Genomic DNA, 144,179 nt, shown 5'->3' on the forward strand with positions numbered 1-144,179 from the left:
GGTCTTAGAAGTAGGTAATAATTCTGGAATGATGAGCACCTGACACATCCCCCGCCCCCAATTCAGAAGCACCTGGGATTGCCTTAAGGGCAGGGTCTATTTTTCATATAGCAAAAACTAACTTACAGAAAAGCTAAGTCTTAGAACCGAAAGCAAGCTCAGTCAGCTTGAGAATGGCATGAAGGCAACCTTCTGGATCATTTGATGTTCTTGTGCCTGGTAATAAACGAAGGACCCATTCTGTGAATGTAACTGCCTTGTTCAAAATGCATACCTAGTCTCTGCTGGTGGGTGCCAATGATCACATTCCAAAGAGCTACAACTGGCCTTGCTGACGGTGAAATTCAGGGATACCATTTGTTGAGACATATGTACTTCAAAGAAAACTGCAATCTCGTAGAGGTCTAACAATGATTGCCCCGTAGGAGTTTTGATGACCTCTCCAAATTCCCCTGTTGAAGTACTGAATATAGTTTTCACTTCTGCCGACATTGCAATGTGACATGCTTCAAATTCAAAATCACAAGCAGCCCAACCCACTGCACGACCGGATATGAACAACCAGACATAATAAAAAACACAGAATGTATCAGTTAAACAGTATGTATAAAACGGGTTTACTTTTTTTGTATAATTTTTAATACAAGACAGCTAAGTCTTAGATAAACAGTGAGTTGATCCTATTAGGAACAAAATATGGCACAGATTCCAGATACAATATCATATCTAACTTTTTTTTTTTGCATTCACACGCTTTCCACTCTATGCAATGATTATCGATTCGCCAAAAATAGTTTAACAGTCAGGTAGAGACTGGAGAAAAACAGACTTGAGAAATACTTTTTATTTCTCTTAAAAGAGGTGAAAATAAGTAAATGATTCTTATAGTTCTCTTCACTTGTAAGATCTTTAAACTCTTAAAAAGGCAGTTTCCTTTCAAAGCACATGCCATCTTAAAAAAATCTTAGCAGTGCATATGTGCACTCAAACAAAAACATGCAGTTCCATTGTCTCTTGAAAAAATTTTGCATAAAAAATTCAAGACTTTCTGCAAAACTGTTCCCCTTGTGTCATTCCAGGACCCCAAACCACAAATAAGCGCTCAGTGCAATTCTATTGCTTCTCATTTCCGTAGGAAACACAGAGCAGAAGATGCCTCTGACCACAACTGTCTCCTGATGGTTAGAGCGACAGCTTCTCTCTGCTTTATTTAAAATACTCCTTTTTCAACCTGTTTCAGTAAAGTACAAACAGAATCCAGTAAAACGTGAGGATCCAGTGGAGGAAAAAAAAAAACAACATTTAATTTCTACCCTGTGCCATATACTTTAAAAAAAAAAAAGGTTAGACAAAAAAAATTTTCAGATTTTATCAATTCACCCTTTTTAAAGTTACTTTTTATTTCTGAAAGCAGCTCTTAATGCAAATCAAAAGCAGTTCCTGAGTAACTGCAGTAAACAGTGTCTTTTTAAAATATATATATTTTTTTGCAATTCAGCTTGTTTTGGTTCTGCCTTAATTTACCTCCCAGTTTTCAAGTTTAACCACAGCTCCTTTCACTCCAGAATGTGCAAGTTCAATAGCGTCAGCTCCCAAGTCCAGTGGCTGCAGACGTCCCTGCAGCGTCGTCTGGGGGATGCGAGAGCTGCTCAGGGTGTGTTCCCACAACTGCTGCAGAGAGCATCCCAGGGACCAAAGCCTCCAACGCCCAGGGCTCCTTCACGTCTTCTTCAGCAGGCGCCGGGACTGCCATGTGTGAAGTTTATTGTAGGCTGTCTGCAGCATCTCTTCTATGTGACTTACCAACTGAAAAACAGCCAAAGACTTTAACAACAGCAGGGAAGACTGCAATGTTTCTGCTGACATACCATGACTCAAACTCATCATTACCCTTTACTGGTGGATGACACAATGTACAGCCAAATGGTCAACTGTGAACAGAATAAAGCCACATACAAGCACAAGGGATCAGCACAGCCAAGGAAGATGATGGGTTTGATGCAGCAGAGTGGGTGCCCTAGTGCCTAGGTGGGGGTGATTCTAGAATTACAGAAGAGAACTGTGGGTTGGGACCTTGGAGTTCACAGCTGCTTTCACAGAAGAAGTGCTGTGGCTGCTCTCTGATGGATATATCTCTGAATTACTTGACCCACACCTATTGAAATTCTTGAAAATCAGTATCTTTAGAAACTCATTGATGTTGAGGGGCTTCTCAAGGTGTGATTTAGTTACATTGGGGAAGTCATAGGGTACTATGGTCCTGAGAGTTAGGCACAAACTATGTGTGTGTGTACGTGCGTGATGAGACTGTGGGGAAGAGGTGACTTCCATTATGTTGGTAACTGGCTCCACACCAAATGCATGCAAAGGGACAGAACTGACAAGAGAAACCACTTAGATGTTTGGCTTGTGATGCCTACCACTCAGTGACAGGATTTATTTCAGTCAAATCTGGAAGCCAATGGTTTTCCACTTCTAAAATTGCTGCTCTTAAGAAAAGTTAACAAGTGGCTCTCCTATATCATATATATTTAAAGGGTCAGAAACTTTTCTGATTAAGAAGCAGCATATTTATGGAGGTTCAAAGAGATACAAGATAACACTTATCAGATTAAAATAAATGAAAATGATTCCTTTTTTGATGAAAAAATTTTGCTATTTGCTGTTAGCATAAGAAACCATCTGTCTGTAGAGAGATGTGTTATCTTCTGAAGTCTCACTTGTGAGGACCTCTATTTACCCAGTCTTTACCACCTATACTCTTTAACCCATTATGTTTACATGTAGAATGGTAAAGCATCTTGGCTAACTGAAAAAGAAACCAGAATGTCTACTCATTAATACAAAATCAAATACAATCTAAGTATTTTACCGCATATAGAAAATGACTCTAAAATCAGCTGTTTTCTTACATTTGTGCTTAAATACTGTCTCCGAATTTTTTCTTGGAATGGGCAGAGCTTAGTAGCTTGGAATCGTTCCAAATTACTCTTCATCCTCACTACCTGAAAAAAATGAGTAAATACACAGTGAGAGTCAGTGCTGCACAGAGTTGGCCTTTTAATCAGAAAAGACCCGGTTCAAGCCTTACCTCAGACACTTCCTAGTTATGTGACTGTAACAACATGCTCCTCCCCACAACTGAAATGACCTTCTATTGACTCTATTTTGCCTTTATGTGTACATGTTGTTTCCCCAATAGAATGTAATATCCTTGCAGGCAGTGGCTGTTTCCTTTCTGACTTGTTTTCCCACCACAATGTCTGGCACAGAGTAGGTACCTAATGGTAAAATGTTCACTGAATAAATGAAGAACTTTTTTTTTAACAAAAAATATAGTCCATGACTACGGCAAATTATTTAGCTTTTCAGTGCCCCAGACACTCTAAGAGTGTGAGCTACAGATGATGCAGTTTTCATACTGGGAATTTTCTATGTTGATAAAATGTCTGGGTCAAAACTATCCCCTAACCAAATACCAAAAACCAAACCAAAACAAAAAACACAAACCACTACAAAATATTCTAGTTTTGTCCCATGCTGAATTTTCTTTAATTGGGAAATTCTTTGGCTTGCCTTCAGAGATTTGACTCCACATACTGTTTTCCATCTTAAAGGTCAATTCAAATACTACCTTCACTCCAAGAAGCCTTCTCTAGTCTCCAAATTGGTAATGACTCCCCCAACCTAGGTTCTCAAAAAGTATTATTATTAATAATAGCTCACTTTTTTATGTAGCACTGCTAACTTTGTATCAGGTACTGAGCTAAGGACTTAATAATGATTATCTCATTCAATCCTCAAAACAACCCTAGTGGATAGGTGCTATTATCTTTATTTTACAGATGAGGAAACAATACAGGTCAAGGGACTTATCCAAGGTAGCAGCTAGAAAGTGAGGTTAGATTTGAACTCAGGTCTTCTTGACTCCAAGTCCATATTCTATCTATTGTGCTACTTGTATTACAGTATTATTTGTATACTGTTTAATGCACTTTTGATGTACTACTAAATATTAAGATTTTCTCTTTTGGTTGTTTCGGAATCTATGTTGGAAGGGACATTACATGCTATCTTATTCACTTTACATCTGAAATGGAATTTTATCCACAACACTTGTAATAAATGGTCTTTCAACTTTTGCTCAAAAAAAAGTTTTCTTTGGGCAGTGGGTCCCGAATTCCTACATTTCTGTGCCTGTTCCCAAGCACCGTCTTCTTTAAACTGCTATTCATTTTCCTGCTCTGCCTGTGGCTGAGCCCTCCTGGGGGACTGTACTGTCAGCTCTGGAATTCCTGCCCTAGTCTTAGGCTATCCAGATCATTTATACTATGGATCACCACATCTGCCCCTAACAGGGCCTTCAGTTTCTTGAAGGACTCCAGAGGTCCCAGCACTATGCTTCTCCAGGTTCCTTCTGACATTGGTGTTTATAACTGCAAGAGTTCCCAGGAATAGACAAAAGGTTGCCTGGATTGCCAGGTTTCAAGAGACTTTCAGGTGAAGCTTGGACACAGGCTCTAAGAACCTACCAACTCCTCCAAAAGAAGAGACTCCCACTATTGTTTTGTACCTCTTCCTCCTTCTTTTCTGTCACATTTTTTCATCTTCCAATCTCCTGACACAGATGAAACCTCTTTTCTTAGACTCCTCCTTGAAATACTTTCCCCATTTTTTTCAAGAAACCTTTCATTTTCCTGCTAAGTTGAATTCCTCTAGCCTATCATCCTATTAACCTATGTCCTATCCCATCATCCTATCTAGGAAGGATAGCAGCCTGGATTTTGTGCAAATTTTTGTTACTCATTAGTGATACAAACATACCTAGATTGCATTCTATGCTGCTCACCTCTTCATAAACCCCAGGCTTTTCTTTCGTATTTGGTAGATCCTGGCTAACTGCTGGTAAATCACGTATCCCACTCAGTTCAGCTGTTTTTGGATAACTGATTTTCCTGTCTCCAGTCCCCTGTGCACACAGCTGCCAAGAGCTGATTGATACTCCTAAAGCACAGGGCTGGGGGAGTTCTTCCACTTAGGAAGGTACCATTGGTTCTTTCTGCCCTCAGGTCACAACAAACCCATTTTGCACTAAAGCCCTTCACAATCTGGTTCCAGCTTATGACTTTCTCAGGTTTTACTGCACATTATGCTCCTTTGAACACTGAGCTACAAACCAGACTCACTGGTTGCTGTACCTGATATTCTACCTGCCAATGCCTGGGGCAAGCTCCCTCCACTCCCACCCTGTAGAATTACTAGCTTTGTCCAAGGTTTTGTTTAGATGCCACCTCTTTCCTCCAGGCCACCCCCTAACCCTTCCTCCAGGCACTAGGGCCTTCCCATTTCTTTCACATTTACTTACAGAATATGGCATCAATTTTGTCTCTGTATCCCCAGTGCCTATCAATCACAATGCCTTCTCCTAGCAGGCACTGAATAGATGCTTATACAACAAAGGAATAATGCCCCTTTCAAGCCAGCCTCTTCCCTCTGAGTAGCAACGAGCAGATTCCCACCTGGTTTGAATGCCAACAGAAGCTGACAGCACCTGTCTTTTGAGCAAAGGTCTCACAAAGAACTACGATAACCTGCAAGGCTTTACCTAACTAATGCTCTCTTCCTAACTGCTGGATCCTCTCCTCTTGTTGAAACCTCATGCTTTCTCTCCCCTTCTGCTACTATAAGCAAGCTCCACAAGAGATGGGGCTAGGAGTCTTCTATGCTTTGTATCCACCCAGCAACTGGGACCCATTAACAGATGCTAAATAAATGCTTCTTAAATCGAACTGAAGCAACTGACCGTTAGGGGGAGCTGCTTCCCAGTGCCTCTCTTCTCCAAAGCGGACTGAAGGTGACATTTGGTGAATTCAGTCACTGAGTCTTTAATACCAAGTTACCCTATTGTTCTAATTGACTGATGTTTGTACTTACTGGTATCCCTCAGGATTTAAATGATTGCACTGATGGGATTTTGGGCCCTTGATCAACATACCTTACATAGAAAAGGGGCTCAGAAGCAGCAAACTTGAATTAAGGTAAAAGTTCAAATTTATCCCATTGAGAATATATTTCTGATCCAGAATCACCACTTCCTGAGCCATGCACATCAGCAATCAAAGCTGACTAGAATTCCTTTGTCCTTACCTTTTCTTCTAGGAATGGTGTGTTAACTGGAAAACAGGACCAGAAATGCCTCAGCAGCTCCCCCACGGCCACATACAAGTGTTTGAGTTCTGACTGAATGTCATTTGGCACCATCTCTGCATGAAAAAGGAAAGGCCTTTGGAAATCCAAGTCCTGTCTGGTCCATATACAGAATCCATAAGATTGACCACTTTGTACTCTTAACACAATGTGGAATCATTCCCCTGAGATCTTAAAAGACCTTCAAAGCTTAAAATTCTCTCTGGGAGATCAGATAATTATTTTGTACATTTAGTTATAAATGAATAAATATAAGACTTCGTGTTAACCTGACTTGTTTCCTTCCATCTTAATAAGCTTACAATTGGACCAGGTTAAAAAAAAATCAATGTTACTAGTTACATTATGACAGTTTACGAATATAAAGCTTGCATATGAACGAACAAAGCCTTATTAGTGTTTATAAAGTATGTTTTATCTCCCTATACTCTTTTTACCCAAGGGACACCAGTTGAACCTGTGACACACATACGGTTTATGGCTTGCTGTGGTCCTCCCTGCATAAGTGCTCCTCCAGGGGATAGGGCTGTGATGGTACTACTTGCAGCACCACTTGAAAGAACCTGGAGAATAAGAAACAAAATTTCTTTAGAATTTTTAGTTACTTCAGATTTAATAAAATGTAAAAATAAAAGTAAAAAATTTCAATTCAGAAGAACAGGAGTGAGCAGCCAAGATTTCCTCATCCACTTCAAAGCTCAATAACAGTTTCACATTCTACTCTTTCAAAGAGGCACCATGTTTCTCTTTCCACTGTTCAAGGATGGACATTAATTCCTTCCTTAAGACCAGATGGAGAATGCCAGAAATAGGGTAGTCACTAAGGTCTTAAAGAGACCTAAGAGAACATTGCTACTTAAATGAGGCCTTTCTTATGGATTAAGTGAAATTATTTTGCCCAATTACTTCACACATTGCTTTTGGTAAAGTAGAATGAGCAACAGTGAGTGAAAGAGACTGGGCAAGCAAACAGGCTGTAATAATCTGTTCTGTTCATGGCAGCTAAAAAGGCAATTGATTCAACAGAAATTCAATCATTTAATTAAAATTTCAAAGCATGGCAAATGAAGACAACTAATTAAAAGAAAAATCTTGAAAATATATGTTCTCCACTGTGTCAGGTAACTACATTCAGAGCATAACTACCTCTCTTGGAAATTTCCAGTCTAATTTTTCCACTAAGATTACATGTATATATGTATGTATATAACATGAGTAGCTACAATACTGCTTTTCTTCACTTAATATCTATTATCAACCAATTCCTACATCTGTTAAAAAAAAAAAGTTTGGAGTAGGTGACCTCTAATGTCCCTTCCAGTTTTCATATTCTAGGATCCTGTGATTCTCCTAAAACGAAGGGTAGGAAATGATGAATTTAGCAGAAATCACTATTTTAAGCTCCTTCAAAATCTATCCCAAGATGGATGGTTAAGTACAGATAGGAAAAAAATGTAAAGAGTTACCACCTGAAGTTACTTACCTGAGTTAGTTTAGGTGTATAAGTTTCCATCTCTTGCTTAATACTCTGAAAAGAATTGATAATATCCTGACTTGTTGCATATTGGAGGGACTGAATTGGAGTTGGGCCATGATAATACCTGAAGATTGAAGATGGAGGAAAAAGTTATTATAGGTCACTTTGAAATGTTTTGCCTTTTGATCACCTCAGAAGTCACCATCTGATTTTCCTGATGTTGCAGAAATATGAGGCATTTCCGTAAATTATTTCATTCTCCACAGTATATTCAAGAAGGTGACAAATTTATGGAGAACTCATTCACTGGACCTTCAGGTCACGAGATGTATATTGTGAGTCCTGAACTGTAATCATTTCAGTTAAGATGTAAATCTTGCGAGGGAATCTTTGCTAAGAACAGATATTCCATTTGAGTCGCGGTGACTGGCCAAAGTACAGAAGCCGTTGCAGAAAGGACTGGGGCAGAATCACTGCGCAAAGCCTGCTTATAAAACAGCCGCACCTGAGGATGAACTCACCTGTCTGACTTCTTCAGGCTTAGTGCAATTGTTTTTATGCTATTATTTTTCCCCAAGTCTTCATATTCAATGGATTCCTGTAACTTTACCTGCAATTATTTATAAACACACGAGATTACTTGCCAAAAGATACTTAAGATAACTGAAGTAAATAAGAGAAACCAAGTCTCATGCCACCTTTCTCTTCATTTGTCTTTCAATATACCCAATAAAAAGCACCACCTGAAGTATTAGGATTCATGATAACACATTATGTAGCAATAAACAGATTTCAGAAAAGACTTAAATAAGAGACATTTCGAAAGCACTTTTTCCTTGCTCTGCATTGTTCAGTTATCACCTTCCTCTCCTGCTCACTACAATGACTCGCTAACATTTTTAGGACCAAATGTGACTTCCCAGAAAAGGGGGACTGATAAAATACTTATCTACCTGCAGGCCGGCCCCACTAGTTTGCCCAAATTCATTTCTGTCTGGGTATTGTGAAAAAAAAAAATTATAATTCTGCCTATAGTTACCAAAGATCAAAGATGCTTATTAGCCAATCATTGTTTTCTGTCTTTATGTTTCCTACAGGATCTGTGACCCTGTACAGATGATAACCTTCGCTGGTTTTTAGTTTCTTCTTCAATAAAATACAGTTGTGGGACTAGTCCCTTTCAACTCCAAATTCTGAGTATCAAGGAGGGAGGGAGAGTGTACAGAATAAAAGCAAAGGAAGACTGAATCTGTCACCAAGTAACCGTCCTATCCCTTACCCTTTTGACTGGTGGCTGAAAGAAGTCTGAATCCCGAGAGTTCCCATCTGTGCTGCTGTTTTCATTATTGTGATCGTTTTGTGCTTCACTTAAAGTGGAAAAAAAGAGATATATTTTTAAAAACGCACAGGGTGAGAGAAAACATGGACATACCTTCAAGATTCCAAATGCTACTCTTCTGTAAACATTAAAACTTAACTGTTTCCTGAGACCCGCTGCCAGGACCATAGCACTGTGATGGTTAAATCTCTTGATGATTGCGGCATTGCTATTTTCTTTTATGGATTTTGAAGAGCTGGAAGTAGATGGCACAGGGGAAACCCCATAGCCCTGTAAAGAACAATGTGAAGTTATAGTATAAAATATATGAAAAATAGGACTTTTCCTCCAGGCTCCCAAATAAGGCTCCTTCTGATCAACTATTACAGCTAATCTTTGGGAGAATACACACTCGTATGAAAGAACACTGTTGAATTAACCCTCCCCACCCCCGCCAACCACTAAATTTTAGGTATAAAACTGTTAAGCATATTACCTATGAAGACTTGCACTTAAGGAATGGAATAAAAAACATTAAGTAAATTCATACAAGTAGGACCAGAAAAAGAGGTGGGCTGGAAACAGGGAGAGTGAGGGATAAGAGACCAAGTGCTATGCTGTTACCCATGAAATATTTAAAAACAAAACAAAACCCAACAATGGAAACACTGCCTGCCCCACCCCCCAACCCCAAACCAAGAACTGGGGGAAAGGCCCTTCATGAATTTTTTGAGGATCAGGGTCCCTCTTAATGTCTAAAAATTTATAGATCACCCTTCCTCTAATGGTGATAGCTGTATTATCAGTATGTATTAACTGAAAAGATTATTGAATACTGACTCGTGCATAATGACAAAGTTGTTAATTCAGGAGAGAAGTAGTATGGCTTAATGGATAGAAAGCTGGCCTAGGAGTCAGAAAAACCTGGATTCATTCATACAAAGAATGGCCCAGGCCATTCTCTAGGACTAAGAGTGGAAGAGCAGCAACACATGGATTCTTTAATTTCTTTAAATTTTCTATATTAAATGGAATCATAGGTCTGGTCCCTTTTACTGCCCCTCCTCCAGCCCTTAGGAGAGAAATTAGTAGCTATGTTTCTACACCACACATACCTTGTAATAACTTCCCAGGCCTCTAGGAAAATCTGTCGACTCCCTCCCCCGGACTGTCACTGCTTTAGTGCTGAGTGAATGTTCTGTCTAGGACTTGTTTTCACACTACCACAGATCCATTGAGATATTAAAATATCTAAGTCGTGATGTATGTAGTGCATATTTTTAAATATCAAGGAATTGAGATAGAATTTCTATTTTAAAGTTAGGCATCAACAAAAATCTAAATTAAATTTAAATTTAACAAATTTAAATTCATCAGAATTATTCACTGTTAGCAAAACAGACATTTTTCCAATTTATTTCTACCCCTTAAGAATAATGCAAAATCTAATTTGTAACATTGGACATTAGATACTAGGTGAAAAATATTTCCCCACATATACTATCACATCAGAGTTCATACTCTTCCTAGTCTCATGCCACAAGTGGAACAAGCTAATCACAAGTGTAGAGAAATTTGCTTTATTATAAGACCTGCAGAATTAGAGGGATGACCTAAATGTACTATAGAACACCATTTTACCCTTTCCAGGAAACAGGAGTTTCAAATTGTAAGAGAACAAATTGATGGAAATTAATTAGGACACTGCTGATCATACCTCACACGAACCATAACAAAGTATACAACAAGAGGGTCACTGTAGACAATTCTTGTTAGTAGAAGTAACTCTTATGAAACAATAAGGCCTATCCACTTTCATGATTCCTTACAGCTTGGTGATGATTTCTGTTTATTATCTGGGAACTAGTCTGAGTACATCTGGAGGGGCCCACCACCAGAAAGTTGGTCACCAGGTCAGGAACTCTATTTGATCTTTTTGGCCACAGCAATTCATGTAGATTGCTACTGAGTGATGGAGGGAATATTCCCACATTGATAAAGTTATATATTATTTGAATTAAAGGTATTTCTCAGTGTCTTCCTTGTTTTATGTTCTCCCTCAATTCCACCCCTCCTCCCTCCATAAGCCAGAAGTGATCCTTCCCCTTCCATGGACCACCATGGCACTCTGTACCATTCATGTGCTTGTACACTCAATATTTCTTTCTGAGCATGTCATATTACTGGCTAGAAACTATGCCATTTACCATTCCATCTTCTTTACAGTGAAACACAGCTCACTATAAAACAGGGCATTCAGGAAATGTTTGTTTGACGGAATTGGGAATTATGCAGTAGAAAGCACATGCCATTTTGTCACTGGATCTGGTGATACCCAAGATTACGGATTCTTAACCTTTTTTGTTTATTTTTAACATTCTTCACCCCCCTCCCCCATTTTTAGGTCCAAATTCTCTGTCAACCCACTGAGAAGGCAAGCAATGTATTAATTACATGTGTGAAATCATGCAAAACATATTTTTGTATTAGCCATGTTGCAAAAAACCAAAAAAGTACGAAAAATAAAGTGAAAAAATTATACTTCAGTTTGCACTCAGTTCATCAGTTCTCTCTCTGGAGGTAGACAGTATTTTTTTATCACAAGTCCTTTGGAACTGTCTTGGCTCGCTATATTGATCAGAACCACTAAGTCTTTTGCAGCTGATAATTACAGTATTGCTATTACTATGTACAATGTCCTGGTTCTCCTCATTCCATTTTGCTTCAATTCATATAAGTCTTACCAGGTTTTTCTGATCCCCCTCCAACATTTCTTATAGCACAACAACATTCCATCACAATCATATAGCACAACTTGTTCAACTGATACGCATCCCCTCAAATTCCAATTCTTTGCCAGCATGCACAATTTCATAGCCCTTTGGGCATAGTTCCAAACTGTTTGGCAGAATTATTTTTGTGTGTGTGTGTTATGGACCATTTGGTTAGTGTGATGATGCCTAATATTACTGTGGTTGCTCATATTCATAACTGAAAGAAATGCTAAATTTCAGTTAGCAGTTAGTAGAAATTAAAGATTTAATTCCATTCAAGTTTAGGCCCCCTGATATCGATTTATGGGCCCCACGGTTAAGAATGCCTGCCTTAGACTGCTTCAAAACCATATATTTGGGATTCTGTTCTTTCCTAATAAAAGCCTTCCATTTTTTCCTTACCTCATCTAATGATTTATCCTCCAGTGCTGTCAAATCTAGTAGAGGGTTTTTCACTCCTAGTGATACCATTGTTTTTAAGCCTAGAAAATCAAATAAAACTCAAAGTTGCGTCAATTCACATCATTTTAGGAATTAACAACCCTTGATCTAAATCAGAATGCTTAATTCTTCTCCACAACTCGACTAGTGTATAAATTAATTCAATGCGAAGTTATACATGGTAGTTATATGAGATTCCATGCCATCTTGGGGAATGAGGGGAGAGGGAGGGGAGAAAATCTGGAACTCAAAATTATGTAGAACCGTGTGTTGTAAACTAAAGATAAAAAAAATATAAATAAATAATAAAAAAAGAATTATAACAGTAAAAAAAAAAAATCAGAATTCTGACAGAAATAACACAGATCACTCACCCTTTTCATCCATTTTGGCACATTCTGCAAAGAGATCTTTTGACCCTGTGTTAAGCCGATCCCTATGAAAATAATGGGATTGAAAAAATCGTGTCCAGAACTCTTTTTCTGTCATGTTATGTGGAACGTTTTCTGCATATTTCATTTTTACTGTGGGGAAACACAATACAGATAAAGCTGTTTAATGAAAAAAGCTATAGAGAATCTAGACACTACTTAAAAGCAAAGCAAATTAAAACAAATTTCTATTATATGCTCTCAAAAGAAACTCAAAACAAGGCCATGGGTAATTAGCCTAAAGAATAACAGATTTAAATTGCATATGAAAGTTCTTAAAATATAGAAGGGCCACAACATGAAGAGGGACTAGACTTATTTCATGTGGTTCCAAAGGGAGAATTAGGACTAATGCATTAGAGTCACAGGGAGACAGACCACAACTCTATAAAGAGAGCTTTCTAATAATAATTGTCCAAAAATGGAATGAGATTCCTTATGAGGTGAATTCCTCATCACTGGAGGAGTTTAAGTAAAGAATGTATGATCAGTGATCTTAGACAATGTATAGGGAAATTGTGCATAAGGTAATTTAATTCAACAAATATACATTAGGTACCAATATATGCCGTGCTATGGTATACCAAGTGCTGATGAAACAAGAACAAAAACATAATAGTTTTTACCCTCAGGGAGCTAAAGAGGTGTGTGTGTGCGCGCGCGCACGCGCACTAAAGAGGGGTATGTGCGTGTCAACCTAGACACAGATTAATAAATATAAATGACTGCAAGTAATTTTTTGGGGAGAGAAGAAGAATCACTAAGAACTAGGGGAATCAGAAAGAAGTCTTGAAGGGAGTTGGAAGTTCTAGGAGGCTGAGGAACAGAAGGAAAGCATTCCAGGTACAGGAGACAGCCTATATATGGAAATGGGATAGGCATATCCTATACAGCAAACAGTTAGGTGAGTTTGACTATAGTAAAGATTGGATGAAAAAGGATAATGTTCAATGTTTGAAAAGGCAGGTTGTCAAAGGCTTGCGCCACAGGAATATCAGTCTGAGAGGTGAGGAGGAAGGGAGATCCATCAGGAGACCACTGTGACAGTCCTGCTGAGAGGTCAGGAGGTGGGTAAATTTGGGTGGCTGTAGAGCTTGTGGAGAGAAAGGAACATGAATGAGAGATTTTGTGGAGGCAGAACTGACCAGACTTGGCAACTGCTAACTGGCCACTGTTGGTGGGGAGAGTGTAAACAATGCTTCTTAGAGTCTGGAGCCCTGGTGGCTTGGATGACTGTAGTGACCCAGACAGAAATAGGAAGTGGAGGGGTGGGTTTGGGGAAAGATGATGAGCTGTTTGGACATGCTGAGTTTTAATGGGATACCCACGTGGATAAGTCTAGGAGGCAGATGAGACACAAGCGTGGCATGCAGGAGATCAAGGCTGGGACATGGATTCAGGTGTCATGTGATTAGACAGGACAGTTGAACTCACGGGATTTGAAGTCACCAAGAAAGGAAATTAATAGAGGAAGAAGATTCTGGATAGATCCTGGTACAGCCCCACAGAGGTGGCAAGACATGGATTGTGATCCCCATAAAGGAAACTAAGTACAACTAGTAAGGCAGGTAGGTAGTACCTTAAAGTCCCTAAAATCTTATCTATCTCTGAGACTGTAAATGAGATTAATTACATAGAATCTAGGCACAAGTAGCAGATGATAAATTAGTATAATATTAATGTGAATATATAATTCTAAATGAAACAAAATGCTTTGGATTTGTATTATGTGGTTCACTCTATGAATCAAAAAATAAAAACGATGGTCTTAATCTTTCTGAGAAACCTAATCTGATCAAATTAAGTTTAGCTATGAGAAGACAAACTCTGAAAAGAAAGAAAAGAAAGGCTTTTCAACCAATGAAGTAACAGCAAAAATCGGGAGCTGTCTTTCAAAAATGCATTGCATGACGCATGACACTGTCTCTCTCTCCCTCTCTCTCTTTCTCTCTCTGACGGAATAGTGACTTCTTACCTGCTGGGTAGGTCCTAAATATGGACTCGATGATATCAGAAGTTAAATTGTATCTTAGCCCATTACAGCCATCTGTTTGGGGGCGGACATCAGCCTAAGAGAAAGAATACAAACAGAAGTCAATTGGAATGACACAAGAAGGATAACACTAGAGGGCTAACCATAGACTGGGTGCAGGGAACAGAACTTTAGCCTCTCTCAACCATTTGGGTTGCCATCTATCTCCTTCCTGGCCATTTTCTCTGTCACTAAGTCAGGGCCCCAAAGCTCTGGTTTCATATGCCCAATAACCCATCTCTGAAAAATTTTATTTCTAGGAAATTTCACAATGTAGCAAAATGGCCAAGTTCAAGGGTGGCAAAGGGCTGACAAATGCTGAGTATTTATCTTGTCCTGGGAACCTCATCTACTTCCAAAATGATATAAAGAGTTACTGCTTAACTCTATGGCAGAAGGAACTCTCAGATAAACGATTTCCCTCTACCAATGAGAACCAGCTACCTACAGTCTAAAACAGCTGCCTGGGCACTGAGAGACCAAGTGTCTCTCAGGATCATGAAACCAGTATGTGCCAGGAATGAGCCTTGAACCCAGGCAGGTCTCGAAGATTCTGAGGTTAGCCATCGACTACACTACACTCTTCTCAATTTTGTAATGCATTTTCACTTAGATAATTACAAAAATGCATCAGAAGGCAGAACTTTAAGAATAGGTAAGGCCATAAGTTAAAACAAAGGGGAAACAAGGACTAATTAGTAGGACAATATTGAACATAGGCTGCTCTGCTTAAAGCTCAGATAGCCTTAGAGCCAGAATAATCAACAATCCGAGCACTATCTATTTACGCAGACTTGGTCTAAAGGACAAGAAAGCACAAACGGCACAGAGGTCAAAATAGACACATTTACTATGTGATGTCATTTTAACAGATTGAGAACATAGATAAAGAATTTTAAATTCAATATAATATTTTTACTCTTGCCAGAAAACACCAAAGTTCTGGTGGAAGATCTGGCATATACATTATAAACTTCTATCTACTACCAGGCATATAATTTTCAATTTTTCTTTCTTTAGAAGTCTGAGGATAAAAGCAGGTCACATACCAGAAATGCTGCAGAAATGCCCACATCCTGCTTGTGATTGGATGCCGCAGGGCTATCCATGGTATTCATGCTTAAACGATTGGCCCAGAATTCCTCAGCACTGATCACCTGACTCACAACCAGGTCTTTATAAAGCTGAAACAAAACAGGATCTTCTTGCAGCATTCTGGTGATAGAACGTATTAAATAAAAATTGAACTTTCTAGAATAATGTATCAATCAGCTTCAAGTTTCAAAGACTAGCAGTATCGAAACACATAATCCTGAATTGATATCAAAGGTCAACACTATGGATCCTTTCTTTAATAGTCAAAGTAGAAAGCATTTTAGAGGGGAGTGTATTTGGGCTGGAGGTGGGTATGGTAATTATGGAGCAGTACTGCCTTGGATGGTGGTGATGGTGAATTTTCAGCACACAATTTATTCCAATGACTGTTTTGCCCAGGAAAATTTTGACCACTGATGAAACACTGAGTAGACATGTATACTGACAGCCTGAAGAATTATAGTAGTTTTTAATTTAAACTCAAATTCTGAGGCAATCTCTCCCAACCCCCACTCTCATTTCTGTGGTTTATATGTCGGGCAAAACACTCTCTGGAAGACTAGACACACTGACATTTTCTCCTGATATCTCAACTGGGCACTCATCCTCTCTTTTTTACTTCAAGACGATTCCTCTTCAGTTCCTTAAATAGTCTGGTATGCCTCAATGAAAAGACTATGATTCTAGGAATCAGGAGATAAGAATTCCAATTTCAGCCCTGTTAGTGACAGGTTGTGGAACTTCAGCAAACTACTTAACTTCTCTTAATATCACTTCCATCATTTGTAAAATAGGAATAATAATCCCTACCTTGTGGCTATTGTTAGGATTAAATGGGAACACACATGAAAGTAATTTGAAAAATTGGAAGCCTTTTAGTGAGGCATCATTGCTACTGTGGGCAATCTCAAATGCAGCCCAAGTGGGAATAATAAGGCAGAGCTGAAGAGACTGAAGGCCATGCCCTTGCTTCTCCCTGCCCTTCACCTGTTTTTCTCTTCCAGTTCTTTATTGGCTTTCCTCTTGAATTTAGGTAGCAACTGCTGAAGAAGGTCTTTCACAGCATCTCGCTCCTTTACAGCTGTGCTTTCATTGGAAAAATGGAAGTTGGTTGTGTCTCCTGCATGTAGGACCAGCTGAAGCTGGATTTTAGCTTTTCCTTCTGGACTGATTTTCTGGCCTAAAAACAAACATGAGGCTAATTAGCATGTGTTCATTAAGCGGCTATGCTGCAGGACCTCAGACAATAGACTGTACCTGTTTCTCCCCAAGTTTGGGGTCAAGCCACCCTGCTCCCTATGGTGACAAGGAGTATGACAAGATGGTCTTTAGAGATACTTTTAAACCAGGTTCACAAGCTTGTGACAGCATCTGAGCAGCCACTGCTTTGACACGTGGATATATACAGAATCCCAAGCTTCTTCCTGTTTCTGAGAGACAACAGCTCCCTCTGAAAACTTCTCATCTATCTGTCTGTAATCAAGGCTACAATGAAGCCTAGATCAGAAAGACTGTGATGAGCAGAGTATTTTCTTTGAAATAATTCATTAACAAAGCCAACCCCACCATAATTTATGTAAGTTTAGATTTTTTGATGTTAACAGAGCAACAGTAGCCTTGACGAATGGGTCTCATGGCAACTTCCCCATATAACCTTCTGCTTCTCTTCTTTAGAATGAAACCAGAACTGGAAGGCATTTTTCCTAATTTAAATGATTTTATTTTTCATTGTAATACAATGATGGCATTTTCATATATACAAGCTCCGCTTATTTTTAGCACTGGCTGTCTCCTCTGCCTGGAACACACTCCCTCTCCACCTAGGCTTCTCAGAATCTAGTTTCCTTTAAAACCGAACTCAAGTCAAATGGGGGAATAATGATACTTATAAAGTGCTCTGCAAACCTTAAAGCATTATAACAATGTTGGATACTCTGATTAAGTGCCACCTTATACATGAGGATTCTCTAGGTCTCCCCAGATGCTAGGATCCTTATCCATGCAGATCGTCTTTATTTTGCTTGGACTCATGTGTGTAAGTGCTGTTATGCTCCTTGTTATGCTTCATTTTTGTCTTTGTACTTCAGTGCACAGCAGGCACTTAATAAATGTGCTCATTATGTGACTGATACTCTGTAGAAAAGCAGACTTAAGATAAGAGTAGGTTCTCTATCACCAACAGTACAATTGATGCCAAGCATGTGGACTTTCTAAAACTATAAAGCTATGTCTTCTTGCTGCAGAAATGCTAATAAAACAAGAAGCTCCAAAACTTTATTTGTAAATTGTAACAATTTCCCAAGGAAATGGTGGCTAGCTTCCCAGACCAGCCTATAAAAGCCCCTTTAATCCACAGTGTGGCCCAAGCATAGTGCTATTATGAGTTCTACAGAAACTATTTATAAAACTGTTTCTCTGTGAAAATACACTCCAGGCAGCCTCAGTGGAGATAAGGGGCAGGGCTCCCGGATAATCCTAACAACCAATGATTCTGACTCCATTTAGGCTGGCCAGGGCCCTTCTCCCTCTCCCTGGCCTAGCTTTCCAGACTCCATGGGAGTGGGGTGGGGTTGAGGGATGAGAAGCCAGCTGAAACAGCAACGTGGTTGTCCCCACCACTTGGATGAGCTAGGCCCCTTTGGAAGCTGCCCAACCCTGAAGACTGCTCTTTACAATTTACCATTACCTATGCTCTTTCTCTCCTTACTCCTGTATTCACCAATCACAATCATGTAGGACCAAACTGTCACCTCACATTCTTTTCCTTCCTTCCGAGTCCTATTCAAGCTGTGGCTCTCTCTCAGTCACTGCCTACACTTTCTCCTGTGCTCACTGTAATCTCCACTTCACAGCAAAAAAAACACCTTTAGTCCTGGACCTTTTGGCTCTCACTGAGACCTGTCTCTCCCCAGCTTCCATGGCATTCTCCGCCACTCTAGTTAGCATTGCCTGGAGCTTCCTAATCTCTGCCCCCTCCCCATCCCTTTCACACAGCTGGAGGAAGTCATCCTCATGCTGTCTGGATACATTACTCATTTTATCCAACCTCAATGGGGTACTCACTGCATGAAGGCCATCTTTTTATTCCTTCCTGATTGCCTCACTCATTCAGCACAGAAGGGACTTCACCAGCCTTTCACGTAGTAACCTGCTTCTTGCTGTATTGAGCCACATTCCTTGAAAAGTTGTCTACACTGACTCCTCAATCTTTGAGTGACTTCATCATTCAAATTAAACTGTTCTCTCCAATGTTACCAACAATTCCTTAATTGCTAGATCTGATGTTTTTTTTCCCTCAAGACCTGCTCCTCAATCTAGCTGTGGCATTTGATGCTGTTCTCTCTCTCTCAATGGGTTGTTTTAACGCCCCCTTGTCTTGATTCTTCTCTTATGTGACAACTCCTTGGTCTCCTCTGCTGGCTCTTCAACCATCCCAGCCTCCCAACTGTAGGTATCTCCCAAGGCTCTGTCTTAGGCCTTCCTTTCTTCTCCCTCTGCTCTCTCTTGGCAACTTCATCAGCTTCAGGGGGTTATCACAACTATGTAGATGGCTCAAATATCCAGTCCAAACCTTTCCCCTAAGTTTTAATGACATATCACCAGTTGCCCACTGGACGTTTCACTTCTCTTTCCAGTGCTTGGCACACAGTAAGTCAACAAACATGTATTAAGTGTGTACCATGTGCCAGGCACTGTGCCTAGCTTTAAATGTTCAAAAGTTGTGGGGGAGTTTGCTCTATTTGGAATTGTATTCCTTGACTCCTGAAGTGTAATGGGATTTTACCTGTAACAATTGTTTTTACACTTTCCCAAGTATTCCCCATATCCTACTATTCTGATGTATGAACTCATTAATACAGTATCACGGTATACATGTCACAGAAAAATGAAGGTGAGTACAATTACTTCCTGTGAACCAGAACAACTCTAAGTTACAATCTTGTTAAGGGGTTACTTGTCCATTCAGTTGTGGGTTTCCCACAAGTTGAGACAAGTGGAGGGTTATTTTCTGAGTAAAGGTTCAAATTCCAGTTAGAACCAAAGTGGAAGAATGATATGGTAAATGCTATTAAAAACAAAGTGTAATGAATTTCCTGTCATACCATAAAGTTCTATATTTACCCTGATTTTTAAGTGTTCAAAGCTAAACTTGCAAACTTGGGGTAGCAAAAAGATTTTTAAAAACAGCTTTATAACTAAATAAAACATAAAAATATCTTATGCCTTAAATAACAAACAACCCCCACTCCCCTCCAACTCAAAACTCATGCAAAGTATATAATGATTCCCTAGAGCTGATGGCCAATTACCAGGATAGATCACATAGACCTATAGATAGATAACAGAGAGAGAGAGAGAGACAGAGAGAGAGAGAGAAGACCAGTGATTTGATTGCTACAAGGAAGCCTTAGATGAGTAAAGGCCACCTACCAATTTGCCTTGGCATTTTTTCTACAACTAAGCAGACTTGCCTAAGTGACTTGCCTAGAGTCACAGAGCTAGTATATTAAGAGCTTCGTGTTGAACCCACATCTTCCTGGCTCCGAGGCTGGCTCTGTCCACTCCTCTGTGATGCCTCTCAAATACATCATAGTTATTTGAAATGTGCTTGCAAATATAACATACAACCTTTAGAACTTGTGTGCTATGGCAGTCGGGTTATGGATCTCTTCTCAGAATGTTTTTAAACTCATAAAATAAAATACGGAAGACTACAAAGAAGACAAATTTTATTGAAATACAATTATCAAAATGTTAAAAATCAAATTTCTGCTTTAGATGAATGACTTACATTTAATGTCCGCGTACATATGGCTGATTGTAAACCTGTCTTTGCCTTCAGGTGCCCAAGCTATCCTTTCTGCCATGAGGTACAAGGCCCCATCCTGCTTCTTCTGACGCACCTTCTTTACAATCAGTAAAACTTCTTCTGATGAAGTTGCCATGCTGGCTGGAAGGTGCTATTGGAGAAAAATGAAGGCATGGTCACCCTTTAAGTATGATGTTAACAAGGCACAAAAATGTTGCTCATATAAGGAGCAACAATTAAGACAACAGTATTCAAGCATTTTAAGTAAAACTTGTGTATTTTTGATTTCTGTAAGAGTTTTTAATTTTAAAAGCAAACATCTAGTCTCTTCACCTTGTAGGTATTAACTAACACAGCATTACTCATACATTGTAACTCTTAGGCTATAATTTAAATAGCTCAATCATAAGATTGAGTGCAAGTATCAGTGACAGTTATTAATTCAACTCCATATAAAACCCATTCTTATCTTTAAGATTATAAATTCAAACAACTGTAAAAGTAGTGCAGCCCACTGAGCTATGCTTTTTTATCTATATTATTTCTATAGAGATACTTTCACATTTCCGTATATCCTCTACAAGCCACTATTTATGGCACCTGAGTTTTACACAGTCACTCCCTAAACACTGGGCATTTTCCTTTTTATTATTAGGTATAACATTGCTACAGACACTCTTGTATAGCTTTAAAAAATATTTTAAATTATTTCCTATAATGCCTATAAAAAGCACTAGCTAGTTTAAAAGTTTGCTACAGTGCTAGAAGGGAAGATCATTTAGTCCAACTCTCCATTTTACTGATAAGGAAAATGTATTCAGAAAAATTAAAGAACTTGCCCAATGTCAGTTTGTTAGTGGCACAAGTGAGACCATGATTCAGGCTCCCCAAATTCAGTACTCAAGTCCATTTTCCCCCTACTGTTTGAATCCCATATTGTTTATATAGAGTTCCATCCTATGTCTCCAAACAAAACTACGTCTGATACAAGGCTTCAAACTTTCAGCCTCAGGGACTATCTACTTTATGCTTCATTTACATTTTCCCTACCTTTTAATGATCAAATCTCCATAGTTACACTGTATTTGTTGATTTCATTTAAAATTTCTTATCAAGTTTGTATATTTTCAGTATATTTCTCTTCCTCAGTAAGAGACTGCCTAGTTAAATGGGAAGCCAGCACCCCAGAAGCAGCAGTTGTAGCATTTACAAGGTACATTTGTATCTTGGGGGTGGTGGGATAGGTGTCTTTTTATATCCTAGCACCTGGTACAGTTTTCTGAACACAGTAGGAACTTAATGTTCGATAAACTAAATTCAACTGCATCAATCCTCACAAACTAATTATCTAATTGCTTCACTAGGTAGTACTACTTTCCCATCAACTCTTCAAGGCTGGAGTGACTTTTTTTGAAAGTGCAATTCTAGACGGCTTCTAGATGTTTCAGTAGAATGTTTCTGGAATTCTGGCTCATCAGTTATTTTTAATGGTTTTTTTCCCCCCTTCTCTCCCCATGCTTGGCTCTATTACTGCAACATACTAGATTCTCAGCTGCCAAAATCAGGATTCTGTCACTGAAGCCCTTTCAGAACACTATCTGGAGACAGGCTTTCCTTTAGGGATTATCTGTAGTCTACTTTTTTCTATTCCCACCTGCAAACTAAGCCTATAAAAACTCCAGAATTCCAGGAATATCCTAAGTTTCATTGTATATAGTATAACCTGTAACATGTGGGAAAGGAACCTAGGGGATTCAGCTGTCTCATGTTCCTACCAATTAACACAGAACCCTTTGATCACATGAGACTGTTAATAGGCCAAGAGTCATCTCCCCATATGCCATATGCATCTCCCCACCATCCAATCAATGACTAAGTCTTGTAGATTCTACCAAATGGCACCATCACTACTCCGGAGGACTACAGCAACAGCCTCTTAATTTGATTCCTGTTGCCATTTTTCCCTCCCTCAACATTTTTCAGTAGCTGCTAATGGCCTTTATGATAAAATACAAATTTCAGTTTAGTATTTAAAGTCTTTTCAATCTGCCTTCCACCTATCTTTTCTGACTTATTACACATTACTTCTTTTTAAGTCTTCTATGGTCCAGCCAAAATGGTCATGATGTCACTGCTTGGCAGAGATGTTAGAGTGGTTCACCATTTCTTTCTCCAGCTCATTTTACAGATGATGAAATCGAAACAGACAGGGTTAAGGGCCTTCCCCAGGGTCACACAGCTAATAAGTGTCTGAGGCTGGATTTGAACTCAGGGAGAATCCTCCTGACTCCAGGCCTGGCACTCTATGCACTGTACCACACCTAGCTGTCCAACCAATAAATTTTAAAATCTTTTAAATCTGGTCCCACCTACCTTTTCTGACTTAAATTACTTTGTTTCAAGTCCTCTGTAGTCTAGGCAAAATGGCCATGGTGTCACTCTTGAAACTCTACCCCTAGCCCCTCTCCCTTCAGACAGTCTCTCTCTCATAGCTAGAAAATATTTAGAACATTTCCATTTCTTACAATGCCCCTGTTCCCTTTAAGAGTTAGCTTACATCCTACTTCCTAAGAAAAGCTTTTCTTGATGTCTCTGGTCCAGGGTTCTTAATCTGTAGTCTATGGCCATTTTTTCCCTTAAATTTTGCTAACTGTATTTCATTATCATTGGTTTCCTTTGTAATTCTCTGTATTTTATAAATTTAAAAACGTTATTCTGAGAAGGGGTTCACTGACTTCATCAGACTGCCAAAGAGGTCTAACTACATAAACAAGAACACTTGACTGAGTTATTAGTGCTTCCTTCTCAAATTATCTTTAATTTACTGATCTGTTTACTGAATTGGAAGCATCAAAAATGATTAGGAAGCAAAATAATCCAAGTGAGTAGTGATGAGGGCTTGAAATAAGGTATGAACCTAGGTGATTGGAAACATAGTAGTGTCGTTAACTACTGAGGTGGCACAGAGGATAGAGTGCTGGTCCTAGAATCAGGAAGGCCTAAATTCAAATCCAATCTCAGACACTAACTGCGACTCCAGGCAAGTCACTAAACTTCTGTCTGTTCTAGTTTCCTCAAAAGCAATGGCTGTTCCCTTCCTTTCCCCTAAGATATCTTTGCCAAGAAGTGACACCATGGCCATTTTGGCTGGACCACAGAAGACTTAAATGATGAATTTACTTTTGGATATGTTGAGGTAAAGGTAGGATATATCCAGACAGGAGTAGCAAAGGAATGAGATTAACACTGGATATATAACTTTGGGAGTCATTCATTTGCATAGAGGTATGGATGTGGTACCTTCAGGTATGGTCTACATGGAAGGAAAGAGAGGAGGAAGGGCAGATTAGTAAATAGCTAGTGGTCCAGTTTGGCTGTGGAATAGGACTCACATACAGATAGATAGTGAAATAAAAGGCGAAAAGACTGAAACCAGATTAGCAATGCCCTTAAGAAACAGCAGGTTAAGAAGTTTACACTCTTTTATAGGTAATGGTGAGACACTGAAGGCTTTTAAATGTAGAAGAAACACAGTAAGCCCCAAGGGATGATGGCTCAAAGTTAACAGATCCAATGGGGCTATCCCAAAGGAATTGCAGGCATTCCCTAGATTGTTTCTTGGCAGGGTTGCTTAGGTAGCAGTTAGCTCTATGTTCAAGACCCAACCAGGGTCTGAGGCAGACTTTCAAAAGCTAAAAATTATGGTTATCACCAAGGGGGAGAGTTCAGAGAAGAAGGGAACTGAGGACAGTCTTAGGAGACACCCACTTAGGGGGAGGGAGATGGAAGATACAATCCATCAGTCTAGAGCAGAACCAGGACTGGGTAATAATTAAAGAGGTGGCTAGTAGTGTTGAATGCAGTAATAGTAGTGCAGAGGAAGAGATTACAGATGAACGTGAAAGTGGAAGAATTATAAAGTCCTGCAGGATGGAAGGGGAAAGGACTGAGGACACAAATGGAAGGGTTAAACATGAAGAGGAAGGCTGCTTTATCTTCTGAAATGAGAGAAAAGTAGAAGATTAGTGACGATACTGGGTCAATCCCTTAAAGAGGAAAGGTCCAAATGTCTAGTGACTTGATCCTGGGATGAGGAAATGAATGAATGGCTAAGTGTGGTATGAGGAATGGTGCTTAGTCATTATTGGTCCCTGGCCGGAATGGGCCCACTTGCAATCAGAGGTTCAGGATGATAGAGAGAGTAAGTTTGGAATACCCATGGAGAAATGACAGGAAGAGAAAGGTTGAAGGATCTATTTGCCCTATTCAAAGGTCCTTAGAATACAGATTCAAGATGAATCTTTTTTCCATGAATCAATAAATCAGTGACAGCCAAAATATGATTCAGAGGACCAGTCAGAACAAGAAGCAGGGTGAATACCTTCATTTGGTGCCAAAGTACATAGACTGCCAAGGCAGGTTGATCTTTCCGAATGGGAGATTTGGGCAGGGACAGAATGGATTTGACAAAACTTAGCCACTAGGCTAAGGGTGAGAAAACTTACGAAGCAAAAGAAGTTCCTGCTTAGTCCAGGTACTTCTACTCTATATGGCAAGAATAAGGAGGCCTGGGGAGGCAGATTCCCAGAAAGATGCACAAAACTGCTTTGGCTAGATGATTCCACATCTACGGAACTAAAGCTGAACATAAAAGTCTCAAAAATGACCTAAGGAAAATGACACATATGCTTTGAATGATAGAGGACTAGGTTTAATCTCTAAGAATCCTTGTAAATTGTGGACAATTAACCTTTTCATCCTATGATTATACTCCTCTCCCAAACTGTATACTGTGTATTTCCCTGCTGTGCATCCAAGTAAATACCCCTTTAAATGTCAACAGTTGATGTATTACCAAGGAGCAGGGAATCACTGAGATGAAGAAAACCTTTCAACCTTCTCTTTGCAAGGTACCTAGAGTCTGAGAACTCCTAGTAAGAAGCAGCAGCAGAAATATAAAACTGGAAAGGTCACCACAGAGAAGGCTTGCTAATGGAAAGCACAGCTGGGTTGTGAGGTGCACTTCTCAGCACCAAAGCAGAAAAGCTGGTGTTGAAGCTAAAAATCAAATCTTGCTTTGGGATTTTCTTGTTTCTGGATTACTTAGGGCTATGATTTTACTCCTTAGATCTTGTAGTCCATTAGTATTTTCATACATTGAAAGAATAAGAAAAGAATTGTGAACTTCAGATTTTACCCATTTCTAATTTAGAGCATTACTCCTGGTTAATGAACTTAGGACCAACATGTGGAAATAAAAACAAGTAAAGTCATCAAAGTCAATAGTCTATTACATGTAAAGACTATGTATCTTAGAATCATGATTTCTGGCCTTCTGAGTGGCAGACATTATGGTATAATTGCCAAAAGTTAACGGAACCAAAAGACCCAAGCCAAATTGTTTCCTGGCAATATTACTTGGGTAGCACTTTACTCGATGTTCAAGACCCTACACCTTCAGAGAGTATAAGGCTGACTTCCAAAACCTCAACTGAAAATTCCACATATGTTGATATAAACAAAGCATAGGTTCTAAAATATGACTTTATGTAACAAAAGGATTTATTATAGGACTCAGCCTCTTCCACTATAACTACCAATATCTGATTTACACCTAAGCATTAGGAACACCTCCGTTATATAAAATAAGGCATGTCTCTACCCATTTTAGCTATGCCTTCCTTATGCGTCGGCAAGAAAGTGTTACCAGAGACATGGTTCTACTTATGAAGATTTAGTATGGGAAGGATACTAAATTGTCAATATGAAATCTTTGGATTTTATATCTGTAAATTTCTTTTGTTCACATCACTTTCAGTAACAGAAAAGGGAAAACTAGGTACATTTTTTTTTCCCTAAAGGAAAGCTAATTATTGGCAGAGAGGACTATTATTTCTTCCAGTATAAAAGTTCAGAATTTAGAATTCTTTTTCCTGGTAGAAAAAAAATAATGGGAACATCATGAAAAATTAGTAATCTGATTCAACATTCTTTAATGAGACATGAAAGAGAATAAAATGTTAGATACAAATGTAGTAACCAAAACCTCCAGCTGCAACTACACAGAAAAGCAAAAGAATTATGCTAAATGACAAGGATGCTAACTGCAGGCCCAGGCAGTTTTATTCAACCATTTTTGTTCTGCAGCAGAGGGGTTGGGGGAGGAGTGAGTTTGGCAAAGGGGAAGAAAGGGAGGGACACAAACACCAACACACAGTCTGAAGAGGTGCTGGTGCAGAGGCTAGGCAGTTTGCATTACCACCTTAAAAGAGAATAAATGGTGATAATAGCCACTTAGCATGCTTAGGTAGAAAGGGGTTAGAAAGTCAATGCCCAAGTCATACTTGGAGCAGGTCTTATTTGGTAAGGACAAGTGTATTTTATTGTAAATGGGTAGGGGATGGGGGAAGGTTAGTACATTAGGTCCAGCAGAACTACTGGGGGAAAAAGGTTTGTCGAACAACTTTGTCTTTTACAACGGGATATCAAGTTGGCCCAGTGGCTGGCAGTGGGTTTGAGAAGCAGACACAACTAAGAATGGCATGGAGGAAAATTTAAGCAATGCAGAATGGGCTTATCTGGAGGCTCTGACCTGGATGAGGACATCTGTGTAGCTCTTTAACAGCCACTAGATAACGAATGGCTGGAATGACCTTTTATTTACACTGTTATTTTTCCCAAACACACTTCAACTCATTCCAAAATGTGTTTCCAATCCAGTACTTTGCTGAGCTCGTGGTTGCTTTCCTTAAACGGATTATTCTGACTGAATTTCTGCAGTTTCTTAGGACTCAAAGTTGCTACCATTCCCTCCATTTTACTAGATGGGAGACAGGGAAGAAGCCAGCCTCACTGACTTCACTTAGCTGCAGCCCCTCGCCCTCCACTGGCTTCCAACCCTCTAAGCTGACCTGGCTTGGGCAGCCCCGAGAACGTTACCCCAACGTCTCCCGCTGACTCTTAACTGCTCCGTCCCTATGGAAGGGCCTAACTTGAACGTGGGCCTGAGCAGCGCGTCGGGATTCCTTTTCTTGGAGCAGGGGTGAACCTTTTCGGTGTCACGGACCCCTTGAGCAGTCTAATGATGCCCAGGCTCTTCAGAATGATGTTTTTAAATGTATAAAAGATCATAAAGCAAGCCAGTTAATATCGAAATAGTCACCTCCGTATGTATAAGGTGTTTTTAAATCAAGTTTGCGGACCTCCGGCAAAAAAGCCCTGCCTTGGAAGGTGGCAGAGCCCCAGGGCCTCTCAGCTGGGGCCCTCAGGGGCAGCCCCTGCTCCTCCCTCCTCCGAGCTCCCTACTCGAGCCCCTGGGGACAGGCAGGCTCGGCCGCGGCTCCCGGGCTCGGGGCCCGGAGCAGCGCCGGTTCGGGGCGCTCCCCGCCAGGGGCCGCGTGTCTGGGCGCCCCCGGGGTGGGCACCCCGCTCTGGCGGCCAGGTTCGGCAGCTCGGGTGTCCTCTGCCCTCCCCGGCTCCCCGTGGACGTACCGTGCGGGAGCCCCGGCCCGGGCCCGGAGGGAGGGTCGGTGGGCGAGCTTCTTTCTGCTCCTTTCTTCACTGGCGCTGCCTGGCGGTGCCCGGGCTCCCGCTGCCGCCGCCTCCGCTGCTGGGGGGTCTAGCCTCCTCCATTGCTGGCTGGGAGGACACGGGGGGCACGTGACCGGAAGCAATGAGGCGGAGCCGGGAGGCCACGTGACAGGGAAACACGGCCGCCATGACACTTTCGGTTCCCCCGCCTACCCACCTTCACGCTCTCCTTCACCTGCACCACTCTCCGACTGCAGACAGTAGTGGGACTCGCGGCTGCCCGTGCGGCCCCACACGACCCCAATCCACGACGCCCTTCAGGCCCCAGCTCTCGCTAGGCCTGTCCGCGGCCCCCGGCGGCTTCAGGCCGTGGGGGAGCGCTAGCGTGGCCTCGGCCCGAGGGGGAGGGACCGCGCGGGAGGGGCCGTGTCCCGTCAGGTGACGGGGAAGTGCCGGTGACATCTATAGCTGTGCGCCCGACGCTCCCGATTGACGTCAGCGGGGTGAAGTTGGATCCCCGAGCTACCGGGCCGACTGGCTGTTAGGTTTTAGCGCGCGGTGAGTGTTCCAAAGAGTCCACGGCAGTGCACGGGCCCTTCTCGGGGAGAGAGTAAGGGAGGGGTGCGCGGCCCCGTCTCGGGGAGAGAGTAAGGGAGGGGTGCGCGGCCCCGTCTCGGGGAGAGAGTAAGGGAGGGGTGCGCGGCCCCGGAGCCTCTAGGCTGAGCCATTGGTTTTCCCCTCCCCTCCCACTTCCTCTCCTTTCCCCTTCTCCTAGTCCTCTGTTTTCCCTTCTAACCTGACAAAAGCTTGAGCCCTGGGGAGGGCGGGCTGCCTAATGCGTCCTGTGAAAGGTGCCCCTCCCTGTAAGAAGAAAGCCCCCCCCCCGCCCGAACGTGGGCTTTAGGCGCTGTCACCGTTTGAGAACTTCGCAGTTGGTCGTTTCTTAAGAGCATTTTAGTATTGACTTGATTAGCGCCATTTCTTTAGGACGGCCAGTCCACAGCTGGCTAGTGTTCGCACACTTTAGCTCTGGTGCTTAACTGGTTAGTGATAAGAGAATTTGTGTTTACTTGAGACGAGCATGTCGAGTAAACTAGGCATAGCTCCAGTGCCGATGGCTAGCCTGCGAATTCCAGCCTTATCCCTAGTGTTTATTGACTCGTTTATAATTTTACCTGAGCAGATCCTCCCCTTTTGATATCTGTACTTGAATTTGTAAACCTTTACTCTTCCATTCTGCACCATGAAAAATTCCATTGTATCCCTCCTGCCCCGTTAACCAAGACCTATATGAGGTTGCTGAAACCGCTGCTACGGGTATGCCGTGGGTCTGTGTGTTGAAGTCTTAGGGGTTCTGGGACCCCGAAATTCAAAGGCAAGCGATGCAGGTCCTGCCTCGAATTGGACCCAAGCCTTCTTTCAGCCAGAGATAAGGTTTCTTAGAACACGGGTGCGGGTGGCCAGATTTTAAGAATCTGAGCATTCTTGATACTTGTATGAACAAGTGGGCCAGATTCTTAAGGAACGTGAGCACTTTATCGGAGGCAAGATAGACCTTATAGACAGAAGACTGGGAACTGAGAAGGGGTCTAGATGGAATTAAGGAGTGACTGTCTAGGGTGAGGCCAGGTGTAGACCATGAGGGCCTCAATGAAAGGGCACTTTAACTGGGAAGGGCCCGTGGCCCCAGGTGAATGCCAGGGACTTGAGTCACGTGCGAAAGTCCAGGGCTTTTCCTTTTGGGGGGTCCAGATCCCAGAGACATAGTCTTTTCCTCTTAGGGTTTCAGATCCCATCCCCAGCATATGCAGAGCATACAATAATTAATATGTCTACCCGTTGATATATATGATTGGCAACAGTACCTATCACCAAATCCGTGAAAATTTTTATGTCACTAGGGACCCCAAAAGCTGGATGCTACAACCTCCAACAGAGAGAAGAAACTCTTCTACTGCATCTTGGAACTGGCATCTTCCTGCTTTTGTTTGAAGCCCAATTAGAAGTAGATGGAACCAGTTGCCTTCTGGGGCAGCCCAATCCACATTTGAATAGCCCTAATTGTTAGGATGTTTTGACTTAAATCAAGATTAAATTTGTCTTTTTTTCTATTTCCACCCATTGCTCCCATTTCTGCCCTCTGACCAAGTAGTATAAATGTAACCTACTTATTATCATATTTGTCATAAATTCTTTCCTTCCTTCTCACTTTCCCTTGGCTTCCTTCAAGTCCTAGCTAAAATCCTACTTGTAAGAAAGGTTTCCTTTTATTTCCTTTCCTTAATATTCCTCCTTAATATTATTGTCTTCCCTCTATGATTACATCTATATATCTTGTTTGAATATAGTTGTTTGTATGTCATCTGCCCCAAGTTTGAAATCCTTGAGGGGAGGGACTGTTTTGCCTTTCTTTGTATCCCCAGTACTTTGCCTGGCACATACTAGGCACCTAAAAATGCTGGTTGACTTGACCTGACCTTCAGACATATGAAGGCAGTTAATCATGACTATCCTAAGTCATTTTTAGGTTAAACATTCTCAGTTCTTCAATTGATCTTCATATGGCATGAATTCAAGACCCTTCATCATTCTAATTACCCTCTAATTTTAATAGAAGTATAATATAGCTAGCATTTATATAGCATTGTAAGGTTTGTAAAGTGCTTTTAAGGTTTGCAGAGCTCTTTACAAATATCTCATTTTATTTTTGCAACAGCCCTGGGAGGTAGGTGCTGTTATACCCATTTTTACATATGAGTACACTGAGGCTGACAGAAGTTAAGTGACTGGTCCAGGGTCATGGAAGTAGTAAATGAGTCAGTATTTGGATTCAGGTCTTTCTAAATTCAGGTCCAGCTTTCTTTCCACAGAGGCACCTAGCTCAATGGTCAGTACCTTAAGGGAATGCCCTAAATTTTCAGAGTACAAAGGGAACTGAAGTCTCCCACACACTTAAAAGAAGTTTGGTCTTTTTAAAACGCCCTTTCATTTTCTTTTCTCCTAAAAAGGAAGAGATTTATGTTTATTTTTATAAATGCTTCATTAAAGTTTGTAGCATTTTGCTACTGAAGGGGACCTTGTGGTGGTTCCTAGCAATTTTTTTTTTTGCAACTTCCCTAAAACTCTGGCTAACTTTTTTTTTTTTACACTTTAAACACATTTTGAAACCAACAAATGTTTTAAAGTTATTCATAAGCTTTTTAAAGAAAATATTAATGTCTTTATTAATAAGTTTATTTTTTATTTTTCATTTACAGCACTCAATTCCACAAGTTTTTGGATTCGAAATTTTCTCTCCATCCCTCTTTTCCACCCTCCCCTCCCAAGACAGCATGGAATCTGATATATGTTCTACATATATCTTCACATTGAACTTATTTACATAATAGTCCAGTTGTGATGAATTATAACCAATGGAATGAGTCATGAGAAAGGAGAAACAAAACCAAAAAAGAAGGAAAAAAAAAGAGAGCAAAAAGTTGGCCTCAATCTGCATTCAGACTCCATAATTCTTTTTCTGGATGTGCATAGCTTTTTCCATCATGAGTCCTTTGGAGCTGCCTTTGAACCTTGCGTTAATGAGAGGAATCAAGTCTGTCAAAATTAGTCCTTACAGATAGTGTGTGACTATAATTGTGCATAATGATCTCCTGGTTCTGCTCCCCTCACTTAGCATCAGTTCGTATAAGTCATTCCAGGTTATAATGAAGTCCGTTTGCTCCTCATTTCTTAGAGCACAGTGGTATTCCATTACATTCACATACCATAATTTGTTTAGCCATTCCCCAGTTGATGGGCATCCCCTTTATTTCTAATTCTTTGCCACCACAACAAGAGCTGCTATAAACATTTTTGTACATATGGATTCCTTTCCCACTTGTGTGATCTCTTGGGATATATCAGTAGAAGTGGTATTGCTGGGTCAAAGGGTATGCACATTTTTGTAGCCCTTTGGGCATAGTTCCTAATTGCTTTCCAGAATGGCTGGATCAGTTCACAACTCCACTAACAATGTAACAATGTTCTAAGAAAATCATCTTAAATGACATTTTGTGATGATTAAATATTCTTTAAAACTTTGAAGAACGGGAAGCAAATTTAGGTATCCATTAGGTTCCAACCTTATTGTCTGGATTTAATACCAAGCTTGCAGGCCTTTTATCCCCACCCACAGCCTGGGGTAGAGGTGGCAGTGGATTTGCCACTTGGATCTCACTCCACATTAGAGAATTATCAATATTCTTTCAAACCTTGGTCCATTTCCTTGTTAAAACCCGTTTGTTCTCCCTTAGTCATAAGTTTTCTATGCAGAAATTCAGCAGATTCATGATTTCATGAATCCACGAACAGGCATTTGTTAAATGCTTCTTATTTACCTGGCACTGTTCTAGGTGGTGAGGAGGCAGAGAGAAAAGGAAAAAGGAAAAAACCAGTCCCTACTCTCAAGAGCCTTACATTTTTAGAATAAGCCCAGCTCTCATTATAATATTCATTTCATTACTTGTTAACCAATTAATTTATTGTCACCCTCAGGGATACCTACTCTTCCAAGGGTGATAAATGTTGAGTGGGTTCCATGAGGGGTCTTTGGTGTTTGATAGTTCCACTGATTCCTTTTATTATTGCTAGCATGATTAATAAAATGATTAATTACTCAGAAACTATGTCTTTTGAACTTTTTATATGGCACATAAAATTATTCTAAAAAGTGGTAATTGTCAGAATCAGCTGGTACTGGATCAAAAATAGAAAAATGGATCAATGAAACAGATTGAATAATCCTGAATTAGAACCAAAGGCTTATATCTTGCCAGTGTTGGATAAGTTCAGTACTACAAAATTGAGGGAAAGAATTATTCAGTAAAAGTGGGGAGAAATATAAATAAATATACACACATACATGTACATATACATCTGTGTACATGTGTGTATACACATATACACCTGTGTGTTGGTATGGTAAAGAATAGAATTAAATCCACAACTCCACACCATATACTAGAATAAATTCTAAGTGGAGCAGCAATTTAACAAGTGTAGCATAATTGAGGCTACAAAACTAGATTAGGGCCAGCTTGTGAAGGGGTTAAAAAGCCAAGCAGAGGAGTTTTTTTTTTCCTCAAGGCATCCGGGGACCCTTGGCATTTAGAGTATGCTGTATGCTAATGACATGCTTAGATTTACACCTTGGGGGAAATCACTTGGTTGGTGGGGGGTGTGGCTAAGATTGCAGAGGGGAAGAGACTTGTGGCAAGGAGACAATTAGAAAATTATTGTAGTAGTCCAGACTAGAGATGATGAAGGCTAGAACTAGGGTCCTAGTTCTGTTTCACTTTCCAGACTTTGCCAACATGTTTCAGCTGCCTTTTCCTTCTATCTCTGCAGCCTCTTTCTCCTGTTGATGAGTTCCTGGAACCTTCATTTTGAGGAAGGGCCCAGACTAGGTACCATTCCCTCCCTACCACTTTCATTGCTATTGTTCTCACGCTAGTATAGACCTTTATTAGCCTGAACTTAAAGAAGCATCTTCCACACTGTGGAATCACAGATTCTTTATATATTGATGACAACTCCTTTGACTTCTGTTTATTTCCTTTCTACTGGCCAAACTCCCCCCATCCCTAACGTTATCCACATTTGAACAGGCCACATGCTTAAATGCTCCTCAAGGGAACATGGATTTCTATGGGATATTCTTAAAGATGGAAAACCCTTCCAGCATTTAAAGGAAATGAATCTAGGATAATTGTTGGGGCCTTGTCAACACCTTTTCAATATCATACCATATAGTACCTCTTCTGATGTGATCACTTGATGCATAAGTAGATGGGATTAGATTATAAATGACCTTGAAAACCTGTCTGAGGAGTTTGGAATTTAATTTTGAGTCACTGAGGAGACACTGAAGGTTTTGTATCAAGGTAATAACATGACAGAAGCAGATGGTTTCTTCCACTAAAGTTCTCCTTTGTGGAGATAAAGATATCTCTAGTTTCTGGAAGTCTGTGCCAGTGGAGGGAGTACAGGATATGGTAGGTTTTGCTAGTCTAGAAAAGTTTTGGGTATAAGCTTGGCAGTGGAGTCTGTTGAAAGACTGACCTAGCTAAGAGACTTCTCCCCAGGTAAACTACAAGGTTGTAGAGAAGTTGTGATATACATTGGCGGAGGAAGTGTCCATAGCAATTAAATTGTATATGCTTGATGTATTCAGGTATGTTATTTCCTCAACTGGATTGTATACATTTTTAAGACAGTGACTTTCTTTTTTCTTTCTTTTGTATTTACCAAACTCTTTAAAGTAGATGTTCAAGAAATATATTTCAAATAACTGGATTTGGAGACAATAACTGGGTTTGTTGGCTCAGTGGATAGAGTGCCAGGCCTGGAGTCAGGAATACTCATCTTCCTGAGTTCAAATCTGGCATCAGACATTTACTAGCTGTATGGCTCTGAGCAAATCACTTAGCCTAGTTTGCCTCATCTTCTCATCTGTAAAATGAGCTGGGGAAGGAATGGCAAACCACTCTAGTATCTTTGCCAAGAAAATCCCAAATGAGGTCACGAAGAGTAAGACATGACTGAAAAAATGACTTAACACTAGGGTTTAGGTTCTGGTTTGGCTACTTATCCCTTATGTGAGCACCTTAGGCAAGTCATCTAACTTTTCTAGACCTTAAATTCTTCCTTTCTTAATTGAGGCATTAGATTGAGTGATTTCTGAGCAAATATGCCCCTCATGTTATATCTTTTCAGGTAGAGCTCCAAAGTGAAGAAAACTATCTCTTGTGTACTACCAGTTTACCTTACTAGCCATGACTTTGGTGCCAGGAATACCAGAGTCCTCTAGCCATGTCCTGGCAGAGTTTGAATCTTTGGATCCATTGCTATCAGCTCTCAGGTTGGATTCTAGTCGCCTGAAGGTGAGTTTCTTTATCATCATTTTATATTTGAGTATTCTCAATGATCTGGGTATACCATGGAACAAATATATTATTTGACTTTCAGTTGTTTATGTTCAAGCAATGATTCTTACCTGTCTTAGAAATGCTACATACCCTTCTGAATGCTGAGGAAGTTTCTGTTCTTAAGAGTAATCATTTGATGCTGATAACTTTTCCCTTTAGAGGCTGAATTCAACAAGCATTTAGTAAAAACCTCCTATTTACAAGGTGCTCTGCAAGGTACTGGGAATCCAGAGACAGAATGAGAAATAGCTGTTGCCCTCATAGAGCTTATGTTCTACCAAGGTTGGTGTTGGGAAAGGTGTTACAGCATTTACGTAGACAAGTAAATAGAAGATGTGGCTTAATTAAGAGTGGCTGGAGCATAGGGGAATCAAGAAAAGCTTCATAGAAGAGGCTGCAGCTCAGTTGAACTTTGAAGGATGTTTAAGGATATTAAGAGAAAAAGGGGAAGATGGAATATATTCTAAGTGTGGGAGACTACCTGTGTGAATGAAGGGAGATAGGGAAGAGTTAGAAGGCCAATTTGATGGTAATGGAAAGTATATAAAATGGGATAACTGGGAATAGACGGAAAACTTTTAAGTACCAAGTTGAGGAGTTTCCATTTTGTCTTATAGGCACTAGGGAATGACTGAGAATTCTTGAATAGGTGAGTGACATGGTTATTTGTGTTTTAGGAAGGTTATTTTGGCACTTGTGGGGGATGAATTGGGGAATAGAGAGATTGAAAACATAGAGTACACTTAAAAGGAATTTGTAGTACCCCAGCTGAAGGCTGATGAGAGCCTAAAATAGGGTGTTGGCTGTGTGAGTAGAGAGAAGAGGATGAGAAAAATACTGTGTTGGTAGAACTGGCAAGTGACGGAGAAGGAAGAGTTGAGGATGTCTCTGAGGTTGTGAGCTTGGTGTTGGCAGGGTGGTGAGGCCCTTCACAGGGGAGGGTAATGGATTCTAATTTGGACATATTAGGTGCTTCGATTTTGTATTTGAATGCATCATGGTTATTTCATTTCCAATTTCTGTTGCCCATGGGGTAAAATGAAACTCCTTAGCCCAACTTTTAAGGCCTTCCCAGTCTGGCTCTGACCTGCCTTTTTACCTTTATTTTGCCATGCCGCCTGCCTTCTGGGCACTCTGTTTCAGCCAGACTGGATTGCTAGCTGTTTCCCCAGCTCAGCCCCTGTCTCTCATCCCTGAATTTTCAGGGACCTCGCCAGGTTTGGTATGTATTTCTGCCTTGTCTGTCCCTGTCAAAATTCTACTTCCCTTTCAAGGCTTGGCTCTGGTGTCATTTCCCCCTTATGTCTACTTTTACCTTCCTGCCAGCTAAAAGTGTTTTCTTCTCAGATTTTCTAGAGTATTTTGTCTGGCTTTTTCCTTTGCCCTTATCACATTTCATCGTATCTGTGTATATGACTTACCTCAGCATTCCCTTGTCCCATGGATGCTAGCTCCCATCTCGAGGAGAGGGATTTCATCCTTATACTACCTTGCACGTAGAAGGTACTTAAAAAATTTGTTGAACCAAATTTAATAACTCATTGTACTGTTTCAGAAAACAGGAAGCATGATTGACTATAAAATAGGACAAAAACCATACCTTATTACATTGTAGGTGTTAATAAAATATTACTTTAGTAGGCTTGTTTCAGAATAAGAAATTAAATGGGCAATAGATTGCAAAAACAACTGTATTGACCACATTCCTGATAGTGTAATTTGTTTAGGTAGCTGTGGTTATACTAATTTTGACTCCAGGAGACCATAAACTTCCTGAACTCGGGAACTGTTTCATTTTAGTATTTTTATTCTCTAGCACTTAACACAGTGCCTGCCACATAATAGGCAGCTCAAATACCATCTTCTACAGGAGGTCTTTTCCTTTCCCTCCCCATTTCCCTCTATGGCTACTCTCATCTACTCTGTATGTATCTTGTATGTACCTAGTTGTTGACAACCCATGTTGTCTACATTGTTAGAATGTAATCTCTTTGAAATCAAGGACTGTTTTTGGTTTTCTTTGTACCCTCAGCACAGTGCCTGGCACATAACAAGAGCTTGCTTAAGAAATTCTTGTTGGTGGATTGATTGATTTGTCTTTTCAGTGTACAAGTATTGCTGTGTCTCGAAAGTGGCTAGCCCTGGGCAGCTCAGGAGGAGGACTGAACCTCATTCAGAAAGAAAGCTGGGAACAGAGACTTCTTCTTTCCCATAGGGTAAGATCAAAGAAATACTGCCACACCCTGACTCAGGGAAGCAAGGAGAGAATTCAGTTTGGTCTGTGAATTACTCAGCTTGGCACACAAGAAGCGCTTAATCAGTAGGGTCAATTCTCTTCTTCTTTTTTTTTTTTTTTTTTTGGAGGGGGAGAGGCAGGGCAGTTGGAGTTAAGTGACTTGCCCAATGTCACACAGCTAGTAAGTGTGTCAAATGTTTGAGGCCAGATTTGAACTCGAATCCTCCTGACTCCAGGGCTCATGCTCTACTCACTGTGCTACCTAGTTGCCCAGTAGTGTCAGTTCTTTAGTGCTTCCTGTCTGGGTAAGGAATCCTATCCCACTAAAGGTGGTTATGACTGAGCTCTGAGAAGACGTTTTAGACTTGATTTCTAAGTATGTTAAATCAAACCAACAGTAGTTACTGAGCATTTAGTGGCAAAGCACTAACCTAGGTGCTGTGGAGATATAAAAGGTCTGAGGTACATGCCTTGCAGGAACTTAGCATCCAGTATGTGGTGAGAGAGAAAAAACTTAGACTATTTTACTTCTGATATTTATTTGAGTCTATAATAGTGATACTCTTTAATTTATTACCTATGTCATCACTTCTTATTCTTATTTGCTGGATTATTCATCTCCCACCCTGTAACTATGGGCCCTAACATTGTCTCGTCGTCTCATCTCAGCATCCCTCAGTGTTCTCCTCGATTCACTTATTTTCTCTATGCAAGTGACTCCCAAGTCTGTATGTCAAGTCCTACTCTCTTTCTTAAACTCCATTCTGGCATTACTATTTTTCTTCTGAAAATGAATTTCTCATAATCATTTCAAATTCAGTGTGTTCTAAACATTATCTTCTTCCTTAAACTTCCATTTCCATGCTATCCTTTCTATTACCTAGGTTTGAAACCTCAGAGATATCTTTGATTCTTTTTTCACTTCTCATATCCAATAAATTGTCAAGTCTTAACTGATTTTTATCTAAAAGATCTTTCTCAGTTTTCCTGTTCTCTCCACACATAGCCACTGCTCTAGTTTAGACTCTAGTCATCTTCCTGTTGGTTTTTCTTTTTTTATTCTCTGCCTTCTGTAATTTACCCTCCCTATATGTAGCTGCCAAAATAATCTAACTACAAGGCAAAGATCTGCCCTTATCCGTCCTCTGTTCAGTAATGATCATTGGTTGTTTACTGTGTCTAGGACAAAATTCCTCAGCCTGACGTTTTGCTCTAATCTACCTTTTTGGATTTATTTCATATTATCTCACTATACTGATCTATCAGATCTTCTCTGAGGTTGGAATTCCATCTCCCTTCTCCATGTAGTCACATAGGGAGCTGGGTTGTTTAGTGGAGAAAGCTATACCTGGCATCAAGAACACTTGGCTTCAAATCATGACTCAAACACTTACTTGCTGTGTGACCCTAGACAAGCCACTTAACTGATCTCAGCCTCGGTTTCTTCATCTGTAAAATGGGGATAAGAAGTTAACACCTACTTCCTAGGGTTGTTGTGAGGATCACATGTATATAGTACGCTGGAGACTTTAAAGCTTTTTAATTATTACTATTATTATCATCTGTCTCCCATGCTTAGAATGTATTTATCTCTTTTGTCTCAGTGAGTTTTTAACTTTCTTCTTCTGCATGTGTCTGCTTCCCTAATTCCCTTTCCCTCAAATGAACTTGTGTTAATGTTTCTGTGTATGTGTTATATTGGGGCAGCTAGGTGGTGTAGTGGATAGAGCACCAGACTTGGAGTCAGGAAGACCTGAGTTCAAAAGTGGCCTCCAACACTTAATAGCTGTGTGACACTGGGCAAAACCCTGTTTGCCTCAGTTTCCTCATGTGTAAAATGAACTGGGGAAGGAAATGGCAGACCACTCTAGTACCTTTGATAGGAAAACCACAAATGAGGTTACGAAGAGTTGGACACTAGTGAAAGAACCACAACATCATCATCATCAACAACAAATGTGTAGTATTTCCTCCCACATATTCCTGGTAGAATGTAAATTCTTTGTAGTCAGGGGCTACTTTTAGTTTAGTTTTTTTTCCCCACCGATCATAGTTCCCTGCAGATATTTTCTCCGATATCAGACCACTTTTTTGTCATACCAGAGAAGCCAGAAATTCAGTGGTGATAAAGGTTGACCTGTATATATTTTCAGTAGGCATACTATTTGCTTTTGAGAATTGAATGTGAAGCATATTTGGAGCGAAAAGAGTCAGAGACCTCATTCTTTAGCCCAAACTCTCTTAAATTGGTAAATTAGACATTTTAGACTTCAATCTGTATAGTGTGTTTCATATAATAATACCTAGTATTCATGTAGCACTTTAAGGTTTGCAGAGTGCTTTATATATATTATTGCATTTGAGTGTGAGTAAAAATAATTTCTACCACTAGGGAAAAACGTACACTAAATGGAAGAGAAATGTGATCTTGCCCCTAAATTGAGAGCTAACAGAAATATTCTTTAATCTTACATACAAACTCCATATCATTAAAACCTTTCTTGGGGTTTTTTTTTTTTTTTTGGCTTTAGGAAGGTGCTGTTTCTCAGGTTGCCTGTTGTTTACATGATGATGACTATGTTGCTGTAGCCACCAGGTAAGATGATTTTTCAAAATAGTATTTTTTCCAATTATGTGTAAAGACAATTTTTAGCACTCATTTTTACAAGATTTTGAGTACCAAATTTTTCCCCTCCTCCCCTTCCCTTCCCTCTTCCTAAAATGGTAAGCAGTTTGATATAGGTAATATATGTGCAATCACATAAAACATATTTCCATATTAGTCACAGACAAAAAGGAAAAAAAGCAACGAAAAAAATAAAGTAAGTGAAAATAGTATGCTTACATCTGCATTGAGAGTCCATCAATTCTTTATCTGGATGTGGCTATCATTTTCCATCATGAGTCCTTTGTAATTGTCTTGGATCATTGTATTGCTGAAAAGAGCTAGGTCATTAATAGTTGATCATTACACAGTGTTGCTGTTACTGTGTACAGTGTTTTTCTGGTTCTGCTCATTTCACTTTGCATCAGTTCATGCAAGTCTTTCCAGGTTTTTCTGAAATTAGCCTGCTCATCATTTCTTATCGCACAATAGTATTCCTTTACATTCATATGCCACAACTTGTTTGGCCATTCCCCAGTTGATGGGAACCCCTCAATTTCTAATATTTTGGCACCACAAAAAGAGATGTTTTGAATATTTTTGTACATGCAGGTCCTTTTCCCTTTTAATAAGAGGATGTTTTAAAAGTTTTCCTAGATTTTCCAGATATTTAAAATAGCCTTTTAAAAAGCATCAAGAGATACAATTCTCGGTTTTTGGACCTGGAATGGGGAAGTCAGATCTAACTTCCACTTTAAGACTTCTGGTGATGGAGGATCTCACCCTATGCTTTTAAATTTAGTTTGTTGATGAGCTCCCAGATTAGTCATATCAGTCTTTCTAATCATCCCCCTCATTTGACCTTTTCTTCTTTATCAGAATCAATTGTGTTTGCGTTGTCAACATTTCATTCTTCAGAACCTCCCATCCTTGTTGGTATATGTTCTTTTCATAGGTTTATGCCACAGGATCCTGTTGATCTAATCTCTGAAATCTGCTTTTCCAAAGTTTAGGATTCAGAGCTTGATTTTCTTCATCTTGTCTATCCTTAAGATAGTGGCTGGGGTTATGGACATGCTTTTTAATTTTTAGAAACTCTTATTTTTATGTAAGATGATACTCATTGTTACAATTCTCTGTGTTGCTAATAATTTTTTCTTTTTGACTGTTCTCTTAGTCAAGGTTTTGTAGTAGTTTGGGAATTAAATCAAGAGCGTCGTGGGAAACCAGAACGAATTTATGTATCTTCAGAACACAAAGGCCGGAGAGTTACATCTCTCTGTTGGGACACAGCTGTTCTTAGAGTTTTTGTAGGAGACCATTTGGGAAGAGTTTCTGCCATCAAATTCAACACATCCAAACAAGGAAAGGTGAGAAATAGTTCTTTTCTTTTTTCCATAGAGCAAAGGAGTTTGGCATGGTTTTATAGATTCCTGAAATAATGGGAGAACATGATAGCCACTGTACAACTTGAAGAAGTGGTAAGAATCAAGTTTAAGTTTTTGAATGGAGAATGGCTAGGAGAGAAATACATACAGTGTTTTTAGGTTTTGTTTTTAAAATTCTTTATAAAGTTAATTATTTTCTGTGAAATTTTTGATTAGGAACTGAAATCCTCATAGGATAAGTCATATTTGGGTTTGCTTTATTTTCTTATTTTGATATCTAAAATTTTGAAATTGGGAACAAAAAGGGAACAATGTTTTAATTATTATAATATTTCATTATTCTGTGATGAAATGAATTTTTATTTTCTATACCCCTCTTCTAATCTCCCTCCCCCCAACTATTTAGGCAACTGCTACCTTTGTGATGTTCCCAGTTCAGACAATAACAACAGTTGACTCTCGAATAGTACAGTTAGATTATTTGGATGGAAGATTGCTTGTATCTTCACTCACTCGATCCTTCTTATGTGATACTGAGAGGTAAATTTGGTTGCATCATACACTGTAATTTTTATTAGTTAAACAGTGGCTTAAATGAATCAACAAGTACTTGCCCTTATTTCTCTTTGTCAGTCTTTATATTTTTCATGAGGAAAAGGCAGATGTTTGTCTTTCAGATAAGTTTTTCTCATGTATGCTTTTGATACAGTGGATAGTTCTGGAGTTCTCCATACTTACCAACAAACCAGGCTAAATAAAGTATGTGTTCAATTATTTACACAATGAAAGGGAACATGGAACCATGGAATCCTGTAGGTGGAAGGGAGGTTAACTAGTAATGCCTCCTTTAAAATCTAGGTAAGTGGTCTTGTAGACGTCTTCTTAAAGACCTGGAGTGATGTGAAATTCATTTTCTAAGGTAGTCCATTCTCCTTTGCCACTGCTTGGACAGAGAAGAGAACGCTTAGATAGGAAAGTAGAAAACCTTACCTAAGTAGTAGACATTCTGAAAAATAGAGTTGAGCAAATAGAACTAAAAACTTCAATAAAATAAGAAATATTAGAACAAAGTAAAAAGATATATTTTATGGAAACCACCATCAAAAACAACTGACCTGGAAAAAGCGATGAGGTTAGATAATATAAGAATAATTGGATTCCCCTAAAACCATGACCAAACAAAAATCTTGGATTTCACATTTCTAGAAGTCATAAGATAAAGCTGCCCAGAAATACTAAAAACCACAGGGCAAAATGAAAACAGAAAGAATCTGTAGGTCAACTGAAAGAGATCCCAAACTTAATACATCCAGAAATGGGAGAGCTAAATTCCTGAGCATCTGGCTTAAAGAAAAAATATTTCAATTAGCCAGGGAGAAAGAGAGTACCAAGGAACCAAAGTCAAGATCATAAATTATATAGCAATTATTAAAAGTAATGGAAAATTTGGAATATGGTGTAGCAAAATACAAAAGAAAAAGAAGACAACTGCAACTTATCCTACAAAATTGACTATAATTGATCCTAACAGAGGAAAAATGCAAGGGTGGAGGGGTGGGTTAAAACCAGGTCATGAAGGGCCTTAAAAACTAGACTGAGAGCCTTGTATTTTGTACTTTAGGCTATATAGAGCCACTACATTTTTTGAGCAGGGGAATCAAACGGTCAGACTTGTCCTCTAGGAAGATTATTGTGGCCACTTTATGGAGGATGCACTAGAGAAGGGAAGGACTGAAGACAGGACAACCAGAGGCTTTTACAAGGATGTTGGCTATGTAGAGAGAAGGGGATGGATGTGAGAGATGCTGTAGGAATAGAATCAATAGAATGATAGCTAACTGATTGGCCTATAAGAGGGGCAGAAAGGAGAAAGAAAAGTCAAAGTGGACTCACATATAGTGAAATTTACTCTATGCTTTTCTGTGTATATGCTGTATGTCCCTGGGAGAATAGTACACATCTGGAAGATAATTATGGGAAATATTGGTAACAAAATATTTAAAATAACTATGCTGATTTTTAAGCAGCTATAGGTTTTACTCTACTCCTCACCATTTACTCCCAATAGCCTTTTACTGTCACTTTTAAATAATTCAGTTTAATTCATTAAGCACCAGGGATATAGAGACAAAAAGAAGTAACTGCTATTCTCAAGGTGCTTAAAAATAACTCATAAATAAATGTAAAATATGTAGAGACATTTTTGAGGGAGATCAGGAAAGGTCTCATATAGGAGTTTTCACTTAAGCTTAATCTTGAAGGGAGCAAGGGTTTCAACAGGAAGAGGTGCAAAGAGAGAGTGAGAGTCTTCCAGATGTGGGCGCTAGCTGGTGCAGGGGCAGGAGGTGGAATGTTGTATATGAGGAACAACATTAGGCTGGTACAAAGAGGGAAGTGGCTTAGAAAGAATTGACAACCCAGTGAAATGATTTGAGTTTTCCTGTTCCTCCCACTGTCCACCTTCTGTTCGAAATACTAATATATAGGAGAGAAAAGGGTCCTGGGAGTGAGGAAGAGGAGACTAAGCTTCTTTTACTAGGCTGTATCTCCCCCCAATACTCTGCCCATAGCAGGCATTTAATACAGGAAGCCTAAACTCCCAAATAAAAATCAGTTCACTTGGAAAACATTTATGGAGCATTAGACTCTATTGGTATGAAATAGGTAGGTGACACTCCCTTTATTCAAGGAGCTAATTGGAGAACTCGGAAATCTATATCTATATCTCTGTATAGTTGTCTCATATATAATGTATATACAAAACATACATTAGTATTAATATTTTATTGACGAGAACAGTGAGGACTGGAAACGTCACAGAAATTTAGGGTCAGCTGGTTATTTCTACCTCTTTCTAGTGCTTGTGTCCCTAAACTGTGTTTTGCCTTTATGAAGCGACTAGTAAACATTTGTAAGACAAACTGAAGATAACCTCAAAATATAAAAGAATGTTAGAAATACTAAACCTTTTCAGGCTGTTGGTGTTAAGTACAGTTGTGTGGTACCAGTATATTTGAGTGCTAGGGAAACAGAAAACAAGAAAGATATAACTGTGGGCTGGGGCTGTTGGGCCTTGTCGCATTACTGTATTGTTGCTTTTAATCTTTTAATCTTTTAATAACATACATAACTCTTCTCCCCTCTCCCCCCTCCCCTCCCCACTCCCCCCACTTTTTTATTACTAGGGAAAAGTTTTGGAAAATTGGTACAAAGGAAAGAGATGGAGAATATGGAGCTTGTTTTTTCCCAGGAAGAAGCTCTGGGACTCAGCAGCCCCTAATATATTGTGCCCGCCCTGGCTCTAGAATGTGGGAGGTGAACTTTGAAGGGGAAGTTCTGAGCACACATCAGTTCAAGAAACTTCTCTCCTCATCACCTCTTCCTGTGATTAATCTAAGGTAGGGATTGTAAGGTTGGTCTATGATCATTTTAGGTCCTTCCCATGGGAAGGGCTTGGCTTGATATTTCTTGAATGCAAATGTATTTCCCAATTAGTCATTCAAAGATCATTTTTTGAGTGCCCTCTCTGGATGAGAGACTGTGATGGGACCGTGAGGGAGACCTATGATGCAATTTGTTGAAAGGGTATATGATAGTAATCATAAAAGACTTTAATGAGACTCTACTTGGAGTGCATTGAATAAGAACATATTTTCTTATCTACTATGGTTTTAAGTTTTTTTCACCCAGAAATTTTCTTTGAACAGTGAAGTAAAAATAAAATAGATGTTCTAAGTCATTAAAAAGGAAATTATTTATTTCCTAGATCAGAGCCTGAATTTAATAGTACAGTTGGTTCATCTCAGTCTTTGACTTTTCCCAAACTCTTACATCTAAGGTAAGCATCCATTACTATTTTTCTCTTTAAAAAATGCAAAAGCTTTGTTCACATTTCATTGATTGTCTTTTAGAGTTGTTTTTAATGCCTCAGTTTTTTTTTTTTAAATGCAATTTATTTATTTAACATATTTGGTTTTCAGCATTGATATGCCTCAGTTTTAAAAATAAAAATAGCTGGTGGAAGAAAGGAAATGGTTTATCCCTTAAATATGTCAGTGGAACCAAGAGGTTCCAGAACTGTGTTCTACTTTTGCAATTCCCCGTTTTCAGCTTTCAGAATAACTCTAGATATGCATTTTTTCATCTCTTGATTAAAAGGCTCTCATAGAAAAATATATGTGGGCCTATTCTTTAGAAGCTTAATATTTATATCTTTAGAAGAATTCTATATTTCTGCCCGTCTGACACCCCCAACTAGGTTGTAGTGGTGTTTGCATTATTATTGTTTTAGCCTGGCATTCCTTGGGAAGTAACCTCATGTTGTTTTAAAAACAATTAGTACACAAGACACTTACTAACAAACCAACCAAATAAACCCCTTCACAAAATACATCCTACCCAAAACAGTTTATTGTTTTTGAAAGAAAGGAAGGATATATCCTTTAATGTGATGATATGGTACTAACATCAGCCATTGTATTTGAACATTTTTGTTGCCTCTTCATATCAACTTCCTCTACGTTGTCGTGTATGTTGTTCTTTTTGTCCTGCTTTCTGATCTGTCCAATCTGTCAACCCCTGAGACACTCTGGGCCTCTGCCCTGCTCTGACTAGCCATTTCTGACCGTCCCCAAGAAGATCCCCAAATACCTCAGCAGTTTCTAACTGCCCTGTTCTTGGATAGAGATAATTCCAAGGACATTTCTGTGACCTTGTTTTTGTACATGCTCAACACCTTCAATACTTCCTTCCTGCAGCAGTTGGGCTGTTCTTTGTATCCAGACTATGCTCTCCTGCTTGTTTTCCATACTATGCCCTATAAGAATCCCCTTCTCCCCTTTCTTCCCTAGCATCCCTGTCTGAATAAGGCAGTTTGTTCCAAATTGCAAGCCTGAGTTTTTTTTTTTTCAGGTTGATAAATCCAACAAGCAATTTTAAGTACTTATTAAGTGAAAGGCACTGTCCTAGGCCTTAGGAATACAAAGGGAAAATGGAAAAAAAAACCCAGCCCCTATTCTAAGGAATTTATAGCTTACTTTCTACTGGGTGGGGGAGATTCGGCATGTAAACAGTATATATATGATAATTTGGGGAGGAATGGAAGAATACAGACAACTTGGGTGGATTAGGAAAGGTTTCTCCTAGGATACCTAGGTACCTAGGGTACCATTAGTGAGTCTTGAAGGAAACTTGGGAGTCTAGGATGCAGAAGGAGAAGGAGTGCATTTCAGGGACGAGGATCAGCTGACGTAGAAGTGGTGGTTAGAGAAGCAGCCAGTATACCAGTTGGGCCAGAAAAGAGTGCATTGTCGAAATGAATAGAAGGAGTAAGCCTGAAAGAAAGCCTAGAGCTGTATTGTTAAGAGCTTTAAATGACAAGCTGGGGAGTTTGTATTTTATTCTGGAAGCCACAGGGAGCTGTGTGAAGGGTGTGTCTGAGTCTGAAGGCTGGGAGCCCAAATAGGCTGTCAGAATAGTCCAGGTCGGGGTGATGCAGGCCTGAGCTAGAATGATAACTGTGAGTAGAGAAAAGAATATGTATGCAAGATGTGTTGGGTTGGTAGAATGGCAACTGGGGAAAGGGAAAAGTCATCTGACTTGTGCAGTGATTAGAGCCTTAGGACTGGAGTTGGGAAGACCTGAGTTAAATTTGACCTCTGACACTTAGTAGCTGTGTGACATTGGGCAAGTCACTTATTTCTGTCTTAGTTTCCACAACTGTAAAATGAGGATAATCACAGCACCTACCTCCCAGGGTTGTTATGAGGACGAATGAGATAATATTTGTAAAGTGCTTTGCAAACCTCAAAGCTCTATATTAACACTAGTTATTATTATAAAGAGTCAAGATTGACTTAAAGTTTTACATCGAGTGATCGGAAGCATGATGGAGCCCTTAATGTAAATAGAGAATACTTTTAGTGCTGTTTTCATTTATATTGTAATCATTGTTAATAATCAACAAGCACTTATGGGCTTACTCTGTCCCAGGCACTGTTTAAAGTGTTGAATTTTGTTCTTTTGGTTCTGTTTTCTTCACTGTGTATTTCATACAAGTCATCTTATGTTTCTCTGACTTTTTCATATTCGTTATTCTTACGCTTTAACATTCTGTTCTATTTATGTACTGTAATGTGTTTTGTTAGTTCCTAGTTGATGGGCACCCACTTTATTTCCAGTTTTTTTTTCTTTACCACAAAAAATACTTCCATAAATATTTTGGTATGTACAAGACCATTTTTTTTGTGTCTTTGATCTCCTTGGATTAAATGCCCAGGAGTGGGGTTTACTGGCTTAGAGGTTAGTGAACAGGTTAGTAACTTTTTTCACATAATTCCAAATTATTTTCCAGAGTGGTTGGACTGTTTTCTAGCTGTGCCAGCAGCCCGTGGCTTCTCCATCATCTACTATTATCATCCAGTCTCATTTTTGCCAATTAGATGGATATGAGGTGGAAACTCTGTTTTAATTTGCATTTATTTGTGATTTGGAACGTATTGTTGTAAGGTTGTTGCAATTCTTCTTTGAAAACTGAACATCCTTTGGCAATTCATTTATTAGAGAATGGTTCGTGGCCATTATATTTGTGTCAGTTCTCTTGCATGTCTTGGAGAGCAGACTTATAACAGAGATATTTGAATGCATAGATAATGATTTTCTTACTGAAAGTTGTTTTGAGTCTGGTTGCGTTGATTTTGTTCATGTAAAAACTTTTTAATTGTATGGAATTGAAATTGTCTATTTTGACTTTTATTTCCTGGGGCTTTTCTAAAAGATAGTTTTTTCTTTTCAAAAAGATTTCTTGAGGGGCAGCTAGGTGGCGCAGTGAGTAGAGCACCAGCCCTGGAGTCAGGAGGACCTGAATTCAAATGTGACCTGACACTTGACACACTTACTAGCTGTGTGACTTTGGGCAAGTCACTTAACCCCAATTGCCCTGCCTCCTCCTCTCAAAAAAAAAAACCCTAAAACTAAAAAAAAACAAAACAAAAAGATTTCTTGGGTTGACAACTTTTTCTTCATAATTTAGAATTTCCATTGTGTTTGGCTAAGTTTTAATGAATTACCAGTTTTAATAGGTGTGGTAGGATTATAGCTAGATCACCAATTGTCTGCCACACCCGCAGATTTGCCTTGTTTTTGCATATGAGAGGCTGAATTCTTAGGATTTATAGGATAGACCTGTGTATCCCAGTGCCCTGGAAATGGACACACACTTGCACAAAGCCTTAGTTCCTCTGATGCCTGTTTTTTCTTGCAGTGAGCACTATGTCCTGAGTTGGAATGAAAGAGGCATTTATATTTTTATTCCCCAGAATGTTCAAGTTCTTCTTTGGAGTGAAGTCAAAGGTAACCATTACTTTTGTGCTATTATGTACTTTAAAAATTTTTCATTCAATATGCATTTTTAAAATCTCCTTCATATAGAACCCTGTGTTTGGCAGTGGGAGAGATCCAACAAGATAAAAGATTGGGTTCCTGCCCCCTATTCAGGAATTTAGGAATTTTGTGTTCGTGTGAAAGGTTTATTACATAAATAGACTTTTCTTGAATGAATGAAAAAATCACTTATTAAGTGCATATTACATACAAGTCATTTTGCTAAGCTTTAGGGGTACAAGTAGAGTAGCACAGTCCATGCCCTCTAGGAGCTCTCATTCTAATGTGGGAGATAGCACAGGCTAGATGAAAGGTTTCAGCTGCAAGGTAGATGGGAAGGGCCCCTGGTTTTTGGGGGCAGCTGTAGAACAAGTGCTCATGCCTCTTCTTTTGTGTCATTTCCACTGATAAAATCACTTCAGTTTCTGATGCTGTACCACTTGTCAGAGCCAAGGACTTTGGTGACAAGAACCTTCTTTTTTGAGCCTTGGGTAGCTGTGGTTGCAGCCTCTCTGGGAGTAGCTGCCAGGTTGCATCTCCATAGGGCTGCTGCCCGGCATAAGGCTGAGGGCACTGGCCTGAAAGCATGGATCCAAGGCTTTGGGCTCAGAGCCCCAGGCTGTTTATTGGGTGTGAGGGGAGATGGTGCTCAGGATAGTGGCAGTGTTGGCTTCTCCTGGCACCTGCTGCCTCCCTCCTGTCTCTTCCTCAGAGACCCTGCTGCTCCAGCAGGGCTTCAGTAAGGATGGCCTGGCCTGCTCTTCCCCTTGCCCTTAGCCTTTCAGAGATGGAAAGAATAATAACATTTGTTCTTCAAGTTCCGTATAGTTCTTTATTACATCCATTCATTTATATAGTCATTTCCTGCATATTGCCTGTAGAAAGGAACTTCTACAATATCCTTTTTTGACATTGATACTTAGTAGGTTGTTTCTTGACACATCTCTTAGTAATCCTTAACTGTCCTCAGTCAGCCTTCAGTCTTACGTTGTTTTCCCGTTAGTCCTGAATATAATTAGCTCACTTTGACTGTCCCTGAATCTTTGTATCTTTAATTAAAAACCCTTCTGAATTCCAGTTCGGGGGTTCAGGAAGCTTGGGGGTCAGACAGTGGCTCCTTGTCAGATGTCACAGCCAGCCTGTTGAGTCTGCTTTTGTTATTAGTGAATGAGTGGGATTAGCATTCCCAATCATTGAGAGGATCCTTGGTGGTGTTATGCCCTGATTCTCTTATTTTCTTCCTGCCTTATGGAAAAGAAATAAGAGAAAGTCAGCAGTAATTTCAGGAATAAGGCTCCCTCAAAGTTTTCTCTGTCAGGCAGTTTTCAAGCTCCTCCAAACTCCCTTTTTCTTGAGGCATTTAGTTGCTAGGAATTTGCTGTATTTCATTAGCATACAGTGGTTAAACATCAGCTTCCCAAAAACTTTTATGACCTGGACTCTGACATAAACTCCTTCCTTCTATTTTTATTTTTATTTATTTTTTAAGTATTAGTGATTTTATTTAATATTTTAGTTTTCAACATTGATGTCCACAAGATTTTGAGTTACAAATTTTCTCCCATTTCTCCCCTCCCTCCTGTTTCCAAGATGGTATATATTCTGATTGCCTCATTCCCCAGTCAGCCCTCTCCTCTTTCACCTCACTCCTTCCCCCACCCCCTTTCCCCTTACTTTCTTGTAGGGTAGAATAGATTTCTGTGCACCATTCCCTATATATCTTGTTTCCCAGCTGCATGCAAAAAACAACTTTTTAAAAAAAATTTTTTAAGCATCTGCTTTTAAAACTTTTGAGTTCCAAATTCTCTCCCTTTTTCTCTTCCCACCCACCCTCCCTAGGAAGGCAAGCAATTCAACATAGATCACCCATGTATCATTATGTAAAACACTTCCACAATGCTTATGTTGTGAAAGGCTAACTATATGTTCTTCCATCCTATCCTGTCCCCCTTTATTCAATTTTCTCCCTTAATCCTGTCCCTTTTCAAAGGTGTTTACTTTTGCTTACCTCCTTCCCCTATATGCCCTCCCTTCTATCATCCCCCTCTTTTTTTTATTCCCTTCCCGTTACTTTCCTGTGGTGTAAGATACCCCATTGAGCGTGTATGTTATTCCCTCAAGTTGAATCTGATGGAAGTAAGATTCACTCATTACCCCTCACCTGCCCCCACTTCCCTTCCAACAGAACTGCTTTTTCTTGACACTTTTATATGAGATAATTTACCCCATACTGTCTCTCCCTTTCTCCCTCTCTCAATATATTCCTCTCTCACCCATTAAATTTATTTCATTTTTTTTTAGATATCATTCCTTCATATTCAACTCATCCTGTGCCCTCTGTCTATATTCCCTTCAACTCCCCTAATACTGAGAAAGGTCTCATGAATTACACCCATCATCTTTCCATGTAGGAATGTAAACAAAACAGTTCAACTTTAGTAAGTCCCTTATGATTTCTCTTTCTTGTTTACCTTTTCATGCTTCTCTTGATTCTTGCATTTGAAAGTAAATTTTCTATTCAGCTCTGGTCTTTTCCCTGAGAAAGCTTGAAATTATATTGAAAATCCTTATTTTGCCTTGGAGCATTATACTCAGTTTTTTTGGGTAGGTGATTCTTGGTTTTAATCCTAGTGCCATTGACCTCTCGAATATCATATTCCAAGCCCTTCAGTTCCTTAATGTAGAAGCTGCTAGATCTTATGTTATCCTGATTGTGTTTTCACAATACTCAAATTGTTTCTTTCTGGCTGCTTGCAGTATTTTCTCCTTGACCTGGGAACTCTGGAATTTGGCAACAATATTCTTAGGAGTTTTCTTTTTTGGGATCTTTTTCAAGAGGTGATAGGTGGATTCTTTCAATTTCTATTTTACCCTCTGGCTCTAGCATATTAGGGCAGTTTTCCTTGATAATTTCTTGAAAGGTGATGTCTAGGCTCTTTTTTTGATTATGACTTTCAGGTAGTGCAATATTTTTAAAGTTATCTCTCCTGGATCTGTTTTGAGGTCAGTGGTTTTTCCAGTGAGATAGTTCCCATTGTCTTCCATTTTTTCAGTCCTTTGGTTCTGTTTTATAATATCTTGGTTTCTCATAAAGTCACTAGCTTCCACTTGCTCCAATCTAATTTTTAAGGTGGTGTTTTCTTCAGTGGTCTTTTGGACGTCCTTTTCTGTTTGGCTAGTTCTGCCTTTCAAGGCATTCTTCTCTTCATTGGCTTTTTGGAGCTCTTTTGACATTTGGGTTAGTCTATTCTTTATGGTGTTATTTTCTTCAGTATTTTTTTGGGTCTCCTTTAGCAAGTCATTGACTTGTTTTTCATGGTTTTCTTGCATCACTCTCATTTCTCTTTCCAATTTTTCCTTTACTTCTCTAACTTGCTTTTCCAACTCCTTTTTGAGCTCTTCCATGGCCTGAGACCAGTTCATATTTTTCTTGGAGGCTTTTGATGTAGGCTCTTTGCCTTTGTCGACTTCTTCTGGCTGTATGTTTTGGTCTTCTTTGTCACCAAAAAAGGAATCTAGAGTCTGAGCCTGAGTGTTAGTCCATTTTTGCTGCCAGTTCTTGTTCTCAGCCAACTACTTGACCCTTGAGTTTTTCGTCGGGGTATGACTGCTTGTAGAGTAGGGAGTACTTTGTCCCAAGCTTTAGGGTCCAAGCACTGCTGTTTTCATAGCTATTTCTACTCCACCATCACCCCAGGCTCTGTCACAGCAATGCTTCTCCTCCCCCAAGAACCACCAGGCAGGACAGCAAGATAGAGCCAAGCAGGACACAGCAAGACAATCTGCCTTTGTGCCCACAAAGCACTCCTTGTACTCCTGCTTGATCCTTTGCTAGATTCCTCCCACCATGTGAGGTAGGGACTCGGGAAGCAGCCTCAGGTGCTTCCTGCTGCTGCTATGGCCACCGCTGCGCCACCTCCTCCACCCCCAGAGTTGGCGGCCGGACCGCTCTGAACTCAATCCTGCAGTTTCCCCCTAACCTGCTCTTTGCCATTTGTGGGTTGAGAAGTCTGGTAACTGCCACAGCTCACTGATTCACGGCCCCAAGGCCTGTTCCAGCTGGCTGATTTCAGGGTTTGGTCTGCCTGGCGCGGCCCACGCTGGGTTGCCCTCCACTCTAAGCACCGTGTGATAGACCCTTCCCGGCAACCATCCAGGCTCTCCTGGGCTGGAGATCTGTTTCCCTCTGCTATTTTGTGGGTTCCACACCTCTAGAATTTGTTCAGAGCCATTTACAGGTGTTTGGAGGGATTTGGGGGAGAGCTTAAGCAAGTCCCTGCTTTCCAGTCCCCCCAGCTCCTTCCTTCTAAATGGATAAATTTATCTTCTACAGAGGAAAGGTGGTTTGTCATTACTTTTCATTTACAATCCCATGTTATTTACTTGACACTGAAGTAAGAAAGCACACAATTGATGATGTTTACTTAGGATGCTCCTTTAATCTTTTGTCTGATTGCATAATAACTATCACAATAAAGATCACAAGGCCATAGATCTTAAGTTGGAAGAAAGGAATGAAAGAAGGGAACAAGCATTTATTAAGCACCTACCGTGTGCCAGGCACTGTTCAGCGCTTGACAAATACTGTATCATTTAATCTCCACAAGGACCATTGGAGCTGCCCCAGGTGCTATTATTTATCCTTATTTTATAGTTCAGGAAACAGGCAGAGGATAAGTAATTTGTCCAATGTTACACAGCTAAGTTAGTGTCTGAAGCAGCCTTTGAACTAGAATTCAGGCATCTAGCTGTCTCAATAGGCTTCTAGTCTAGCTTTATTTTATAGGTGAGGAAATTGAGGCCTTGGGGAGATTATGTGACTTTCCCATAAGACAGTAAATGTCCCAGACAGACAGTAAATGTCAGAAGCAAAATTTGAACTCGGCTCCTCTGGCTCTAAAGTTAGTGTTTTTCCCCTCTAAAAAATACTGTTTCTTTTTATATGAGGTCAGTTAAACCATCCTTTGACCTTCTCCCCCCATCATATTTTATTGGGGGTGCATTTCTTGGTGTATATTACATAGAAACCTTGGTTCCTTAAGTTTATCCTAAAGTACATTGTTTAAACTTTGCCTGGAGTGACAAGATAACATGAATGATGCAGTCTTTTTTTTTTCCCCTAAAGATATTCAGGATGTAGCTGTTTGCAGGAATGAGATGTTCTGTCTGCATAGGAATGGAAAAGTCTCGCATTTGTCCCTACTGTCCGTGGAGCGCTGTGTGGATCGCCTGCTTAGGAGAGGCTTGTGGGCTCTGGCAACCCATACTTGCATACTTTTCCAAAATTCAGTCATCCTTGGCCGAGTGAGTTAGAGAACCAATAAGCTGTTGTCACTATTCTAGCCTTGTAGGCCGTCTGTTAAATATTTACTCGTGGTTCTTTCTACATATGCCTGTGTCCTAATGATGGAAGCCCAGAATTGTCAGTTAACGAATATTTGCTAATAGTAAATTAGTAGTGCCAAGCACTGTGCTAAGTGCTAGAGATCAAAAAGAAAGGCAAAAATGAGGTCCCTCCATTCAGGGAGCTCACATCCAACTGGGAGAGACAACATGGAAACAGCTATGTGTATATAAAATAGAGAGTAGAGGGGAAATCATCTCAGAGGGAAGGCCTTAATGAGGAACAGGGGAGCAGATCTGGAAGGCCCTGATCTGATCTTGGAGAGAAACTGGGGAAGCCAGAAAGAGGTGGTGAGGAGAGAGGACAAGGTACAGGGTCAGGAGATGGGGTGTTGTGTGCAAATAGTGGCAGTATGGTGTAAGCTGCTGGATCATAAAGTACATGGAGCAGAAGACTGGAGAGGTGGGGGGCTCCAGGTCCTGAAAAGCTTTAAATGCCAAAGCATTTTATATTTGATCTTGGAGATAATAGGGAGCTACTGGAGATTATTGAATGGGAGTGTGTGACAATCTCAGCCTTGTGCTATAGGAAAATCAGTTTGGCAGCATTGTGTAGGGTGGGTTAGAGTGAGGAAGACATGTGAAAGGGAAATGAATTAAAAAGTTCTGATAGTCCAGGTGTGAGAACCAGCACTGGGGTATGACTGAGTGAGTGGAGAGAAGGGGGTCGTCGATGAGAGATGTTGAGATCACGTTATGAAGGACTTCAAAATCTAAAGAGAGGAATACATACTTTGTCCTAGAGGCAACAGGGAGCCACTGGAGTTTACTGAGCTGGGGATTAATATCATTGTTTCAGTGCTGAAGGAGACTTCAGGCAGGGAGACCAGTTAGTAGGCTGTTGTTTATGTACGTGATCTGAATAAGAGTTAACTGGCTGAGTGATAAGAGCTTCTGGGCAGGACTGTTTCTGATGATGACTGGAATAGCTCTATAAGTTTTATTTAAAAGCAAAATTTAGCTAGAGTTTAATTCAAATATATCTTTTAGGTTTTCCTTTCTTTTGTGAGAAGTGATTTAAAAGTGGTGATGATAATTTTCATGTCTATTTTAACTAATTAAATCCTCAATTCCTCAGATAGTGGTCTTTAGTGTGTTCATAGTCGTTTTTCTCCTTGGTGGGCATTATTAGAAGATATTTGTGTTAGGCTTAGCTACCACATTATTAATTGAATACATAGCCTAGGCTAAACACAGGGGTACCCAACCAGTTTGCTGTAGCAGTTTAGCAAGGACATTAACGGATGTTTTCTTACCATTTTCTTAGGCAAGAAAAATTTTACCTGTTGACAAGTTGGAGCACTTGAAATCACAACTGGACATCACAACCCATAGTGATCTAATTGTTCAACTGGAAGAATTGATTTCAAAATTGGAACCTTTAAATTCTGCCTGCAGCAGTAGGAGAAGCTCCATTTCCTCACATGTAGGTGTCCTTAGCACTCACAAACTTACTGACTATAGACTATGATTTGCCCACATTAGATTGAGCACAATCAGAATCATGTTCCTGGGATGTCTTTCTTTCTTTTCACATAGTAGCTTTCTTCAGACACTTCCTTTGGCTGAAGGCCAGCTAATTGAAATTGTTATTTGGTAGTCTCGATGCTGTGTTCAGTTGATCCCAGTTATTTTCAGTGCTGCTCAAATTCTTTAAGTTTGTTATCTCATTTCATGTGCACTTGTCATTAGCAAGCTTTTTTGAGAATAAGGGATATTTGTCCATTTTGCTTATGGAAAAATCAGGTTGAGTGGGGTTAAGTGATTCCATTAGAGGGTCAAAGTAACTTTCCCAGTAGCTGGAAATGGAATGGAAATCCTAACCTTTCTTGACTAGTTTGCTGCTTCAGCTGTGGCTTCTACTGGAGACAGAGGAAATAAGCCAAAGGTCATTGATGTTGAATGCTGGAAATGGAGATCTTTTTCCTTTTTAAGCATTTCAAAACAAAAAACCCAAAACATGTAATTAAGCCAAGGGTAATTTGGTTTTATGTGATTGTTTTATTTTAGGAAAGTTTCAGTATCTTAGACTCTGGCATTTATCGTGTCATTAGTCGAAGAGGCAGCCAATCAGATGAAGACACTTCTTCCCTTCATAGCCAAACACTTTCAGAAGATGAGCGACTTAAGGAATTCACCATACAGCATGAAGAAGATCACCCAGACCAGGGTAATGGCTCCCAGGGCAATGGAGCTTCCTATTGATGGAAGTGCTTAGGAATTCTGGTGTCTGTCTGTGCTAGCCCAGTCATGATTTTCCACCGTGGGTTTCTTTTAAAAAAAAAAATTGCATATTGCTCACTCTGTTGACTGGATTTTATTTTTGAAGTTTTATTGATGATGCCTTTTTTTTTAACAGTGTCATTTCTAAACATATTTCCATCCACTCTGAGACTTTTCCTTGTCCAGGAAAGAAACATTTAAGCAAAACCAAGTTACACAGTGCCCATGTCTCATAGTATGTGCATCATTCTGCATCCCAGTCTTCCTCTCATTACTCTGGCTGACAGAAGGCAGTTAGGCTCTGTAGTTTTAGGAAGGGTGGGTTTAATATGTAAGTAGATTCTCTTTGTTACCTATAGGCTAAAATTTGCTGTTGCTAAGTCAAATCCCCTATCTGACCCAACCAGATGCTGGGAGAATTTAGGAGCACAAAGACATGGTGTGATTACTCAGTGGCCTTGTGGTTTTTTCCTCATGAACCATAGTACTCTTCAAGGATTGGAAAATAATTACTGTAAGGCTATCTCCTTTACTACATTGTGCTCAAATATTTTAAAGTCAATTGATCTATTGAAAGTTTAACTGAGATTCTAAGCCCTTTTTGGACTTTTGGTGATGGAGGGCACAGTTCAGCTGGGTTTTCAAAGGGATTCCTGTGTGAGCAGCAGGCTGTGCCATGTGCTAGGTAGATAAAAAATTGAGGTCCATCCTTTGTAGATTCTACCATTGAGTAGGGAGATACGACACAATTGCCCTTGATTACTTCATCATAGAGGCTAACCAGATGGTGAGGCGGAAGAAAGCCCCTGAATTGTTAGGAAAACAAGGGCCATCTCTCAGTACTCATTGCCTCACTTTTTTGTCGGTGGGCAGTCTGCGTCTATCCCACAAATCTGTGTTTCTGTCTTTTCCCATTTGGGTCTCTCATGATTTGGGTTTTTGTTTTCACTTCCTTTGGTCATTTGTTTCAAACTTTTATTTTTTAAAGACAGAAAGCCCTAGTGTGATCAAATTTTGTTTTTCACACTGCTCCTTCCTCCCCCAATTCTGTTTGTCAGACACTGTATCTCATGCTTCAGAGACAGATGAGTCAGATCGGAATGAAGCTTTTCTTCCATTTGGCATTCCATTATCATTTCGTTCTTCATCTCCTCTCGCCTCTCTTCAGGCTGTCAAGGAAAGGTATATTGTTCCTCAATCACTTTTAAAAAAAATTGCCCTCAGTCCTCACATTGACATTTCGGTATGTATAGAAAAAAATATTAAATGGAGAAAGTTTAAAGCTCTACTTTAAAGCTCTAGTCAGGAAGATGCTACCTTTACTTAGTCTTGAGGAAGTGTGTGAGCAGATGAATATATGGTTTGTTGCAGATACAGGATGCATATGTAGGGCCCTTTCTTTCTCTTGCAGACAAGTATAAGTTTTCTTTGGATTTAGTTGTAGGAAAGAACCATTTCCAATCTATTTCTGGCCTTTTCTTAATTGATCTTGCCTTAAATTGAGTTCAAAATGAGAAATTAATCCTAATTCTTGCTGACCCATAGGTCAGCATTTGTATTTGGGCTTTGGAAAACAAATTGTGGAAGGATATTCACAAGTTGCCTTCATTCCATTGCTTAAATGACTCTGTAGATCTAATTAGATGTAAATTTTGATTGTTGTAGTGGCTGGAATAGTGGTTTTCTAAATAACCATTGAAAGTCTATTGGGGCAATTCTGTATTCTAATCTGTCTTGAAGGGGACAGGTGGCCACATAGCCTACTTTAATTGTTTTGAAATATTGAAGCATATGTGGCATAAAGTAATTTTTTAAAACTATCATCCACAGCAGTATTTTCTCTGGATCTTTTAATAAATTCAGTTCAATTTATCAAACATCTATTAAGCACCTACTATGCGCTTGGCATTGGGAGAGGTGAAAAGATGACTGAAACATGGTTCAGCCCTCACGGACCTTACAGCCTGTTAAGAAAGAAAGTAAAACACTGTAAAGTGGGTCTTATGTGGGTAGAGATGAAGTATGTGGTTGATGAGGAAGTTATACTCAGCACATTCTTTTCCTTTATAAATAAAATCCAACCCCAGTTATAGAAGCTGCTATGGTACAGGCCTCAAACATAGGATCTTGTATTCTTCTGGTCATAGAAATTCTTTTACATGAACTCTTTGACATTTGATTTCCAGTGTTTCTAGTTTTGTGCGGAAAACTACTGAAAAGATTGGCACACTTCATTCAAGTCCTGATTTGAAACTGAGAGCTGAAGCCAGAGGGGAGCAGCCTCATGAGGAGGATGCTGACGTAATGGCCTGTCTGCAGGAAGATGGAAAGCAGTGAGTCTCAACTATATTTAGCCTATGTATGAGTATGCAAAACTGGCTTGCTAAGATGGGACAAGACTTTACAGCAGCAGAGTGTGGGGGTGTGTATGTGCCCTCATTGACAGAGCTGGGGTTGGACTTTGACTTGGAAGGACCAGGCTTCCAGGCCTATCTCTCATACTTAGTAACCATGTGATCAGGGGAAAATTATCTAATCTCTCTCAGCCTCAGTTTCCTTCTTTATAAAATAGTTTCTGTAGAACCTACTTCATGGTACTGTGAAGTTCATTTGGAATTTTACTTGTAGGTCTACAGTATTGCCAGAATTAGTGGTCCAGAAATGCTGTCTGGTGTTTTATCTTGGCCGATTACCTTTTTTGAGCCATTCTTTAATCACCTTTTTGGCCATTTGATGGGCTAGGAAATTTATCAGATATTATTGACATGTCTAGGGAGCTGGAAGGGACCTTAGAAGGCACCTAGTCCAGCTTCCTTATTTGGGAGCTGTCTCTGAACCAGTCTTTATTAAGTGCCTACCATGTGTCAGGCATTGTGCTAAGCCAAGCACAATCTAAGTGGGGGGGACAGCATGCAAACAAATGTGTTGAGACAAGCTATATACAGGAAATAATCAATAGAGGGGAGGTATTAGCATTAAGGGTCATCAGGAAAGTCTTACTGCAGAAGGTGTAATGTTAGCTGGAACTTGAAGGAAGCCAGGGAGGCTGGGAGACAGAGATAAGAAGGCAGAGCATGGCAGGGATGGAGGACAACAAATGAAAAACACCCAGAGGTCAGAGATGGAGTGTCTAGTGTGAGTGAGGCCAGCTGGAAGGCCAGTGTTACAGGGTTGCAGAGTACTGCTAAGGAGTGAGAGGACTGGAAAGGGAGGAAAGGGCCTGGTTTTGTTGGGCTTGAAAAGCTCTATTGAGGTCTAGAGAGGTTGGGTCACATGCCTGAGGTCATACAGATTATGTGATCACAGATTTAGTTGTGGAAGAGACTCTGGACATATTTGAATCCAACCCTTCATGAATCAACCCTCCCAGACAGTAAGCAGTAGAGGCTGAGTCTGAGCCGAGGTGCTCCGAGTCCAAGCGTGCAGCTCCTTAGAGCTATGGCATCCCACTGTTCTATTACTTTCCGAACAGATGGTGTTGTGCTTCCTTCCTGGTGAGATACAGTTGTGTTACAGATGAGCGTGGCCACAGGAAGCATGTATGCTCCCATGCGTAGGCCCCTTGTATTCCTCTCACCATATAGTGAGATGATACTGAGCTTCTGAAAGGCCCAAGTTGTTTTCTGCTCTCAGAAACTGTTTAAAGCTCCAGTCCTGATCAGTGCATTGACTTCTCCTACTCACTTCTTACCCAGAGCTTCCAGCTGTGTCCTTTGGGGCAAGGCATTTACTAAATGATTTGAGTGTCAGTGGCCTCATCTCTAAAGTGGAGGTAATAATACACTCTTCTGCCTGACTGTATTGTGAATAAAGTTCATTGTTTACCTGAAAGTGCTAAATAAATATGAATTAATATGCAGTATGTTAAACAAGGGGAGTCTGGTCAACAACATTTATTAGGTACCCCTATGTGCCAGGGACTGTACTAAGCACTGGATACAAATGAGATCAAAACCAGTTTGTGTGCTAAAAGCAAAGATACCTGGAAAATCCTTCCTGGACCATGAAATACTGCCCATAGGAGGTTCCTTCTTCTCTTTCGATTAACTGGAGAGCATGTTCTGGCTCCGTCTTCCTTTGTTCTCATTTCACCTGCTGTGAAAAGTATTTGAATATTAATTTTTATTTTGGCTCCTTACCTTCTGGGTGATGACTTCTGAAGGAACCCTTAGTAAAATATGCATTCATACGGGGCCCAGAGCTTGATTGTAATTCACAGGCAGCTTGATAGGACAAAGACCAGAGGGGCTATGAATCTGTAGTGGGCTGGACAGCTGACTGTCCAGGGATTCTGCTTGGGGAGCATCAAGACGACATGTGTAGAACATTCTTTCCTTAAGCAGAGGTAGCTACTAGAGAGTCCTGACCTGACAGCATACATTTGGTCCCTGACACCATTTACATGGCTCAGAGGGTAGCATGATGTTGTAGAGAGGATACTGTTGTAGAAGCTCTGGTTCTGTTTGACTCGGTGTTCACTATTCCTTGACTGTGGGACTGTGGCACTGGGAGAAGGTTTATGAAAAATCCTGAGAGGGCACCTTGGTAGCTTCCCTTTGAGTTCAGAGAATCTCTGCAAGTATTACCTGTGAAGGACTGGGAGAGGTATGCAAGCCTCTCCCGGACAGTACTTTGGCTCTGTCATCATGTACCCCAAACCAGCACCTCCCTCTTTCTGTGGGCATCATGCTTATTTTTTATATTTCTTTTCAGGAGAGATGTGAAAAGTCAGTCTTCAGAAGAAGATAAACTACAAGAGCTCAATGCAGCAACTACTGAGACAGTGTAAGAAAGGACTTTAATAACTTCATTAAACTGAGTTGTAAATAAAAAAAATTATAGCCACTAGGAAAGACTGTGAGATCAGCAGCATCTGCTGCACTGAGGGTCTCGGGTGGGATTACCTAATGGGTGCTGGAGTGACACAACCCCCTATTATACTTTTAAATAGATGTTCTATGATTGGGCATCTTCTCGTTGGGATAATAGTCAAGAATTCAAAGCTAATAGTAGTACTTATTTAATGGGGGGCAATTATGTAGTTTCTGATTATTTGCTTTTAAAATTTTTTGAAAATAATTTTTTTGGGGGGTAGCTAGGTAGTATAGTGAATAGAGCACCAGCCCTGGAGTTAGGAGGATTTTGAGTTCAAATCCAGCCTCAGACATGTGACACTTATTAGCTCTGTGACCTTGGGCAAGTCACTTAACCCCAGTTGCCTTGCCTTCCTCCCCCCTCTAAACCCCCCCCCCCCCATTTTTTTTAAAATAATTTTTTATTGATAAAGTTTTTTTTTTTTTAACATCATGGTTACCCTTCCTAGAGCCATACCATATAACAAACAGTATTTTTTTATTGTCCCCAAAAAAGAGAGAAAACAAATCAACAGTTGATCAATAAAATTGAAAAAGTCAGAAAATGAGTAATGTAATATGTTACACCTGTGGACCTTTCATTTCCACAGAGGGATTGGTTGGGCATGTCCTCTTATATCTCTTCATTTGAATACTGCTTGATCTTTGTAATTTTTTTACATTCACTTTTGTTTTTTTTTGGGTATTCTTCCTTTTCATGCAGATTGAAGCTTCAAAGTCCTCAGGTTCTATTTCAACCTACATCTCTGAGACTAGTTTTACAGGAGTGGCTTTTACACTTAGAAAAAACATTTGCAATGAAGGATTTTTCCAGAATTTCAGAGACTCTCAATTCACATGCAAAGACAGACCAGGATATGCCTTTGCTTGATGAATCTAAAAAAGAAATTTTAGAAGCAAATATTGGACAAGAACAAAATAGTTGTTCAGATAGTGAAAATTCTGTAGGCAAAATAACAAATGAACCAGTGAACTTTTTAAGGGAAACGTCAGATGACCTTTTTCGAATACATGCTCCGTGTTTCATAGAAAACAGTCTTCAGAAGAACCTGGCTGAACTGACAACTCTGTGTCTGGAGTTAACTGTATTTAGTTCTAATGTCACATGTGTAAATATGGATCAAGATTTACAACAGACCATTCCCTGGATTCCCGCTTGTCAGTTTATAAAGAAGTACTTTTTTCTCTTGGACTTGGAAAGAGTAAAGCAATGTGCCAAGATTCAATACTCTGACAGTCCCATGGTTTGGGATACGTATGTTGAAGGGCTGAAAGGTAATTTTTTTTTCTTTTACTTTGGAGAGTGAGTGAGTGAGGGAAAGGGATATATAGCATTTTGAATTGTAAGACTTCAGAAAATAATTGAGAAAGAAATTTGTAGCACTTCTTAACCCAGCCAACAACCTTCCTTTTATGCTTAATTTAGTTTTTTAAAAAATTTCTTAAATTTTTATTTACCTTATTTTTAGTTAAACATTTTTGTCCTCCTCCCTCCCTCCCCCACCATTGAGAAAGGTGGAACAATAAAACTGTTATAAACATGTATAGTCAAGCAAAACAAATTTCTGCTTTGGCCATGTTCAAAAAAAAAAGTCAGTCTGTGCTCTGAATCCATTACTTCTTTTAGGAGGTAGCTAGCCTATTTCATTATGAGTCCTCTGGAATCGCCATGATTATTTAAGTTTTTCAAAGTTGATTGTTTTTACAGTATTGATGTTATTGTATAAATTGTTTTCCTGGTTCTGCGTAGCCTTGCATGAGTTCATAGAAATCTTCCCAGGTTTCTCTGAAACCATCACCTTCTTCCTTCTTTATAGCACAGTAGTATTCCATCATATTCGTATACTGTAACTTCTTTAGCCATTCACCAGGTGATGGACACCTCCTCAGTTTCCAATTCTTTGCTACTACAGACAAAGCTGCTGTAAATATTTTTGTGCATGTGAGTCTTTTTCCTCTTTAATGTCTCTGGGTATGGACCTAATAGTGGTATTGCTGGGACAAAAGTGATGCCCAGTTTAATAGTTTTTGGGACACTGTTCTAAATTGCTTTCTGGATTGACTGGACCACAGCACAGCTCCACCAACAGTGCATTTTAATTGTTATTTTTGAAAGAGAAGCTTTCCAACTTCTGATTAAAAGAAGCTGAGGTGTATTTTAAAGAGTGGTAGGTGCGGTTTACTTGCTGTATGACCTTCTCTATAAAATGGGGATAGTGATTTACTGTATAAATTTGTTATGACTACCGAAGAGAATATATATTAAGCACTTTATAAAACGTGAAGTACTATGCAAATACAAGCTGTAACAGAAGATAAAATTCTGATTTTGCCCAGGAATTATATTGCCCTATGTTAATATCCTTGTTAGTACTGAGTAATCGGCGTTCTATATGTACAATAGGACTTATACTTAGGACAGTCTTGTTGTTATCCAAAACATTTTTGGAATATCCTAGAACTACTTTTAAAACTATTTTCCCAGTTACACACTTAGTTTATTTTTCATCCAAAATAGTATCATTCAGTTTGATTACCTCCTTTCTTCCTATTCCTCTTTCCTTGTCAAGTGAGTTAATTGTTTCAAAATGAAACCTCTCAGGAGAACAAAAATGGCCAACAATGAAATTTATCAAACACTGGTCTCTGATGGCAGTTCCCAAGATGTTTTGAGCACTGTCAGCCCTCCTTGGAATGAGAGTCTGGCTTCCTGAGGGAACTGCTTGGTAGGGGCAGTGCTCCTTTGGGAATTTAGTTTGGTAGATTTGTTTAAAAATGTCATATTCCCTTATCTTGCACAAGTTCTTGGCTTTAAAAAATTTTCTCTGTGCATGCCTTTTTTTCTCAACTAGATTGTAAATTCTTTGAGAACGGACCATATGATAGTTGATCCTCTACACAGTGCCTAACATAGTGATATATGTATAACAGGAGCTTACATAGTGTTTGTTGTATGAATGCATTACTACTACTAAATTAGGGAAGACAAGAAGACTGTTTTGTTTTTCAGAAATGGCACGTTCCAGTCCTGTGCCTGTAGAGGTGGAAGATGGAGATATGCCGACAGCATTAAAGTTCCTAGATGACTTGGCCCGTGCAGACAACCCTCTGTTTATGGCCCATGTCATCAGGCAGGTTGTCTTTCATGGTTCTTTCTGGGATACTACAGCACATGCATTTTTCTAGGATCTCTTCAGGTGCTAAACTTCTATGTGGTTATATAGTTGAAAACTTTAAATCACTAGTTAATATTCTTTCACTCAGAAAACCTTTTATGTAGTATAGTAGCTTTGGCACTAAGCTAAAATTGGCCTCTTTGCTTCTGTACTTTAGAGAAGATGGATCTGATTCTTGTCTAGATGTAAATCAAAGAGCTAGCTTATTTTCAAGGCAGGGGCTTGTGTTGCATGAAGAATTCAGATAGCCAAGGGATGATATATGGAGGACACAACCCTAGTGTTGGCACAAGAAGTTGGGGTATTGGAATGAGAATAGGAATGGGCTTTTTGTTTGTTTTGTACATCATACCAACCAAACATGAAATTTGTTATTGTCCCTAGAGAGTAGAACTAGGACCAGTGCAAGTTAGATATATTTCAGCTCAGTAATAAAGAAGAACTTAGAATGGACCTGTCAGAAAATGAAATGGGCTGTTGTGGGAGGTAGCGGTTCAAGTGAAGGTTTAATCGCCACTTATCCAGGAGGTAGAGGGGATTCATGCTCTTTGGATTGGTCAGATGACCTTTGGGGTCCTTATTTCTGAGTCTGTGATTCTTTGTAGGCTTTATGAAAAGTTTGGGGGAAAAGCCCTTAGGTGTATGGTCAAGTTCTTTCCATCCATTATGCCATCAGACATCATGCAGCTTTGTCGGAATCATCCAGCCCACTTTTTAATCTATTTGGACAGTCTTGTGAAATCAAAGCCTGAAGATCAGAGGTGAGTGACAAATGATTTTCCTTTTCATGGAGAAGCTATTTAAATTATTCCTTTATAACTACAGCAGGACTGAGGAAGAAACTTGGGCACTTGGCTGAATTTAATGTTGGTTTGTGAGCTGTTTTAGTAAACCCTACACCCTGATTCTGTGCTGTCTGCTGGCCAAAAGGCACAAATCTACTTCTCCCATGTTCCTAAGGAGAGTGGTTAGGCTGTGGCTCTGTGTTGACATGCCTGGTGCTTCCATCTTCCCTTGACAAAGCCTTGCCCCTTAGCACATAGTGTTCCAGGCAACCCATCATGGAGATCAGCCCATTTCCTCTTAACAGTACTAGGCACATAATAGGCACTTGATGACCCCATGCATGGACAGTATGCATTTATTAAGTATTGGATTTATAGGTTCCATGCATGGCAGTAGGACAGAGCCAGTGATATGCTAAAAGGGGAAAGGATGTGGAGGTTAATTCTGTCTCTTGAGCATATTAATTTATGTGTCTTTTCAGTGTATTTCCTTAGAGAATTCATGTATAGAGAACACATGATTCTACTTTGTTTACTATTTTTAAAATTGATTTTTATTAATATGTTTTGTTTTTATATACCTAAATTTTTTTCCTGTATCCCCTCCTTTCCTCACTCACAGCTATTTCTAACAATAAAGAATTTTTTTTGGCAGAAAGAGTAAGAAGAGAAAAAACATTAAATAAAACTGACCAACACATTGAAAACACATAAATTTGTATGCACTATTTCCTATCTGTGGCCTCATCCCTCTACAAATGAACAAGAAAAGTGTCTTCTCATATCTCTTCTCTGGGGACAAGCTTGTTCTTTATAATTCTGCAGCATTCAGTTTTGTGGATATTCTCTCCATTATATTGTTGTATATTTTGCTTACCATTTTTAACAGCATTTAATCTGGTAGAGTAAAGCACTTCCTTAAAGGTTCTCTTTTGATAAGATGTCTCTCCCCTTGTTAAAATCATTCAATGTTCCTTGAAATATCAAACAACATATATAATCCTGTTCGGTGACCCTCTGATCCCAAACATTATGTGAGATCACTGTGGTAGAGGAGATCCAGCATAGAGGGATTTCCCATGAAATGAGGTCCTCCAAATGCCCTGTTGATAGATAATGTTTGCTGGCTGTATCTAGCCTTGCAAAGTTACAGAATTTTCTGAAAGATATTTGTGACCACTCAGAAGATTTAGGCCATACCATCCAAACAAAAAAGACTTAAGTGGATTCAGAATGTATGGCATTCTTTAGATGAACAACCTCTAGGACATCAGTGTTTGTATCTGGGATAGGCAGTGTAGATGAATAGTGAGTTTTTGAGTGTGGTCTAGAGTTGAACAGGAAGAGAAGGAGAATATTTTAGATTGCATTTGAGAAATTATTATGCACCTTTAATGACCCCAACCTTCTCCTAAAAAACAAAGGCCGATCTTTTAGATGCTAGTGTTTTACCGGTGTTACTGTATAGCAGTGAGACATGGGATACTATGGTCTCTGAAGAACTGAAAAAAAATATACAGTGGTCAGTGGAGAGGCTTATGGTGGGTTTAAATAGGCTGTAGCATACAACCAATGAGGAACTTTAAAGAACAGGAGTGAAAAGCAATCAAAGAAAGGTATGATAGCAAAGGAGGATGAATGGGTCACATGGTAAGGGAAAGGATGACAGATGGACAGGGGGAGTATTCTACTTGTATCCTTACCATGTCAGGAGAAAGTGAAGAAGGCCTCTGGCGTGTTGAGTGGACTCCTGTTGTAAACTTAGGGGAGAGTATAGACAAGGGTTGCATAGAAGAAGCAATCATGACTGGTTGAAAGCTCTGTCACTGGAGGGAGGAGCATGTATATGAGGTCACAGAGCCATGTGAGTTTTTGAGTATGGATTTTCAATTATCTGTCATTCACTTGATAGGAGTCTTTCCATTTTGTTGTTGAATAACCTAAGGTGGGATAATCTGAGGGGGAACCTAAGTATCACATAGAAATGAGATACAATTATGGAATCTGAGGCCTTATCTTCTGTATTCTACAACCTTACTTAGCCCAGTGTTCTAAGCTGCCTTTTTGGGAGACTGTAGAGAGATTTAGATGCTCCTAGAGTTAAGGTTTTCCTCTGACTTAGGGTTGAGGAATTGTTTGGTTTTAAGACTAGGCTGAATATAGGACCACATTATTTAGAGCTGGAAAAGAATCTTGAATATCGTCTTTTGAAGGAATGAGTTCAAGTAAATTCATTTCAGTTAGTGACTTTTCAACTCTGAACTTGGTTTAAACTTCCTGAGACTTGAAAGATCCATAGAGGAAAGGCATTTGCCAAGGAATCTCACTTTGTCCTGAAGAAGGGAGAGGGATGAGGTGAGGTGGCTGTTATTTGCATTTTAGTACTAAGAAACTTTGGATTAAGCAACTCTTGAGTTTCCACCAAATATTCACATGAGGTTATTCCTTTAACAGCTGTAAGATGGGTAACATTTGCTGTGAATTTCTCCTAGATTGTGCTTCCTTGAGTCTCTTCTTCAGCCTGAATCTTTAAAATTGGATTGGCTGCTTTTGGCAGTGACCCATGATGCCCCAGAAAGGACATGCACTATGGATGATAAAGGACATCCTAGGTAAGAGACAGTTTCCGTCATCCTCCCAGGATAGGTGAAGGGGAAGCTTTTGACAGCATATTTGTCAGCCTCTTATCTTGTCCCGGGGAGGACAGCTTCTGTCTCCCTCCTCCAGGGAGCTCTTCACTGGAACACTTAGTGTGCCTGGCTTTCACTTGCTTTTTCACCCAGGGAAGCCTGCCTAGGACCACATGTATTCTCAATGATTAATGTTCAGCTTTGGTTTTTATTCTTTCTTTTAATCCCATATAGAAAGTTTCAACAGGAAGAAATCATAGGGGTCATATTGTCTAGTGTTTCCTAACTCAAGCCATACTGTGGGTGGATAAAAATTTTGTACTATGGCCTGCTCTCATCTCTGGATCCTTGATGTGGCCTCTCAGTGGGTTTATATGGGGCAAAAGGGGAGAGTAAAGGCACTGGAGACCTCTTGGTCTAAGAATTTTTTTTGTAGGGGAGAAGGGAAGGCAATTGGGGTTAAGTGACTTGCCCAAGGTCACACAGCTAGTAAGTGTGTCAGGTGTCTGAGGCCACATTTGAACTCAGGTCTTCCTGACTCCAGGGCTGGTGCTGTACTCACTGTATCACCTAACTGCCTCCAGTCTAAGAATATTTTCAAATTGGTGTCAGCCAGGAAGTATACAACAGTTTGTATTTTGAGTACTTCTGAGAATTTCCATTGTTTTAAATTGAGTTTTCAAAATCCTGATATTAACAGATTCATTGGTGTTTCTTTGGTTTTAACAGGTCCCATTCACACTTGCTCACCTGGGGTTACAGTCACCTGATTCTGCTTCTGATTAAGCTTCCAGCTAGTTTTGTAATCAAAGAAAAGATGATTGACATTTGTAAGTCTCATGGGTAAGTGAACATTTCACTAGAGTCTAAGGCCAAGGATAGTGTCATTACAGTTAGTGACCTTATAATGTAACAGATAATATAAGTGTTAAGTCACACAGGGAAGTGAGAATTTCACCAGAACATGAGTTCAGGTAGATTCATTTCAGTTGGTGACTTTTCAACTCTGAACTTGGTGTAAACTTCTTGAGACTTGAAAGACAGTATTTTATTACAGAAAGAGTCTGGTCTGGAGTCAGGAAGCTCTTTAGTTATCATTGAACCGCCTGTGCTTCATCACTGGTGGGACTGTGGGCAAGTGATTTAACCTTTGTTAGGTTTGATGTCCTCATCTGCTCCACAGTGGGTTTGTGAGGTCAGCTGACATGGTGCTGAAGACTTTTCAAACCTTCATGGCATCTTGGGCTCAGAGATATTTTGTGTTTGTGTCCCTGATGCTTATCACGGGCCTGCTCTCCTTGGCTTCCTTCCAAGTCTCAGCTAAAATCCCACCTTCAAGAAGCCTTTCCTGGTCCTCATTATTTCTGGTGCCTTCCCTTAGTTATCTCTAACTTATCCAGTATGGCAGCTAGGTGGTGCCATAGTGCACAGAACACCAGGCCTGGGGGCAGGAGGACTCATTTCCTGCCCTGAGATTACTTACTAGCTTTCCTCAACCCTAAATCAGAGGAAAACCTTAACTCTAGGAGCATCTAAACCATCCCTCTACAGTCTCCCAAGGTCAAGGCAAGTGACTTCACCGTGTTTGTCTATGTTTCCTCATCAGCAAAATGAGCTGGAGAAGGAAATGGCACACCACTTCAGTATCTCCCAAGAAAACTCCAAATGGGGTCAGGAAGTCGGATATAACTAAGAAACAACTGAATGTTCTGCAGTTTATCTTGTATATGGGAGTCCTCAAAAGTCTTAGTACAGTTTTAAGCTTTATTAACTTGAAACTGTACTAGGACTTTTGGGTCACATTTTATATCTTGTTTGTACATAGTTGCCTTCCCTGTTACACTGTGATCTCCCTGACAACAAAGAGTGTTTTTGTTTTTCTTTGTATCCCCAGTACTTAGTGTATAGTGCCTGCACACAGTAGACACTCAAAAAATGCATGTTGACTGAGTGTCATGTAGAAAGGGGATTAGAATTGTTCTGCCTGGCATCAGCAGGCAAAAGCTTAGAGCATTAAGCGGGGTGGCTCACTGTAAAGAAAGACTTCCTAAGAATTAGAGCTATCCCCAAGTAGAGTGGGCTCAGGAGAGAGCAAGTTCTTCTTCATTAGAGATATTAAAATAAAGGTTGGATTATCACTTTACAGGGATGAATTTATTTTCAGGAACATGTTTGACTGTGTGGTTTCTGAGTTTCTCCAAGATTCGGCAAAGGCAAGAGAAGTCTAAATGCATCTCTCTGCAAGGCCAGCTCATTGCTCCTAGTTCTGTCCTCTGGGACCACGTGGAATCATTCTAATTGTTCTGCAGGGCAAACCTTTAGCTATTGGGAGGCAGTTCTGGCTCCCCCTGAGTCTTTTCTTCTTTAGGATAAACATCTACAATTCCTTCAGCCAGTTCCCATATTTTATAATTTTGAAACCTTCACTGTGTCTTGGTTTTGTTTCTCTGGATATTATTCAGTTTGCCATTGTCCTTTGACAATGGAGACCCAGGACTGAGCAGAGTAGTCTGGTCTTAGCAGGCTAGTGTCCAGTGAGATTGTTAGACGTCCCTAGGACAGAACATTGTGCCTCTCAGTGTAGCCCAGAATCACTTTTTAGCTACCACATTACATCATTGACTCAGTAAACTTGGATTCCACCAAAAGCATAGGTTTATATCAGATGCACCACTGTCAGCCATTTCTTGCAGCCACATTGGTTTTTAACCTAAGTTTAGATTTACTCCTAATAAATTTCATCATCTTAGATTTAGTTCTATTTTCCAGCCTGTCAAGATCTTTTGGATTATTTCTATCTAGTATTTGATGTTCTTCCTTGCTTTATGTCAGCTTTAGATATGGTAAACATCTCATCTTTCCTAGTCATTGATAAAAATATTAGGCAGCATAAAGCTAAAGATAGATTCCCTGGGGAACTCCAGTAGATGCCTCTTTCCAAACTGACATCTGCTCATTAGTAACAAGTCTTTGGATCTGGCTGTTCAACTATTGTCTAGGCTAGAGGTGTGAAAACATGTGGTTCACAACACTTTTGAGTGTAGCCCAAACCAGGTTAAATGTAATTAGGAAATATTTGATAAAAGTTACAATAAAACATAGATAACGCTACTTTTTTTTAGATGCAGTAAGGATTAAGTGCCTTGCCCGTTGTCACAGAGGTAGTGTCTGAGGCCAGATTTGAACTCACATCCTTCTGACTCCAGGGCTTATTATGCTCTAACCATTGCACCACCTAGCTGCCTCTGATAATATTACATTTTAAAACCAAGTCAATATACAGCCTGCAGGGATCCTTATGTACAAATTAGTGGCCCCATTTCTATTTGAGTTTAATACTACAGGTCTAGGTCACACCTCCCTATCTTGTCAAAAAGGGAAGCATGAGAGACTTTTTAAAGAGCCTTGTTAAGATTCATGTAGTGCAAATTTTAAAGCACTATATTAATGAATATTATTAATGTTCTTTTCTTCCTTCCTCAAATTAGTTTCTATTTTATTTTATCACATCAGTAGACCATAAACACTTAAATTATCAGGGACTATTTTGCTTTTGTGTTTGTAGGCCCAGTGCCTTGGGCAGTAATGGATATCAGTTAAATGTCTGTTGAATTGAATTGTTGCAGTTGGTTTTTCTTTCCCCAAGTCAATAAGCATTAATTAAGTGTATTCTGTGTGCTAGGAGGTACTGTGTTAAGCACTAGGGATACAAGGACAGGAGAAAACTAGTCCTTCCTCCAAGTCAGATCATGAGAAGTGAGTTGGGCCATCTACATATATTTCACTCCTATTCTGTAGAAAACACAATACATAGAACTGAAGAAAATTACAAACAATGGAGTATATATGGTTGCATTAGTCAGGGAGTTTATAATATAATAGAAGAAATTTGTTAAATGTAAGCATGTCCATATAAATTGTCAGTCTTTACATGGTCAGAGAGTGGGGTCAAAGTAATTATAGAAATTGTACCTGGCAGAACTTAATTTTTTTAATTTAAATTTTAATTTAGTTATTAAAAATTTTCCCCCACTTAATAGCATTTTATTTTTTTTTTTGCAGTTGCATGTAAAGATAGTTTTCAGAATTGTTGCAGTTACAATAATATTTCATGAGATTTTAAGTAAGCTTAGAGAGGAAAGTACAAATCTGAGTTCTATTTCAAAGGAAGAATTACTGGACACAGTAATTGAAGGAGAGACAGCAACTCAGGTTTATTTATATGGGGAGCTGGTCTTTGGTGTTAGTGATGAAATAGGTCTCAGAGCCATTTATGTCATACTCCTTTGTGAGAGACACTTTGTATGAAGAGGGACAGGCAGAATGTCCAGGAATCAGTGTGTGGTTTCAATCAGTCAGGCAGTCAAGAAACATTTATTAAGCTGCTACCATGTGCCAGACACTTTGCTAAGTACTTCATATGTCAGTGGCTTTAAAAAAAACTATCTAGTAAAATCATTTGCATTATTTCATTCCTGACCTTTCTTCTCTATTTTCAGCTTCTGGCCTGGCTATCTTATTCTCTGTTTTGAGCTGGATAGAAGAAAAGAAGCCTTTACTAATATGGTATATATGAATGATATGAGAGTTGTTGGTGCAGAAAAGGGTAAGTAACCCTTAGTTTGCCAGTATTTACATAGGATATGTACTATGACCTGGAGAGGTCATAGTGGTTCTTCAAAGGAAGAGGAAAACTACTAGGGAATGGGGCAGAGGGGCAGACTTTCTGACAAATATGTGTCACTATGTGGCATTAAATTATGTATCCAGTGAGTCTACAGGGATTTTTAAAAAAGTGTATTTATTAGAGAGATACTAACAGAAAAGAAAATTAGAGAATTTTAGAACCCTGGAGTGGAGCAGTGTCCAGACTACCTGAACCCAGCCCTGCAGATGATTCAGGTCATGTTCTGTCACAAAGCCACTAGGTAGAAGTTATCAGACAGAAAAGGGCTTAGTTTTTGGATTCCAGTGCTTAGGCATAGATGCTATACTTTTAGAACAGCTGATATGAGCATCATAGATTGTTCATCTTCTGTCTCTCGTTCTCACGTTTAGAGAATGACTGATCACCTTTTCTCTGGTTCCTGAGAATGATTATTTTGACAGGAAATAAAAATTTTTAAAGCTAAATTTTTTGCATTTGTTTAGTACATTTAAACTGTTCATTCACAAAATACTTCAGCTCTCGCTTTATGAGAGGCCTTTTCTTGGCATAGTCATGACCAGAGTTGGTTGATCATGTTTAGGTTGGATCCCAGAGACAGTGGACGAATGGAAACTTCTATTGAATCTTGCATCCAGCAGTGGTAATGACTCAGCACCTCAGGAGATGCCAGACAGAAACATCAGAGGTGACAGTTCCTCCGGTCCTCCCCTCATCACTGTAGAGAATGTGGCTCTGCTGTTAGCCAAGGTCATGGGCCCAGATCGGGCCTGTGTATTGCTGCAGGAGTGTGGCTTGACACTGGATTTGTCTGAGAGATTTACCAGAACCTGCAACATCCTGAGGATTGCTGAGAAGAGGCAGAGGTAAAAGCTGTCAGGCTTTAGTGATGAGTTTGGACAATGATATTTCATTCATTGTCCACTTCAGGCAACTCTGTTTGCTAACATTTGATTCAGACATGACTCTGACATGCACTTCTGGATTTGGTTGGATGTGTGAAGCTCTGACTTGACTTGGCAGGTTTTTGGATAGCTTTCTTCCCAAATGAGACTTTAATTTGTTTGCAGGGATGTCCTGAGATACATGGATGGTTCCATGGTCTTATCAGTGTGAGAGATTTCAGGGACTCCTTACCACCTTGCCTTGTGCAATTCTTTTCTTCCCCCTTCTGTAAATTCTTCATTGGAGATTTACACTCTCTGCTAGAGGCCTGTCTTCAATTCTTTTTTTTTTTTTAATTTATTTATTTAACATATTTGGTTTTCAGCATTGATTTTCACAACAGTTTGAATTACAAATTTTCTCCCCATTTCTACCCTCCCCCCCACTCCAAGATGGCATATATTCTGGTTGCCCTGTTCCCCAGTCAGCCCTCCCCCTCATCCCCTTTTCCCTTCCTTTCTTGTAGGGGAAGATAAATTTCTACGCCCCATTGCCTGTGTATCTTATTTTTTAATTGCATGCAAAAACTTTTTTTGTTTTTGAACATCTGATTTTAAAACTTTGAGTTCCAAATTCTCTCCCCTCTTCCCTTCCCACCCACCCTCCCTAAGAAGTCGAGCACTTCAACCTAGGCAACGCATGTATCATTATGTATAACCCTTCCACAATACTCATGTTGTGAAAGGCTAACTACATTTTGTTCCTTCCCAACCCATCTGGCTTTATTGAATTTTCTCCCTTGACCCTGTCCCCTTTCCAAAGTGTTTGTTTTGATTACCTCCACCCCCATCTGCCCTCCCCTCCATCATCCCCCCCTTTTATTTTTTTTTATCTTCCTCCCTCTTCTTTCCTGTGGGGTAAGATACCCAACTGAGTACGTATGGTATTCCCTCCTCAGGCCGAATCTGATGAGAGCAAGGTTCACTCATTCCCCCCTCACCTGCCCTCTCCCCTCCTCCCACAGAACTGCTTCCTCTTGCCACCTTTATGCGAGATAATCCACCCCATTCTATCTCTCCCTATCTCCCTCTCTCAGTATGTTGCTCTCTCATCCCTTAATTTCATTTTATTTCTTTTACATATCTTCCCTTCATCTTCAACTCACCCTGTGTCTGTTCTCTCTCTTTTACATATATATATATGTATATACATATATAAAAGCACACATATATATATATACCCACATACACATGCATACATATACACATAGATACATACATACATACACATTCACTTATATATATACATAAACATATATATATATATATATATATATATATATATATGCATATTCCCTTCAACTACCCTAATACTGAGGTCTCATGAATCATACACATCATCTTTCCATGTAGGAATGTAAACAAAACAGTTCAACTTTAGTAAGTCCCTTGCAATTTCCGTTTCTTGATTACCTTTTCATGCTTCTCTTGATTCTTGTGTTTGAAAGTCAAATTTTCTATTCAGTTCTGGTCTTTTCACTGAGAAAGCTTGAAAGTCCTCTATTTTATTGAAAATCCATATTTTGCCTTGGAGCATGATACTCAGTTTTGCTGGGTAGGTGATTCTAGGTTTTAATCCTAGCTCCATTGACCTCCGGAATATCGCATTCCAAGCCCTTCGATCTCTTAATGTAGAAGTTGCCAGATCTTGGGTTATTCTGATTGGGTTTCCACAATACTCAAATTGTTTCTTTCTGGCTGCTTGCAGTATTTTCTCCTTGATCTGGGAGCTCTGGAATTTGGCGACAATATTCCTAGGAGATTTCTTTTTGGGATCTATTTGAGGAGGCGATCGATGGATTCTTTCAATTTCTATTTTGCCCTGTGGCTCTAGAACATCAGGGCAGTTCTCCTTGATAATTTCTTGAAAGATGGTATCTAGGCTCTTTTTTTGATCATGTCTTTCAGGTAGTCCAATAATTTTTAAATTATCTCTCCTGGATCTATTTTCCAGGTCAGTGGTTTTTCCAAGGAGATATTTCACATTGTCTTCCATTTTTTCATTCCTTTGGTTCTGTTTTATAATATCCTGATTTCTCATAAAGTCACTAGCTTCCACTTGCTCCAATCTAATTTTTAAAGTAGTATTTTCTTCAGTAGTCTTTTGGACCTCCTTTTCCATTTGGCTAATTCTGCCTTTCAAGGCATTCTTCTCCTCATTGGCTTTTTGGAGCTCTTTTGCCATTTGAGTTAGTCTGTTTTTTAAGTTGTTGTTTTCTTCAGTGTATTTTTCAGTATTTTTTTGGATTTCCTTTAGCAAGTCATTGACTTGTTTTTCATGGTTTTCTCGCATCACTCTCATTTCTCTTCCCAATTTTTCCTCTACTTCTCTAACTTGCTTTTCCAACTCCTTTTTGAGCTCTTCCATGGCCTGGGACCAGTTCCTGTTTTTCTTGGAGGTTTCTGTTGTAGGCTCTTTGGCTTTATTAATTTCTTCTGGCTGTGTGTTTTGGTCTTCTTTGTCACCAAAGAAAGAATGCAAAGTCTGAGACTGAATCTCGGTGCGTTTTCGCTGCCTGGCCATATTCCCAGCCAACTAACTTGATCCTTGAGTTTTTCAGTGGGGTACGACTGCTTGTAGATTACGGAGTTCTATGTTCCACGTTTGGGGGGGAGGTGCCAGCTCTGCCACACCAGCACTGCTCCTTCCCCAACCCCCAACCCGAACTGGACTTAGATCTTCGGCAGGCTGTGCACCCCTGCTCTGATCCGCCACTGAATTCCTCCCACCAGGTGGGCCTGGAGCCGGAAGTAACAACAGCTGTAGCTGCCCCACCTCCGCTGCCCCCAGGGCTGGAAGCCGAACCTCGAACTCCTTCCACTCCCGCAGTTTTTCCCACTAACCTTCTCCGCAGTCTTTGGTGTTTGTGGGTTGAGAAGTCTTGTAACTGCCACAGCTCACTGAATCAGGGCTCTAGGGCCCCCTCCGCCCGGCTTCTGGTCTGGATGGTCCACGCCGCTCAAGCTGGGCTCTGCTCCACTCTGTTCCCAGCTCCCAGCTCTGAGCTCCATGTGGGATAGACCTCACCCAGAGACCATCCAGGCTGTCCTGGGCTGGAGCCCTACTTCCCTCTGCTGTTTTGTGGGTTCAGCCATTCTATAATTGGTTCAGAGCCATTTTTTATAAGTTTTTGGAGGGTCTCCGTAGGGAGCTCACATTATTCCCTGCTTACCAGCTGCCATCTTGGCTCCGCCCTCCCCTCCCCCCCCCTCTTCAATTCTTTTAATACTTCAGGGTGTCAGTATAGCACTCTGGCTCTCCTGTTCTCCCTCCTCTCCTACAAGGCCTTTTCTTGATGCCACTTTTTGTGGGTGAATCAGCATTATGAATATTGTGCAGCCTACCTGTGTCTAGTGAACCATGGTCACTAATTTTGATTGTTTCTTTTCTTTGGAATTGCAGAGCATTGATCCAAAGCATGCTTGAAAAGTGTGACCGTTTTCTGTGGTCCCAGCAGGCCTAGTAGGGGAGGACTGGGGAGGACAATCATGAAGTTTTGTGGAAAAAAACCCATCCAAGTGCTTTTGGAATCCTTGGATTCATCGTCTGTATTCCCTTGGTGGATGAAAGGCAAAGATGGTCTGATGGCTTTCACATTTGCTGTGGAAATCATAATGTTAACTAAATCTGACTTCGGAACGCTGCCTTCGTGCTCAAAAGGAATTCTGCACGAACTTATTAAGAACAGAGTCTGCATTACTGTGAGCCTGAGAGCTGCTTCCCCAGCTGCCTCTCCATTCATGAGGAGAGTTCTATTCCGGACCCGAGAGAGGATGGCAAAAGCTTTTTGTTTCTAAACAAGACAACTGTTGTGTGAAATATCTCAACTAAGACAATTAGTAGAACAAATTAAGCAGGACACAAATTGTATATTTAAATTAAAAACTGAATTTTACAATCAGATTAACTACTTAACTGTGTATTCTCCAATAGTTATTTGACATCTTACAATATGTACTCAGATACAGCCTGCTGTTTCTTTATCCAAAATACTTTATTGCTGCATTTGCCTAAATTGAATGGTTCCAGACAATTATGCCCTTTAATCAAATGCTTTTAATAAAAGCTAACTGGTACTATTACAGAGAGTCTTTGCATTATTTAAGTTGTGTAAAATTCATTGTCAATAGCAAGTCTCTTGTGCGTATTTATTGTACTGAGTCTAAATTTTAAAAAAGTTTCTGTTTTCTAAAACAGTTTCAGGATTTATAACTGGAGATGGAAACTTATAGGGTCTAGGCTGTAACTCTTTAACTAGCTGGATGACCTGGGGCAAATTTTATTTGAATCTCAGTTTTTCTCATTTCTGTTTTGAGTCTCAGTTTTGATATCTCTAAAACAGGGGTGCTGATCAGTGTAAAATCTCACTACCAGAGTGGCTTGAGGGAGGCACTTTTTAAGTGGGCAAGTGATACAAGAATCTGAATTACTGCTACTATAAACCTTAGATTTTTAAACTAAAAAATACTTTCGTATGCAGTGATTTTATTAGAAAAGTGAGTGTAGGAGAAGATAAAGGGAAAAATTCTCAGAAAACAAGGCTCAGAAGTAAGAGTATGAAAGAGGGCAAAGCATCACAGACTGTATAGTAACATCGTGTCTGCACAGCAGAAATACTTGAAGAATGGTCATAATGAAAGGCAGTGTGGTGGATTGAGTGTAGAACTGGCCCTGGAGTGTACCTGTGTCCTGTGGGCAAGTCATTTCTTCTCACGGTGCTCTAGAAAACTCTCCAGGACTCTTAAGCTGCAGAACTGTTTTAGTAAAAGAAGTTTCCTAGCCAGAATTTCCTTGTGTTTCTATAGCACTTTTCCTCACCATAGCCTCAACATTATTATCCCAGACTTAGAGATGAAATTAAGATTGAGATGTCAAGAGATTTGTCTGTGACCACACGTAGTTTCTGAGGCAGGATTGGAATGTAAATGTCTTGACTCAGCCATCAGCTAAAGCTTTACAGGGGAAATCTGCCTAGGAGAGATGGGTTGTTCTCAAGAATGAAATTCTCAAGAAAAAGAAACAATTTTCTGAAAGAAAAAGGATAAAAAGATTGTGTATGCACAGGGAAACCACCAACTTAGATTTAAAAAGACATATTGGGGGGCAGAGCCAAGATGGCAGCTGGAAAGCAGGGACTTGCTTAAGCTCTCCCCCAGGTCCCTCCAAATAGCTACAAAAAATGGCTCTGAACAAATTCTAGAGCTGCAGAACCCACAAAATAGCAGAGAGCTCCATCCCAGGACAGCCTAGATCGTTGCTGGAAAGAGTCTATTGCACGGAGCTGGGAGCTGAGCAGAGCTCAGCGTGGACTGTGCCAGGACCAACCAGACTGGGAGCCTGTCAGAACAGGCTGTAGGGCCCTGAATCATTGAGCTGTGGCAGTTCCCAGACTTCTCAACCCAGAAACGCCAGACAACAGAGCAGTTTAGTGGGAAAAACTGGGACAGAGTGAAACGAGTTCGTGGTTGGCCCTGGCCCTGGGGGTGGTGCAGCTCTGAGGCTGCTTCCAGGGCTACAGCTGCAGTTGCTTCCGACCCCAGGCCCACCTAGTGGGAGGAATTAAGTGGCGCATCAGAGCAGGAGGGAAGAGCCTGCTGAAGATTTAAGTCCAGTCTGGGTTGGGGGTTCTTGGGGAAGGAGGAGTGCTGGTGTGGCAGAGCTGGCGCATTCCCCCAAGTGTGGAACAGTTCTCTTAACTCCACAAGCAGTCATACCCCGCTGAAAAACTGAAGGGTCAAGTTAGTTGGCTGGGAACATGGCCAGGCAGTGAAAACACACCCAGATTCAATCTCAGACTTTGGAATCTTTCTTTGGTGACAAAGAAGACCAAAACACACAGCCAGAAGAAGTCAACAAAGTCAAAGAGCCTACAACAAAAGCCTCCAAGAAAAACATGAACTGGTCTCAGGCCATGGAAGAGCTCAAAAAGGATTTGGAAAAGCAAGTTAGAGAAGTAGAGGAAAAATTGGGAAGAGAAATGAGAGTGATGCGAGAAAACCATGAAAAACAAGTCAATGACTTGCTAAAGGAAATCCAAAAAAATACTGAAAAATACATTGAAGATAACAACACCTTAAAAAATAGACTAACTCAAATGGCAAAAGAGCTCCAAAAAGCCAATGAGGAGAAGAATGCCTTGAAAGGCAGAATTAGCCAAATGGAAAAGGAGGTCCAAAAGAGCACTGAAGAAAATACTACCTTAAAAATGAGATTGGAGCAAGTGGAAGCCAGTGACTTGATGAGAAATCAAGATATTATAAAAGGAACCAAAGGAATGAAAAAGTGGAAGACAATGTGAAATATCTCATTAGAAAAACCACTGACCTGGAAAATAGATCCAAGAGAGATAATTTAAAAATTATTGGACTACTTGAAAGCCATGATCAAAAAAAGAGCCTAGATATCATCTTTCAAGAAATTATCAAGGAGAACTGCCCTGATATTCTAGAGCCACAGGGCAAAATAGAAATTGAAAGAATCCACCGATCACCTCCTCAAATAGATCCCAAAAAGGAATCTCTTAGGAATATTGTCGCCAAATTCCAGAGCTCCCAGATCAAGGAGAAAATATTGCAAGCAGCTAGAAAGAAACAATTTGAGTATTGTGGAAACACAATCAGAATAATCCAAGGTCTGGCAGCTTCTACATTAAGAGATCGAAGGGCTTGGAATACGATATTCTGGAGGTCAATGGAGCTAGGATTAAAACCAACAATCACCTACCCAGCAAAACTGAGTATCATGCTCCAAGGCAAAATATGGATTTTCAATCAAATAGAGGACTTTCAAGCTTTCTCAGTGAAAAGACCAGAGCTGAATAGAAAATTTGAGTTTGAAACACAAGAATCAAGAGAAGCATGAAAAGGTGATCAAGAAAAAGAACAAGAAAAGGAAATTGCAAGGGACTTACTAAAGTTGAACTGTTTTGTTTACATTCCCACATGGAAAGATGATGCGTCTCATTCATGAGACCTCAATATTAGGGTAGCTGAAGGGAATATGCATATATATATATATATGTTTATGCATATATATGTATATGTGAGTGTGTATGTATGTATATATGTATGTGTATACATATATTTATGTATATACACGCGCACACACACACACACACACACACACACACACATATATATAGGGAGAGAGGGCCCAGGGTGAGTTGAAGATGAAGGGAAGATTTCTAAAAGAAATAAAATTAAGGGATGAGAGAGGAATATATTGAGAGAGGGAAATAGGGAGAGATAGAATGGGGTAAATTATCTCACATAAAAGTGGCAAGAAAAAGCAGTTCCGTAGGAAGAGAAGAGAAGTCAGGTGAGGGGGAATGAGTGAATCTTGCTCTCATCAGATTTGACCTGAGGAGGGAATACCATACATACTCAATTGGGTATCTTACCCCACAGGAAAAAAGGAGGAAGAAGATTAAAAAAAAAGGCAGGGTATGATAGAAGGGAGGGCAGATGGGGGTGGAGGTAATAAAAAACAAACACTTTCGAAAAGGGACAGGGTCAAGGGAGAAAATTTGATAAAGGGGGATAGGTTAGGAAGGAGCAAAATATAGTTAGTCTTTCACAACATGAGTATTGTGGGAGGGTTATACATAATGATACGCATGTGGCCTATTTTGAATTGCTTGACTTCTTAGGGAGGGTGGGTGGGAAGGGAAGAGGGAAGAGAATTTGGAACTCAAAGTTTTAAGAACAGATGTTCAAAAACAAACAAAAGTTTTTGCATGCAACTAGAAAATAAGATACACAGGCAGTGGTGCGTAGAAATTTATCTTGCTCTACAAGAAAGGAAGGGAAAAGGGGATGGGAGGGGAGTGGGGTGACAGAAGGGAGGGCTTACTGGGGAACAGGGCAACCAGAATATATGCCATCTTGGAGTGGGGGGAGGGTAGAAATGGGGAGAAAATTTGTAATTCAAACTCTTCTGAAAATCAATGCTGAAAACTAAATATATCAAATAAAAAAAATAGACAATCTCAAATGGCAAAAAAGCTCCAAAAAGCCAATGAGGAGAAGAATGCCTTGAAAGGCAGAATTAGCCAAATGGAAAAGGAGGTCCAAGAGAGCACTGAAGAAAATACCACCTTAAAAATTAAATTGGAGCAAGTGGAAGCTAGTGACTTTATGAGAAATCAAGATATTATAAAACAGAACCAAAGGAATGAGAAAATGGAAGGTGGTGTAAAATATCTCATTGGAAAAACCACTGACCTGGAGAATAGATCCAGGAGAGATGATTTAAAAATTATTGGACTACCTGAAAGCCATAATCAAAAAAAGAGCATAGATATCTTTCAAGAAATTACCAAGGAGAACTGCCCTGATATTCTAGAACCAGAGGGTAAAATGGAAATTGAAAGAATGCACCGATCGCCTCCTGAAAAAGTTTCCAAAAAGAAAACTAGGAATATTGTTGCCAAATTCCAGAGCTCCCAGATCAAGGATAAAATGTCAGTCTCTTCTTTCCACTGTCCCTGTCCCACTCTACCCTTCATTTGTGCCCTTTGGAAGCCCATTCTATTGACAAACTATACTTCATATTAGTTCTGTGCCTTCCCACTGGAAATTGTATTTTTTTTTCCATACTCATAGGCATACATATTTCTCCCTGGTAGAATGTACTGTCCTTGAAGGCAGGGCCTGCTTCATTTGGTCTTTATATTCCTAGTGCCTGTTACAGTGTTTGGAACATGGTAGCTGCTTTATAAATACTTGTTGAATTACAGTTCAGAAGTGCAGTGGGTTGCTTCAGAGGTGGCAACTTGTCCCTCACTGTGAGTCTTCAAGCAAAGGGTGGGTGATTAGCCTTTGGCAGTGTTGTAAAGGGGATTCTCGATTGGGTCTTGGTTGGATGAAGTGGCTTTATGGCCTCTTCTGACTCAGGGTTTGGATCCTGACTCTTCCACTTATTTACTAGCTATTTGACCCTAGATAACTCTAACCTTCAGTTTTTTTTAAGGTTAATAACATTTGCCTTCTCTACTGCACGATGTTATTATAATGTTATTATGTAAAAGTACCACATAACCCCAAACTTCATTTCTGTCCAGATTGGTGAGGTAATCTGTGGATTTTATTTTATTTTGATGTTAGACATGCACTTCAAAATATTTTATTGGTATAGATCAGCAGTCCTCAAAGTTTGCTCCAGGAACCCCTGGGGATCCCTGAGAACCCTTCAAGGGGTACATGAGGTCAAAATTATTTAATATTTTAAAAATATTTTAACTTCTAATATGGTAAACATTAATCAATATAATCCACACAAACCAAAACTCTTTCGGGGGAGGGGGGCTCATCAGTGGTTTTTAAAAGGAGTGCAAAGGGGTCCTGTGACCAAAAATTTGAGAACTACTGGAATGGATGATTGAGTCCTGTATGAACTTTGGTTTTTCTGGGCTTCATTCCTTCTCTAAAATGGGCCCATTTCAGTTGCTGAAAGCTGAGTACTTGAATGTCACGGGCTAGAAGATTGCCACAGTATGCTTTGAGCTCCATGTTTTATTGTTTTAATTCTGATATTGGCATATTTACTGATAGCTGACTGACTCAGCAAACTATGGACCTTCTGACAGAACTTTTAGTAGAGACCCTTGAAACATAGAATTCTTTCTTTTTTTTTCTTTTAGTTTTTTTAAAAAATAATTTGTTTATTTACTTTTAGTTTACAGCATTCATTTCCATAAGCTTTTGAGTCCCGAATTTTCTCCCACTCCTTCCCCTCTCACCTCCTCCGGACAGCATGCAATCTCATATAGGCTCTATATATACATTCACATTAAACATATTTTCACACTAGTTGTGTTGCAAAGAAGAATTATAACCGATGGAATGAACCATGAGAAAGAAGAAACAGAACAAAACAAAACAAAAAAAGAGAAAGAGCAAAGAGTATGGTTCAATCTGCATTCAGACTCCATAATTCTTTCTCTGGATGTCATTATGAGCCTTTTGGAATCGTCTTAGAACCTTGCATTGCTGAGAAGAGCCAAGTCTATCAAAGTTAGTCATCACATAATGTGGCTATAACTGTACAATGTTCTCCTGGTTCTGCTCATTTCAGTTCATGTAAGTCTTTCCAGGTTTTTCTGAAGTCAGCTCGCTCATCATTTCTTATAGAACAATAATATTCCATTACTTTCATATACTACAACTTGTTCAGCCACTCCTCAGTTGAAGGACATCCCCTTAATTTCCAATTCTTGTCCACCACAAAAAGAGCTGCTATAAACATTTTTGTACATGTAGGTCCTTTTCCCTTTTTAATGACCTCTTTGTCATACAGACCTAGAAATGGCTTTGCTGGGTCAAAGGGTATGCATAGTTTTATAGCCTTTTGGGCATAGTTCCAAATTGTTCTCTAGAATTGTTGGATCAGTTCACAGCTGAGGTGGACCTATTCTTATGAGGGTCTGGGGCACATGACTTTGATCACTCAGTTTTGGTCAAAGAGAATTATCTATATCTGTGTCACCTGTCTGACAAAAGGGAGAATCCACATATTCCCAGACCTGTCTGAGGAAAACTCAATGGGCAGGAATCCATCAATTCACCTAACTTTATCTTTTGAACAGATGAGTTCCCCGTCTCAATATCAACCCTGCACTTCAAAGGCTGTCTGAGTAACCTGTAGGGGCTGATTTCTGAATGAGGAAGTAGAAAAGGGGAAAAATCTTGGTCCTAATTCAACAATTAGTTCTTAAATATAAGAGAGAAATTATAACTTCTCTCAAGAGCCTCAGCTTTTTTATCTGCAAGGAAGGGATACACGATACCTGCCCTGTCTGCTGCACAGGGGTGTTATAAGACCTAAATGAGGTAACAAGTGAAAAACTTTAATATTTATAAATCCGTATGTAAATGTGAGGTATTATTATTATCATTGATCATTTGCTCAAGGCAATCTGATCATGGAACGCTAAGTTAGGAATTTGAGATGCTGTTCGTTCCAGTTTGTTACAAACTGCGTACTATTGCAGTATAATGTTCATAGAGCTTGAAGGGAGGGTCCTTTGAGATTACATAGTCTAGTTTGCTTTATAGACAAGAAAATTGAGGCCTGGAGAAATTGTGTCAAGCAGTAAGTAGCTGAGCTGAGGTTCAAACCCATGTCTTCTGCTTTCAGATTCAGTTCTTTTCTCACTATGGTATGGCATGTTAACCACGTTCTTTAATAAAGGAGGCATGCCTAATTCATGTATGTATTACATTATAATAATATAAATATATTTATGTAATTAATAAGTATAATAATAAATATAGAATATATTCCGTTTAATATATTCTAAATAACATATATTTGTGTATCTACCTAGAGACAGCTATGTGTATATATATAGATATACAAAAATATTTGTATATTTGTATGTTATACAAATACAAATGTCTCTGTGTATATTTAAAGATATTTATATTTACATATGTTTATTAAATATTATACATATCTACATAAAGATATCTATATGTGTATATGCATGGATATGTATACATGTATGTGTATAAATATATATGTGTACATATATATACACACACAAGATATTTAAATACAAGGCACTTACAGAGGGACAGGACTTGAAGTTTGGAGATTAGGAACCTCCCGTTAAATGATTGTCTCAACTCATCTCTCTTGAGATGTCCTCTTGAAGTGGTTTCTAGCTTAAGTAAATCCTTTTTTTAACCCTCATGAGGTCATAGCTCATCTTTCTTTCATCTAATCAGGAGTCACATCCCTTTAAATGTGTGCACCCCAGTAGAAGGGTTATTGTGGAATGCACAGTGATAGAGTGCTCTGTGTTTAAAGCTGAGAAGGGAGGAAGAAAGTCATAGAACAGGAGTAAGTTTCATGGTTCACCATAGGGAATAAATTTGAAAAGGGTATAGGCAGGAAGATCACCTACCCAGCAACAGATTGATAAAACAAGCAGAAGGCTTCCAAAAATCATTTGATGGGAATGCCAGAAGTGACAAAGCATTGTACCTTTTGGGCTGTGGGTCACACTTGTTATTCTTTCCAGGCCCATCACACCTCAAGTTCCTGTTCCCCATGTCTTGTGTTTCTGCAACTTGAACCCACTAGTCACACACTCACCTTTATCCTGAATTCTTCCTCTTCTATATCTTCTTATTATCTGAAATTACCTATGCCTGGAGCATACCTAGCAGCCCTCCCTAATGCTGGACCCATCTTTCTTTCCTCCCCCATTTATTGAAAGTCTTGAAGATGGACTCCACATCTTCTTTGGTTCCTTCAGCCACTTTTAGATCCATGCTCTGGCAACTGCTTCTACTTTACTAAACTAAACCTGTCACTGGCATGTTCTCCAGCACACTGGCTCTTCTTTCTCTGTCACTGGCACCTAGCTCACAGGCTTGTTCTTTTTTTTAAATTAAATTTATTTTATTTTTAATTTATGGAATGTAACAAGAATTTCCATAACCTGATATAATAAAAAAGATGACTGCATATGAAACTGCAAATCTATTATGTACAACTTGCTACTCCTTTTAAATATATAATAGTTATCATGTAAGTTCTTTATCTTTTTTTTTTCTCCTCCCCATGGCTACCATTAGACACAGATATGTATATGTATCTGTATCTATATCTGTAAAATTTTTCTATACATCTATTTATGAGTTCTTTCTCTGAATGCATACAGTATCTTTCTTCACATGTCCTTTGTTGTGTTTGTCCTTCGTTTTCGAAGAGGACCATGACTTCAGGAAAATGATGACCTGACTTTCAGTTGACTTTGATTCGAGTGAGGGAGGGCTGTGCTTAATTTGGGTATTTATAATAGTCAAAATGATTTATTTACTCAAAGTTGTTCTTTTTTTTGATGGTATATTAACTATTTATTTTGCATAAGATACTTAATCAATATACTTGAGTCATGTAACATCAGAAATGGAACAGTAGATGAAGAAAGATTTCATGAATAAAGGTATTGCTTAGGAAAACAATCTATCTCCTAACAATGGCAAAAACTGATTAATCCTGGTGATTTTAGACCAGTTTACTTTAATAAAATTACTTTTATGGATTTTTTTTTATTTTTAGTTTACAACACACGGTTCTACATAATTTTGAGATCCAGATTTTCTCCCCTCCCTCCCCCTCCCTTCCCTAGACGGCATGGAATCTCATATAACTACCATGTATAACTTCGCATTGAATTAATTTATACACTAGTCAAGTTGTGGAGAAGAATTATGACCAATGGAGTGAATCATGAGAAAGAAGAGACAGAACCAAAAAAAAAAAACAACCCAAAAACAAAAACAAAAGAGAAGAAAAAAGGCGAGCATGAAGTGCGCCTCAATCTGTATTCAAACTTCACAGTTCTTTCTCTGGATGAAGATAGCATTCTCCATCGTGAGTCCCCTGGATTTGTCCTTGCACCTTACGTTGCTGAGAAGAGCGAAGTATGTCAGGGTTGGTCCTCACAGAATCCTCAAAGTTGTTCTTAAAACGATATTGCTGTTGCTGTATGCAACATTCTTTTGGGTCTATTCATTTTGTTCTTCATTATTTCATGCAAACCTATCCATGTTTTTCTAAGATCATCAAGCTCATCATATCTTATAGCACAGTAGTGTTCCATCATCATCATATACCAGATCTTGTTCAGCCACTCCCCTGTTGACAGGCATCCCCTCAGTTTCGAATTCTTTGCCAACACAAGCTACTATGAACACTTTAGAATGTATGGGTTTTTTTCCTTTTACTCTAATTACCTTTGGAAATAGACCAACGAGAGGTGTTGCTGGGAAAAAGGGTATAGTTAGTTTAATCATTATTTGGGCATATTTCCATATTGCACCCTAGAATGGTTAGATCAGTTCATAATTCCACCAAAAATGAATTAGTGTCCCATTTTTCCACATCCCCTCCAATATTTGTCACTTTCCCCTTCAATCATTTTATCCATTCTGATAGGTATAAAGTGATATCTCAAGGTTTTAATTTGCATTTCTCTAATCAATAATGATTTAGAGCATTTTTTCATATGACTATAAATTGTTCTGATTTCTTCATTGGAAAACTGTCTGTTCATATGCTTTGACCATTTATCAATTGGGGAATGACTCATTTTCTTATAGATTTTTAGAAAGTTCTTTACATATTTGAGATATGAGAACCTTATCTGAGAAACTGTCTATAAATGTCCCGTTCCGTCCCCACCTCCTGGGTAATTTTCTGCTTTCCTTCTGATCTTGCTAGATTTGTTTTATTTGTACAAACACTTTTAAATTTAATGTAATTGAAATTATTGGTTTTATACCTCACACTGCTGTCTATCTCTTGTTTATTCATTAATTGTTTGCCTATCCACAAGTCTAATAAAATTTCTTCAAATTTTCTTGTAATGTATCTATATCTAGGTCATGTATCCATTTTGACCTTATCTTGGTAAATGGTATAAGATACTGGTCAGTGGCCAATTTCTTCCATACTGCTTTTCAGTTTTCCCAACAATTTTCACCAAATAATGAATTCTTATCCCAAAATCTTAATTTTGTCAAATGTTTGTCAAATACAAGTTTACCATATTTGCTGCTGTAAATTGTATGTCTACTCTGTTCCATTGATCTACCTTTGTATTTCCTAGCCAGTACCTGATAGTTTTGATAATTACTGCCTTATAATTTCAGATCTGGTACTGCTAAACCTCCTTCCTTTACATTTTTTTCATTAGTTCCTTTGATTTTTTTTTATTCTTCCAAATGAATTTAGTAATTTTTTCTAATTCAGTAAAATTTTTTTTTGGTAAATTAATTGGGATAGGATTGAATATATAAATTAGATTAGATAAAATTATCATTTTTATTATATTGTCCCTGCCTACCCATGAACAATTAATACTTTGCCAATGATTTAAATCTGATTTTAGTTGTATGCAAAGTTTTTCTTTTTAAATAATTTTGTTTATATAGTTCCTGGGTTTGTTTTTGCAGGTTTACTTCCAGGTATTTTATACTGTCTAGAGTTATTTCAAAAGAGGGTATCTCTTGCTATCTCTTCCTTGCATGGTTTTGTTTGTAACAGTCTGGTGATTTAACCCTTCTTTTTTTCTCTCTTTCTATTTCTTCATTTAATATTTTTTAGTTTCCAACATTGATTTCCACAAGATTTTGAGTTACAAATTTTCTCCCCATTTCTACCCCCCCCCCAAAGATGGCATATATTCTGATTGCCCTTTTTCCCAGTCTGCCCTCCCTTCTGCCACCCCACTCCCCCCACCCCCTTATCCCCTTTCCCCTTACTTTCTTGCAGGGCAAGATAGATTTCTATACCCCATTGCTTGTATATCTTATTTCCCAGTTGCATGTAAAAAAACAGCTTTTTTTTGAGCATTTGTTTTTAGAACTTTGAGTTCCAAATTTTCTCCCTTCTTCCCTCCCTGTCCACCCTCCTTGGGAAGGCAAGCAATTCAACATAGGCCACATTTATCATTATGCAAAACACTTCCATAACAGTCATGTTGTGAAAGACTAACTATATTTCCCTCCATCCTATCCTGTATGCTTTTATTCAATTTTCTCCCTTTGACCCTGGCCCTTTTCAAAAGTGTTTGCTTTTGATTACTTCCTTCCCTGCTCTGCCCTCCCTTCTATCATCCCCTCTCTCTTATCCCCTTCCTGCCTACTTTCCTGTAGGGTAGGATGCCCAATTGAGTGTGTTTGTTATTCCCTCCTTAAGTCAAGTCTGATGAGAGCAAGATTCATTCATTTCCTTTCACCTGCCCCCTCTTCTTTTCCAATAGAACTGCTTTTTCTTGCCACTTTTATGTGAGATGTTACCCCATTCTATCTCTCCCTTTCTTCTTCTCCCAATATATTTCTCTCTTACCCCTTAATTGTATTTATTTATTTTTAGACATCATCCCTTCATATTCAACTCACTTTGTGTCCTTTGTGTATATATATGTATATTCCCTTCAACTACCCTTTTACTTAGAAAAGTTTCATGAGTTACAAGTATCATCTTTCCATGTAGGAATGTAACCAAAACAGTTCAACTTTAGTAAATCTCTTAGGATTTCTCTTTCCTATTTACCTTTTCATGCTTCTCTTGATTCTTGTATTTGAAAGTCAAATTTTCTCTTCAGCTCTGTTCTTTTCTTTTTCAAGAATGCTTGGAAGTCCTCTATTTTATTGAAAATCCATATTTTGTCCTGGAGTGTTATACTCATTTTGCTGGGTAGGTGATTCTTGGTTTTAATACTAGCTCCTTTGAGCTCTGGAATATCATATTCCAAGTCCTTTGATCTGTTAATGTAGAAGCTGCTAGATATTGTGTTATTCTGATTTTGTTTCCACAATACTCAAATTGTTTCTTTTTGGCTGCTTGCAATATTTTCTCCTTGATCTGGGAACTCTGGAATTTGGCTACAATATTCCTAGGAGTTTTCTTTTTGGGATCTATTTGAGGAGGCGATCGGTGGATTCTTTCAATTTCTTTTTTTATCCTCTGGTTCTAGAATATCTGGGCAGTTCTCCTTTGTAATTTCTTTAAAGGTGATATCTAGGCTCTTTTTTGATCATAGTTTTCAGGTAGCCCAATAATTTTTAAATTATTGCTCCTGGATCTATTCTCCAGGTCATTGGTTTTTCCAATGAGATATTTCACATTGTCTTTTCATTTTTTCATTCTTTTAGTTCTGTTTTATAATATCTTGATTTCTCATCAAGTCACTAGCTTCCACTTGCTCCATTCTAATTTTTAAGGCATTATTTTCTTCAGTGATGTTTTGGACTTCCTTTTCTGTTTGACTAATTCTGCCTTTTAAGGCATTCTTCTCCTCATTGGCTTTGGAGCTCTTTTGCCATTTGTGTTAGTCTATTTTTTAAGGTGTTATTTTCTTCGGCATTTCTTGGGGTCTCCTTTAGCAAGCTGTTGACTCTTTTTTTTCATGATTTTCTTGCATCACTCTCATTTCTCTTCCCAATTTTTCCTCTACTTCTCTTTCTTGATTTTTCAAATCCTTTTTGAGCTCTTCCATGGCCTGAGACCAGTTCATATTTTTCTTGGAGGCTTTTGATGTGGGCTCTTAGACTTTGTTGACTTCTGGTTGTATGTTGATCTTCTTTGTCACCAAGAAAAGATTCAGTAGTCTGCATCCTTTTTTTGCTCCCTGGCCATGTTCCCAGCCAACTACTTGACCTTTGAACTTTTTGTGAGGGTATGACTGCTTGTAGAGTAGAGAGTGCTTTGTCCCAAGCTTTAGGGTCTGCGCTGCTGTTTTCAGAGCTACTTCTGCACAGCAAACTCTGCCACAGCAGCACTCCTCCTCCCCCAAGAAGTGCCAACCAGGACCGTGACACAGATCCAAGCAGACTCTGCACTCTCACTCTCATCTGCCTCTTAATTCCTCCCAACAGGTGGGACTGGGGCCAGAAGCAACCCCAGGTGGAGCTCTCGAAGCAGCCCCATTGCTGTACCACTTCTGTGCGCCCCCCTCACCTCCTGGGGCTGGGGCCAACTGTGCACTCCTTTCACTCCAATCCAGCAGTTTTTCCCACTCACCTTCTCTGTTTTGTGGGTTTAGAAGTCTGGTAACTCCCACACCTCAATGATTCAGGGTCCTATGGTCTGTTCCACCCAGCTCTTGGTCTGGTTGGTCCTGGTGCCCCATGGTGGGCTGTGCTCTGCTCCCAGCACGGTGCGATAGACCCTTCCCAGTTACTATCCAAGCTGTCCTGGGCTGGAGCCGGGCTTCCCTCTGCTATTTTGTTGGTTCTGCAGCTCTAGAATTTGTTCAGAGCTTTTTTTTACACGTGTTTGGAGCAATTTGGGGGAGAGCTTAAGCAAGTTCATGCTTTCCTGCTGCCTTGTTGCCTCTGCCCCTTCCTCCTCTCTTCTTAACTCTCTACAATCTGACTTCCAAGTTCATCATTCAACTGCAAACGCATCTTTTCAAAGTTACCAGTTATCTTTTAATTGCCGAATCCAATAGCTTTTCTCAGTCTTCATCCTTTTTGATCTTTCTGCAGCCTGTGACATTGCCAGTCACTCTCTTCTCCTTGACATTCTCTTCTCTCTAGGCTTTCAGAACACTACTCCCCCCCTAGTTCTCCATCTACCAATCTGAATTCTCCATCTCAGTCCTTTTTGCTCAATATTCATCCAGGTCACATCATCAATGTGGATATTACTTTATTCAAAGTGAGAACCTGAAAAGACCTTAGCCTAAATGGCCTAGGGTCTTCCAATGCATGCTGGGCCATCTCCAGTAGTCCTGGTGAATATCAGGCCACTGGACCCAGATGGCTCTGGAGGAGAAATTGAGGCTGGTGACCTTGCACAGCCCACCCTCACTCAAATCCAAGCCAACTGCAAGTCATGTCTTCATTTCCCTGATGTCATGGTCCTCTTCGAGAACTAAGGACAAACACGCACACACACACTATTTCACACTACTATATCCTGGGCCCTCTTCTCTTTTCTCGTCTCATCTCGTCTCTTCTCTTCTCTTTCTTCTTTTCTCTCTATAAAGAGAATCTAATAAATTTAATTGAGACTGATACATTTAAGGGAGTTAAGTCATACCTGGATTTAATACAGCAACTTCATAAGTGCAAAATAAAGGAGTCATTTATTTTAAAAAATTTGGAGTTTGGCTTCAGTGGACTAGAAGTTCAGTATGAGCCAACAGAGTGAGATGTCAATGAAAAAACGATCATATATTCTTAGGCTGCATTAAGAGAAGCAGAGTGTACTATGCAAAATCCTAATCTAATGTCTCATCATGCCACAGAGTTCAGCCTGGGTTCTCAAGGAAAATGCCTGTGGACTGTAACCTCTGACATATTCTATCATGCAATAAAAAGGATTCAGATATAGCTCTGAAGACACATAAATGCAGCTTTCCAAAGGCTACATTAACTAAGTAAAGAGAAGCTCATCACTAGTAGGCTGACCACTTGATAAATTCTTTGGCCATGCCAACTTATAAAACAAAGAAAAATTCAAAATGACTTTCATTTTCTGCAGCTTCTTTCTGCGGTGATTGATGGTGGCAGAATGGCATATAAGGAAGCAGGGGGTGCCAAGAAACCCACAATTTTGAAATTGCTTACATACTTTAACTTCCCTGTTGATACTCCAAGTATGATACCTTTGCCGGTGGCCAACGAGGAGCCTTACTACTGGAGAATCTGGATCATGTCAACCCTGACATTCCCTCTATAAAAGAAACCAGAATAAAGAAGTTGGACTTTTGTATTAGCAATATTGGTTTGAAGATCTTTCCCACCCATTAATAGACCACATGACCTGCTTACATCACAGGAAGCCTGGGTTACATGGTGGGAGGAGCTTCCTCACAGGCAAAGGAAGTTATGTCACAGAAAATGCTGAGAGAGAGAGAGAGAGAGAGAGAGAGAGAGAGAGAGAGAGAGAGAGAATATGGAATATGGCTGCCGGTGGCTGCTAGTGGCTGCCTTCGTGATTGGTAGAACTGAAGAGGCTGACTTAGCTGTACTGTGAGTTTGTTTTGGAGAAGACCCCAGCAGGGGGTTTTGGGATGTTGAGGCTGCATGTTGTGATTTTCTGTATTGAATGTTTTGGGTTCCTTGCTGTTATCATGAAGTGGACTGACTGGCTGTGGGAGCTGAGCATTTGATTATGGGATATGGTTCTCTGGTGTCTGAATAAATGTTATACTTTTTTCTACCTTCTCTGTGGACAGTCTTGTATACTTTGTGATACGGAACTACATATGCATATTCACGATTATCACTGTTGTTGTGTTTATTGCCTTATTGTTTCAGCTTTCCCTGGAGAAAGAGAAAAGAATTAGTAAATCAATGTGTCAAGGGCCTTTTTGGATACGATAAGAGGAGATAATCCTCTTGTGATCATCTTGATATTGGAAAAAAGACCACTGTGAAAATCATTTTATCTTATGTGCTGACATCAATTGTAGTGGATTAAGCAGTAAAGAAATTCTATGAAATCCTCAACAAGGTCCTTCAAGTGAAAGCATCATACACTTTGATAGTAACATTATTATAAAGGTTTGAATATTTGACTATGTTGAGAAATGCATTGGAAAACCTGGATCAAGAAGTGGGAATGAGAGAGGCCAAAGAATTGCTAATCACAGAGAAATCTTTTGCCATTACATTATGACTACTTTCTTTGAGAAAGGAAAAAATAGTCACTGAATATTGTGAGCAATGAAAAAATGTCACAAAAATGAAATTGTTTATATTTTAACAGAGGGGAAAAGACTCATTACTGATGTGAGAATGACCATATATCAACGGCCTTTGTACAGTTAGATGAACAATATTTAGAGCAAAGATCAATCTTAGTTCAAGCTAGAAGAAAGAATAATAAGAAAAGAGATGAGAGGCAATTGAAGCAACTCAATCCCAAACTATTTACATAGCTAGTCATGAAAAATGGGGAAAAAGCACAGCAAAAATTACATCGGCATCAGTTATAATGATTGTCACGTCAATGAAATTGAAAGTTCCACAAAAGGGATCAAGTTCACAAATACTGAGAGGGCTGGCAGCTGGAGGCAGCACTGGTTTGGAGTAGGAATGTCTTTATAAAGTCTAACAGAGACAGATGATGCCTATTATGAATAATACTATCTCATAAAAGAGAGAGAAACAATGGTGGATAAAATCAATTTGAAGAAATTGGCAAGAGATTCAGCTAAGCAAATTGACCTTGATGGCATTTAAGCATGAAAACTGAAGAACAATCAACAAGAACAAAATAGAGGTGATGTGTAAAGATTTTTATTGTAAACTGTGGTGGCCATCAAGGGCAGCAGAGCTGTCACAATTGAAATCTAACATCATTGTTCCAGATAATTCCTTGTGGGTGGTTAGAAATGGCAAATGTTCTTGTTTGTAGATGACATACTGATTCCATTAAGCTGCGTAATATTCCATAACTTCATGGAAGAGAGATGTAACCAATGAAAGCAGTTTAACCTTGCCAACATATAATCACTAAGGAACTCTGAAGTAGGAGTAAAAGATACCATCAAGGAATTATGTGATAAGAAGGTAGACCACTCACGTGTCAAAGATGAGGGGTAACATCAGGACAGTCGAATTCTTCAGTTGCAACTTTGCAAAGTCAAGAACTGAAGAAAGACTAGCATATTGAGTGGATCCTCTGAGGTGAAACGGGGAAAGATATGGATAAGATTCCCACATGGTCAGCAGACATGAATGAGTTGAAATATGCACTGTGGGAAGAAACATCAAAATTGATGAACTCCATTTGACATTTGAGTGTCCTGTATCAGGAATGTCATGGTCCCAAGACACTTGGGCCTGGTCAGATAACTGATAGCATATAGTATTCAGTTCTGGGTGCGACATCTGGGAAGGACATTGGTAAATAAGAATGTCTATAGAACAGTGATGCTTATGGTGAGGACAGAAGTGTATACATTATGATAATTTGTTGAAGAAACTGGAAATGTTTATCTTAGAGAAGAGAAGTCTTCTTAGCAGGGGATGTGATCTTTAAGAAGTAAGGCTTACCATCTGTAAGAGGGAATAGACTTATCTTTCTTAGCTTTTTACAATATGATTCTTTTGACCACCAAACCTGGAAGTTACTTTCTGTGAGGTCAAGTCTCCTATTCTCTCATCCACCCCTGTTCCTCTATGGCAATGATCAACAACTCTTTTCTCCCAGAGAGCTAAATCATTAGTCCCTAGAAATGAGCGTGAGGTGTTATACTTTAAGCTACTGGTGTCATTGGTGTAAGACATGGTTCCCTGTCAGTCACATATTGACTTAGAAAATCACAAATTAATATTATCTATGTTATATTGTATTTTTGGTGAAACACTTCCCCATTATACTTTTTTTTGTTTAAAAATATTTTTGCTCTCTTCTGTTTCTTACATCATTGTATTTATCCTAAGTAACCTTCCTGCTTCCCTCTCAGAGAGTCATCCTTCATGACAAATAGTACTTTTTTTTAGAAATGAAAAAAATCAGTACAGCTAATCAATACCTGTCAAAACTCGAAAAATGTGTGCAATGCGTAACACTCCACAAAGGCTGGGTGGGGTTGCTGTTCTCTGTTATTCCCCAGTTATGTTTTAATCTGATTCAGAAGCACTCTGCAGTTTTTGAGGTCTCAATTTAGGCATGTTTGCTTTAAGCCATGGTTCTTATGTCAAGGATGAACTTTTAAGGTCCTTTCTAACTCTGATATTCCATGTATTTCTATTTGTCCAGTTTCTTCATATATGCTCAGACATGTGATAGGTGCTTTGGGATTTAATAGAAATATAAGACATGGTCCATGCCTTCACAGAACTTAGAAACGGTGATAATGCACATTTGATGCTAGACTGTCATCCTTGACTATGGGAGACTGAGCTCCGTTGGTGAGTGTGACATATGTTGCTCTCAGACCTCACTACTTAGAATGTAGCGTCACTGCTCAGGTCCCATCTTAGATGTCCTCTGTCTACTGGCTCTGCTGTAGTCCAGGGTTTAGCCTAATCCATGAAAGATATGGATGGAAACACAAATAGGAGACATGAGACACAATAGCAGCAGTTACCCAATATGTTGTAGCCTAGATCCTATAAAACCCCAAGAGACATGGGAAAGGGGTGAGTTGTAATTTTCTTGGATCCCTATCTACTATTTATTTCCCCTCACCCACACACTATGACATGATTCTCACATAGAATTCATATGTCAGGCCAGTGCACAATAGCATTGAAGTAGTTTAAGTGCAAAGAGGCTGAAACGTATGTTTCCTCCCTCAACTACATATGGAGGGAGTCCTCAGTACTTAGCTCTGACTGATACACCTAATCATATTGCTTTGCCCCAATGCAGGTTAAGGAATAATACTTCAGAACAGGGATGGTACCTGCAGTCTGAGGGAATCAGAGAAGGCCGTATTGAGGAGGAGACATTTTGTTTGTGTGTTGCAAAGTATGCTTTATACATGCAGAGCAGAGGACGCTTTTCATACAAGAGGAATGGCATGAGCCAAGTCTCAGGCAGAATGGAAACTGAAAAACAAAGTTTAACTCAGTAAGCTTTGTCTGCTCCTCATAACTTTCCCTAGTTTAACCATGGTCTACTCATTTAACCTTTCCAGGCCTGAGTTTCCTCATCTGTAAATAGAACCAACTTCTTGAGGTTGTAGTGAAGCTCAAATGAGAGAAGATGTGTAAAATGCTTTATAAACCTATCAAAATGTTGGTGATTTTTATATTTACAACTGAAATGGGTTCAGATCCCAAGAGGTTAGAAATAACGTGCTATTAAGACTGCAGTCTATCTACAACTCAAAGTTTGTGATTATCTGTTTCAATGTGTTGAATTGACCCCATGGAGCTCTTTCCTTTGTTCCAAGACAATGAAAGTATGAGAAAGCATTCAAACAGGAAAACTTGCCAAGAAACCAGTCAAATGTTTTGCAATATAAAAAAAAAGATAAATTCTCTGTTCCTTGGCATTTATTTCAATAATCACTGAGGAAGAATTTTCAAGGGGGAATTCCCAGTATACCACAAATAGGATTGGCTTACAGATTCAATTCTATTTTTTTCCATTGGTAAAAAGTCTGTATAAGTATCAGTCTCTCCTCTATTGCCCAGCAGCCTTTATAGCTGAGCTGTGCCCCCACCCCAACCCCCCCTCCCCCGCCCATTGAACTGAGAAAGGAGAAGGCATCACAGGTGAACTTGCATTTCTCTGAGGCCTTTCTTTTCTTCCTTTTTGTTGCAGGGAGCCTTCATTTCATCTAGTGGAGAATATTTTTGTGGACAGGGCCTTTTTCTTCTGTTTTCCTTTCTGGTGACCTCAGGTCTAACATATTAAGCTCTAAAGACCTCCCTTAATAGAATGTATGCTCCTTGAGAACAGGGAATGCCTTAAATTTTTTTTTTGTATCTCCAGGTCATAGGAAACCATGACATTTAATAGGCACATAATCAACGTTTTTTTTGAGTTGATTTGGTTAATTGAATAATATGCTTGACTGGCCCCATGTTGGTGAGTAACAAAATTGGGAGCAAAAGTTTAGTGGTATCCATGGTATTCGTGCTAAGGGTATTATCCAGCATGGTACCTATGCTAAGTGAACCCTGTTGGGCTTTTCCCAAGAGCTGATGTAGTATTGGGAGAATTGAAATTGTTTGATTCTTTGTAGAACAATTTTCTAGCTTTTACATATTAGATAGTAAAGGTTGCAAGTTGTAAGAAAGGTTGTAAGAAAATTAAGCATAGATAGGGAACCAGGAATACTAAAGTAGTGAAACAGTAAAGCATTTGTGAGTCTTGGTCTGACTTCTTGAGGATCTCTTTTCTGCATTTCAGTTTGCTCTTCACAATGAAACTCACCACAAGCCTCTTCCTCCTTTCCTTTTTCCTGTGTATCAACAGTGCGATTCCAGTTCGTACAGTGGTTGGTAAAGGTAAGGAGATGTTAACTGGTAAGAATTTGTTATAGCTGTCTATAGCTGTTTGGATTTAAACATCAGCTATGTTGCTTTACAAAAGCATGTGAATACTGAGAAGAGGAAGATTGTTTCACCTAGAAAGGAATGAACTCCTAAGAGAGAAAGATCCAAAATGGGGTAGTGATGGTATGGAATCTTAGCCCTTAAGTCTTGGTCCACCAGGCCACTCAGGATATGAAATAGGAGAGAGACTGCTGGGTTAGGGCAAGTTTTTTTATCCTTAGTTCTTTCTGACAGAAATGGAACAGTATTAGCAAGGGCCTAAAATGACAATACAAATTATGATCGGAGAATCCAGCATTTAACACAGGGAAGGAATTCCTTTTTCATAAGGTTCATTTTGACATGCCATTTCTATTGGAGGCCAGTGCTCTGGGGCATGTTTCTATACCATCCATAAGGAAAAATGTTGAATCCAGGGCAGAAGTTTCATTTCCTGAAAGAGCCAGGTCTATGTTGTTGGAGTTCTGCTCGAGACTTGGGATTCCTCTGCCATGTCTTTTCTCTTTCTAGGTTTGAAGTACCTATGTAAGACTATTTGTGCATTCACTGAAGGTGTAGGTGACAGCAAGCTGAAGAAGTCTCTTGATAATGAGAACCATTCTGATGGAAGTTACATAACTGGGTATGAATTTGGGCAATCATTCTAAGTGGGTCTACTATAAATTTCTGTTGCATAACCTCAACTGGGTCCTCATTGCCACTAAGCAAACCTAGTGTACCTTCTTTATCAACTCTATATCCAAATCTTCACAGTGGTTGTTCCAAACCTTTTCATCCCTTCACAAACTTCCCATGAGTCCCCCTCCCCTACTCTCTCAGCAGAGAATGATGCTTCATATTTTCAGAGAAAATCAAGGCCTTAAACTTCCTGTTCTTTCCTTTTCCTTATCTCCTATCACTCAGATATCTTCTGCTACTATCACTTCCTTCACCCCGGTCTCACACGATGAAGTGGCCTATTCCTTACCAAGACCCACCCCTCTACTTCTTCATATTATCCCATTCCATCTTGTCTCCTTGAAAAGATTGTCCCTCCCCATTGTCCCCACTCATTTAACTTATTTTCAATCTCTACTGACATATTTTCCACCTTGATACTCTCTTTCCTCTAGGTTTTAGGGACACCATTCTTTCCTGGTTCTCCTCCTATCTGACCACTCCTCTGTCTCCTTTGCTGGATCCTCCTCCAGATCCAGATTTCCACTAATTGTGGATGCCTCTTAGGCTTCTGTCCTGGTTCCTCTTCTCTTCTACTTCTGTACTACATTTGGTGATCTGATCATCTCCCAAGGGTTTAATTACCATTTTAAGCTGATGATTCTCGAATCTGTTTTTCTTGATTCAGTCTCTCTGCTGACCTCCAGTTGGACATCTCCAACTGCCTTTCAGACATGTCAAACTGAATGTCAAATAGATGTCTCAAACTCAGTATTTCCATAACAGAATTCATTATCTTTTCCCCTGAACTCCCTGAAGTTTCCCCCTGAATTCCTCTGAACATACAGTACCCTATTACTATAGAGGTAAACACCACCCTCTCAGTCCCTTAGCCTCTCAACTTAGGAGTCATCCTGGATTCCTTGCTATCTCTTGTGCTCTATATCCAGGTTGTTGCCAAGATTGTTGATTTCACCTTTGTAATATCTCCTAAATATGTCCCATTCCCTCCTCTGGCACTGCCACCACTCTAATGCAGGCCCTCATCACCTCACACTTTGGTTACTGCAATAACCTGTTGATGGGTCTTCCTGACTCAAATATCCTCCAACTCTAATCCACTCTCCACTCAGCCACTAAAACGGGTTTTCCTTAAATGCAAGTCTGATCATGACACCCTCCTACTCAATAAACTCCAGTGGCTTCCTATTGCTTCCTGGATCAAATGGAAAATGATTTGTTTGGCATTCAAAGCCCCTCCATAACCTAGTCCCCTCTTACCTTTCCAGTCTTCTTACACTTTACTCTCCAATGCATAGTCTTAAATCAAGTGACACTGGCCTCTTGTCTGTCCCATGAGCAAGACACTCCATCTCTCAGGTCTGGGCATTTTCCCTGTCTGTCCCCCATGTCTGGAATACTCTCCCTTCTTTGCTCTGACTTCTGACCCTGCTGGCTTCCTTTAAGTCCTAGCTAAAATTCTACCTTCTATGGTAAGTCTTCCTTAACCCTTCTTAATTCCAGTGCTTTCCCTCTTTTAAATATTTCCTATTTATCCTCATGTACATTTATTTGTATATATTTGTTTGCCTATTATCTTCCTTATTGGATTGCAAGCTTCTTGATGGAAGAGATTGTCTTTTGACTCTTTTTTTTTAATGCCCAGAGCTTAGCACAGTGCCTGGCTTATAGTAGGTACTTAAAAATGTTTATTGAATGAATGAATAGAAATATTTTACTCTATTTGGGGATGATTTCCTTGCAGTATCAGCTCAGTAATGGAGTCTCTGGCTCATAGGGTATGGACATTCTAGTCACTTTATTTACATAATTTCAAATTGCTTTCCAAAATTTTACCATTTCACAGCTCCAACAATGTGTTTGTTATTTTTCTATCATTCCAAAACCCTTCCATCATTGACTATCCTGGAAGGTTTTTATCGAATTCCTTACTCTAGTTGTTAGGGTTTGGGGGTTTATGAAACATTATATGATTGTTCATTTACCCTTTGCATGGCAATTTTTTTTCAATGATCAACTTTTCTATTTTTTTAAACTAGTATGAAATAATTTAAAATATTATTGCTTCTCAGAATAGTACATCTAGCCATTCTTTCATTAAGTACCTTTGAAATTCTTTTTTATTTTAATTTTTAAAAATTTATTTTTAGTTTTCAACATTCATTTCCACAAGATTTTGAGTTAAAGATTTTTCCCTATCTCTACCTTCCCCCTCCATCCCAAGATGGCATGTATTATTATTGTCCCTTTCCCCATTCTGCCCTCCCTTCTATCACCCCACTCCCCCTCCCTTTTCCCCATTCCCCTTACTTTCTTTTTTTTTTAATTTAGTTTTCAGCATTGATTTTCAGAAGAGTTTGAATTACAAATTTTCTCCCCATTTCTACCCTCCCCTCCCACTCCAAGATGAAGTATATTCTGGTTGCCCTGTTCCCCAGTCAGCCCTCCCTTCTGTCACCCCACTCCCCTCCTATCCCCTTTTCCCTTCCTTTCTTGTAGGGCAAGATAAATTTTTATGCCCCATTGCCTGTGTATCTTATTTCCTAGTTGCATGCAAAAACTTTTTTTTTTTGTTTTTGAACATCTCTTTTTAAAACTTTGAGTTCCAAATTCTCTCCCCTCTTCCCTTCCCACCCACCCTCCCTATTCAACATAGGCCACATGCATATCGTTATGTATAACCCTTCCACAATACTCATGTTGTGAAAGACAAACTATTTTGCTCCTTCCAAACCTATCCCCCTTTATTGAATTTTCTCCCTTGACCCTGTCCCCTTTTGAAAGTGTTTGTTTTTGATTACCTCCACCCCCATCTGCCCTCCCTTCTGTCATCCCCCCTTTTTTATGTTCTTCCTCCTTTTTACCTGTGGGGTAAGATACCCAATTGAGTATGTATGGTATTCCCTCCTCAGGTCAAATTTGATGAGAGCAAGATTCACTCATTCCCCCTCACCTGACTTCTCTTCTCTTCCTACGGAACTGCTTTTTCTTGCCACTTCTATGAGAGATAATTTACCCCATTCTATCTCTCCCTTTCTCCCTCTCTCAATATATTCCTTTCTCATCCCTTAATTTGATTTTATTTCTTTTAGATATCTTCCCTTCATCTTCAACTCACCCTGTTCCTGCTCTCTCTCTCTCTCTCTCTCTCTATATATATATATATATATACACATACATATATACCTACATACACACTCACATATACATATATATATACATAAACATATATGTATATATAAATGCATATTCCCTTCAGCTACCCTAATACTGAGGTCTCATGAATCAGACACATCATCTTTCCGTGTAGGAATGTAAACAAAACAGTTCAACTTTAGTAAGTACCTTATGATTTCTCTTTCTTGTTTACCTTTTCATGCTTCTCTTGATTCTTGTATTTGAAAGTCAAATTTTCTATTCAGCTCTGGTCTTTTCACTGAGAAAGCTTGAAAATCCTCTATTTTATTAAAAGTCCATATTTTGCCTTGGAGCACGATACTCAGTTTTGCTGGGTAGGTGATTCTTGGTTTTAATCCTAGCTCCATAGACCTCTAGAATATCGTATTCCAAGCCCTTCGATCTCTTAATGTGGAAGCTGCTAGATCTTGGATTATTCTCACTGTGTTTCCACAATACTTAAATTGTTTCTTTCTGGCTGCTTGCAGTATTTTCTCCTTGATCTGGGAGCTCTGGAATTTGGCGACAATATTCCTAGGAGATTTCTTTTTGGGATCTATTTGAGGAGGCGATCGGTGGATTCTTTCAATTTCTATTTTGTCCTGTGGCTCTAGAATATCAGGGCAGTTCTCCTTGATAATTTCTTGAAAGATGATATCTAGGCTCTTTTTTTGATCATGGCTTTCAGGTAGTCCAATAATTTTTAAATTATCTCTCCTGGATCTGTTTTCCAGGTCAGTGGTTTTTCCAATGAGGTATTTCACAATGTCTTCCATTTTTTCATTCCTTTGGTTCTGTTTTATAATATCTTGATTTCTCATAAAGTCACTAGCTTCCATTTGCTCCAGTCTAATTTTTAAGGTAGTATTTTCTTCAGTGGTCTTTTGGACCTCCTTTTCCATTTGGCTAATTCTGCCTTTCAAGGCATTCTTCTCCTCATTGGCTTTTTGGAGCTCTTTTGCCATTTGAGTTAGTCTATTTTTTAAGGTGTTGTTTTCTTCAGTATATTTTTCAGTATTTTTTTGGGTCTCCTTTAGCAAGTCATTGACTTGTTTTTATGGTTTTCTCACATCATTCTCATTTCTCTTCCCAATTTTTCCTCTACTTCTCTAACTTGCTTTTCCAACTCCTTTTTGAGCTCTTCCATGGCCTGAGACCAGTTCATGTTTTTCTTGGAGGCTTTTGTTGTAGGCTCTTTAACTTTGTTGACTTCTTCTGTCTGTATGTTTTGGTCTTCTTTGTCACCAAAGAAAGATTCCAGAGTCTGAGACTGAATCTGGGTGCGTTTTCACTACCTGGCCATATTCCCAGCCAACTAACTTGACCCTTTAGTTTTTCAGCAGGGTATGACTGCTTGTAGAGTTAAGAGAACTATGTTCCAAGCCTGGGGGGATGCGCCAGCTCTGCCACACCAGCACTCCTCCTTCCCCAAGAACCCCCAACCCGGACTGCGCTTAGATCTTCAGCAGGCTCTTCCCTCCTGCTCTGATCCGCCACTTAATTCCTCCCACTAGGTGGGCCTGGGGTCGGAACTAACTGCAGCTGTAGTTCTGTAGCTGCCCCACCTCGGCTGCTCTGGGGGCGGTAGCCGAACCCTGAACTCCATCCACTCCCACAGTTTTTCCCACTAACCTTCTCTGTTGTTTTTGGTGTTTGTGGGTTGAGAAGTCTGGTAACTGCTGCAGCTCACTGATTCAGGGCACTAGGGCCCACTCTGCCTGGCTCCTGGCCTGGTTGGTCCACGCCACCTACATTTGGCTCATTTCCGCTCTGCTCTGCTCCGCCACCAGCTCCATGCAGGATAGACCTCACCCAGAGACCATCCAGGCTGTCCTGGCCTGGAGCCCTGCTTCCCTCTGCTATTTTCTGGTTTTTGTAGTTCTAGAATTGGTTCAGAGCCATTTTTATAGGTTTTTGGAGGGGCTCGGCGGGGCGCTCACGGTAGTCCCTGCTTTCCAGCTGCCATCTTGGCTCCACCCCTCCCCTTACTTTCCTGTAGGGCAAGATAGATTTCTATATCTCAATGCCTGTATATCTTATTTCCCAGTTGCATGTAAAATCAAAAATTTTTTGACATTTGTTTTTAGAACTTTGGAGTTTCAAATAATCTCCCTTCTTCCCTCCCTACCCACTCTCCCTGAGAAGGCAAGCAATTCAATATAGGTTATACATGTATCGTTATACAAAACACTTCCATAATAGTCATGTTTGAAAGACTAACCATATTTTCTTCCATCCTGTCCTATCTCCCTTTATTCAGTTTTCTCCTTTGAACCTGTCCCTTTTCAAATGTGTTTGCTTTTGGCTAGCTTCTCCCCCAATCTTCCCTCCTTTCTATCGTCCTCCCCATCTTATTCTCTTTCCCCCCACTTTCCTGTAGGATAATATAAATTGAATGTGTATGTTATTCCCTCCTTAAATCAAATCCAATGAGAGCAAGATTCACTCATTCCCTTTCACCTACCCCCTGTTCCCTTCTATTACAACACCTTGTTCTTGCCACTTTTATGTGAGATAATTTACCCCATTCTATCTCTCCCTTTCTCCTTCTCCCAATATATTCCTCTCTCATCCCTTAATTTTATGTTTTTAGATATTATCCCTTCATATTCAACTCACCCTGTGCCCTCTGTTTGTATATATATTCCTTTCAACTTCCCTAATACTGATAAAGGTCTCATGAGTTACAAATATCATCTTTCCATGTAAGAATGTGAACAGTTCAACTTTAGTAAGGCCGTTATGATTTCTCTTTCTGGTTTACCTTTTCATGCTTCTCTTGATTCTTGTATTTGAAATTCAGATTTTCTCTTCAGCTCTGGTCTATTCATCAAGAATGCTTCAAAGTCCTGTATTTCATTGAAAGTTCATATTTTGTCCTGGAGTGTTATACTCATTTTTTCTTGGTAGGTGCTTCTTGGTTTTAATCCTAGCTCCTTTGACCTCCAGAATATCATATTCTAAGCCCTTCCATCCCTTAATGTAGAAGCTGCTAGATCTTGTGTTAGCCTGTTTTTGTTTCCACAATACTTGAATTGTTTCTTTCTGGTTGCTTGCAATATTTTCTCCTTAACCTGCAAACTCTGGAAATTGGCTATGGTATTCCTAGGAGTTTTCTTTTTTGGGATCTTTTTCAATAGGTGGTCAGTGGATTCTTTCAATTTTTATTTTATCTTCTGGTTCTAGAATACCGCAGCAGTTTTACTTGATAATTTCTTGAAAGATAATGTCTAGGCTCTTTTTTTGATCATGGTTTTCAGGTAGTCCAATAATTTTTAAATTATCTCTCCTGGATCTATTGTCCAGGTCAGTGGTTTTTCCAATGAGATACTTCATATTGTCTTCCATTTTTTTCATTCTTTTAGTTCTGTTTTATCATTTCTTGATATCTCCTAAAGTCACTAGCTTCCACTTGCTCCATTCTAATTTTTAAGGCATTATTTTCTTCAGTGGTCTTTTGGACCTCCTTTTCCTTTTGGCTCATTCTGCCTTTTAAAGCATTCTTCTTGTCATTGGCTTTTTGGAGCTCTTTTGCCATTTGGGTTAGTCTATTTTTTAAGGTGTTATTTTCTTCAGTATTTTTTTGGGTTTTCTTTAGCAAGCTGTTGACTCTTTTTTCAAGATTTTCTTGCACCACTCTCATTTCTCTTTGCAATTTTTCCTCTACTTCTTTTTCAAATCCTTTTTGAGCTCTTCCATGGCCTGTGACCAATTCGTATTTTTCTTGGAGGCTTTTGATGTAAGATCTTTGACTTTGTTGACTTCTTCTGGCTGTATGTTTTAAACTTCTTTGTTGCCAAAGAAAGATTCTATATTCTGAGTCCTTTTGTACTGCCTACTCATTTCCCCAGCCAATTACTTGACTTTTGAGCTCTTTGTCAGGGTATGACTGCTTTCAGAGTGGAGAGTGCTCTGTCCCAAGCTTTAGGGGTTTTGCACAGCTGTTTTCAGAACTACTTCTATTCTGAAGTGGTATGATACACCTCTCCTGGCCTGTGTTCTGCTCTGTGAGTGCAAGCACTCTTTTCTGCCATATAACTACTAGGAAGACTTCCTCTCCACAGCCTCCACAAGCTCTGCCACACTAATGCTCCTCTTCCTCCAAGGACCACCAACCTGGACCATGACCCTGATCCAAGCAGGACAAAGGAAGAGAATCCTGACTCAGTGCCAGCAAAGATACTCTGCCGTCTGGGTGTGATCATCCGCTTGGTTCCCCCAGCCATGTGTATCCCTGGAGCAACTTCTTCTAGCACCCCACGATTGCGCGCAGACCATGCCAGGGCTGGACCGCGCCCTTCTCTCGCCCAGGTCCAACATTTTTCCCACTGACCTGCTACTTGGCTTTGGCATTTGCAGGCTGACAGTTCTGGAAACTGCCACAGCTCAGTGATTCAGGACCCTGAGGCCTGCTCTGCCCGGTCTGCTCCAGCTTGGTGTGTCCTGGTGCAACCCATTCTGGGCTGCACTCCGCTCCCAGCCCAGTGTGATAGACCCTTCCCAGTGACCATCATCCAGTCTGTCTTGGGCTAGAGACTTGTTTCACTCTGTCATTTCATGGGTTCTGAAGCTCTAGGATTTGTTTAGAGTCAGTTTTTACAGGTGTTTGGATGGATTTCGGGGAGAGTTCAAGGAAATCCCTGTTTTTTGCCGCAATTTTGACTCTGCTCCATCTTTGAAATTCTTTATCTTTTCTTCCTACAGATGATTCTTTAATCATATTTTATCTTTCTATTAGGTAATTCTTTCTTAGTATGATTGGAATGGCATTGAATAAGTATATTATTGATTTAGGTAGCATTATCATTTTTGTTATATTGCCGTAGCTAAAGTGTAAGATGGTTTATTAAGCCACATGTTGTTAATATCTTTCTCCTGACAAGGAAAGATTATTTGGCAGATGCTGAGCTGGGTATGGGAATGGTGGTGATCATCAATGAGACTTCATTGCTTGGGAAAATGATGGTTTAGTAGTATCTTTCATTGTGTTCTTACCAGAGTGCACCCTTCCCCTTTCAGGTATGAGAGTTGGTAAAATAGGAGGGGTTGGGCAGCATGTGAAATGTTGATTTCTCTAATAATATTTTCCTCTCTTCCAGTGATAAGGAGGTCTTTTCCCTAGATGACAACAGGATCCAGGAAGTCAATAACTACAGAAGATAATGTAGTTCCTGGAAGGCAACCACAACCCCATAGACCCATTCAGTCTAGTGGAGGCTGGAATTCTAAATTCTAAGCTAGCTTTCCCTTCCTACTCCTTCTTCCATGTAGCTTGTGAGCTTCTTCTGGATTAATTCCCCTTTCCCCATCTCTCAGCTGTAGATGTGCAAGGTTGTAGCTGTTAACATGCAGGTATCTAATAAACATCAGTGCTGAACATGAACTTTCTTGAATTGTTTGCATCCATGTTGAAGCCAAATAACCTGTGCCTTTTGGACCTTGTGTCTGACTCTTGAGGGACCCCAGGTTGGACATCTAAGTGACCATGTATTTGGCCTCGTAGAGGCCCTGGGTCCATTTTTCTCAGTCACTCAATCCTGGTCTCTAAATGAGCCTCTGCCTAGTTTCTCAGTGATCTAGGTACCTCCTTCCAGTCACCCAAGTGGACTAGTTCCAAAGTGGACCATCACAGATCTTGTGGAAGCTTGAAATAGTGTCATCTAGAAAGAAAAATAGTCTCTGGACTGGATTATCCAGTTAAAATTCCATTTCCATTCCACCTGCCTTCATTACGTTCCATTTCAAAATCCCATTGTTCTAGTCTTCTTCAATGCTGATATTTTGTAGTTTTCCGTTCTTACATTCAGATGTTTAATTCATCATCATCAGTGTATTCTCTCCAAAAGCTGTCCCCTACAATGTCCAATCCAAGTGTCCAGATTCTTTGATGTTTACCACCTTCTGTATTTTGTGTTTAGTATCCAACTCCTTAGCTGTCCACAGTCCTCTTGGAGTGCACCCCCTAAATCCATTCTATGTCCAGTATCCCCGGGTGTCTTATTCCTCTTCAGTGCTTTTAGCTTAGAGTCTCCATTTCACAATGTTGAATATCCTCAACATTAGCCTTTTCAGTATCTCCTACACAGTATCTGGCCCCTACGATATCCCATCCCAATTTCTAGTCACCTTGGTATCCATTCCCTAGTCACCAGTATCTAGAGTTTCCTTGTTGTTAATTGCCTGTGTTCAGCTCTTTTTTTAAACCTTCACATGATCTAGTGTGCTTGGTGTTACTACCAGTGTTCTGTCCCTTTGTTGTCCACTGCCATGTTCATGCCCTTTTGTATCCACACCAAGAGACTAGTTTCTTTTATATTCTAAAACATTCTCTCCTTTTTTGTAATTGAAGCATAGTCCTCTATGATTCTGACAGTAGTTCTTTTGTACTTTAATTTTTTCTTTCTTACTGTTTTGTAGTATTTTTACTTTGACCTGGAAGCTCTGGGTTTTAGCTATTGTTTTAAATTGGTGTTTTCTTCAGGAGATGACCAATGGATTCTTTTTATTTTTAATTTACTCACTGATGCTAAGACATATGGGCTGTTTCCTTTTATTATTTTTCAGAATAAGATATTTAGGGGCTTATTTTTGATATGGTGATGGGTTTGTTTCAGGGAGTTTGTGAATTATTAAATGAACCTTTTCTGTAGGTCAAATAACTCACTTGATCTAAATTGTCAGCCTTTTGACTTTTCTAATATTTTCTATGTTGTCATTGAATCATTGACTTCTGTTTGATCCATTCTCTTTTTTAGAAAATGTACTCTTTGGGCTACATTTCCCCCTTTCTTTTCTAAGGTATATATATTCTCTTTTCAATTTGTTCCTCAGGAGTTCTAATCAAGTTTTGTATCTTTTTCTTCATGTCTCACATATACTCTTGAAGTTCTTGTCAAAATATCCTTTTTCTTCCAAAGGCTTTATTTGTACTTATTGTGGAGTTGCTCTTCTTCTGTTCTGGATTTACCTCTTGAATTTTACTTAACTCATACTATTCTTTCATTTTATTAGTTATTTCTCCCCAACCCTACTCCTATTTCTTCATGACCCTAGCTGAAGTTGTTATGCTGGGACCTGTGTGAAGCCAATCACCAAAATTTTTATGACTACTTTCATGCTCATGGGAGCTATGATTCTGTCCAGAGGGAACCAGGTGGGGATTGTGCAGCTAAAATGATCAGGTAGGAACTGGGGCATGCCTCTGACAATGGAGCAGATCTGAGTTGTCTGGGGATCATCAGAAGTCTAGAAAAAGCCCTTTACTCACTGTAAAGACTAGAAGCTCTCTTCCTCCTCTATTACCCATACTGTCTAATGCAAGGTCTTGGATGGTAGCTACTCATTCTGTCTTGCTAACAGAAATAGCAGCAGCACTGGGGTGTTGTTGGTGACTGCACCCTATCAATTTCCTAAATGGCAGATAACCTTGGGGGAAGTCTTCTGAAGTTCCTTGTTTCCTTTGTGTCACTCATGATAGAGGAAGGCTGCCTGGCAGAGATTGAGCTGGATATAAAGGAGAGGTTGAGTCCTGAGTTCCCACTGCCTGGATGAATGATGAAGAAGCAGCAGTGATGTCTAGGCTATTCTGGACTCTGGTCCAAGTGTTCCCTCCTCCATCAGCAGTGAGGAAGCATGAAGCAAAATGAGGCTAAATGTGGATTTCTTGAATATCTGCCTTCCTATTTTTGAGGGATGGCAGGGAGCTCTTTCAGGGTAACTGCAATGTCATGTGAATGGAAGACTCCATGGCAGACCAAGAGGTCTATACATGGGGTCATAATATCAAAGATCCTAATCACTTCAGACCAGCAGGCCTGGATCTTAAACACTAAGCCAGCTTCTCCTTTTTGCTTCCTTTACCATGTAGCCTTTAAGTTCTTCCTGGATGAAAGTTGTCCCCTGGATATGTAGAGTTGTACCTGGTAGCAAGTAGGCATTCAATAAATAGCTGTGCTGATCATAAGCCTTTCTAACTTGCTGTGTGCCCAAGTAGAACCCCAATATACTATGCCTCTCAGAAGCTTGGCCTGGCTCCTGAGTTACCCCCAGCTTGGCCCATGAGCGATGTTGTACCCAATCTTTCAGTGACTTTTGGGTTCATTTCTCCTTCCAGTCACAGAGCCTGTCTCTGAGTGACCCTGTATTCAGTTTCTGTGAGCATGAGTCCCTCTCCACCAGTCAGCCAGGAGGGCCAGTCCAAGAGTGACTTGTCCTAAGTCTTAGGAAAGCTTAAACTGAAGGAATAGAAAACGTGGAGAGGAAAATGGTCCCAGAGTTTCCCACCTTTAGAGTTCAGAACTATTTCCTTTCTTACTTGTCCTAGTGGTGATTTCCCCTATTCTCTTCTTTTACACTGTTGATAGCTTGGATAGCTTGAAGTCTTCATTTTTCATTGTCAGATGTCCCTATGTAGCCTGCTCCCTTACTATGTGATCCCTATTGTTAAGGTCCATGGTATCTATCCCAATGTTCATTCCCGTTAGAGCCTACCCCAGTGTTCTTTACCATTTTTTGGTTGGTATCTGCCCCTAGTGTCCATTCCTCTTGGTTTCTACCTACCAGTTTTCAGTCTTCAAAGTTTAGTCTTTTTGGTGTCTAACATCAGTGTTCAGTCGTCTTTAGGCCACTCCCATTATAGAGTTCCATTGATGATTATTCCTCAGCATATCATCTCCATCATCCCATCTCCTTGAGTTTGTAAAGTACAATTCATATCCAGCTTTGGTGTTTAGTTTCCTTTGTGTCTCCTGTCTCATGTTAGGCCCAACTCTCCATCCCTGAATAGGCAGTCCCCTATCAATTTTGCTAGTGACCTTTTCCTCCTATTTATTACAAAATCTCCTCTGTAGGTCCATGCTTTCCCACTCCTCCAGGTGCCAGTTGCCTGTAGGAGTGCCCACTCTCCCCTTCCCAAGGGAGGATAAGTGGCCTTTTCAAGCATCAAATCCCCCAGACCATACCCAATGCAAGGTCCTCATCACCCTTCACAGAATATCTCTCTTCACCCATAGGAGCATTTATCAGTGAAATCCCCTTCCACCACTGAATCAAGGCCTCCTTCCTTCCCCCAGCCTTTTTAATTCTTTCCCCTTCCTCCTCCCCCAGTCCCCCATAGATTTTTCTCTTCCTGAGACCATATGTATCACCTTCCCTTTATTTCTAGCCCTTCATTTGACTCTGGCACATCACACTTTCCCCTCTATCTCCCTATTGCTCTCTCCTATGTCATGCAACTTGCCCTTTTGAAATACAATCCTACAAAAACATTGATTCACTTGTAAGCAGCATGTCTCTAATGCCCCAGGACTAGCTCTTCAATATTCCTCCATCAGACATCTGCCTTCACCCTTCTATCCTTGTGTATATTTAAAAAGAAATCTCTCACTGCTCTCTCTGCAGTCACTCTTGTTATTGTGGTCCTTGGCTGCGCGTTTATTGACCCCTTCTGCATTTCTATTGTCTGAGACATTTGAAATGCAGATAATTTATTCTGTTCTGGTTTTCTTTCTAAGAATATCTCAAATGTCTGGAGTTGCTTTAGCTTTGGTGCTTAATTTCTATTTTGGAGACATTGGAAGGATCATGGAAATCAGAAGAGTCTGCTCCATTTTGTTGGTCACGTGACCCAGAAGGTGTAGGAGCAATTTAGATCTGAAGATCTTTCCCACCCATTAATAGGCCATGTGACCTGCTTATGTCAGAGGAAGCCTAAGTCACATGTGGTGGGAGGAGCTTCCTGAGAGGAAAAGGAGGTTATGTCACAGGAAGATGCAGAGAGAAAGAGAGAGAGAAAGAGGGAGAGAGAGAGAGGGAGAGGAGAGGAGAGGAGAGAGAGAGAGAGAGAGAGAGAGAGAGAGAGAGAGAGAGACAGAGAGAGAGACAGAGAGAGAGAGAGAGAAAGAGAGCGCATTTATGGCCATCATCGTGATAGAGCTGAACAGGCTGAATTAACTGTACTATGATTTTGTTTTTCAGAAGATCCTAGCAGGGGATTGGAGAGGTTTGGGGATGGCGCGGCTCCATGTTGTGATATTATGTATGGAATGCTTCACTGTTCTGATAGATTGGGTAAATGCCTTGTGGGATGTGGTTCTCTGGCATCTGAATAAATGGTTTATTCTACCTTCTCTGTGAAGAGTGTCGTATACTCTGCGATACAGAACCACACGGGCATTTTGACAATTATCATCTACATTGTTATTATTGCTTTACTCATATATTATTTGGGGACGAATAGGATGGGATCACAAGGTATAAGTCTCTATTTAGAGGCAGAAGGGCTTTAAAGGAAGAAATATTATCCCAGGATGGGAGGATGTAACTTATTGCTCCCTAGCAAGGGGATGGTCTAAAGGCACTGGTTTGTGTGAGGACTGGAAACAGAAGCTACAGAGGGGAGAACCTTGAGATTTGGAAAGATGTCTGAAAGAAGTTACAGGTAGAGAAATGCCAACAGCAGTCTCTAGACAAGGCTGGATTTCACTCATAGCCTATCTATCATATTATATATGAAAGCAGGGAGAGACTATTATGAGAGAGAACTCAGACCCAGACAGTTGCTGAAATGTCTGCTAATTCAAGTGAGAATGCTTCTTCTATACCACAGTAAGATGGGAACTATCAGGTGGTAGAACAACAGGAATCTACTAACTGCTATAAATTCAGCTAGAAGGCAGAGGGAGCCCAGGAGGTCAAGAGTGTACCTCAGTTGCACCCAGGTCAAGTCTAGCAGCCCGTCTGGTTACCATGGTAACAGCGGGCAAGACTCTATACAGGAGAATATAACTTCAGAACCTGAGGCATGAGGTGATACTTTGTTGCATGGTGCTTCTCACATAGAGAATGAGACATTGCTACACTCTCAGCCAGAAGTGTGACCCATACGGTGAATGAGGCAAGGAACACAGGATCATAATACTGTGTTCAGGGAGGTTTTGGAAGATTTTACACAGCAGAAAATCACAGATATCTTGAGTAGGTTCACCCAGAGAATGGAAGAATCATTAATATCTTGGATGGTGAGAATCAGTGATGAAGGGGCTGCATGACTGTGTGTAGATACTGCGGATTGTATGAGATTCATAAATACTAGTCAGAATTCTTTTGCATAGCAAACTTTTAGGGATTGTCATTTGCAAAGAATGAATAAAAATCCAATTTGTTGGCTTTGGCTGTGGTAGGCTGTAAAGAGGAATATCCTGCTGATACTATGTGGCCTGCTGCAGATAGACCCTGATATTCAATTAGAGACTATATGAGAAAGTTAAAGGAGGAGGTAATGAAGACTGCTATTATGGTGGGGAATGCTGAAGTTTATTATGAAACTCCCTTGGGAGTCTATCATAGGAATTTGATAGTTAAGCCGGCCCTCCCCCCCACTTATAAACATGTGATTCTGACTGCTGATTGCAGAAGTAGGGAGCTCTTTCAGAGGTGCTGGATAAGATTTCACAGTTCAGTGACTTAGGAGACTGTGGAAGAGATAAATTTCCTTGGGAAAGAAGGGTACACAGCCAACAGTTTTAATGTTGGAATAGAATGACAAGGAAAGAAATGTTCACTGCTCTATTGAAAGTAAGGGTAGATTTTAGAAGAATAGATGGTATTCCAAGTAATGAGCTGTACAAAATGTACTGAGATAAGGGGTTTAATAGCAAATGGAATAGAGAGGTAAGAACTGCCCCTACAAATGCTACAGATCTTGAACCCTTGTATCCAAGTGAGTCACACCTTCAAGGAGACTAGGGAATAGGCTGAGCCCCAGCTCAGTTTAAAGAAACACACAGCCAGGATTACAAACCCCATATAAATCTGACTGTATATTGGAAAAATGGATCAAGTACTATAACTAGGGCACTGATGGACACTGTGGCAAAGACCACTTTGATTTATGGAAACCCTAACAAATTTAAGCATGGAACTCCTATTAGCATCACAGGACTAGGAAGGGCTAAAATACCAGCCAAACAAATGAAACTGATGATGAAAATTGGACAATTTCCTAAGAAAGAATATACTGTGGTCATTGTACCTATTCCTGAATACATCATTGGAATAGATATATTGAAAGGCATGACTTTGAATTTGCCTGAGGGGAGATATCAATTTGCAGTAAGGAAGATAGGAAGTAATACAGTTTTAGTGGGAAAAGTAAAGATGGACCCAATCACTTTACCTGAAACTTCTAAAATAATTACTTTGAAGCAGTATCATGTGCCAGGTGGGCAAGATGAAATTGCCAACACTATCAAGGAATATGTTGAAGCAGGAGTGTTAGTCCCTACAACCACTCAATGGAATAATCCTGTATGGCCAATATGGAAGTCAGATGGAATGTGGAGACTGACAGTGGATTATAGACAATTGAATAAAGTGACTCCTCCCTTGTATGCTGGTGTTCCAGATACTGTTACCTTAATAGAAAGGATCCAGAAATATGATGGGACTTGGTATGCAGTTAGTGATTTTCCCAATGCTTTCTTTACGATCCCACTAGACTCCAAACAACGGGACCACTTTCCTTTTATGTGGCAGGGCCGACAATATACTTTTACACACTTGCCACAAGGATATCTGCATAGCCCAACTATTTGTCATGGGATTGTGGCTGAACATTTGGATGAATTAAAGTTACCTGATGTACAGCTTACCTACTACATATATGATATTTTGATACAGGGAGAAAATGTAAAAGAAGTGGAGGAGAGTTTGATACTTTGAATTGAGCATATGAAAAGCAAAGGATGGGAAGTTAACTCTGCAAAGATTCATGGGCCAGGTCAACCTGTAAAATTTTAGGGTATGCAATGGAATAAGGGACTGCAAGAAATTCTCCCACAAGCTTGACAGAAGATACAAGACTTTCCTATTCCCACCAATAAGAAAGAGGCCCCAAAGTTCATAGGACTGTTTGGATATTGGAGGCACCACATTCCACATCTTGGACAGATTTTGAAACCTTTATATAAAGTTACCAGGAAAAAATATGAATTTGATTGGGAACTTGAACAGAGTAAAACTTTTGAAGAAGCTAAAGCTGCTATACAATTGGATCTGGATTTACGGCCTATGCAAAATGGACTGGTGGAATTACAAGTGACCATGCAGGATGACTACAAAAATTAGAAGGGAGAACAAAGCTGAAATGTACCCTTAGGATTTTGGTCAAGGAAACTACCTTCATTTGGATTACAATATACACTTTTTGGAAAGCAGTTGTTAGCTGCATATTGGGCTTTGGTAGAGATTGAACAACTGACTCTGGGCCATGAAGGGATATTAAGGCCTGGAATCCCGATTGTGACTTGGGTAATAAGTACACCAGCATCTCACAGAGTTGGACATGCACAAGAGGCTAGCATAATTAAATGAAGTGGTATATTCAGAATATATTGAAAACAGGCAAAAGTGGAGTTTCTGTTGTACATGAATCTATAGCAAGCATTGACATTGATGGAAATGACAAAACCCCTGAACCAAGGCAACAGTTAGTACAATCCTTGGTAAAATAGAATGATGGATATGACGGACTGAATGAAGAACAGAAGCAACACGCATTACTGATGGGACAGCAAAACATGTGAGATATAAAAGACATTGGAAAGGAGTTTCCTATAACCTATGTACTTTGGAACTTTGGAAAATACTGGAATAGGTAGAAGTAGTCAATATGCTGAACTTATGGCAGTTTATCAAGCTATTAAAACAGAAAAAGAAGGACAGTGTCATATATTCACTGATTCGTGGGCACTAGCTAGTGGGTTAGCTACAGGGATGTCAATGTGGAAAAACCAAAATTGGGAAATTCATGGTAAACAAATTTGGGGCAAAGAACTGTGGGAAGATATATGGGACATGTCTTTGGTTACTAATTTGTCAGTTTTTCATGTAGATGCTCATGTGCCCCTCACTATGTCAGAATGTGAGTACAATGCACATGCTGATCGATTAGCAAAGATTGCTACTGAACATATTGTCCCTACTTCAACACCAACTGATGATCCGGTACTGTCTAAATGGGTCCAGCAAAGGACTGGACATTTAGGGGTCCAGGCCACACACTGGTGGGCATAAGATCGAGGTATTAGTATCTCTTATTCACTGTTAAAGCAAGTAACAGAGGAATGTCATATATGTCAATTGGAAAAGGAACAAACTATTCCTCGGGTAGTAAGTGGGGAAATACCAAGGGGAAAAGTTTCAGCCCAGATTTGGCAGGTAGATTATATTGGACCACTAACCCAAGAAAAAGGATGCAAATTTATATGTACTTGTGTTGACATCTATTCAGGTGTACTAGTATCTTGTCCTTATAAGAATGCAACCCAGAAGAACACCTGCAAAACTCTAGATATTATAAGTCTATATTATGGAACTCCAACGCAGATTCAAAGTGACAATGGGTCACATTTCAAAGGTAAAGAGTTGAAGAGATATTGTGTATTGAACAATATAGGGTGGCTATATCATATTCCATATTATCCACAAGCATATGGGTTGACAGAAAGAATGAATGGATTGTTGAAAGAACAGTTAAGAAAGTTAAGTCCTAATAATTCATATCAACATTGGAAGGATAATTTGTTCACTGCTTTATGTAATTTGAAAAATAGACCATTAGGAGGAAGTACATCTCTAGCCAGAATGATGACTCCACATCTGCAAATTAGAAAACAGCAAACACATAAGATTCAAAATATTGAGTATTGGACCGTGAGGGAAGATGGCCCACCACTGTATCCAGGAATACCTGATTTGGCAGGAGATGATTTACATTGTTTAAAGGACTTTTGGTTGTATAGAAAAGAGATAAGAAAATCTCTACTGGGATATGTATGAGAATACCTAAGAATCATTTTGGACTGATATTACCTAAACCAGGAGTAGTAGCTCAGGGAATACAGGTATTGTCTGGAGTGATGGATTCTAGTTATCAAGGAGAAATTATTGTAACACTCCAGAATTTGGGTGAAGAACATATACGGTTTTGTAAAAATGATAAAATAGTTCAATTGATTGTTATTCCTTGTGAAACAATACCTCTTGTAAAAACTGACCCTCCTTCCAAAATAACTATCAGAGGAAAGGAAGGAATTGGTTCTACTGATAGAATAAAATTGGGAGCTAAAGTATGGGTAAAGTGGCATCCAGATGTTGCTCCAAAGGCTGCAGAAATTATCGCACATGGGAAAGACAATACTGTAATAGTGGTTTACCCAGGACAAAATAAGTATGAAATTGTACCTTTGACTCATGTATTCTATTGTGAATGAGGCTATGATAGTCTCTTTGTTTCTTTTTGAATTTTTATCTATTAAATTTGTTTTTGAGATTTGTTTCCTGCAGGTTTAGTATCATCCACCTGCAGATGCCTTGATCGCTTAAGCCAGATGTCATCCTTTGATGTGTTTGGATGTCACCCCTGGACCTGTCCACTACTGTGATACGTCTTCTCTGGACCTGTCCATGACTATGATGTGTCATCCCTGGACCTGGTGTCAACTGAGTTCCCCATGCCAGCTTGCTAAAGAACTGACCTCTCGAATACGACTCAATCTCTTGGGGTAGACAACTGTACATCTGATTTCAGCAGGAAGAAACTTTGGAGGATAAGACCTTCTCCCCTTACCCCAAGATTTTGAGCCCCATTTGTTCTAGAGGGGAATGATGACATGGTATTATATGCTTTTCTTGTGTTATCCCTGTTATATTGTTGTGTAAAATTCTGTTGACACCAGTTATCCCAAAATTCCCATTGCCCTGTGCAATGGATATGGAAGAAAAACATGTGGAACTGAGTGTTGAAAACTAAAAACTAAAAAATCTTAATTAAAAAAAAAAAGAAAGATCTTGAGGCTGAATGTAGTAGCAGTTTAGATTTGAAGATCTTTCCCACCCATTAATAGGCCATGTGACCTGCTTACATCACAGGAAGCTTAAGTCACATGTGGTGGGAGGAGCTTCCTGACAGGAAAAGGAGGCTATGTCATAGGAAAATGCAGAGAAAGAGAGAGAGAAGTTATGGCTTCTAATGGCCACTGTCATGATAGTTAGAGCTAAACAGGTTGACTTAGCTGTACTGTGACTTTGCTTTTGGGAAGACCGCAGGAGGGAGTTGAGAGGTTTTGGGATGGCAAGGCTCCACATTGTGATATTATGTATGGAATGTTTAACTGCTCTGATAGATTGGGGAAATGGCTTGTGGGATATGGTTCTCTGGTGTCTGAATAAATAGTTTCCTTCTTCTCCCTTCTATGTGGAGGGTCTCAAGTACTTTGTGATACAGAACCACGTAGGCATTTTGACAATTATCATCTACATTGTTATTATTGCCTTACTGATACAGAAGTCTGATTGTTTCATTAAGAAAAATTTCATTTTATTTTCAGATCCATATTCTTTTCCCCTTCCTTTGAGAAATCAAGAAAGAATTAACCTGTTACTAACATATATAGTCAAGGACAACAAATTCTGTCATTGGCCAAGTCCAAATAAATTCCAGTTGATCCTTGTTATTCTTAGATTCTGTATTTGCAAATTTGCCTAAGCGTTAAAGTATATTTGTAATTATGAATACAATACTCACAGCACTTTCCTGGTTATTCATGGATGTACAAAAAGTGGTGAAAAATGTCAGTTACCTTATAAACAAGGTCTCAGTTGAGTTGAACAAGGTGAAGCTCCACCTTCTTGTTTCATCTCTCATGATGTAAGGAATAGGCTTTTACACAGTCTATTCAGTGTAACTTTTTCATTTTGTGGTTTTTATTAGTGAGTTTGCTATTTAAAATGGCCCTCAAATACGATACTGAAATGTTGTTTAATATGCCTACATATAAGATTGATATAATGTGCTGTAAAGAAAAAAATATATCTATTATATATCTATTAGATAAGCTTCATTTAGGCATGAGTTATAGTGCTATTGGTTATAAGTTCAATGTTAACGAGGTCTCTTTAAACTGAAACACAAAAAGACAAGCTTATCAAATTGGTTGATAAAAATGTGACTGGAAGTTCTTAGAATTCTAACCCTGTATTTTACCTAGGATCAACAGTTCAGTATTTATTAATTCAGTGTTTGCAGAGACTTTATAGAACATACCTTCTGTGGAAGATGAAAATTGACTCTATGTCTCAATTGGTACACTGAATTGAAAACTTCTCAATCAGGAGTTGTGTAGCCTGTTTTATCATGGGTCCTGTGAAATCATATTTGGTGGTGATAATCAGAGTTTCTAACTCTTTCAAAGTTGATTGTCCTTAAAATATTCTTATTATTATATAAAACATTCTTCTGGTTTTACTCACCTCACTGTGCATCAGTTCATACAAATCATCCTAAGTTTCTCTGAAATCACCCCTTCACAATTTCTTAATAATATCTTGATTTCTCATAAAGTCACTAGCTTCCACTTGCTCCAATCTAATTTTTAAGATAGTATTTTCTTCAGTGATTTTCTGGACCTCCTTTTCCATTTGGCTAATTCTGCCTTTTAAGGCATTCTTCTCCTCATTGCCTTTCTGGAGCTCTTTTGCCATTTGAGTCAGTCTATTTTTTAAGGTGTTATTTTCTTCAGTATTTTTTGGGGTCTCCTTTAGCCAGTCATTGACTTGTTTTTCATGGTTTTCTTGCATCACTCTCATTTCTCTTCCCAATTTTTCCTCTACTTCTCTTACTTGCTTTTCCAAATCCTTTTTGAGTTCTTCCATGACCTGAGACCAATTCATATTTTTCTTGGAGGCTTTTGATGTAGGCTCTTTGACTTTGTTGACTTCTCCTGGCTGTGTGTTTTGGTCTTTTTTATCACCAAAAAAGATTGCAAAGTCTGAGTCTGAATCTGAGACCATTTTCACTGCCTGTTCATGTTCCCAGGCAAATACTTGACCCTTGAGTTTTTTGAGAAGGTATGACTGCTTGTAGAGTAGAGAGTACTTTGTCCCAAGCTTGAGGGTCTCCACTGCTATTTTTAGAGCTATTGCCACATGGCAAGCTCTGCCACACCAGCACCCCTTCTCCCCCATGAACCTCCAACCAGGATTGCAGCCCAGATCCAGGCAGGGCAAAGCAGGCTCTAATCCACTGCTTAATTACTCCCACCAGGTGGGCCTGGGGCTGGAAGCAACTGCAGCTGTAGCTCTCAGAGCTGCACCACCTCCACCTTCCTGGGGGCAGTGGCCTACCTCGAACTCCTTTCACTCTGTCCCAGCAGCTGTTCCCACTAACCTTCTCTGTTGTCTTTGGTGTTTGTGGATTGAGAAGCCTGGTAACTGCCACAACTCACTGATTCAGGGTGCTACACCTGTTCTGCCCGGCTCCCAGTCTGCTTGGTCCTGGTGTGGTCCACGCTGGGCTCTGCTCTGCTCCCAGCTCCATGAGATAGACCCTTCCCAGCAACCACCCAGGCTGTCCTGGGCTGGAGCCCTGCTTCCCTTTGCTATTTAGTGGGTTCTGCAGCTCTACAATTTGTTCAGAGCCGTTTTTATAGATGTTTGGAGGGATCTGGGGGGGTGGGCAGCTTAAGCAAGTCCCTGCTTTCCAGACACCATCTTGGCTCTGCCGCCCCTTCATAATTTCTTATAGCACAATAGTATCCCATCACATTTATGTCCCATAACTTGTTCAGCCTCTCACCTTTGATAGACAACTCTTCAGTTACTAATTATTTGCCTCCTCAAACAGAGAATACACACACACACACACACACACACACACACACACACACACACGTATCTGTGTCTCTGTGTGTGGTGTGTGTGCTTTTATGGGTGTATCTGTGTCTATGTCTCTGTCTGTTTCTACATATCTATGTATATCTGTACTTGTGAGTTATTTTCCTGTTTCTTTTGTCTTTTTCAGTATTGGCTTAATAGCAACATCCCTGACCCAAAAGGTATGGTGTAGTTTAATAGCTTTTTGGACATAGTTCCAAATTGCTTTCCAGAATTGTTGGATTAGTTCATAGCTTTACTAACAGTGTCTATTGTATTTATTTTCTCACTGCTCCTCCAGCATTAGTTGTTTTGCTTTTGAGTTCAAATCTGGCTTCAGACACTATGTGACCTTGGGCAACTCATTTAGTCTCTGTTTGCCTTGAGCCACTGGAGAAGGAAATGGCAAACCTCTTCAGTCTCTTTGTCACTGAAACCCCATGCAAAGTGTGGCCCACAGAGTCACAAAGAGTCAGAAACAAGTGAACATTTAAATTAGTAGCTGTGAATAGGAGATGCAGTGGATAGAGGACTGGGCTTGGAATTAGGAAGATTTGTCCTCATGAGTTCAAATCCTGCCTCAGACATTTAGTAGCTCTGTGACCCTGGGCAAGTCATTTAACCCTGTCTGCCTCAAAAATGAGCTGGAGAATGACATGGCAAATCATTCTAGTATCTTTGCCAAGAAAACCCCAAAGAGTGTCATGAAGAGTCAGACATGAAACAACTGAGCAACAACAAAATTAGTAGCTATATTGAACACTTTTATATGACTATTTAAAAAAAATCTGCATCTCTGTTGACTTATGTTTTTTTTTTCCCTCCACATTAGTCTTGGTGAAAATACAAGAGAAAAAAGAGAAAAAATATGATTCTGTCTTCACTTTGAGTCCATTACGTCTCCATCTGGAGGTGGATAACACTTTTCATCATGAGTCTTCTAGAATTGTCATGGATCATTGCACTGATGAGAGCTGTTGAGCCTTATAGTTGATTATCTTTACAATATTGCTGTTACTATGTACATTGTTCTGCTGGTTCTGCTCATCTCACTTTGCATCAGTGAATGTAAGTCCAACTTTTTTGGAAACTATCTTCTTGATCATTTCTTACAGCAAAAGAGCATCCCATTCCATTCATATACTGTTACTTGTTTAGCTCTTCCCCAATTGATGGGTATCCACTCACTTTTCAATTCTTTGCCACCACAAAAAGAACTGGTATAAATATTTTTGTATACATGAGTCCTTTGCCTTTATCTTTGATCTCTTTAGAGTATTTATCTAGTAGAAGTATTGGTGGGTCCAAGAATATGAACAGTTTTATAGCCTTTTGAGTATGGTTCCAAATTTTTCTACAGAATGATTTGATTAGTTCACAGCTTTACCAACAGTACATTAGTGAACCTATTTTCCCACATCCATTTTCCTTTTTTGTCATCTTAGCCATTCTGATGGCTCTGAGGTAGTGCCTCAGAGTTATTTTAATTTGCATTTTTCTAGTTATTAGTGATTTGGAGCATTTTCCCCATATGGTTATTGGTAGCTCACATTTCTTCTTCAGAAAAAATGCCTATTTATATTCTTTGATCTTTTATTAATTGGAGAATAATTTTTTAAAAATAAATTTGAAGCAGTGCCCTATAAATCTTCATGAGATCTTTCTGAGACTTTTATTGATGAAAATTGCTGCAAATGTTTTTTTCCCATTTACTTGCTTCTCTTCTAATCTTCACTGAATTAATTTTGTTTGAGAGTATACTTTTAATTTTATGAAACCAAAATGATCCTTTTTACCTCCTGAGAACTTTTCTATCTCCATGAACTCTTTCCACGTCCATACATCTGACAGGTAGTTTCTTCCTTATTCCTCTAAATTGTTTATTAGGTCATCCTTTATGTCTAGATCATGTATTTCCTTAGAGCTTCTCTTGTTATGAGGTATGAGATATTGGTGGTCTCAGTTTCTGCCATTGACTGCTTTCCAGTATTCCCAACAGTTTTTCTGGAATAGTGAATCCTTGCCCCAATAGCTGTAATTTTGGGATTTATCAAATGTTAAGTATAGTGTGCTTCTTCGCTCCTGTTTATTGTGTACATAATCTGTTGCACTGTTTCTTAACCAGTACACAATTCTTTCAATAATTACTGCTTTGTAATGTATTTTGAGAACTGGTTCTGCTGGGTGTTCTTCCTTTTCACTTTTAAAAAAATTAATCTCTTTGATATTCTTGGTTTTTTGTTCCTCCAGATGAATTCTGCTATTTTTTTTCTAGGTTTACAAAGTAATTATTTGCAAGTTTTGTCTGATGTGGCACTGAATAGGTTAATCAATTTAGGTAGTATTGCTATTATACTGGTCCACCATGAGCAACTAATATTTTTCCAAGGATTTAGATCTGTCTTTATGTAAAGATTGTTTACTTAAATTGTCTTTATATAGTTCCTGTCTGTGTCTTGGCAGGTAGACACCTAAGTATTTTATACTTTCTGTACTTATTGTAAATAGAATTTCTTTTTCTATCTCTGCTTGCTGTGTTTTATCGGGAATGTACAGACCACTCTGATGATTTGCTTACCTTTATTTTATAGCTTGCAGTTTTGCTGAAAGTTAATTGATTTAATTCATTTTTTCTGTCTAGCGTTTCTGTTTCATTTTTTTTTGTTAAGTGCTTAATGAATATTGATTTACTGATTGATTATGCTTTAGGTTGGATTAGTGACCTCTGAAATTCCTTCCACTTCTGAAAGTCTATGTTATATTAAGTCAGTACAGTTCTCACCTTTTTTTGATCACCTATATAATTTCCTGGTTTTATTCTTCATTTTATACTTTTGGATAGCACTGTGGTTGGGCAGCTCCTTCTTATATTGAGCCAAAATCAGCCTCTCTTGCAGCTTCTTCATATTGTCCTTAGCTTTATCTTTTAAGGCCAAGCAAAACAAGCCTAGAAACTCCCCTAAGTGTATCAGGGCTTTGGACTCCTAGTCAAACAAGTTTGTATCCCAGAATTGGAGTCTTCTTGGCCTTTTGTAGAGTTACTTTGAGAGTTTCTTCCCATCTTTCTAGAGTTATCTGACAAGGTCATTGATATTTGATCCTCTTTTTTCCATATTCTTGGAATCTAAAATATTAGTAGGATTATAATTTAGAAGGCAAGAATTTCACTGAGTAATCAACTCTTGTTAAACAGGAAATTTCAGTCAGTTGGTCATCACACATTTATTAAGCACCGTGCCATGCTCTTCATTAAGCATGGGGAACACAGAGAAATGCCAAAAAACATTTACTGCCCTCAAGGAGCTTTACCACAGTCTAATGGGGGAGACGACATCTAGACGTCTCTGTACAAACAAGATGTGCACAGGATAAATTGGAGGTAATCAATAGAGAGAAGGTTCTAATATTAAAGGGACTGGGCAATGAATTAAAATGAAACCGTTGACTTTTTACTTGAAAATAAAGAACATTAGGAATGTGTGGATTGACTTCTCTGCTTTTGTAGACAGACATTGTTGTGCTTCTTGTGTGATTTGGATCCTCCTACTCTGTTGGAAGCAAGCAGGAATCCCACTTTCTGTTTCCTAGGTCCACAAAGTATCTTTTTACTCAACCACACACTTCACCCACAATGGGATCTAGAAGCTAATATTTCATGAGGAAACTTGCATTGCACTCACAATATCCTCTCCCTCTTGATACTGCTTCACTTGTTTATCTCATCAGCTCCATGGATTTAATGATCATCTCTATGTTGGTGATCCTCATATCTGCTGTAACCTCTTTGCTGATGTACCATTTCACACTTCCAACCCCCTTTCAGAGTCTTAAACTTGATTTCTAGTAGACATTTTAAATTCAACATGTCCAAAACTGAAGTCATTATCTTCCTCCCTAAATCCCACCACCCCATCCCAGTATCTTCCCTGTTACTGTAGAGGACAACACTATCCTCCCAGTCTATTAGGATTGAAACCTAGGCAAATAAAATTCTTTGAGACATAGCTCTGGGTATTAAAAGTTAATTAATTAATTAGCCATCCAGGAATGGTCAGTGGTCTCTCTTGGTGATCAGAAACAAAAAAGGGAGTCACTGGCTCCCCTGACAAGTGAAAAGCAACCTTGATTGGTGGACATTCATTTAGCAGGATGGCCAGGAGTCCTTAGTCAGTCACCATTACTTCATCATTGGGGAGGGAAAATCATCTGAGGGGAATGGCCTGTTCATGAGGCATAGCAGCCTGCAGCAATTTGGGCAAGTATACCTTCTCAGATCAGGATCTCTCTGGCTTTATTTCACCTTCAGGAGCCAGGCCACCCCAAACTTCAATGAAGGCCCCATGGGGAGAACATAAGGTAGAGGTATAGGATGAAAAGAGAGACTGAGAAGGAAAATAGTGACTAAAAATAAGATGGAGGGAAATTAAAAGGTAGTAATTATAACTTGGAATGTGAATTAGAAAAAATAATAACAAAATTCATGGGGAAAAACAAAATGTCAAGAATATCAAAGGAAATGATGAGAAAAAAGTCAAAAGGAAGGAGACTTAGTAGGACCATATAACTGTATTATGAAGCAGTAATTATCAAAACCATCTGGGACTGGCTAAAAAATAGAAAGGTAGATCAATGGAATAGAGTAGACATACAATTTACAGCAGCAAATAAACATAAAAATTTTGTATTTGATGAGTGTAAAGACTTATGATTTTGGAATAAGAATTCATTATTTTGTAAAAATTGTTGGGAAACCTGGAAAGCAGCATGGGAGAAACTAGGCGAAGACCAATATTGTAAACCATTTACCAAGATGGGGTCAAAATGGGTATGTGACCTAGATATAAAAGAGAGATTTTACAAAAAAAAATTGGAAGAACAGGGAACATGTTGCTTATCAGATTTAAGGATAGGTGAACAATTTATGAATAAATGAGATATAAAGAGCAAAATTAAGTATAAAATACTTAATTATGATTACATTAAATTAAAAAGGTTTTGCACAAATAAAGCATATGTAGTCAACGTCAAAAGGAAAGCAGAAAAATGGGGGAAAATTTCTACAGTTTATCAGATAAAAGTCTCATATCCAAATCCATAAGAATACTAATCATTCCCCAGTTGATAAATGGTCAAAGGATATGAACAGGCAGTTTTTCAATGAAGAAATAAAAAAAAGTATTCATATAAAAATGCCTTCAATCATTATTGACTAGTGAAATGCAAATTATTAAATTTTTTGGAGGGGGGAAGGCAAGGCAATTGTGGTTAAGTGACTTGCCTAAGGTCACACAGCTGGTAAGTATGTCAAGTGTCTGAGGCCAGATTTGAACTCAGGCCCTCCTAACTCCAGGGCCTGTGCTGTACTCACTGTACCACCAATCCAAAGTAAAAGGATCTTGAGATATTATTTTATACCTACCAGATTTGCTAAAATGAAAGCCAGGGAAAAACGACAAATGTTGGAGGGCGTGTGGAAAAATTGGGACACTAATTCATTGGTGGTGGAATTGTGAACTGATCCAACCATCTTGGAGAGCAATCTGGAAATATGCCTAATGAGTTACTCAACAATGTATACACTTTAATCCAGCAATAGCAGTACTTGGTATATTTCTGAAGATAATTAGAGTAAAAGGAAAAGAACCTGTGTTCTGAAATATTTGTAACAACTCTCTTTTTGGTGGCAAAGAACTGGAAATTGCAGGGATGCCTGTCAATTGGGGAATGGCTGAACAAGTTGTGGTATATGATGGTGATGGAATACTATCGTACTATAAAAAATGATGAGCTCAATGATTTTAGAAAAAAATGGAGAGACTTTCATGAAATAATGAATAACAAAATGAGCAGAACCAAGAGAACATCACACATATTACCAGCAACACATTTTAAAAAAGACTTTGAGCAAATAAGTTATTTTGACTATTCTAAGTACCCAAATAAAGGACATTTGATGAAAGACATTATCTGCAAACAGAGAAAGAATTTATAAATAGAAGTACGTATAGAATAATTTCACTTATATACACCTATTTGTGTCATTCTATTATCCATCTCTAAGGCAGGGGTCAGAGGGAAGGCAAGAAAAAAAAAAGAAATTTACATGATGATATTCCTTTCAAATATACAAGAAAATTAAGTTCTATATGGTAGGTGCAATCATCTTTTTGTATTATGTTATGGAAATGCTTCTTTTATTCCATAAATTACAAATAAAATAAAAAATACCCTTTCTCTTCCTTCAAAATTCCTTGAAATCTATCGCAGCTTGGGATGACAAAAAAGCAAGTGTATAGCAATGTTGCTTTGATTTAGGCAGTTAAGAGCCCTGTCTGTTGGTCTTTATGCTAATTCCTCTGCTTGTATTTTCTCTTACTTTCAGGAAGCTGACTTTCTCCCTGAACTAGTGAATGTAATTAAAGGAGATTGTTGACCCCTTTAAAGTTGCTTTCCTTTAAAAGCAGATCAAAGAACCTGTGCTAGCAGGACATCCTGGGTATGCTAGGGTGGTCACTGTTACAGTAAAGGAGAAGGAGCCATGGGAAGTAGAAGAACCAGAGAGGAAGGGGTTAAGGCAGGGTGGAAAACTGGAGGCCAGGTCAAAGAGGCAGGTGGGGTTGAAGGAGTAAGAGAGGAAGCAAGCAAGAGAGCAGAAGAGGAATTTGGGGGGAAGATTGAGCTGATGCCAAGAGATGGGTGATTTTAGTGGTCAGATCCATCAATGTACTCCAGAGGTACCAATAATCCAACTGCTTTGGGCTTTTGTCTGCTATCACTAGCCTTAACTCTTTCAATTTCTGATAACCAAAAAAAAATATTGGGCCACAATGGTTCCCCAACTGAATTAGTTGTCATTAAATATAACAGAACTTAATCTCTTGCTCTTTTGTCATTCCAAACTCATTGTGGGGGAGATCTCCTTTATCCCATAGTATAAGGAGTTTTTCTAAGGGAGTCACATTTGGCATGCTGTTTTTTGCTATTTTGGGCTCCCATTACTTATATTTTAAAAATTATCAAATATGATGTAGGTTTAGATCTTCTATTGTAATTTCCTATCTCAGCTTTTTAAAGATATGGTTTCCAAAAATGTCTTTTCTTAGAGTTTCAGTTGCTTTCCAGAAGTCCCTTCTAAGGGATCATGTGGATCAGCTGGAAAGCACACTCACAGATGTGGTACTTGCTTTTATGAATCTAATTAGGTTTTAGGGGTCCCTAGCCAGAGTCCCTTTCTGACTGCTCAAGATACAACTGGATTCCAGTTTCTCAATCCCAGAACTGCTAGACAGTTAATGGCTAAAGAAAAGGAAAAACCAAACTGGGTTATTTCACTATTTTGGTACAAACGAAGCCTCCTAAGAAGACACAGAATTCCTTTATTAGCCCTTGACCAATTCTTCTTTCCTAAACAAATGAAAAGATGTTATGGTACAATTTCCTACTAATACCTCTGATGAAACTACTGCGAGGGTTAAAGACAAGTCTGCTGCTATTACTCCACTTGTACCTTCCCTCTCCCATGCTAATCAAAAAGCTCGCAGGCAGAGAGACAGACAGACAGAGAGAGAGAGAGAGAGAGAGAGAGAGAGAGAGAGAGTTTTCTCTATTACCTCACATCTCCCTAAAGACCTTGTGGGCTAGGGCATCTGGTATTAGGCCCTGAATTCTGGCTCAATTAACACCATTTCCCTTCACATCCTAGCTTTTGGAGAAAATAAACTGAGAAAAAGTTATGAAGATATATGAATAAGAGGAATGAAAACTGCAACCTCTCAGCATTAGAGTGGAGTAGAACAGGATTATTGTAAAGTATAATATCAGGCAGGGGGAATGGGAATGAAATATTATTTTCTTAATTAATTTAATTTTCATTTTCCACATTCATTTTCTTTTTTTTGGAATGGTGAAGGCAGGGCAATTGGGGTTAAATGACTTGCCCAAGGTCACACAACTAGTTAAGTATATCAAGTGTCTGAAACCAGGTTTGAACTCAGGTCCTTCTGACTCCAGGGCCAGCCCTCTATTCACTGAGCCACCTAGCCACCCATAAATTGATGATTCTTAAATTATCTTTCTTGGTTCTATTTTCCTGGGCAGGTTTTTTTTTATTAAGCTATATCATATTGTCTTCTATTTTTTCAGGATTTTGGCTTTTTTATGATTTCTTGACATCTCATGGGCTGTTAGCTCCCATTTGGCCAATTCTATTTTTTTGTTTTTTGCTTTTTGGCAGGGCAATTGGGGTTAAGTGACTTGCCCAAGGTCACACAGCTAGTACATGTGTCAAGTGTCTGAGGCCGGATTTGAACTCAGGTCCTCCTGACTCCAGGGCCAGTGCTCTACTCACTGCGCCACCTAGCTGCCCCCAAGCCAATTCTATTTTTGAAGTAGTTATTTTGTTCAGTTGGAAAAGAATTCTTTTACCAAGTCTTACTGGTATTCATATTCATCCCTGTTGAAGACAAAGTGAAAGAAGTCAAAGAACCCCTTTCTACACTCCAGATTGTGTGGCTCAATGAAGTCTTTTTTTTAAAAAAAATTTTAAATTTAATTTATTTATTATATTTAGTTTTCAGCATTGATTTTCACAAGAATTTGAATTACAAATTTTCTCCCCATTTCTACCCTCCCCCCCACTCCAAGATGGTATATATTCTGGTTGCCCTGTTCCCCAGTCAGCCTTCCCTTCTGTCACCCCACTCCCCTCCCACCCCCTTTTCCCTTCCGTTCTTGTAGGGCAAGATAAATTTCTATGCCCCATTGCCTGTGTATCTTATTTTCTAGTTGCATGCAAAAACTTTTTCTTTTGATTTTGAACATCTGTTTTTAAAACTTTGAGTTCCAAATTCTCTCCCCTCTTCCCTTCCCACCCACCCTCCCTACAAAGTCAAGCAATTCAACATAGGCCACATGCGTATCATTATGTAAAACCCTTCCACAATACTCATGTTGTGAAAGACTAACTATATTTTGCTCCTTCCTAATCTATCCTCTGTTATCTAATTTTATCCCTTGACCCTGTCCCTTTTCGAAAGTGTTTGTTTTTGATTACCTCCTCCCTCATCTGCCCTCCCTTCTATCATCCCCCCCTTTTTATCTTCTTCCTCCTTCTTTCCTGTGGAGTAAGATACCTAACTGAGTATGTATGGTATTTCCCTCCTCAGATCAAATCTGATTAGAGCAAGATTCACTCATTCCCCCACACCTGCCTTCTCTTCTCTTCCTACAGAACTGCTTTTTCTTGCCACTTCTATGAGAGATAATTTACACCATTCTATCTCTCCCTTTCTCCCTCTCTCGAATATATTCCTCTCTCATCCTTTAATTTGATTTTATTTTTTTTAGATATCATCCCTTCATATTTAACTCACCCTATGCTCTCTCTCTCTCTCTCTCTCTCTATATATATATATATATATATATATACACACACATACACATATACATACATACACACATACACACACACACATATATATATATATATACATACATACACACACACACACATATATATATGCATATTCCCTTCAGCTACCCTAATACTGAGGTCTCATGAATCAGACACATCATCTTTCCATGTAGGAATGTAAACAAAACAGTTCCACTTTAGTAAGTCCCTTGTGATTTCTTTTTCTTGATTGCCTTTTCATGCTTCTCTTGATTCTTGTATTTGAAAGTCAAATTTTCTATTCAGCTCTGGTCTTTTCACTGAGAAAGCTTGAAAGTCCTCTATTTTATTAAAAATCCATATTTTGCCTTGGAGCATGATACTGTTTTGCTGGGTAGGTGATTGTTGGTTTGAATCCTAGCTCCATTGACCTCCTGAATATCGTACTCTAAGCCCTTCAATCTCTTAATGTAGAAGCTGCTAGATTTTGGGTTATTCTGATTGGGTTTCCACAATACTCAAATTATTTCTTTCTGGCTGCTTGCAATATTTTCTCCTTGATCTGGGAGCTCTGGAATTTGGTGACAATATTCCTAGGAGATTTCTGTTTGGGATCTATTTGAAGAGGCAATCGGATTCTTTCAATTTCTATTTTGTCCTGTGGCTCTAGAATATCAGGGCAGTTCTCCTTGATAATTTCTTGAAAAATGATATCTAGGCTCTTTTTTTGATCATGGCTTTCAGGTAGTCCAATCATTTTTAAATTATCTCTCCTGGATCTATTTTCCAGGTCAGTGGTTTTCCAATGAGATATTTCACATTGTCTTCCACTTTTTCATTCCTTTCGTTCTGTTTTATAATATCTTGATTTCTCATCAAGTCACTAGCTTGCACTTGCTCCAATCTAATTTTTAAGGTAGTATTTTCTTCAGTGGTCTTTTGGACCTCCTTTTCCATTTGGCTAATTCTGCCTTTCAAGGCATTCTTCTCCTCATTGGCTTTTTGGAGCTCTTTTGCCGTTTGAGTTAGTCTATTTTTTAAGGTGTTGTTTTCTTCAGTATATTTTTCAGTATTTTATGGGTCTCCTTTAGCAAGTCATTGACTTGTTTTTCATGGTTTTCTTGCATCCTTCTCATTTCTCTTCCCAATTTTTCCTCTACTTCTCTAACTTGCTTTTCCAACTCCTTTTTGAGCTCTTCCATGTCCTAAGACCAGTTCATGTTTTTCTTGGAGACCTTTGTTGTAGGCTCTTTGACTTTGTTGAGTTCTTCTGGCTGTGTGTTTTGGTCTTCTTTGTCACCAAAGAAAGATTCCAAGGTCTTAGAGTGAATCTGGGTGTGTTTTCGCTGCCTGGCCATGTTCCCAGCCAACTTACTTGACCCTTGAGTTTTTCGTCGGGGTATGACTGCTTGTAGAGTAAAGAGTACTTTGTTCCAAGCTTGAGGGGATGCGCCATTGTATTCAGAGATATTTTTATACAGCCAGGTCTGCCACACCAGCACTCCTCCTTCCCCAAGAACCCCCAAACCGGACTGGACTCAGATCTTCAACAGGCTCTGCTCTCCTGCTCTGATCCACCACTTAATTCCTCCCACCAGGTGGGCCTGGGGCCAGAAGAAACTGCAGCTGTTGTTCTGTAGCTGCCTTACCTCTGATGCCCCTGGGGTGTTGGCTGAACCTCGAACTCTATCACCGTGTCCTCTGCAGCTTTTCCCACTAACCTTCTCTGTTGTCTTTGGTGTTTGTGGGTTGAGAAGTCTGGTAACCGGTGCAGCTCACTGATTCAGGGCGCTAGGGCCTGTTCTGCCTGGCTCCCGGTCTGGTTGGTCCTGCTGCCTCCCAGGCTGGGTTCTGCCCTGCTTCACTCCCAGCTCTGTGCGTGATAGACCTCACCCAGAGATCATCCAGGATGTTCTGGGCTGGAGCCCTGCTTCCCTTTACTATTTTGTGGGTTCTGCAGTTCTAGAATTGGTTCAGAGCCATTTTTTATAAGCTTTTGGAGGAACTTGGTGGGGAGCTCACACTAGTCCCTGCTTTCCAGCTGCCATCTTCGATAAGATGAATTTCTGTACTCAACTATGTGTATGTGTATGCTCCTTTCATTAAATCAGCTTAGAAGAGATTGACTTTTAAGTGTTGTCTTCCAATGCCCCCTCCATTGTATAAACTTTTCCTCATGTGTCTTATTTATGTGAGATAGTTTTCCCCTCTCTTCTATGCCCTTCCCAATTTTTCTAGGGCATTCCTCTTCCTCAACCATTCCATTATTCTTCCAAGCTCATTCAAACATATTAAATCATACCCAGGCCTTCTGACGAATTAGACTCCCTCTAAAACCCATGATAATGATACAATTCTGAGGGGGTATGTGTATCACCTCTTCATCTAAGAAGGCAAACAGTTTTACTTTGTTTTGGTCCTTTTAACTTCACACCCTTCTTTACATTTTAACGCTTATCTTGAGTCCTGTGTTTGAATGTCAAATTTTCTATTCAGCCCTGGAATTTTTTTTCTTTTTTCGATTGATTTGTGCATTTGTTCATTCATTTTGTCATTCATTAGTTCTTTCAAGTACATATCAACTTATGCAAAAGGGAGATCAGAAAGTTAAAGAATTATATGACCATTAATCTATAGGTACTTACTGCATAATAAGGGAGATAAGACACCTAAAAGCAAAGTAATGCTAGCAACTATATGATAAGTTCAATAGGATAATATGAATCTGTTCATAATTTAGAGGAGGGAGAAATCTCTTCTATTGTGCTTAATTCATGCTTCTGAATGCTTTCTTTTCTGTCTACGATCTCTATGTGTCCTTGTATTCTCACTTTTTGTGTCACTGTTGTACTTAAACTCCTCACTCAAATATCACCAGTGGATTTAATTGGCACATTTCATCCTCTTTTCTTATTCCTCAATAACCTTGACTTCTTTTTCAACTCTATTGGCAATAATTCTGGTTGCTATCTTTTCCGCGTGCTTCCATGACACTGCTGTCTATTGATTCTCCTCCTATATGTCTAACAACACTTTCTAAATCCCCTTTACTGTTTCATTATTTTCCTCCCTAAGTATTGCTTCCCTTCAAGTCTCTATGCTAGGATTCTCCTCTATTCTGTTCATATTCTCTTATTTTAAAAATTTATTTCATTTTTAAAAATTTTCAACATTAACTTTTATAACACTCTGAGTTCCAATTTTTTTCTCCCTCCTTCTCCTCCTCCCTCCCCAAGATGGCATGCAATCCGATATAGGCTATACACATACAATGCTATTAGAACTATTTCCACATTAGTCACATTGTGAAGGAAGAATCAGAACAACAAGGAAAAACCATGGGAAAGAAAAAGAAAAAAGGGAATATGGTATGCTTCAATCTGGATTCAGACTCCACAGTTGTTTCTCTGTTTGTGGATAGCTTTTTCCATCATGAATCTTTTATGATTGTCTTAGATCATTGCATTGCTGAGAAGAGCTAAGTCTGTCAGAGTTGATCATTGCACAGTGTTGTTGTTACTACGTACAGTGTTCTCTTGGTTTTGGTCACTTCACTCAGCATCAGCCTGTTGTTTTCATCACAAATACTTGAAAGTCCTCTATTTCATTAAATACAAAATGAAATAAAATAAAAATAAAATGAAAACTAAAATTTCCCCCTGTAAAATTATACTCAGTTTTGCTGATAGGTTATTTTTGGTTGTAGTTCTGGATTCTTTGTCTTTTGGGATATCACATTCCAAGTTCTCTGTTTCTTTATAGTAATAACTACTAAATCTTCTGAAGATCCTGATTGGCTCTATGGTATCTGAAATTCAGTTAGAAATTCATTTGCTCACAATTGCTCCTCTCTACTGTTCTGTGACCTAGAATTGGATAATGGGCAACAGAGGCATCAGATGACAACCCTTCCTGCATCCCAAGTTCCCAGTGCAAGCTTCTGTACTTGCACCCAATTGACAGATCACCTGAGAACACTTTCTGCCCTTGTGCTTCCTGCCTTGTTATTCTATCTCAGCTACATTTTTGTCCCTGGGTGCTAGAATCCAGCCCAAACCCCACCTTATCATTTCCACTGCACACTTCTGCCCTACCCCAGTGTTGACAGACTTTGTTCTCTTCCTAAGCTGCAAAAGTGTCTCGCTTTGAATCCTTCTTGGCTTTCTCAGCCAAAATTTGAGCTCATACGTTATCTAGGTTGTTGTAGAGAAAGTGTGCTGAGTGAGCTAGGCAAAAAAAAGCTAGGCTGAGTGAGCTTCTTCTAACTCTGTTATCTTGATTCTGCACTCCAAATAGTATTTTTAAAGAAAAATATTAAAGTAAAAAGAGAAAAAGATGGCAAAATTGATCAACTGAGTCAAAACTGACCCAAAAGACCTGAAAATATGTCTAATGCTTTACAGTTGTCAACTACTGTCCTCTGTAAATTAGAGGAGCATAAATGTCTTCTCAAGTCTCTTCTTTGGGGCCCTGCACCTTCTTTGCAATTTTACAGCATTCATTTTTGGTTATTTCATGGTTCTTCTTTCCATTTGTATGGTTGTCATTGTGTATAGTGTTTTCTTTCATGTGTTTACTTTGCTTTGCACCAGATCATGTAAATACTCCCATGCTTCTAGGTATTCCTCACATTCATTACTTCTAATAACAAATTAATATATTCAATCATATTCTTGTACCACAATCTGTTTAACCATATTACAATCAATGGACATCCATTTGGTTTCCAGTTCTTTGCTACCACAAAATGTGATGCTCCACATATATGGGGATTTTCTTCTTATAAATGACTTCCTGAAGGTGTAAGCCTAGTAGTGGATTCTTTGTTTCAAAGGGATTAGGTATTTTAGTCCCTTTATTTGCATAATTCCAGATTGATTTCCACAATGATTGTACAGGTCCACAAGTCTATGAATGATATACTGTTATTCCTATCTTCCCAACTCCTAAAACACTGACTTCTCATTTTTTGTCATCTTTGCCAGTTTTCAGAGTAAACCATTAGGTTGCTTTGATTTGCATTTCTTTAATTATTAGTCATTTGGAGCATTCTTTTATGTGGTTATTGAAATTATTTGTTCATATCCATTGATGACTTGTCTATCGGGGAAAGTCTGTTGGTATTCAGTCTCTGTTAGTTGTCTATGTATCCTGTATACTTTACACGAGAAATTATTTATACTCATTCTTTCACCTCTCCTTTACTTGAAACCAACACCAGAAACCTCATACTATAATAAAAGACTAGAAGACCATTTAGGCTGAGATTTTGTGTATAAGATCTAAATTCCAATACCACACCAATATGCTTTCTACCACATTCACTTTCCTTTTCAATCCATTACTTCTTAACACCTCCTTCTTAACACTTCTTAACATTACATAATATTTGTTACTATTTGATCCAAACATTCATCCCTGTTATTTACAGTCCTAATCCCCCTCAGGTGTACTTGACATGGACTTGTCCATCTATTACTTTGTTTCCCTGTACTTTTTGTCATTCTTGTTTGCTTCTCAAGAAATTCCTATACTGACTTCAGGGAGCGGAGCTAAGATGGCGACTGGAAAGCAGGGACTGTCTTAAACTCTCCCCCAGGTCCCTCCAAACACCTTTAAAAATGGCTCTGAACAAATTCTAGAGCTACAGAACACATAAAATAGCAAAGGGAAGGGGGGCTCCAGCCCAGGGCAGCCTGGATGGTTTCTGGGAAGGGTCTATCACTCGGAGCTGGGAGAGGAGCAGAGCAGAGCCCAGCATGGGCCACGCAAGGGCCAACCAGACCGTGAGCTGGGTGGAACAGGTTGTAGGGCCCTGAATCATTGAGCTATAGCAGTTACCAGACTTCTCAACCCACAGATGCCAAAGACAACAGAGCAGGTTAGTGGGAAAAGCTGCTGGGACAGAGTGAAAGGAGTTCAAGGTAGGCCACTGTGTGGGGGCAGCAGAGGTGGTGGAACTCTGAGGCTGTTTCCAGAGCTACAGCTGCAGTTGCTTCTGGCCCCAGGCCCACCTGGTGGGAGGAATTGAGTGGTGGATTAGAGTGGGAGTGCCTGCTTTGCCCTGCCTGGATCTGGGCTGCAATTCTGTTTGGTGGTTCTTGGGGGGGAAGGAGCACTGGTGTGGCAGAGCTTGCTGTGTAGAAGTATCTCTGAAAACAGCAGCACAGCCCCTCAAGCTTGGGACAAAGTACTCTCTACTCAAAAGCAACGACAAAAAGCTCAAGGGTCAAGTAGTTGGCTGGGAACACAGCCAGGCAGTGAAAATGGACTCAGATTCAGGCTCAGACTTTGGAATCTTTTTTTCGTGGCAAAGAAGACCAAAACATACAGCCAGGAGAAGTCAACAAAGTCAAAGAGCCTACATCAAAAGCCTCCAAGAAAAATATGAATTGGACTCAGGCCATGGAAGAGCTCAAAAAAAGATTTGTAAAAGCAAGTAAGAGAAGTAGAGGAAAAATTGGGAAGAGAAATGAGAGTGATGTGAGAAAACCACAAAAGACAAGTTAATGACTTGCTAAAGGAGACCCCCAAAATACTGAAGAAAATAACACCTTAAAAATAGACTAACTCAAATGGCAAAAGAGCTCCAAAAAGCCAATGAGGAGAAAATTGCCTTAAAAGGCAGAACTAGCCAAATGGAAAAGGAGGTCCAAAAGACCACTGAAGAAAAAAGTACAATAAAATTAGATTGGACAGAACTGGGGGGTGGAGCCAAGATGGCAGCAGGAAAGCAGGGACTTGCTTAAGCTTCCCCCAAAATCCTTCCAAACATCTGTAAAAATGGCTCTGATCAAATTCTAGAGCTGCAGACCCCACAAAATAGCAGAGGGAAACAGATCTCCAGCCCAGGAGAGCCTGGATGGTCACCAGGAAGGGTCTATCGCATGGTGCTGGGAACAGAGGGCAGCCCAGCATGAGCTGCACCAGGACAGACCAGACATGGAGTCAGCCAGCTGGAAAAGGCCTTGGGGCCATGAAACAGTGAGGTGTGGCAGTTACCAGACTTCTCAACCAACAAACGCCAAAGAGCAGATGGTGGAAACTGGGGTCGAGTTCAGAGCGGTCCGGCCACCAGCTCTGGGGGTAGTGGAGGTCGTGCAGCAGTGGCAATAGCAGCAGCAGCAAGCTCCTGAGGCTGCCTCTAGAGTGCCAGTGTCAGCAGCATCCTGAGTCCCAGGCTCACACAGTGGGAGGAATCTAGCAGCCCTGGAAAAACCACTGATCTGGAAATAGATCCAGGAGAGATAATTTAAAAATTATTGGACTACCTGAAAGCCATGATCAAAAAAAGAGCCTAGATATCATCTTTCAAGAAATTATCAAGGAGAACTGCCCTGATATTCTAGAGCCAGAGGGTAAAATAGAAATTGAAAAAATCCACTGATCGCCTCCTGAAAAAGATCCCAAAAGAAAATTCCTAGGAATATTGTCACCAAATTCCAGAGCTCCCAGATCAAGGAGAAAATACGCAAGCAGCCAGAAAGAAACAATTTGAGTATTGTGGAAACCCAATCAGAATAATCCAAGATCTGGCAGCTTCTACATTAAGAGATCGAAGGGCTTGGAATGTGATATTCAGGAGGTCAATGGAGCTAGGATTCAAACCAAGAATCACCTACCCAGCAAAACTGAGTATCATGCTCCAAGGCAAAATATGGATTTTCAATCAAATAGAGCACTTTCAAGCTTTCTCAGTGAAAAGACTAGAACTGAATGGAAAATTTGAGTTTGAAACACAAGAATCAAGAGAAGCATGAAAGGGTAAACAAGAAAGAGAAATCGTAAGGGACTTACTAAAGTTGAACTGTCTTGTTTACATTCCTTTATGGAAAGATGATGTGTGTAATTCATGATACCTCAGTATTAGGGCAGCTGAAGGGAATATACATATATATGCATATATATATATATGTATAATGAAGTTAATGAAAATTCCTAAGGAAAATCACACAAAAACTCCTACATTGACACCAATGTTCTGAGGGACTTTTCTCCTGCTGTCCTAATTTCTTTCTTAAGAGGGGGCTTTATCACTATCCTGGGGCACAAACAATAATTTTTCTTTAAGGCGCCTTACAGGCTATGTAGATTGGGGATGAGGGAGTTAATTTTAGAGCCGGAGAGCTCATGTTTCAAGCCCTGCCTCTAACACATACTGGCTGTGTGATTCTGACCAACTCACATAACTTCAATGCTCTAGAACAGGGATCAAACTCAGATGGAAAGGGGGCCCCAAATAAACCATTCATAAAGATCCCTGTGGCTGCAATTTACTTAGAAAACTATATATTAACATTATTTATGTTCTATTACACAGGATGTCCTTAAAGTCAGGACACATAGCCAAAAATGCATATTTTGAAATATTTTGAATATTGAGCCCCTTGACTTCTTTTTCTGGGGCATGCTAAAGGAGAAGGTGTATTCAATGAAAAATCACAGATGCAACACACTTAATTGAACAAATAATGAGTGAATGTGCTAAAATTGACAGTAATGAGGAGTTTTTGCATTGAGTTTCTGTGACTCTTGCAAAGCGCATCAACCTTTGCATCACAAATAATAGAAATCATATCGAAGATGTTATTTGTTAATATTCCAATTAAATAAATTTTGTTGAAAATTTCATTCACTTCATTTCTTGAAAGTATGCATTTTGGTCTATGTGTCCAGACTTTAGGAACTCCCTGCATTTTATTTATTTTGGTAGTATTTCCCAATTATATATAAATCTAGCTCTGGCCTGACTCAGGAGTGCTGCAAGCTGAATTGTCCATAGCTTATGTTTTGATACCTCTGCTGAGTCAACTCTCTGAGACTGTCAGTTGCAGACAAAGTGTTGACAAGCTCGTTAGTTAAGTACTGTTCCTCATCTGGGATCCTCTACATTAATGAAATTGTAAGTCTAATACTTATCTTTTCCTTGAGCAGAATGCTTTTTTTTACTTCTTGTGATTAAGGTAAATTTTCTCTGAGCTTCAGGAATAATTCTGTAACTATTAAAGATGCCCTAAAATATGATTCTTAAATGGCTTGGTTACCTATTGCTTGTTGAGCTTTTCATGATGAAACAAATGATATTGTTGACAGCTGGATTTTTTTGGTTTGGAAGCTGGGTGATTACTTGTCAGGGATATTGTAGAGGAGATTCCTATTTATGATGGGTTTAGACTAGACCAGCAGTGTGGTACAATGGAAAGAGTTGGATTTGGCAATAAAAGGCCCTGGGTTTGAACCTGGCTCTGCTCCTTACTACCTAAGGGGTGAAGGGTAAATCACTTCATCTCACAAGCCTCAGATTCCTTATCAGTAAAATGAGGGGGCTGAGCTAAAGGACAGCAAAGGTCCCTCCTAGCTCTGAATCCAATGGCATATATGACCTAGAACTTCTGAGGATCCCTTTCATCCTGAGAGTTTCTATGATCCCCAGAACTCCAAGAACTACTTGGGATCTTGGCCTTCCACACTCAGATCCAGTGGTCTATGGACCTGACCCACACCATTCATAGTTGACTCCCCTATGTACAACCCAGGCCCCCATCCCAGTGAGAAGAGGCAGAAGGCACCAGATTCCTAGAAATGTACTACAGTCATCCAGTACCACTTACTATGGAAAAAAAGAAGTCACTCTAATTTACAGATTTTTACTCCTTAATTCTATCCATTAGCTTTCCATGGAAAAATTGTGCTGGTAGATTTGATTAAATATAAATCAAATAACAAAATTTATGATTACTATGTAATTACTATGTAATAAAGTTAACAATAATAAACATACAAATTATTACTATATTATACAATTTGCACACGATTTTTTTCATTACTGATAGACACACATATCTCCTAGAAGCAGGTCATATTGCCCAAAAGTCTCACACAAATTTCCTTCCAAACCAAAGTTGTTGTTAATATGGATTTAGAGTAAGCACAAAATAAAGTTTAAAAGATTAAGAAAACATTGGAAAATAACTGCACAAAATCACTGTAGGAAAATATATTTACTGCTTTTTTTAATTCAAAGTGAGTATTTATTTTTTTCACCATCACCACTCTTCTAATTCTCTTCACTTTTGTTGCTGTTCTCAAATTGATATTATATACTATACATGAAAATTTTACTGATTGCTACAACACTGAGACTGAAAGTTCCACAAAGGGCTCAAGTCCACAAATACTGAGAATGATGTAAAGTGTAGGCAACATTGGTCTAAAGTAGGAATGCTTTGGAAAGTCTTACAGAGAAAGATGATGTTCATCGTGAAGTATAACATCTCATAAAGAAGAGAGAATCAGTAGTGGGTAAAGTCAATTTAAGGAACAAAAGCAAGAGATTCAACTAAGAAAATTTATCTTGATGGCATGTAAGCATGAAATTTGAGGAACAACTAACAAAAGTAAAATGGAAGTGACCTGTAAAGATTTTTATAACAAACTGCTTTTGCCATCAAGGATAGGACACCTGTCAAAACTGAAATCTAATATCATTGTTCCAGATAATTCATTGCAAACAGTTAGAAATGCCAAATGTTCTTATTTGCAGATGACAATGTGCTGGTTCCATCAAGCCATATAATAATGCACGGCTTCATGGAAGAGTGGTGTAGCCAGTGACAGCAACTTAGACTTGCCAACACACAATCAATAAAGAACTTTGAAGCAAGAGTAAAAGATATCATCAAAGAATCATATGATAAGAAAAGAAAATAAGCCAATTATGCGTCAAGGATAAGGGATATTAGCTAGAGAGCCTGAGTTCTTCAGTGGCATCTTTGCAAAGTCAGGAGAAAATGAGAAAAGTCTCTAGCCCCTTGCTTGGGTGGCTCCTCTGAGGTGAAACTGGAAGAGATATGGACAAGACTATAATAGTGTGGGCAGGAATGGGTTGGACTGCACTATGCATGGTGGGAAGGAATACCAAAACTGGTGAGCTCCCTTTGAGATTTGGAGTGTCCCATAATGGGGATGTCATAGTCCAAAGGCACTCTGACCTGATCTGATAATTTGTTGAACACTTTGTTCGGTTCTCAGTGCCACATTTAGGAAGGACCCTGATAGAAGTGTCCATAGAACAGTGATACTTATGATGAAGGTTGCAAATTATACCTTACATAAATTGGTTGAAGAAGATGGGGATGTTTACCTTGGAGACGAGAAGTCTTCTAGGCAGTGCATGTGATGGCCATCTTTAAGAACAAAGGATTATCATCTATCAAAGGGAATAGATTTATTTTTCTTGGCTTTTCACACTCTGGTGTTTCCTTTGACCACCAAGAAGTGGCTTACCATGAGGTTAGATCTCATATTTTCTCTTCCACTCCTGTCTCCCGTAGATATGATGACCAATCCCTTTCTCCCAGAGAGCTATCTCATCAGTTCCTGGAAGCTTGTGTGAAGGGCTACAGTTGTACTAAAAACCATGGCCCTTTTGTCATGTGTAAGCAAGTCTAGATGTCTTTTGAGATCCCTTCAAACTCTTATATTCTGTGTATTTCTATAAGTTGGTTTCCTTAATATATGCTGAGTACTTTGGTAGGTCTTGTAGGACATTATAAAAGTATAAAACATGTTCCATGCTGTCACAGAACTTACAATCTAATTGGATAAGAGATGAACCTCTATAAAACGATGAGTGATTGTGATGAATGTTTAATGCTGGACCATCTTCCCTGCCTATGGAAAACTGAGCTCTTTTGATAAGGGTGAGCTTTATTGATCTCAGACTGAGGTCTTAGAATGTGGCATCACTGTTCAGATTCTGTCCTAGATGTACTCTGTTATTAGGTCTGCTATAGTCCAGGAGACGAGGCAAAACCATGAAAGATATTGAGGGAAACATAGGACACATGAGGTACAGCATCTACTCAACACATTGTGGTCTCTGGCCCCATACAATCTTAAGGAACATGGGAAAGGGAAAAATCAGGACCACCACTAATGAGCTGCTGTAAACTTCTTGGATCTCTTCTTACTATTTATTTCCTTTCACACGATGTGACATGATTCTCATACAGAATTAATTCATCAGGCCAGTGCACACCAGCACTGAAGTTGCTTGAATGAAAAGATGTTGAAATGTATGTTTTTTCCCTAAACTACATATGGAGGAAACCTGGCACTTATCTCTAACAATATACCCAGGAGATTAAGAATAGTATTTCAGAATGGGGTGGCACTTGCAGTCTGGGGTAAACAGAGAAATTCTCAATCAGGAGGCCCCATCTCATTTGAGTCTCAAAGGACATGTCTTACACAGGTAGAGAAGAAGAAGTATCCCATACTAGTAGAATGGCATGAGCCAAGATTCAGATGGGAATGAAAACTGGGAAATTAAGTTTAATTCAATAAGATTTTCTGACTTCTTGTAACTTTCCATGGGTTTTATCATGGATCAGTCACTTAACCTCTCTACACTTCAGTTTCTTCATCCAATTCATTCTTCATCTTCATTCGATTTATGGACCCTACATCATTGGATTGCTGTGAAACCCAATGAGACAACATGTGAAATATGCTTTACAAACCTATAAATTATTGGTTATTTTTTATAAATAAAAACTAAACTGGACCTAGACCTCAAGACATTTGAAATGATGTTTTACAGAGACTGAAATGCATCTATAACATTCAGAGGGTAAGATTATCTGGTTCAATGGTGTTAAACTAACCCCATGGAGCTCTTTCCTTTGTTCTAAGACAATGAAAGTAAGAGAAAACATGCAAATAGGAAACCTTGCCAAGAAACTAGAGTTGAGTATTTTGCAGTCTGAGAAAAGAATTGTTTCTTTGTTCTTTGACATTTATTTTAATAAACACTCAGGAAGAATTTTTAAGGGGGAATTCTCCAACTTACTGTATGTACATTTAGCTTACAGACTCATTCCCTATTTGTTCCATTGCTGAAAAGTCTATCTATCAGCTTCCCCTCCACTGCACAGTAGTTCCATCAGTTGGACCTTCTCATGGACTTTTACCGCAGTGAAGCTTGTATGTCTTTGAGGCCTTTCTTTGCCCCCTTTTGTTATAGAGTCTCTATCACACATAGTATACAATGTTCCTGTTGGCAGGTACTTATTCTTCTGTTTTCTTTTTATGACTTCAGAGCTGACATGTATGAAGCTCTATAAGACCTGCCATAGCAAAATGTAAGCTCCTTGAGAAGAGGGAATGCTTTTGTTTAAAAAAGTTTTTTGGTTTTTTTAATCTTCAGGATATAAAAAATTGCAAGTTGTATACCATAGACACATATTCAATGCTTTTTGAACTCATTTGGTTAATTAAATAACATGCCTGAGGTAAGTTGTGGGATGTTGTTGAGTAACAAAATAGAAAGTAGGGAGCAAAGCCCGGAAAAGTCTAGTGGTATCCATGGTATGAATGCTGAGAGTAAAACCCAGCAAGGTGCCCATGCTAAGGAAACTTTGTTTTATCCAGAGCTAACGCAGTATGGATAGAATTGAGAGTTCACGATTGTAAAAACAATTTTGGAACTTTCAAGTATTATATAGTTAATGTAATGAAATCACATGTAAATGTGGAGTCAGAGATATCAAAATAGTAAAACTAAAGCCATTAATGAGAGTTGGTGTGGTATCATTAACGTCTTTCTCTAACACTCCCATCTGACCTTCACAATGAGGCTCATCACAAGCCTCTTTCTATTCTCCTTTGTTCTCTCTGTCAACAGTTTTGCTTTGAGCTGGGAGCACTTGAACTGCCTTAATATTGTCTGGGAAAGGTAAGGCCATGTTAAATGGCAAGAGTCTGGTTTACCTCCCTATCTCTTCTGCTTGGAGAACATATTGTTTTTGTTAACACTGCTTTGCATACACGTCTGAATGATGAGAGAAAGACTATTTTGCCTAGAAAGTGATGGACCTCTAAGTGAGAAGGATCTAAAGATGAACAAAAGATGCTATGGAATTTTGGCTTATAAGTCCTTGACCACCAGTGGAAATGAATAGTGTTTATCCACAGCATTGGGCCCCTCAGGATGTGAAATAGGAGGGAGATTACTGTGTTAGGGAAGATTGTTTTTATCCTTAGTTCTTTCTAAGAGAAGAATCAGCAAGGGATTTAAATAACATAAATTGCGATGAGAGAATCCAGAATTTAATAGTTGCGCAGGGGAGGAATCCTTATTTTATAAGGCTCATCTTGACAAGTCATTTCCATATGTGGCCAGTGGTTTGGGAGAAACTTTCATGTCATCCATAAAGAAAAATGTTGATCTCTGGGAGATGTTTCATTCCCCATAAGAGCCAGGTCTGTGTTGTTGGATCCCTGCTTGTGATTCAGCATTCATCTCTCATGTCTCTTCCCTTTCTAGGTATAGGTCTA

General features: G+C 39.5%; 2 protein-coding genes across 4 annotated transcripts; one reads left to right on the forward strand and one right to left on the reverse strand.

The window, feature by feature from the left end:
• Positions 1-587: 587 nt before the first annotated feature.
• On the reverse strand, positions 588-28,587 carry GTF2H1 (general transcription factor IIH subunit 1). Of its 2 annotated transcripts, XR_005010639.1 has the most exons (16): positions 28,077-28,535; positions 20,568-20,736; positions 16,763-16,955; positions 15,730-15,895; positions 14,624-14,717; positions 12,592-12,741; positions 12,179-12,258; positions 9,163-9,293; positions 8,964-9,051; positions 8,206-8,294; positions 7,691-7,808; positions 6,680-6,770; positions 6,148-6,263; positions 2,913-3,005; positions 1,525-1,806; positions 588-1,231 (listed from the first exon to the last, which is right to left on the reverse strand). XR_005010639.1 is itself a non-coding variant. In XM_036762727.1 (15 exons), exons 2-15 carry the CDS (start codon positions 20,719-20,721, stop codon positions 1,720-1,722), a joined length of 1,650 nt encoding a protein of 549 aa, XP_036618622.1. In that variant the 5' UTR covers positions 20,722-20,736; positions 28,077-28,587; the 3' UTR covers positions 588-1,719. The 2 variants fall into 2 exon arrangements, 1 of the variants encoding a protein (XP_036618622.1); XM_036762727.1 differs by having other exon boundaries at positions 588-1,806; positions 28,077-28,587.
• Positions 28,522-77,473, forward strand: HPS5 (HPS5 biogenesis of lysosomal organelles complex 2 subunit 2). 2 transcript variants are annotated; one of them, XM_036762725.1, is made up of 23 exons: positions 28,522-28,673; positions 34,869-35,035; positions 37,186-37,296; positions 39,848-39,912; positions 41,099-41,291; positions 41,716-41,849; positions 44,495-44,707; positions 45,076-45,147; positions 48,571-48,659; positions 53,815-53,993; positions 55,360-55,518; positions 56,103-56,262; positions 57,374-57,497; positions 58,502-58,648; positions 61,029-61,100; positions 61,893-62,464; positions 64,200-64,320; positions 64,971-65,126; positions 67,643-67,762; positions 68,510-68,623; positions 72,280-72,386; positions 73,030-73,312; positions 76,794-77,473. In XM_036762725.1, exons 2-23 carry the CDS (start codon positions 34,928-34,930, stop codon positions 76,852-76,854), a joined length of 3,360 nt encoding a protein of 1,119 aa, XP_036618620.1. In that variant the 5' UTR covers positions 28,522-28,673; positions 34,869-34,927; the 3' UTR covers positions 76,855-77,473. The 2 variants fall into 2 exon arrangements, with proteins under 2 accessions (XP_036618620.1, XP_036618621.1); XM_036762726.1 differs by having other exon boundaries at positions 34,873-35,035.
• Positions 77,474-144,179: the final 66,706 nt, after the last annotated feature.

This window comes from Trichosurus vulpecula, chromosome 6 (assembly GCF_011100635.1).
Source record: "Trichosurus vulpecula isolate mTriVul1 chromosome 6, mTriVul1.pri, whole genome shotgun sequence".
Lineage (NCBI taxonomy): Eukaryota > Metazoa > Chordata > Mammalia > Diprotodontia > Phalangeridae > Trichosurus > Trichosurus vulpecula.

What these genes read in the sequence shown, in the direction of transcription:
- GTF2H1 (XM_036762727.1), bottom strand. Translation starts at nt 20,721, where the DNA reads ATGGCAACTTCATCAGAAGAAGTTTTACTGATTGTAAAGAAGGTGCGT. An exon ending in ACCACAGCAAGCCATAAACC is followed by an intron (nt 6,264 to 6,679) that starts GTATGTGTGTCA and finishes TTTTTCATGCAG; the next exon opens with AGATGGTGCCAAATGACATT. An exon ending in CACCATTCCTAGAAGAAAAG is followed by an intron (nt 3,006 to 6,147) that starts GTAAGGACAAAG and finishes CATTTTTTTCAG; the next exon opens with GTAGTGAGGATGAAGAGTAA.
- HPS5 (XM_036762725.1), top strand. Translation starts at nt 34,928, where the DNA reads ATGACTTTGGTGCCAGGAATACCAGAGTCCTCTAGCCATGTCCTGGCA. An exon ending in ACACATCCAAACAAGGAAAG is followed by an intron (nt 41,292 to 41,715) that starts GTGAGAAATAGT and finishes CCAACTATTTAG; the next exon opens with GCAACTGCTACCTTTGTGAT. An exon ending in GCAGCAACTACTGAGACAGT is followed by an intron (nt 61,101 to 61,892) that starts GTAAGAAAGGAC and finishes CTTTTCATGCAG; the next exon opens with ATTGAAGCTTCAAAGTCCTC.